Source organism: Homalodisca vitripennis, chromosome 1 (assembly GCF_021130785.1).
Source record: "Homalodisca vitripennis isolate AUS2020 chromosome 1, UT_GWSS_2.1, whole genome shotgun sequence".
NCBI lineage: Eukaryota > Metazoa > Arthropoda > Insecta > Hemiptera > Cicadellidae > Homalodisca > Homalodisca vitripennis.
In genome coordinates, this window is record NC_060207.1 from 112,485,758 (window position 1) to 112,596,903 (window position 111,146).

Consider the following 111,146-nt stretch of genomic DNA (forward strand, 5'->3'; position numbering starts at 1 on the left):
TATTATTGCTTGTTCATTATTATAGTTCCTTGCGCTACGTTGACGACCAGTATCTATTCGCTTCGGTTTAAAGCTACCAGTTTCTCTAAGTCGTCTCTCCACAGCTTCAAATGTTTTGCGATCAGGTGTTCTTCGATGTGGAAAGTATCACGATATTCCTGAACTGCAGCTAAACCATTCTTGTTAACTTTGCCGTAAATCAGTATCATGTCCGTATACTCTTCAAACGAATACATACCATTTACATTATCTGCAATTATTTACTAAGATAATTACATACACTTTTATAAAAATATGTAATAAAATATTTTAAAAATAAATATTTAATAAAATATTTTATACACTTGTATAAAATATTTCCAAATAATCACAGGATCTCACAAAATACAATCTTCACACGCCACAATACAAAAACCTCCATAAAGGTTATTCAAATATTACTTCATGAACTTAATTGTTGATCATCTGATATTGCCAACCTTTGCAAAGAAAATATGACGATAAAAAGTGTTGAATAAATGATCAGCTGTTACTCACAACCTAAACATTAGTTAATATTTTATGTAGATAAGAATATGCATTTTTGTGCGTATGTTTTATTTTTAAATAAAGCTAAATTTCAATACCTATTATTAATTTTTTTTCCTAAGTAATTCACATGAATCTTTTCAGAATTAAATTTTCTACAAATCTGTTTAAGAAAAAAATGACCTTTATTTAACATTTATGGAAGTAATCTTACGTTAAACACAAAAATGTGTTATTTCTTTGCACCAATTCTTGTGTTTTACGTAAGATATCTCTGAAAGTATTGCATTTACAGCTCTGGGACGAATTTTAATAAATTTGTGAGATATAAAAACATAAAAAACAATCGTATTTGTATCTTTGTAACTACCTTTACCGTTTTTTATACGGCCTGACTTCACCAAGGGTTCTGAAATCCGGGCGAAATCTTTCGCTAGGCGTAACTCGCTAACGAAGCGTTTCCGGGCATATGGTTATATGAACTTTTTTACTTGTTTTTAGCTATAGAATAAGCTCCCGAGAGATTGCCGTTTAGTTTTGAATCACCCTGTATAGCTTCGCAAATTGTCATTGTCAAGGTGAATTGCAAAATGTCAAGTCCATAGGTCATTTCATAATTGACAGACAATCAAAACGGAAAAGAACTTTTTACATCCCCAGGCAGAGAAGTTATGTCCGCGTACTGAGTAATGACTTCAACGACGTTCAGCCCAAATATTATTCAAAAGGTTATTCAAATATTACTTCATGAACTTAATTGTTGATCATCTGATATTGCCAACCTTTGCAAAGAAAATATGACGATAAAAAGTGTTGAATAAACGATCAGCTGTTACTCACAACCTAAACATTAGTTAATATTTTATGTAGATAAGAATATGCATTTTTGTGCGTATGTTTTATTTTTAAATAAAGCTAAATTTCAATACCTATTATTAATTTTTTTCCTAAGTAATTCACATGAATCTTTTCAGAATTAAATTTTCTACAAATCTGTTTAAGAAAAAAATGACCTTTATTTAACATTTATGGAAGTAATCTTACGTTAAACACAAAAATGTGTTATTTCTTTGCACCAATTCTTGTGTTTTACGTAAGATATCTCTGAAAGTATTGCATTTACAGCTCTGGGACGAATTTTAATAAATTTGTGAGATATAAAAAGATAAAAAACAATCGTATTTGTATCTTTGTAACTACCTTTACCATTTTTATACGGCCTGACTTCACCAAGGGTTCTGAAATCCGGGCGAAATCTTTCGCTAGGCGTAACTCGCTAACGAAGCGTTTCCGGGCATATGGTTATATGAACTTTTTACTTGTTTTTAGCTATAGAATAAGCTCTCGAGAGATTGCCGTTTAGTTTTGAATCACCCTGTATTAATAATGAGAAAGTGGGTATATTTAGATTGAACTGTGGTAAGACTGGCCTGTTTGTTGGAATAAGATGTAGCATGTGCTATATTGTAATGTAGGAGAGATTTTGATAAAGTAATATTTAAAATTTTAGAACTTTCTTGCAGATAGAGTATGATATTTCCGTGAATTTTCAATTCCCCTCTTCACAAGATTAAATGTCGAAGATTACTATTATACGAATTTAAAATCATTGATAATATTGTACATTTCCCTCAAACGGCTACTACCGAGAACAACCGTATCCCAGGCATGGTGGAATTTATTCTAGTAATAAGTAAGTTAATTATGTTAAAACTTCTCTAATTCATAATTAAATATTCTTCAGTAATGATGGGCTAATAATTTGTAAAACATTAGCATCTTAAAGTTTTGTCTGTTATATTTAGCATTATGATTACATCAATTTTGGTTTATTATAAACTGATATTATTTGCGAATTAAAGGGAACGCTTTTTTCGAATGGTCTCTAAAAGTGTCTCTAGAAATGTAATGTTAGAATGTAACTGTTTTAACATCTGTTTCATAGAAAACACTATTAATTTTCTTGTAATATTTTCTGAAGGTTTTATTTATGTTTATTGCTAAAAACTATTTGGTTGGTGCCTGTAATAGTTTGTTTGAAATTGTAACCATAAAGGTTAGCTAATATTGCATTAAAGTCATTTTATGACTAGTAGTATAAACATTAAAACCTCAAACAGACAAAATAGATTAAACGTTTTGCCGATGTATATTCGTGTACGTTCATTCTTTGCTACGACAGTTATTCATCGATTACTAAGTCGTATTAGTGTCGTACTTTACTAACAAAAACTCGATATTAGATAACCAAAGAAACAAAATGTCTTGCTTTACACATAATATTTAACTTTAAGCTTGTATTTTCAATTTGTATGATTGTTCATTACCGTCCGTCTGCCCCGTATGTACGCGTAAGTTAACTGCTTGGCGATAAAAATACATGGTTATTAAATTCATAAGTTATAATTTGTAAAGTTTTATATACAGTAAATATATCCTATATAAAAATATATGTCAGTTACTATCTACATATTTTTATCACGGATGGCATAGTTTGATATAAAAACATTAACTTACATTACGTATTATTTAGGTAACACAGATACATGCATTTTAAGTACATTTTGTGATATATAAATTAAAGGTAAAAATTTTATGGTGTGACTTATAGTTTTTAATGTGTAGCCTTTTCCAGAGCCTCTGTAAATCTCTATAAAATATCGTATTTTTTGTTGTGTCATCGGGCGATTTCCAAAAGATTTTTCACTTAAATTAAAGCCGTTTCATTTTTTTGTAAGGTGAACAGCATTCAAATTTTTCATTATAAACTATTGAGGATTGCAATTAATTGTCCATGGTACATTCGAATATCCAACTTCTACGAAGAATTTGAACTTTGGTTGATATGTTTATTGTGAGAACGTCTAGGGAATGTTTGCTTTCTTTAAAACTTATTGCTGGAGCGGTTACATTCCATACTGGAGAGCCAAATTTAAAACAACGTCTGAAACTAAGACATGCTAGACTTAATGGATCTCTAATACATACTATTGGATGTACATAATACATATATATACGCGCGCGCGTATGTGTGTGTAAAACCACAAGACTCTCAGGGTAGCAAATTTGATTCAAGTCTGAAAGATATGGCATATTTTTCTGTGGATTTTGTTTTCTTCGGAATTTTAATAGGATTTTTATTCCGCATATCCTTGTGTATCGTCTTCGGTCTTGGAGGAATGTAGAGAATTTCTTTGATAAGATAGTGTTTTAAGACTGCCCTCTTTATTTATTTTTAACTGAATTGATTTTGTTTTTAGTAACCATAATTTAAAAAAACATTTCAAGTCATAGCTGCATAATGTTACCAAAAACCAAAATCACTTAACATTAAAGACATTTAGGTAAAAAAAAATTATAAAAACTCAATTCAAAATTTTCGTTCTAAAATTATTTGACTAATTGCTTCTTAAAATAAAAATAGCTGCAAGTATAACATTATTTACGACTAAATTTAGACAATATTTGGTTAGAAAATATGTTTACAGTTTAAAGAAGTTCTTGAGATTATTTGAACATGAGTTTAAAATTTACTTACTAAAAATGGGGTTTTATGATTATTATTTATTGGCTGAGCTTTAGCAAAGGCTCTCACTCATGGGGCTGGAGAAATTTCATTTATGTCTGTTTGTGTATCCACGCGATATCTAGAAAACAAATTGAGCTATAGACTTGAAATTGTATGGTTTTATTTATATACGAGGAACACTGAGTTCGAAGATGGTACATGTCACTTCGCTGGATTTAGCTTAGTGTCAGCGAATATTTTTAAATTGGCATCATGGGTAAAGAGAAATAGCAGAATTAATAATGATCAAACAAACTCAGTACACTAAAAAGACACTGTAACACGACTTATTAACACATTTAGCCTATAACTAAACTAATACACGCAACATTATTTTATTGTTACTTAGTGTACGTTTACCGTGCCATTTAAATACTGATACTGAACCCGATTTTATGAAATAAAATTTAATATATCATGTGACAATACATCTTGTGAAATATTTTATCTATAGACTTGAAATTTTCACGGAAGATATCAAGGATATCAACATGATGATTGTCTACCTATGAATTATATTTTAGTTACACGGATTTGTATATTTTAGTTTGTTTTTTATTATTTTTTATAGTTAATTCCAATTAATCTTTTTATTTTTACATCCATGACTTGTTTGAGAGATTTTGTATGAATTTCTTATTAATATATTATTTATGTAGTACTGTAGTTCAATCCTTTAAGTTTTCTTTTACTATGTTAGTTTAATCTGACGTTTTAATCACATTTTGTTTCACAATTATTATGGTTTGTTTTTGTCATAAGTTCTTTTTTATTTTTAAGTTTACATTTAGTTTGTTTGAATATTGTATTATTATTTAATATATTAAAGTTTGTAATTATTTCATGATCGATGGTTTTATATTGTTTGGTGTTTTTGTTTTGTAATAATCTCTTGTAAATTTTGTTAATACTGTGAAATAAAATCTTTTTGAAATTAAATGAAAAAATGAATTTGGGCTGAACGTCGTTGAAGTCATTACTCAGTACGCGGACATAACTTCTCTGCCTGGGGATGTAAAAAGTTCTTTTCCGTTTTGATTGTCTGTCAATTATGAAATGACCTATGGACTTGACATTTTGCAATTCACCTTGACAATGACAATTTGCGAAGCTATACAGGGTGATTCAAAACTAAACGGCAATCTCTCGGGAGCTTATTCTATAGCTAAAAAAACAAGTAAAAAAAGTTCATATAACCATATGCCCGGAAACGCTTCGTTAGCGAGTTACCGCCTAGCGAAAGATTTCGCCCGGATTTCAGAAGCCCTTGGTGAAGTCAGGCCGTATAAAAATGGTAAAGGTAGTTACAAAGATACAAATACGATTGTTTTTTTATGTTTTTATATCTCACAAATTTATTAAAATTCGTCCCAGAGCTGTAAATGCAATACTTTCAGAGATATCTTACGTTAAAACACAAGAATTGGTGCAAAGAAATAACACCATTTTTGTGTTTAACGTAAGATTACTTCCATAAATGTTAAAATAAAGGTCATTTTTTTCTTAAACAGATTTGTAGAAACATTTAATTCTGAAAAAGATTCATGTGAATTACTTAGGAAAAAAATTAATAATAGGTATTGAAATTTAGCTTTATTTAAAAATAAAACATACGCACAAAAATGCATATTCTTATCTGCATAAAATATTAACTAATGTTTAGGTTGTGAGTAACAGCTGATCATTTATTCAACACTTTTTATCGTCATATTTTCTTTGCAAAGGTTGGCAATATCAGCTGATCAACAATTAAGTTCATGAAGTAATATTTGAATAACCTTTATGGAGGTTTTTGTATTGTGGCGTGTGAAGATTGTATTTTGTGAGATCCTGTAATTATTTGGAAATATTTTATACAAGTGTATAAAATATTTTATTAAATATTTATTTTTAAAATATTTTATTAAATATTTTTTTTATAAAAGTGTATGTAATTATCTTAGTAAATAATGGCAGATAAATGTAAATGGTATGTATTCGTGCTCCGTATGTAAGAAAAATGTGGAGGTGCTCCGTCGTGCATAAACCATGCATTTATTCTGTTTTTGAACAGGAATATCTTCCAAGAGGGTAGGCAGGTTTGTTCTTAAAAAATTTAAGTACGCTACTCCATTAAGTCGATTAGGGAGGAAAAATGGACCAATCAAATTATCACCCAGAACACCAAGCCATACATTGACTGAAAATGTATGTTGAAAATGCCTCGTCGCAGTTTCATGTGGGTTGTCGTACGCCCAAGTATGGGTATTACGAAAATTTACAATTCCATTTCTAGTAAAACAGGATTCATCAGTAACGAGAATACGCCGCGAGAAAAATACTGATGTCGTAAACAATTTCTTCTTAACCAGCGGCAGAACATCTTCCGTTTATTAAGATCTTGCGGTAATAAGTCTTGAACACGTGTTATATGGAATGGGTTACACTGTGCTTCATGAAGTGTCCGCCATACGCTTGACTGGCAAATATTTAAAAATGACGTGATAATCGTCTGGTGCTTGTGGTTGGTGATAATTCTACAGCATTTATTATTGCTTGTTCATTATTATTAGTTCCTTGCGCTACGTTGACGACCAGTATCTATTCGCTTCGGTTTAAAGCTACCAGTTTCTCTAAGTCGTCTCTCCACAGCTTCAAATGTTTTGCGATCAGGTGTTCTTCGATGTGGAAAAGTATCACGATATTCCTGAACTGCAGCTAAACCATTCTTGTTAACTTTGCCGTAAATCAGTATCATGTCCGTATACATCTTCAAACGAATTACATACCATTTACATTATCTGCCATTATTTACTAAGATATTACATACACTTTTATAAAAATATTTAATAAAATATTTTAAAAAATAAATATTTAATAAAATATTTTATACACTTGTATAAATATTTCCAAATAATCACAGGATCTCACAAAAATACAATCTTCACACGCCACAATACAAAAAACCTCCATAAAGGTTATTCAAATATTACTTCATGAACTTAATTGTTGATCAGCTGATATTGCCAACCTTTGCAAAGAAAATATGACGATTAAAAAGTGTTGAATAAATGATCAGCTGTTACTCACAACCTAAACATTAGTTAATATTTTATGCAGATAAGAATATGCATTTTTGTGCGTGGTATGTTTTATTTTTTAAATAAAGCTAAATTTCAATACCTATTATTAATTTTTTTTCCTAAGTAATTCACATGAATCTTTTCAGAATTAAATGTTCTACAAATCTGTTTAAGAAAAAAATGAACCTTTATTTAACATTTATGGAAGTAATCTTACGTTAAACACAAAAAACGTGTTATTTCTTTGCACTAATTCTTGTGTTTTTACGTAAGATATCTCTGAAAGTATTGCATTTACAGCTCTGGGACGAATTTTAATAAATTTGTCAGATATAAAAACATAAAAAACAATCGTATTTGTATCTTTGTAAACTACCTTTACCATTTTTATACGGCCTCTGACTTCACCAAGGGTTCTGAAAATCCGGGCGAAATCTTTCGCTAGGCGTAACTCGCTAACGAAGCGTTTCCTTGGCATATGGTTATATGAACTTTTTTTACTTGTTTTTAGCTATAGAATAAGCTCTCGAGAGATTGCCGTTTAGTTTTGAATCACCCTGTATATTGAATGTTAGTTAGTAAAGAGGCCGAATTCACAATCCTGAACTAGTAGTAAATACATTAACACAAGTAGCGTATACAATATTAATCAAGAAGGCAGTGCATCGACATTCAACTCCTGTTCGGTCACGTATGGTCACTGGACGGACTTGCAGACACATTTCAACTTATCAGACAGTCTTGATGCTATTAAAATGTCTGTCCTTATTATAGATTTTGTTGTATTATTACAATCACATTGTTACAATATGACAAGGTTCGTTGGCTAGCTTGGTACGCGATTTCTTTCCATTATGGTGACCGTTTAAAATGTTTTCAATGTACAATGCCGTCATTTTATGAATCTAGAAAAAACTTGTTTGCAGTGCGTATAAAATTGCCTAAACTTTGTGCTATAAAAGATTTAGTAATATTGAGTACATGTAATTCCGATAAGAATAAATTAATAAAATTTGAGTTATCACAAAATCTATGTACTTCCGACTGAGCCGGAAAAACTATGGCAATAACAATGGTTTCGAGGTTTGAAAACGTTCTGTGTATTTGATATTTACAATTACGTTTTTACGATAAAAAATTAATATCTAACTTTCTCTTTTGAAATTTCTGAAATTAGTTTAAACGTTTTCACCAACATAAATAATACAGACTAATACGTATTATTTTGCTAACTTAGCACGTTAATATATTTTATTATGTGTGTATTGATTTATATTTTCCGGTTTTTCATTGCACTTTAGGACGATTCAAGATGAAAATCTGCTCATTTATAAATGGTGTCTCACAAAGCAGTAACTTAGACACTGGTTTACGTTTCTTTCTTTATCAGAAAATTTCAAGAAGTAAATACGGGAAAATGTCAGATTGTGGGGCGTTCCATCAAACGAGTTTTGGAAAATACTACATATTTCTGAAAGTGGGCTAGTCCTAGTATAAAATTCAATTTATTTTTATTTTACCTATAGTAGTTACAGTGCAAATTATATTTGTAGATTCTGCATCAAACCCCGTTTGATTCCAAATCGAGTGGGTTCTCCTCCTATCAACGCCAAAATATTTCGCTCCAGCAAGCTTAATTTTTTCTTACTATAACGACTGTACCGAACGAACTAAGTCTGTGTTAAACGAGAAGAAATCCCTATAGGTGATCCTTTCTTACCCTAATGCTCTCCCTTAAAATACTACAGTTGGAAAGGAGTCATTCCATCATATGGACTTTTCTTTTATAAAGGTTAATAGTATATACCACTTAAAGAGACAATACTAATTAACTACCTATAGCAATGATTTATTTTAGTTGAAATAAAAAGAAATAATGAAGTTTTTATTTCCTGTTGTGTGACTTTTACGTATCAAAGTATTTCAAAATATTAAAATAAGAACATTGAAATACTATTTATACAATCTGTAAAATTTCAAATATTGAAATTTTATTGTTACAAAACAAGTTTTCTACAAATAAAGATGATATTTAATGTATACCTTTTATATTTATTACAAATTATTCAATGTACATATACATAACCTGTAGTACAACATATGTCGAAAAATAGAACCTTTTGTAAAAAATATATTTGAAAACATATACTCATTTAGAAATAGTAATGATAACACAAAAGTATATAAATTTAAATCCTAGTAAATACAAACAATCATTTAATACCGGTAATATTGGTGTTACAAAAGTTTTATGAAAACTATTTTATACAGAGTGATTTGCGAAAATATGCAGAAACTGTGGGACCTCATTTTATATGTAAAACTAATGAAAAAAGTGTATATAAAAATGAGCCTAGAAATGCTTCGTTAGCGATTTACAGCTAGCGGGATATTTCAATCGGATTTCAGCTCACCATGTAAAACAAGCTCTTTCTGAAATTCTGGTAAGGTAAATCTTAAAGGTCGAGTTCAATCGTTTCTTCTGGTTTTTGACCTGATACATTGAATAAAATAAGTCCCAGAACTGTAAGTTAAGTAGTTTTTGAGAAAACCAGTGTAAAACTAAAAAAATGGAGTGAAAAACCCCATTTTTCATCTTTGGGCAACAGTAACTTTGTTATTTCACCAAGAAACATATGAAAATTGTTACAAAAGCTTGTAGAAAATTTTATTTACAACAAAACGGCGTAAATAAAGTACATAGAAAGCGAATAGATGTATTTTAAGTGAATTATATTCATAATAGAGCAATACGCCTTTCACATTTTTATGACAATAACTTTGTTAATTACCCATTATAAAAAATTAAACTCCTACTAAGAAATTGTAAATTTCAATTCTAAAATTAATTCGTAACTCGCAAGCACACAATTTCCGGACCCAATTTTATACAAACCTTTTTTCATTATTTTTACATGTAGAATGAGTTTCCACAATTTCTGCATATCTTTGTGAATCACCTTATATATTATATACATGTTGTTTATAAAAGTAAATGAAGGCGTTAAACCTTTCCCTACAGTAAAATTCAAAATCAATGCACTTTAAATGTTACTAAACTGCTTATAAAATATCAGTGACTACAGATATATTATAATTGTAAATTATGGTACCAATATTTACCAAATAGGATTATTAAAAAAAGTACATTGCTTGGTTTTACCTTTAAATATTGCTACTTCATTGTATACTAATTTAATTCAAATATTTTCTGCTTAGTTGTGATACAAAAGTGTAAGAACTCTGAGGACTGAGTTGTGATTATTTGGTTTGGTAACGGGTCTGAATAAGCAATCCTAAATTAGTAGTAAATACATCAACACAAATAGCGTGTATTAATCAAGAAGGCAGTGCATCAACATTAAACTCCTGCTAGGTCACGCGGTCAGTGGACAAACTTACAGACAGACACATTTATACTTATCAGACAGTCTTGTTGCTTTTAAGAGTTTGTCCTTATTATAGATTTTTCTTATTGAGTATTACAACCACGTAGTTACAATAATAGTTTTTTCGCTTAAAGAGTGAATATTAATTTTGCAGGACGAACATAATAATACAGAAGTGCTCTGCATTCATAACTCTTGAGGTGATGCAAACATTGAAGTAGTAGCAGTGAATACGTGTCTCTACACTGGAGATCGTAATCAAGAAGGCGGTGCAATATATTTATGTTGCTTGTATTTAATAAATGCTTAAAACTCAAAGTAGTAAAATACAAGTACATTTCTAGTTATTAGTACCTAGAGCTTGAATTTTTGTAGTCAGTAATTATTTGTGGAATAATATTCATTATTATCATTGCTGATCGTTATCAATGTTATTAACTATTTATGATTGAATTGACTAAGTTGACTATATGCGTTATAATACTAAAAGTTATTTTACGTCCATTGTGGCATTGCCCATGAATGTAAATATTAATTAACATACACAATAATTGATTACTTTGTTAAAAGTTTAGTGATTATGCTGAAACCAATTCATAGGAAAGCTTGATAAAATTTTAGCTGAAATTTGAAATAGAAGCACTATTGAGATTTGGATTTTGTAGCTTTATGAAGATCCCAATTAATTTACAGAATATAATTAATTATAATTCCATCTCGTAACACGCGCGCGCGCGGATTTAATATATATATATATATATATATATATATATATATATATATATATATATATATATATATATATATATATATATATATATATATATATATATATATATATATATATTTTAATGTAACGAAATAATTTAAAGTCATTGCTTCCCTAACTATAAACACATTATGCCTACATTAAATGTAAATAATAATAATAAAGTACCTATATTCGATTTAAAGACAAATAATGTATATTTACACAAAACTAGAGAAACAAATTTGTCAACTAAATTAATAAATTTAAATGATAACGTTCTGTGAATAATATCGTAAATTTTATATATCGGACAGCTACATGAGTTCAAGCATTCATAAGTTCAGTAACACATATTAAAACCATATATTAGACAGATTTATGGTTTTTAATTTAATTTAACAAAACATCATACACCATTTTATTGTGTAAAGAGGACGGTCTAAAAATGTATTTTTGTGTTTTACAGATCAAATGGCGACAATTTTCTAATAATTTATTAAATAAACAATAATTATGTAATGAAAACATAATTGTTGTAAATTAAGAAATAAATATATACGTGAATTGAACAATGCATACTCAGAAAGTAAAACCATGCAAATAGGAATAATGCCTAAATAATAATTGCAGAAATAGTTCCGACGATATTAGAAATGTCTTTTGTATCTTAAAGATTTTTAACGCAACACAAACGTTACCTTCTTCTTTATTTATTAGTATAAATGACAATTGATTTTTATTAGATGCCATAGTTTTACCGAAACTATTGATAGATAAATCTTTATTAAATATAACGGTGCAATACTGTGAGAACTCAATAATAATTTTGCTTGTGGTGTACGTGCCAAACTACTCCGTCGATGTTATTATAGTGGCAGTGAACGGCAAGAAATTGCATATCCAAACATCACTGTCGGGTTAGCTGACTAAGCTGAGTGAAAATTCTACCATTGTGTTGTTCGTGTGGCGTAGTGTGTGTATTTTATTTAACAAAGAAATGATGTTTTATTGCTGCGTTTTAACAGTTTCGTATGGATATTTTGAGAGTCTTAGTGAGCAAACATAGTGCAATCTAGCTGTGGCGCTTGCCAGACTTGGTCTATTTACCGTGCAGAGCTGCAGTGCCGGAGCTAGCTAAGCTAGCTGGGAGTACAATAGGTAAGTCTTGCAAGATACATTATAAATATTAGTTTACGTAAGAAATTAAAACAATCAAACAAAGTGTATATATTATTGACTAGTTATAGGCCTAATCATTATTTATTTCTACAAGCAGTACTTTTACTTTGTTTAGGTATTTGGTTTCATCTTGTAAATAAACAAGGAAAATGTCTCTAGATCACCCTGAGAGTCAATTGGTAATTTTAATTAAAATAATGACTGTTAAGCAAATTCATCGTTAGCTTTTTCATAATTTTTGTTATTAATGAAGTATAATTAAGAAAATATTAGGTAATGCTAGATGCTAGATCCATAATTTTGTGTTATTACATGCTTAATTACTATGTAAGCTATCAAAGCACCATAATCCTATGACATATGCTGCATATAACTTAAAGCAGAAGGTTGTATTATATACTAGCAATGCTGCATATGGATATAGAGTAGTCACTATGGAAATCGATTCTTTCCTGTATTTTGGATGTGTTGGTTTCAGCTGCTGTATAATAAGCGGTCACCACAATAATCGAATCAACTATCGATTATAAATATCTAAACTTTGGAATATATAACAATATAAGACCTATAGATATTCATAATTAATAATATTGCTGGCTGTTTTTATTTCACAGTAAAACAATATTGTTTTAATAAAATCTTAAAAGCCTATAACGTAATTCTGTTTTTTTATTATTAAATAAATGAATTTATTAATTCATTATTATTTTGTCCAATTCATTGAAAAGATCTGGCAGTACTAATTAATTGTAAATAACTAGCCTACATTGGGAATATGTTTTATTCAATAGTTTGTCATTTATATATATAATTGATAATTTGGTACTCTGATTTGACTGTGGTGGTGGCTGCTTAATACATTACAGCCAATTTTGGTGCAAAACAAGTGATTTGGAAGAGTGTAAAGAACGTGATGATTTTATAAAGGCTAGGCTATGTTAGCCTATTTGTTTATTTGATTTATTTACAGTTTATATAGGGCAAAAATGATATATTTTCGGTTAATTTAGGAATTATTCAAAGTATAGTAGCTGTCCCCTAACCTAACTGCCTGACTGTCAGACTTACTCGAGGGCTGACAGGCCTACCTATAAGCCAACCATCATAACTTCTATGCATTGTTGCCTTAACTTCCTTATTATTTTTTGTACATTAGTACACAATATAGGAGTTCTGAACAATGTTTAGTGCAAAAGTGTGGGTGTCCCTAAGTATACCTGAATATTTCAACATATATTTTTGTATTGTACGGTATGTTGTTATTTTAGTAATTTAAGTGTGTTGTACTCTTTGATTCCAATGTTTAATTTACATATAACTTATTGATATTGGATTAAAGTGTTAGAAATTATAGTAAAAACATCTACAGAATTTTGAAAACATACTGTAAGAGTGTCATTAAATAGATAGGTATTTAAGTTGTTTTTATTTTTAACTGTCCAACTAGCCATATCATAATTTCTATATACAGGCTAGCCTATTTGGCTGATGTGCAAGAGTTTCTAAACTGTTTAAAATGTTAATGGTTAATTAAAAGGTGCGCTTATTATATATGTATATTTGCTGGAGTAACTTATGTAGAATTTTAATATTGAACTCATAAAAATTTACTACCTTGCCAAATATAGTGGTTGCTGAGCAATTTTAATACAAAATCACAAATATCGAGTTCCTTGGTTGTGTACAAAAATTTTAAGGGAAAAAACCAAAATAATGCAGATTTTGCATTGATACAAAATAAATCACTTGCCATTAAAGTGAACCTAAAGGAACATACAATGAGTTGGTAGCGAGTATGAGAGTCAAATAGTAATGATAAATAAGTATTTATGTAAATATCAATAATTTGTAAATGTTTAGGCTTGATATCTATCTTCTACCAAATTTAGTAGTTTTGGTTAGTATATGTGCTGTTTTTTTTCCTATATGGCAGTGAAACCTAACATTTGACTTAATTGATGAGAAATAAAAAATAATTTGTTGGGACCGTTTGTTGCCACGTGTTGTTTTCAGAAATGATGATTAAAAAATTTATAATTTTTTATATTTAGTAATTAGTTAATTTTTGAAAATAATATATAGTCATGCATATTATTACTTTTTGCATAATTGGTTTAATACAATACTTTTCTTTACATTGTTGACCTATTTTATAAAATAGCCTATATTAAATCCATTTTTTGTGTGTCTGATAACATTTTATACATGGGGAAGAATATTGAGCTATTGAAAGCTATAGATTTTTGTTTTTGTGAGGGAGTGTGATATAAGAAATAGTTTATTTTGAACAGGTATTGAGAAGCAATTTCTAGATTCCCTATTCAGTATATTGCCGTAAATGGCATAAGCTACAATAGCTGTTTAAGTGCCATCTTTGTTTAAGTGAAAGTTTATCAGTGATAGTAATAGTTTTATCATTTTTTTTATCGAAATTTACATTGTGGTATCTGGTACATTTTTTATAACTATACTGTTTTTTGGTGTTGTTATTTTAGGCTACCTTTAAAAATTTTAACAGACAAATATTCACAAAACATCTTACTCCAGTTGTGTGGCTTTTGTTTGTAAAATTCACTAATTATTACCAAAAATAAGTTTTATCATTTTCAAGGATGAATTGTGACATTAATTTCATGGCTAGTGTTATTTCATTCTTTTGGAAAAAGAAAAATACTCTATCAATATTATTATATCAAAATCTAATGGTGTCTGCCTGTGTATGTGTATGTTACTCACTCACATAAAAACTAATAGACTGATTTTACTGAAATTTTACATTGACATTCTTAGGTTCGCTGGTTAACATTGGTTAACGCTAGGCCTATTCCTATTTTGAAAATCCTTCTAGGCTATGCCACACTGGTCTTGAAAACTCCCTTAACACTCCATTATCCGTTGTATTTATGGACTTGGCTTAGTCAGCAGATAGTAAATGTGTTTTTAATCACCCGTCCAAGTCCAGAATTAGTATATACATATTTAGTCCTAACTGTACTGTAAAACCCTGAAACTGGCACTAATTTTTCCCCCAGTTTGCAGGCAATTTTTAATTCTTTGTACCCATACTTTAACATTTCACAAACAATTATATGGTATAAACCTACATTTGTAATCCATACGGAGGGAACGTGGAGATAATCATACAACATTCCAGAATGGATGTTTTTTTAGAAAAATTCTTTTTAACAATTTTATCTATTACAACACGTACAATAAGAATGTAATGCACAATCTTTTTTTTCAAATTATTCTATATTTTTGTAAACAGGTAACTACTACACATGATTTTTGTAAGTATGATGGTATCAACAGATGTATTTGTTCTCAATTTTTGGAATAAACTTTACAAAGTAGTTTAAAGTTATTTTTTTCAAGACTATAGAAGTTTTCATTGTGGCAGATCCAGGGTTAATACATCAAAAAAGATATAAAAGAGTCAGGTGTCAGCAATACTCTCAGTATATAGCTTCAATATAAGCTCCACTAAAAAACGTGACTGAAAAATTTGCACTAAAAAGCAGTAAAGAAGTTAACATCTTATCTTACTGCTTTCGGTAGAATAACTGCTATGAGTAGCGATTGTGATACATTAAGAGTACTGTCAAAGCAATAAGTGAATAAGGACTATTGCAGCGAAGTCATAAGTGAGCTTTCTACACACACACACGCACACGCACACGCACACGCACACGCACACACACAAGCCATAAATTCAGGATGGCTGTGTGGTCTAAGGTGCTACTCTCAGATGCGGGGCTTGGCTTGTTATTATGGCTGTTTTAAAGTTTTTGAATATTGCAAACTTGTGTTTAGTTTTATGTATGGTGTTAATAAAAAAAGCAAAGTCAAAAAGTGAATTTATTATAATTTTAATTTAAAAAAATGGTACTTTGGGATTATACCGACCACACCAGTATGAAGAACACAAAAATAGAAATTTATAGAAACAAACATGATAGAACGAAAAAACAACTCTTCAATTACAAAATTACAAACTTACAAGCATTTCCAGGTATTGTGATCGGTATTGTTGTCGCTGTTATCTTATCTTTCTCGAGAATCCTGATTACGGCAGGCCGCGCGGCATCACGTGATTTGCACGGTACATCATTGCCTTTCCATTACAATTCAATTTATATTTCTGATTAGCCCCTCTAGAATTTGATATTTTACTGATAGGTACTATCTCGAGGGATGTTTTTCTTTCGTCGACATCAGCGCGGGGCAGCACCGAAGGTGCTGTCGAAGCCCGCGCTGATGGCCGGAGGCACTCGCATTTTGGGTGGCGGAATGTGATCAAGAATAAAAACAAGTTTTGAGTGTTTTTTTAATAAAAAGTTTAGTTTGGTAAATGTTTGTTTTTGTTGAATTTTTGTGTTTGGAGAAATGTAGAGGTAAAACACGGAAGTACAACAAAGCGATGCACCAGCTGAACGGGCGGCGAGACTCTGCAATCACGTTATCTACTAGACGCTCGACTTTGACCTCTGTCTGAGGATGGGGAGGTGTTTGCGATAAGACAATTCCTGTTTTATATTGACGAAATATTGTTCTACGCTAATCTAGTAATCAGTAGAAACGAAATGTGAAATAACGATTCATGTCTGGGTGTGGTCGGTATAATCCCAAAGTACCAAAAAAAATGGTCCTCTAAAAAAATACGGTTACATTCTTCGCTCTTATATTAAACAATTACTGTTTATAATGAATAATTTTATCAAAAATTTTTAGCTTTTTGTAACACTGTAATATAATTATTGACTCTTTCAAAAATTTCATGTTGTGAATAACAAGATTTTACAGTCCACTCACACTTATATAATACGCTGTTTAAATTTTTTAAAACTTACACTTTTAACAGATACATTTATTTAATGTGTATCTGCTTGGAATTGACAAGAATTATCTTATGACAACAATTCAAATAATTTGGTCTAAGTACTGAATAGGTATCTATAGGTATATGTGGTTAAAAAAACGTGATGGTTTCCAAAATAAAATTAAGTCATACAACATAATATTTACAACCCTTTTAACCTTCCAACTAGTCATATAGTAACTTCTTAATTGGCAAGAGCATTTTTCCCGATTTGCAAGGGGTTTTCTAAACTGCTATAACATATATATGTTTGTCGCTTATTATGTAATATTTTGCAAAAGCATGTAGAGTTATAATATTAAACTGGATAAAATATTTCTGAGCAATTTTAGCGGAAAACCACTTATATAGGGTTCCCTGGTCGCAAACTCAAAATCTTTTTGGAGAATTTCAAAATAACCCAAAGGCAAAGAATTTATTATTGATAAAAAATATCAATAGTATGAATCACTGTAAAAATATACATAAATTATACTAACACAAGTATATACAAGTAAGTAGCTAATAATTCAACGGTCTTTTGATTGTTTAAATATAAAATATTACTTTACATACAGACTTATCAAATGTTATATCATAGTAATCCCAAATATATATTTTCTATTAGGTAAATACAAATTTATATCAATAGTGTAATAATGGATCCATGTTTTATCACCAGTAATGATCCTGTCTAAGAAGTTGTCCTGTTTGTTACCGTAGCGATCCAAATGTTTTTGGCAGATGATCAATTTAATAGGTCAACATAGACATGGAAATTGTTCCCAAATAACCAAAGCGTAGCAGTCACAGACTTACTGTACCTAAAAAAATTTCAACAAAATTGGTATCACTTTCTCATTAAAGTTTCTTCAAATATTTCTAAAATAGTAATATGCTTAAGTGCTTTGAGTTGTTTTAAGTGAAAATTTTGAAATGGCCACCATCTTGAAATGCATAGATGTAAAATTTCCTTTATTAATTTAAAAAATAGACATTATTAATGATAACATCCATGCACAATTTTATTCATGTGTGTATAAGAGTTTTAAAGAAAAATATGTTTCAATAAAATACACATACGTAAATACAGACAGAATGCCAAAAACTTAAAATTCAAACCATGAGTTTACTATAGGCCTAACCCTTGGAACCTAAAATAACCACCAAGAGTTCAACATTTCTAGATACAGTTAACCAAAAGTATCTGCTGCGTAACATCCATATTCGATTCCTCCGAGTTAAGTTTTTGTCTAGTGTCAGATTTTAGTCGCTGCACTGAACAGAAGGTGAAATGGAATTAAACTGAACATTTTCATTGTTCAATAAAACAAAAATAGCAAAACACTACAAATATAACAAAACAAGCGTAATTCCTTACACAATTTTTTTTATGAAATAGGATAAGTTAGAGATTTGAATTCTGAAATGGTATACAAGGTGGTACCCAAAAAAGTGAAAATTTTTTAAAGCTGTATATTTTCAAACTTAAAAAAATTACCTCATTTCCTTCAAAATAATCTTTATTATAAGTAATATGATTGTCACACCGGTGCTTCCATTGTTCGAGACACTTTTTGTAGTGATCTTTAGAAATGGTTGACAGCTCCTGTCTTGTTTTTTACTTAACATCTTCAGTGTTGTCAAATTATTATGATTTTTCATTCTCCTATTACCAGGAGGTCAAAATTTTAAGAAATTGCCTGAGACCAGTTTAATCTAGTAAGGTGTGTGGGACCATGATGTCACTTCTAGCCAATAACTGTCTAACAGAAATGGCTATTTGTGCAGGGCCGTTGTTATGGTGAAAGAATCACTCTGCTTTCCACAAATCGGATTTCTTTGAGCGAAAACTGTTGCTCCATCTTCTTAAAAAACTTCTAAATAAAATGTTTGATTGATGGTCTGACCTGGGGAAACAAACTCTGAATGAGTAAAGCAGATCAGCATAGTTACGATGATTAATTTGACAACTTTTTTTGGATGGGGTGACTATGACATGATGTCTTTCATTGGCTTGACTGTTGCCTTGTATCTAGGTCATAACTATAGCACCGTGGTCATCACCATTAATGGATTTTTCACAGAAAACCTCCACTGGTTTCTATCTGTTGTTTTAAAACACAACATGTTTTAACTCAATGTTCCTTTTGCTTGTCAGTTATAGAACCCAAAGAACAAACTTGCAGCTTCCCTCTTCATTCTTAAATCTTTCATGCAAATTTGCTTAACTGAGCTCTAAGATAACATACTAATCTCTGATAGTAGACCAGTTGTCTGTTGACGGTCTGTAAGCACAAGCACAAGCTCTCCAACTTTTTCAATATTTTCATCTAATGTGTACAGTTGATGGATGTTTAGAGCAAGGTTTGTTATAAATCAACATAGCCTATCATTTTTAAATCGAGCAAGCTACTTTAGCACTTAGGTTTTCATATAGCTTCATTTTGGTAAACAAAAAGCAAAAAAATCATAATTTTAAAACAAACAAAATTTCATAGTTGCCTGTTGGTCACTTAAATCTGCATTATAAAAAATAAAAATAATTTGTAATGTATAATAATAAATGTATAGTAATAAAAATTATTATAATCTATCTATCTATCTATATATATATATATATATATATATATATAAATGAATGTTTGTCCTTTATGGAATCGTGAACTATGTGGCCGATCATTATGAAAATTGGTATGTATATGTATTTTTCCGCTGAGAAGGTTTTATATGCTACGCCCATTGATGTAACTCGCCACCAGACGGTGCTGCAAAAGATAAAAGTTTTCAAATCGCCTGCACATTATAAACTGCAATTGCAAGGCAGTTACGTATATTTAACTGCCAAATACTATTTGAAGGCGCTAAGTTATGATGTATATTTGTCTTTAAAATAAGTTTCTGGTTGAACTTAAAGGTTGAGTGTTAGACCACTTTATAATAAAGGACATGTACGTGTACAATACGCTTTTGATAGAGTTTCATGATCGTGACATCAAGGCAAACTCTACATTGGAGATGGAAATATAATTTACTTGAACCAGAAATGCTCTTACACGGGCAAAGCTTACGAAAAGCGTGCGAAGCCACGGGAAACAGCTAGTGTATACATAAAACAAAATCAAAACAATTATAGTATAAACAATAACTGCAAATGAACAGAACAAGCCAGACAGACAACACAGATGACGTTGAACTGACAATGAGTTGCACTATACATGTCTAGTGGCAATACTATACAATTTCTGCTAATAGCAATGTTGTTCTGGACTTTTGAGTACCTATAGTAATGAATCATTTTATACTTTTATTTTTCAGGAGCAAATGGAGCCCCTCAAGCCAACATTGGGGCTCCCCCGCATCCAAGTATTTCGGCCTACATACGAGGAGTTCAAGGACTTTGCCAAGTACATCTTATACATGGAGGCACAAGGGGCACACAAGGCAGGGATAGCTAAGGTAAGACCCTTTTCCAAACCTGCAGGTGTTCTATAAAGTACCCTCCCTTCAGAATGATAGTTTTATATCTTTTGTTTACTTTCTTTTGTATTGTATCTTTTGTTATATTAAATATTATTTTTTAGTAAAAATGTAATACAGATAAATACCTTCCCATTTTTATAATATGGATAAAGGGAGCATGTCTTACTTATGACAGGATATATTAAGACCAGTATCCTATTTCCAAATTTGTCAGTACAATATTTTGGATATACCAATAACATATTTTGAGTGATTTGGAGACAAACAAAAATAGTAAAAATGTTTAATGAAATGGAGAAATTATATTATTGAGAAATACTCATTTTAATTTTTACTGTTGGTTCCCACAGGTAATTCCACCTCCAGAATGGAAACCTCGTAAGGAAGGTTATAATCTTGAAAACCTGGACGTAACGATTCCTGCTCCCATATGCCAGGTGTGTATGGAACAATTTTATTGTGATATTTTATGTATATTTGTTGCCAGCTTTCCATTTTTCTGTACCATCTTGATAAGGTTTTTTTTTAACCAGACTTGCATTGTTTGTGTGTTTCAACATCAAAATGCATCCTTTATACAGGGTGCGGCAAAATAACCTCCCTATTTTTAAATGCTAATAAAAACCACAGTTTTTTCCAAAAAACAAATTTATTCATTTTAACTTATTCTATGACATGGGAAGTTTTTTCTTCTTTCTTTTAAACAGAATATCAGATAAGTGGTGGTCGTGGTTATCAATACATTGTTGCAAGCGAATTCTGAAACTGTCGTGGACTCTCTCGAGCATGGCTTGAGGTATGCGCAGAACTTCCTCCCGTATAGCTTGCTTCAAGATTCAAGATTCAAGATTCAAGGTTTTTATTGTCGTTAGGCAATCCATAGAAATGCAATTGACAAAGTCATAGCTAATTATCTACAATGATCATAGCATATAAATCTTAAAAAATACATATTAGGCACATATTTTTCCTGTAAGTCAATTGAATAAATATGACAGTCAATAAATAATCTAAACTAAGTACATAAATTATTTACTAAAGTTAATGTAAGGTTTAAAAGTTGAATCTACACACAGTTAAAAAATATCATAAATAAATGAATAAATAATTTAAAATCTTAGGCTACTAATATCACAGTTCAAAAAATCATTCACTGAATAAAAAACATTTTGTTTAAACCACCTTTCTGTTATTTTTTTAAAACTTTGCAGGGGTACAGTCCATGCCTTTTCAGGTAATTTGTTAAAAAAATTTAAGTTTCATTTTAATGTGACTTCTATTGGTTTTCTCTAATTTTATTTGAGGCAATTCTAAAAAATAATTTGATCTAGTTGGATATCTATGTACTTCCTGCCGTACTTTAAACAACTCAAGACTCTCTTTAACACTAATTAAACAGCAATATATATATAAATTATAAAGGGTCATTACTTCTAGTTCTTTAAAAATTTCTACACACGACGCCCTAGGTTGAACAGTTTTTATCTTGCAGGTTTCTGGGGCGATGTTTGAACACCTCGGCCTTTAAGTAACCCCACAGAAAAAAATCACATGGGGTTAAATCGGGTGATCGCGCTGGCCACACAATGTCCCCTCCCCGAGAAATCAACTGGCCAGGAAACATTTGCCTCAAAATGTTCATTGCTATTCGGGCAGTATGTGCTGTGGCACCGTCCTGCTGGAACCACACATTCTCGAAAGCCCTCTGTTGTAGGGCAGGTTCAAAATTCTGCTAGCATGTTGGCATACCTGTTTGAGTTCACAGTAACAACATTGCCATCCTCTTCAAAAAAATGAGGGCCAATGATTCCACATCGTGATAACGCGCACCAAACAGTCACACGTTCAATATGAAGAGGCCTCTCATGGATTTCCTTCAGGTTGTTTTCACTCCAATAGCGAAAATTCTGTTTATTCACACTTCCAGACAGATGGAAATGCGCTTCGTCACTGAAAAAAACAACAGCGTCTGGTGGGAGACTATCCAAGATTATTTGACACACTTCCATACGACTCTGCCAATCACGTTGAGACAGCTCTTGGACAACAACCATCTTGTAAGGATGGAAATGAAGATCCATGTGTAGAATTCGACGAACGCTACGGTCGGACATTCGAAGGGCGGCTGCATGTTTGCGAGCTGATCATTGAGGAGACTGCAAAACTGATTGCCTAACCGCATTAATGTTTTCTGGTGTACGAGCACTACGAGGTCTTCCACCTCGTTTTTTCACAACAGAACCAGTTTCTCTGAAGTTTTTCACCCACAGCACAATAGACTTGCGGTCCGTTACTGAATCACGAGGAGGAATTTGAAACCGCGTTCGGAATTCGCGTTGAGCCATGATAACTGATTCATTGTTACGAATAAACGCTTCGACCGCAAACGCTCTCTGTGCACTCGTCCACACCATGATGGCGACTGACGACTGGTGCCTACGGGCGGAGCGTCACTTAAATTTCCCCCTCTCCTGCGTCGATTGCGGCTATCCCCACCATTCTGAGTGCCTCCCTCTACTCACAATAAAGCAATGAAAATAGGGAGGTTATTTTGCCGCACCCTGTACATACCTTTACAAAATAATTGATTTAGCTTATTTAATTCTCATAAAGTATTTTCCTAAACTTGTACTGTCCTGCTCTTGCCCAACCTTTGCATATTCAATATTGTGTTAAATATTTGATAAAACAACGATTTCTATTGACTCGACTGTGTACTGCTAGAAATACATGTAAACTTTAACTTAGTGATTTAGGTTGATTATAAAGTATAGCACATAACGTAGGTATGGTTGGAATAGCCAACAAAATCGAATAGACAACAATTCGTTTTTACATGTTCATTGAGAATAGTATTAGTGTCACGGAAGGGTTGATTGATTATTAATGTTGAGTTCAGCTTCAGTTCACTTTCTTCTTAATGCAGTGGCTGGAATCTGACACTGTCACTCTTCCAATCTTGTTCCAAGTCATGTTCTTCTGATGAGAACCAAAAGCAGTAAAATATTGCTTGGTACATTTTAGGAGCTCAACATAGTGTCTCATGATTGTGAGTGAATAGAGTTCCTGAGTTCAGGGTTTGGTTAAGTTTCATGATCACTAATCATTGAAACTGACTATATCCTTGAATACAGTATTTATGTTAAGAAAATTGTATATCAGTTTACGGGGAATCTAACTTAATTGTAGAGTATCACACATGTTTAATTATAAGGGAGGGATTTATTGGTACGAGTGCCTTTTTCACCAGAGTTGTTATGTTGTTGCACAGGTGGTGACAGGCAAGCAGGGCCTGTACCAGCAGATCAACATCACAAAGAAGTCCATGTCCGTACAGGAATACAAGCAGCTTGCTGAAAGTCCCAGGTACAACACTCCGCCCAGCTTCGACTACGAAGACCTGGAACGGAAGTATTGGAAGAACATCACTTACATTGCTCCTATCTACGGTGCCGATGTGTCTGGTTCTCTCACTGACAGCGACGAACATGTGAGACTAGTATTAAACTGTGCCAGCTATAAATAAACTTTCTGCTCTTAAATTCTAGGTTTTTAGAAGTTTAGCTATCTTAAAATGTTTAGATCCCTTTGATTAAAATTGATATTTATACAGAATAAAAATTATCATAAAGGCAATTCTTAGCAAATATGGTTGAAAACATTTTCAACCATATTATGAACCAACAGTTGTGTACACCTAACAAAATCTAGTACTTTCAAAAACTGTCCCTTAATAGACCAAAAATATGATTTTTTTAAAGTAAAATGCATTTTTAGACATTAAATATAGTCTCTACCATAGATTAAATTGCATTTGAGTTCAAACTAAAATTAACCCCTTATAATTTCTAGTGAACATTTTTAGGCAAAGGTGGTTATTGCCATTTTGGCTATAAATAATTAGTATTTAATAAAAATTATAGCACTACATTTTTAGTTAATAAATACTAAAAAGTAAATATTATTACCTTTTAAAAATGAAAAAAAAAAATATTCAGGTATCAATAACTCTGACCAACACCAAGTTTGGTCGGAATCAGTCTGTTCATTTTGATCATGGCTGATGCTTACATACTCACAAGCTTGTACTTGATCCTCCATATAATTGTCCAAATACCACTCTTTTACTAATAATGAGTATCAAAATAGATATTTCAGCTGTAAACTAAAATTAATTTTTTTTGCCATTACAAAATATTCTCACGCCTTATGAATGGGGAGAAGTTAAAAAGAAGAAATGAAGTAACCATAATATTCACACATGTGATGAGATTATTGCGATGGAATATAGTGCAGTCATTGAAGCATTATTGCTCCGAATTTTTTTACTGTGAACCGAATTGCATACAATTTTGGAATTAGGTTCATCTTACCCTTAACTTCAACAGTGAAAATGATTTGTACTCCGCAACCACTCTGGGGGTGGTTGCCACCCCTTCTCGGGGGTGATTTTTTGTTTTTCAAAATAACCTTGGATATCGATAGAAGGCCTAATTTTAAGCAAAAAATCATCTATACAGTTTTTCAAAAAATCCAATACTTTTCAAATTATTGGCAATTGAAAATTAGCAATTTTTTCACGTTTTTCATCGGTTTTTTGCAAATATCTCCAAAAATATACGTTTTATCGAAAATTGTAGCAGGTAAAAAAATAAACAATTTGGTTTTTTATAAAGTATTCTAAGTGCAATATTAAACTAGATATTAAAGATCAAAGCTGTTTTTAATTTTGTCTGAAATTTAATCGATGTGGTCAATGCCATCTAGCGGCGAGCAGATGCATTTTAGGCATTCTAATAAAAAAGGGTTTTGTAGTGCTTGAAATAAGCTTTAAAATGAGCACTATTAAAAGTCTTTTGCACGTAAAATAAGTGAGCTGTATTGTAAATAAGAGGAGCATCTAAAGTTTTTTTCTTTTAAATCAATGGGTGTTTCATAAGTGCCATTTCCACCTAAATTAAAATTAATCGTATTCCGCCTAGAATTAACTTTATTATGAAGAGTTTGATAGATTTTATCAGTTTGGCTGCTTCAGGACACAATATGTTTAAAAAAAGTCACGATTAAAAACAAATTCAAATTTAAAAAAAAACCACCTTTTTTCATAATATCTCAAGAATGAGGACAGATACGTATAAAAGTGTAGGAATGAAAAATTTAGGTATTTTTCTGACAAACAATTTGGTTTTTTTGTTTTTTCTGTCAAACAAAAATTGACAGCGATATGATTGTTTAAAGAGCGCGTGGCAGCGCAATCACAGCCTCTCTTAAGCCCTTTAACCCTTCACCGTTTGAGAAAAAGGTTTTTTACTGTATATTGCAATAAAGGATGTTGTAGCTCTCTTAAGTACCTTTACAATGGTTTTTTATAAATTGTGATAGCATGAAAATTGACGGAGTTATGGTCCAAAAACTTATCATATTTTTTTCTACTTAGTAACTGAAAATTTCGGAGTGTGAATATTTGGAGCAATGTGAAAGTACGCAGTATAATAGAGACCCAAAACTATTGTAATGTGTATATATATATAGATAATATGGCTAATATATTTTGGAAACATAGGCATGAATACACACCAACGTTCTTATATGTATATGTAACACATGTGAGTAAATTTTTTATAATTTGTAAATATTTTATTCAATAAATGGCAATTTTTTACTCTAAATTAAATTATATTTAAATTTATGTAATCATATATATTTACGGTTTTAATTTAGGGGTAGTTTTAAGGGTAGAAAACTTAAGAATATGATAATCATTTTCGAGAGTGTGGAATAATATTTAAATCCTTTTCATTTTATAAAAAAAAATGTTTAACAATTTTTTATCAAGGGGTAGTTTTCAAGGGTTGAAAAGGGGGTTAATAATTTGATAATTATCATAGAGAATATAAAAAATATTTCTTACTCTATACTTACATCTTTTTATGTCGTACCAAAGTAGTTTTTGTGATCTTTTCAATTTAGGGGTTGTTTGCAAGGGTTGTAAGATTTTCAAGGGATTGAAAATGATTTTAATATGAGGTAATTGTGTTATAAAACACTTTACAATTTCACCACTTACTATTAGACATGTTTTCTAGTGATAAAATGGCTCAATGTCAATTTTTCCATTAAGGGGTTGTTTACACCCCTTAAAAATAATAGGCGGAGTTCAGATCATTTTTACTTTTGAAGTTAAGGGTAAGATGAGCCTAATTCCAAAATTTCATGCAAATCGGTTCACAGTAAAAAAATTTGGAGGTAAGACCGTATTTTTCGCTTCAATGACTGCACTAATAGTGATAATCCATTTTGTGTTTTAGGTCTGGAACATAAATAGGCTGGGTACTATCCTGGACTATGTCAATGAAGACTATGGTATCAGTATTGATGGAGTCAACACAGCTTACCTCTACTTTGGGATGTGGAAGACCACTTTCGCTTGGCACACTGAGGACATGGATCTCTATAGTATTAATTACCTACACTTTGGGGCCCCCAAGACATGGTATGTTGTGTTTATCTGTAGACTAATAACATAATACTGACATTTAACATTCAGAGTACATCATTAAACCTTTAAGAGACTAGACAATACATTATTGGTGGTTAATTAAAAAAGACTGGTAGGCGGCATATTATTAATGATAAAATATGAAAAGTCTAGCCTACTTCATATTGTTGATAGTTCAGTACATAAAGCGATACGATAGATACTTTGAAATCATTTTTATTATGTTGTAATTTTATTTCACACTAAGATAATTACATAAACAAGAATTTTATTAAACAATACTAACAATGGTCAGTACAAAACATCTGATTAAAATGAAATGTTTGTCTATAAAACCCTTCCTATATTCCCTTCCACTGTTTTTAGAGTTGTACTTTACATTGGAAATTTGTTTTTTGAGGTGGTCTTATAGTCCATCCAAAGGAAGAAACATCTTTTCTTTTTTTTTGTGCAGAATCTTGAGAATTAACTGGAGGTAATAATCTCAACATGGCTTTACTACTAACACACTTGTCATTTGTATTTATTGTGTAGGATCTTGGAACCACTTTTAAAAATGTATTTTAATTTTGTTCTTAAACTAATTTTTTTATTTCTATGTGAATTTGTTTCTGTTTTATATTATTTTTAAATAGTTTATGGTTTAAATAGAAGAGAGATCTACAACCTTACATAATGTACTAATATTTTTCAAGTATACTTTGTCTATAATTAATTTAAACATCTAACTTCATAATCAATAAATATGTTATAAAAATTAACTTGTTTGTTTTTTTAAGAACTAAATGCAAATCCCCATTTCAAGTATATGCTGAGTATTTTGATCTAGATGTAAAAGTCATCGAATGGTCATAAATGATCTTGTATCATACACTCTGTCTTCGCTTATTTGGAAGCCAGCAATAAAGATACAAATATTAGACCTTTCATTTTGGATTAGCTGTACAAGGCAATGTTGGTTTGAAATATTTAGTTTAATAGTTCAAGAATAAATTTATTTTAGTAGTTTTCTTTAAATATAATTATTTTTTCTGTATCTTATACGAACTGTAGCTCTCAGTCAGTTTTTTACACCTTAAACATCTTATTTTTTTGTGTCTTTTAAGAACACTTAAATTCATGATAAATGCTTGTTTCAGGTATGGGATACCTCCTGAACACGGCAGACGTCTGGAACGCTTAGCGAATGGATTCTTCCCTAGCAATTGCAAATCTTGTCCGGCTTTTCTCAGACACAAAATGACCATCATATCCCCCCATGTCCTCAAGAAATACTCTATACCTTTCAACAAGGTGAGTTTGTTCTTGTCATTTAATTTAATAATCTACCTGTAAATAGCTGCTCTTTACAGTTGATGAGTCCTATACTTAAACCTTTGATTTACAGATAACGCAGGAAGCGGGGGAAATAATGATCACTTTCCCATATGGTTACCACGCAGGCTTCAATCATGGTTTTAACTGTGCAGAGTCCACAAATTTTGCTTCGCCTCGTTGGGTTGAATATGGAAAACGAGCAATGCAATGTCTTTGCAGGTCAGTGTGTTTTTCCCTTTAATTTTTTAGGATTTGATCTTGTTTAACTTTCAGAAAAAATATAACTTTGTAGTGTTGAATATTACATATTAACACTTGAGTTTTGTACCCTGAAATATATGGCTCTATTTGAACATTCATGGTTTTTAGATATTTTCCAAAATAATAAAGGGTGCGGCAGAATAACTTCCTTTTTTTAAATGCGCACCATTCAGTTAGTTGATGTCATAGTGGAGCGCTAGTGGTCTCATTCAAGAGGGGGTACTCTAAAGTTTTGTCCCGACACGGTTCAGTCACCATCATGCGTTGGAATAGTGAGGAGCGTGCCTTTGCCGTTGAGGCCTACTTTTCAAGCGGATGTTCGGTTATTGGAACACAGCGTGCATTTCGGAATCGCTTTAATTTAGCCCTGTTGGCTCCGGTCCCAGACCGCAAATCAATTTTTACATGGGTCACTACATTCAGACAAACTGCAAGTGCGACAAAACGAAGAACTGGAATCCCTCGGCCCGTTAGATCACCTGAGAACATTGAAGCAGTGAGAGCGTCAACATTGCGATCACCACGGGGTCATGCGCGCAAACACGCATCTGCCCTTGGACTATCCGATCGTTCTGTGAGAAGAATTCTTCGTGATGATCTTCATTTTCATCCATATAAGATGGCGATAGTGCAGAAAATTTCAGAACGTGACTTCAATTCTCGGATGAACGCGTGTGAGCTTCTTCTTGTTGTCGTTCCCGAGGGTGCTATTGTTTTTTTTAGCGAAGAAGCCCATTTTTATTTGAGTGGGTCGGTTAACAAACAAAACATGCGCTACTGGGCTGACACCAACCCTCGAGAATTGCATCAAAGGTCTTTGCATTCACCGGAAGTCACAGTGTGGTGTACAATTTCCTCAGCTGGAATTATTGGTCCCTGGTTTTTTGAGGAAAATGAGGTTACAATGACAGTGACTTCTGACCGGTATGTAAACATGCTACAGAATTTTTTTTCCCTCGGCTAGAAGATTTCCCTCGGATTTGGGGGACACTTGGTTCCAACACCCCTGTGGGTGGTGTTGTTGCGTATATTTCCAAAACCCCATAGAAAAAAATCACAAGGTGACAGATCGGGAGAACGTGCCGGCCATTGCAAATCGCCTCTAATTGAGATAAGGCGCTCTGGAAAGTTTTCCCCAAAACAGCCATCGATGCTCTCGCAGTGTGTGCTGTTGCACCGTCTTGTTGAATGTAGTGACCCATGTAACAATTGATTGCGGTCTGGGACGGGGGCCAACGGGGCTAAATTAAAGCGATTCTGAAATGCACGCTGTGTTGCAATAACCGAACATCCGCTTGAAAAGTAGGCCTCAACGGCAAAGGCACGCTCCTCACTATTCCAACGCATGATGGTGACTGAACCGTGTCGGGACAAAACTTTAGAGTACCCCCTCTTGAATGAGACCACTAGCGCTCCGCTATGACATCAACTAACTGAATGGTGCGCATTTAAAAAAAGGAAGTTATGCTGCCGCACCCTGTATAATCCATAATATTTAATTAATGACATTACAGTACTTCAATGGCAAGAATTCCAATTTTATTCTTTCATGTAATGCAAAAAGTATGAAAATGTATTATTAAAAGTTAAGAAATGAAAATATTTTCCAAAAATATATACTTGATAAAGAACAAAATAATGCTAACTTTTTATAATAATTCATGTTTACATAAAAACTAAATAACTTTTAACAAACAAATTTACAGGATTAAAACAATGGTGATGCTGAGTACAAACAATATAAAGCAGAGGTTTCTATACCATACTGTAGACAAGTGTAAGTAGTACAGCGTGCCCATTAGTGCCATTATTTATTTATGCAAAAGACCGACTTTTCAAAAATTGCATCCCAATAATTAATATTCTACACCATTAATAATAATGCGTTTTGGCTTAAGTAACTTATTATTTGGAACATTATTTGCTGAGTGTTATCAAAGCCTATCACTCAAGGGGTTGAACAATTTTTTATTTTTATCTGTTTGCACAATATTTTAAGAACAAACTTAACTGTAGACTGTAAATTTTGCTTGAAACTTAATTTCTATAAAAGCATTGTGTTCGATAGTGATGCATGTCACTTCATGGGATTTCGCTGAGTGTTAGCAAAGCCTATAAATCAGGGTAGTATCTCGAGAATTAATTGAGCTATAAACTTGAAAGTTTAGTTATCACAAAGGATTTCTGACCATATACCTCCTCTGTCTCTCTGTGTCTGTCCATTTCTCTGTTTTCCACTGGATATCTCAAGAATGAAATTAGCTATGGACTTGAAATTTTGCATGTAACTTCATTTATAAATAGGCAACATTGTATAAGATGATGGGTGTGTCTTTCTTTGGTTTAGCGTTTACATAGCCTAACTGTACACAGGATTTCTAAAGAATTATTTCATCTGTAGACTTTAAATTTTACATGGAACTTCATTTTATACATAGAGAAGAATGAGTTAGATAATGGTGTTTGTGTATCGATGGGGTTTTGCTGAGCATCATTGAAGCTTATCGATCAGTAGGCTAGATGTCTTGATATTATCTGAATCAGGTAGAATTGCAAAAGAATCTTCTTTATACTTTATACAGATACTCCCTATCCTTGGGGATTTACCTAATATGGGGGTTAATATAATATGAGTGTACTAAATAATGGACAGAATAATTCCATTTTTAGCCACAAAACACATTACAAGTGTAAACTTAAACAGATATAGTTGTGTTTTATAACTTAAATCTGGTAATACTAGCAGGGTTGACAATTTTAAAGGATGAGTAATTCACATGGAATGTCTGTTATATTTGTTGAATTTAAGTTTATTCTTTGCCCATTCTTGGCCAATGTTTTTGTAACTGTTTGTGAAAGCACTGTGATAAAATCCAGCTTAGCTAATTTCCTATCAGCTGAGGATGAACTGTACCCATAATATCCTGTTCAGAAGAGTTACATTTGAACCTTGGCTGAGTAACATCTAAGTGAAAGAAACGGTTGTATTTGCAGACCTGACAACGTGAAGATCAGCATGGACACGTTTGTGAAGAGGTTCCAGCCAGAGAAGTATGAGCTGTGGCTGCAAGGCAAGGACATCGGACCTCATCCTGAGGATCCTGGCAAGCTGACGGCTGCTCCTGCCCCCAGTGAGCTGGACATACTGTGTAATAAGAAGTGAGTAGCAAACAAAATGTATAGTTTCTGTAAATTTACCTTCATATAAAAGAAAGTGTATCAGAGAATATGGCTTGGGTCCGGCCAATAGTGAGACAATGCATTGTGGGTTGCTCTAGTGCCTTCCAAAAATGATCTCATTATGGTGGCTTCAATTTTGTTACAAAATTTATCTGAGGGTTTCTGGCGTCTTTTAAATTTTTTTAAGCGTAAGTAAGTATTACTGAAACCTATTATAATTTCTGTAGTACAGGATCCAGTACAATGTCATTATTTTGGTTCATATTATACACTTTTATTGGATGTAACTTGTCACTCACTGCCAACAGAAATTAAATATAAGTATGCAATATAAGCTTGCATACACGTCCAGTTCCTCTCTATCCAAAATATAAAAAGTCAATTTAACTACTCAATTGTTCATACAGGATCACTGATCCTTCCTCAAGCATATAGTAAGTCTGTTAACGATTCTTTGAATGGTGTTATGTTTATCTCGTCATAAAAGTCTTGGTTTATAATTTTAGATTGAAAAATCCACTTAAATTCTTTCACAAATACTTCAAATGATGAATGATTAGATGCCTTCCTTTTCCATTTCAATGAAATATACTTGTTGATTGTTATTTTATACAAATGGAGGCAAAAGGCAATAAAAATAACTGAACCCTGCTTCATATGTTTATAATTTAATCTAACATGAACATTATATTTTTCAATATTTATTTATAATATACATTACCTGAAAGGATTTACACACATTTGGTACTGAGCATTAACACAAGCAAACATAACGCATAAACTCCCAATATCCTAAAGCTTACAAACTGTACTAAATCCTAAGAAATGTCAGCTTATGTAATTATATATTAGATTAGTTCTTTACCTGAAGAGAGATCAGATTGCAGATCTCGAAACATAGTATTACTGATTTCTTGTTTCACTGAACGATGGCAAATGTCCGGAAAAATCCTGTTTCCTTCACAATCCTTCCATTGTCAAAAATAACCTTCAAACAAAGAAATGTCAGCTAATATCAAATTTGTACTTTTGTTAATATTTATAAAAAAAAGTAAAACAAAGTCGTAAACAATATTATGAATGAATAATTATTTAGTTTTTTTTTAGATATCAATTAAAACATATTATCTTATATACTAATATTTAAAGGCTTTAAGACATAAATTGGTGTACAATTATTGCATCTCCGCATCATGTTTGTATTGGAATAATATAAAATTATGAATTTATAACATATGTGAACAATTTATTTAAATTTTGGAACAACACTAGTCTGGCATTACAAAAATCTAATATTTTATGGCAAGAAAATAAGTAGGTACATTTTAAATTTAATCAGTGTTCAATTAATTAATTACCATAGTTTTGGACCTAGAAAAATTATGTTTTACCAAACATAGGCTTTTTTAAGTTTCTTATTTATATAGTGTTTGATTAAAAGCAGCTCTCATCTTCGAAAGTTAAAAATTAACAACGTCCCTGAGTCAAGCTCTGTGTCTATTTATAGGATATAGGCAGTTTGTCTAAGTGGTGGGTTGTTCGCTAAATACCGTCAACAGTCTTCTTTTCTATCAGGTTTAGATATGTAATTAAATTGAATTTTGATTGATTCATGTGTGTTATTTTCAGCATGTTCACAAAATACTACACAGAAATTTTTAAGAAAGCTTTTAAGTGAAGTACACATAACATTGAAACTGTTAGAAAACAAAGGACTGTTTTTTTAACAAAGGAATAAAGGCATAGTACATGAATTAAGATGTAATGGGTTGATTGTAATTTCACCTTAAAGTTTTTTTATTGATGAATGATTTGAAAAAATATTGGGATCAGACATTTACCTCCATTGTTATTTTCTACAGCAGAAAACAGTATTTTGTATTGCAAAACAATAGTCATGGACTATCTTCTAAGTTTACCTGTTCACAACACATCAAAACATTCGTTATTTAATTAGTTTTATTACTGAGATATTTAAAACAATTTAATTAGTTGTTCTATGATATTAATTAAAAAGTAAATGAATTGCATAAGGAGAAGTGGCATAGATTTTCTTCTCAACAAAGTAGGACAGAACTAATAAATCATTAATTAATTTGAATAATTTGATACTTATCTCACTAGATGTCTCCCACACAATTCACCATTTAGGGCAGATGTACTGTTTTAATTTAATTTTGTGAAGTATGTGAATAAACTCTGTTATTGTTAGTGGGTCTGGACAGGCTCCTAGGTATGTGTTACATCAAATAAATAAATGAAAATATGGCATAGGGAATATTCAGATTAAGATACACAAAACTACTTCAAAATAAATTACTGGACTAAAATTAATGATCACTTAATGTGTTTAGTATTGTCAATTCTAACTGCCATGAGAAATCAAAAGTTTGAAAGTTCATTAAGATTTTGTTTGATCTTTTGAGCAGCTAAATTAATTTCTCCTATCAGAGTTGACGTAAAGAGAGTAAAATTTATTCAACATTTCCAGCAACCCCGAGATCCCGGCAGTGTTCTTAGAGGCAGGCAAGAAACGACAACCATCAGTGCGCAAACCCAAGGTAGAGATACCTCCGGATGTGAAGAAAGTAATGGACGAACTGGAGCTGGAAGAGGAGATTCCAGATGAGCAACAGCTGGAAGTGCTGGAGGACATTTGGTTAAAAGCTGGAGAAATGGGTGAGTCATTCTTCGCTTCAATTGTTCTTGCAGAAACATTTATTTATAGATTATGTCTAAATACTGTATAAACAAACAATTCTTTATGGATTAATAAGCTTCTTGTCAATATGTATCCACATAAGAAGCTTACTAAAAGTTATCATGAAATTTTGACAAAAATATGCAAAGGCAAAAAGATACTCCGGTGCAAGTAAATCCTGGATTGATATCATATTAATTGTAGTGACAGCTTATGTAGTGTATCAGTTGCTGACTCAATTAAGTATTGTAAGTCTGTGAATGGTTTCTTTTAATTCTCAAATTATAAAATAATGAAACTAAACAAAAACAATATGACTGAACTAAAAATAATGAATAAAAGGATTTTTTTCTGGATTTTTGAACCTCTTATTTTAATTATACTAAGAAGCTTCTTTATCTTCTAGTACTGTTTCAATATGAAGAGTAGGTGAGAAAAGAAACAATAATTATTTGTCTTTCTTTACCATTAACCCATTCGAGACAAAAGACAGGCTTAGCCTGTCATTCAATATCATTTACATTTTTTGTGTCATGTGTTTTACAGTGAATCTGTATTTCTCTCAGTCAAAGAGATATCAAATTTGGTTGATGAGGGGTTTCTGTATTTGTAAAGTTCTTTTTGTAGCTAAATATTTTATATTATGTTATGAGATGACTGACTGCATTGTGTAAAGAATTATACTAATTTAGCTGGCCTTTGTAGAATTATCACTAATAACACATTTCTAGAGAATGTGTTATAAGAGTGTACTCGATAGTTTTATCTCACAAAAATGAATTAATGTTTTTTAAACTAGTTTCTTTGTTTTACTTTTAGTAGTTAAGCATTTTTATTTTAGCTTTTGGTGTATTTTTGATGTTAGTGAATTTACTGTTGTATCAATTTTCCCCCTACTTAATTTATAGTTTTATAGCAAGTATTCACTGCATATTATGCTATAAACCTACCATTTGTAAAGCTTATATTTTTACGCTTGAACTTTGCACATGCTTGTGTTACTAAAATATTGTTGTGTGGAATTGTGTTCAGCTGTTAAGCTGTTAAGCATACACTAGCTGCTACAATGAAACTTGGATAATTCAAACCTCAAGAGTCTTATTCACACAAGTATATACAAGTGTCCTAAAAGAGGTTAAAAATGATTTAAAATCAATAATATATTGAAATAGCAAAAACATCAATACTATAAACATATTTAAATAACTTTAACCCTTTCCGCTCGTATGTCGGACGTCGTCCGACATTGCTATTTTGCCGTTCCGCTTGTATGTCGGATGCCATCCGACATTGCAGTGACGTCAGCTTTACTTTATTTTTAGCCGGCCCACGATGTTTCCGATTGGTGCTGCGATCGCACGGCATTCTCAGGAATTAATAAATTACAGCTGAACTACGATTAGTCGGCTGCTGATTTATTTTGCTTTGTCATTGTAGTCACGTTTCCTAACCAATTTTCAGACGCGTTCGCATTAGTGACTCGATATGTCGTTACCAAGTACCTCTTTTCTTTCTGATTCACAAGTTATTGCTGAATTACTTAATTAAGGCAAGGATAATCAAATAAACATACAAAAGCCAACAGTTATCTGTCAGTATAACAAATATATGGGTGGCTTGGACCAAGCAGACCACTATATTGCTTCCTACAAATTTCCCCGTAAATCTCTGAAGTAGTGGAGAAAGCTATTTTTCTGGATGTTGGAAAACACGAATAAACAAAACCATGGAGAAAAAACAATTCAACACAGGAATTTCAGAGAAATCCTTATCACTGAACTTGTAGGCCATGTCCGTAACCCTATGAGTTTGAAGCGGGGTCGTCCTTCATCAGTAGAAAAAGAAGAAAGGCTAAACAAACAACCTCACTTTCTTGCAGCTCATCCAACAAAAAAAACTAAAGACTGTGCTGTTTGTAGCAATAGAAAGGTGCCAGGAGGAAGAAAGGAAACACTTTACTATTGTAAAACCTGTTCAAAAAATCCTGGTCTTCATCCTGCAGAGTGTTTTGAACGATACCATACCATGCTAAAATATAAAACTTATTAGTGTAATTATCAAATTTTATATCTCTAAAATATAAATTAGAAATAAAATAAAATTATTATACAATATAATAATGTATATACTTTATTGACTTCCAGTTTGCTAAAAATGGGTTTTTACTGAAAATATGCTAAAATAAATACGAGCTGAGGGGGCAGACTAGTGAAAAAAATCCGAGTGGAAAGGGTTAATACCGCATAATTAAAGCACTGCAAGACAATATAAGGAGGAAGGGTCGTGCATTGGAGTGCTAGGGGACAATTAATTAACTTGACAGTTGTGAAGCAAGATACAGGGACATTCAGATTGTGCAGATTCTCTGTGCTAGATTCTTGGAAATCAAACTGTCAAGCTAAAGATATGGTATGGAGGAGATTCTTATTAAACATCGTGTGTCTCACCCTACTCAGTCAGTGTGGTAAAGGCCTTTGCAGCTTTAAATATAACCACAGTCAGTTAACTACAATATTAGATAGAGAATTGTTATGTTGCTTCGATTACTCAGAAATGATGTATGACAGACATAAATTTCAACCACCGCCCGTATTTTGACATTATACATAATTCAAATGTCAAGGTACCAGAAGAAAAGTTTGGATTATCCAGTTCCACTGTACTTATTTATTTAATTGCATTTTAGTTTGTAAATTTCCTTCTTCTTTCTTTCACTCACTTTAACTCTTGCATTCTTGGTGATCTCAGATATTGTATTCAGGACTCTACTTTGGCATGCAATTCTGAACAGCGTGTTTTCCTCGCTTTACTTAGAAATAATAGTAACAAATTATATGTTGTAGTATTATGGAGTGCAGTCAGTGAACTCCATGGATCCATCAGACATCCATAATTTAACTGTAATCATAACTGATTAATAATTTGATAGCAAAAGTTGATTGATTTGCAAGGTTTTACATCTGAGAGGCTGGTTGGAGATTGAAATCTCCATGAATGTGTATTTTGATTTGTACTGTCTGTTGTTGGAAACTTATCTTGTTTTCATTAAATCTTTTTCAATTAAGTATTCTATAATACCCAGCCACCATTCAAGGAGGAGGTGTGAAGTTAAAATTTCCATCATGGCATTGGGTGAGGGTCTTAATGAGTACCAGTTTTCAGTGGTTAAGTAGTGTCTTTTGTATGCTATTGTTGTATATTTCAGGATCAACTGAATTGGTCATGGACTTTTGATGCTAACATAGGTATTCCTTTGCAAAAAAAACTGTTGATACATTCTACAAACCTTTTAATGGTTATACTAAGAAAATAAAATTCAGAATACATTTTTAGTGAATAATTGTATGTTATGGTTGGTTATCCACTGAACTGTAATAGTCATTACATCTAATGCAGCTAGTTTTACTACGAACCATTAATATCTAGTATTCATGCAATCAATATACATTTCACCTGATATATTCAGTCTGCCAATCCGATTCATGCTGCAACGTGAAACATACTCGATCTACAATCTAGTGATGAAATATAAACTCTAACCATTTGATGTGTTAATTTCAGTAACTATGTCCTATGTGCTTTACTTTTTATCTAGTGAAGTTGTTTGACAAGTTATAAGCGATTTTTAAGTTTTGTGTTATTTATTATATTGGTATGTTATGATTAATGAATAGTATGTAAAATGGACGAGGAAATTGATGAAAACAGTGCTATAAATGAATAATTTAATTGCCAATTTTGGTATTGAACGCTAAAAATTTGAGTAAAAATTACAGTGTGGACAAAGAATTAATTTTTGTGATTTCTCTTGATAGTGCCAAAGATATTTCCAAAGCATGAATAATTTGACCTATCATCAAAAAACAAAAGTTTCTTTTTACTTTCATAATTACAACACGAAACATTTACCAAATATTAGGTTTTATAAAAGGATTACTTTTAGGACTAAGGAGGTACTTGTTATCAGATCAGATAGATCAGAGTTATGCTAAAGTAATTATTACCCTGACAAAAATAGTACAAAAATTGTATAATTTTAATATAGTACTTATAATGAGTATAGGTTTGGTAAATCAGCTCATGTTAAAGCAGTGACATCAAAACGAGCTCATGTAGGCATCATCAATGTGTTTGATTAAAAAATGGTATTTCCATAAAGAAATTTTCTGTAAATCGGTGTATAGTATGCCTAGACTCTTGGCTAATGTCAAATTCTTCAACATTAATGTATTGTCTTTTAATGTACATCACTCCAAATCGTATCTGTAAGTTTGGTTTCTGTATTATTCTCTCCTCTATCTTTGACTTAAGTGTTATTCTTATTCGATTCCTTTATAGTTTCTTTCTATGTCCTCCTCCATGCTTCTGTTTGTTGATTTGCACTTATGTTTTCTTTGTAAAGTTATATTTTCGTTCTGGTAATTGGACGTTCCATATTCTGTCTAGATCCGAGACGTAGTGCTGCCCGCATGAAGCTGAACCCATCCGGTATGTTTCCAAATTTTATCTTGGTGCTACTAACTTAAAATGAATATCTAAACATAACTCTTAGCCGAGCTATTTTTGTGGGTTAAAACTAGAGAATAAAAATAATTCTATAAAATAGGACGCATAACATTACAAAATTAAATCATAGTTCATTTAGTTTTTAACTATCTGGTGGTAAATAACAAGTATTGTATTCTTTAGATATGTTTATAAGTAATTAAACATCTTATGAGCAATATTTTATTAACTCTCTAGTATATTTAGATAACCAAGGTCTGTCCAATTATGTGTAAAAGGCAGATAAATTTTATTTAAGTACAAATTAGTAGAGTTTGTGTTATACCCAGAGCTGGTGTTAATTCTACGTAGTGTCCCAGCTTTTAGGCCTACCATGTATGATTTTCTTGAGAACTTCCTCTAGGATTGCTTCAAAATGTAACATTTTACATTAAATTGTTATTAGAAAATAAAGAAACACTGTCTTCAACATGTTTTATTTTTTATTTCAAGCTTTACAACATTATCGTAATAATTAAAATAGCACTTTTTGCAATTCAGTAATTTTAAATGTGTAGAGAAACTACTCCAGTAAATGTAGTTTGTACAAAATATCACTCTACCACTGTCTTTGATATTATAGTATGTGTGTGTGTGAGAGAGAGTGTGTGCGTGTGCATGCATGCATACATGCGTTCATATATATCTACATATATAGGCTACATATATATCCACACACATTTTTATTTTTATTAACCTATAACGCCTTTAAATTTATCTTCTGGGGATATATATACATATAGGGTGGCGCATATTTCAGTTTCCCCAGAAGATAAATTTAAAGGCGTTATAGGTTAATTAAAATAAAACACTTTTAGGCAAGAAAACAAATTTATTATATGAAATTACTGACATATTACCATACAATGTTATAGTAGTTGTTAGGAATGTCCACCTTGATTTTGTATAGACTTCATGTAACGACTGAGAACAGAATTGCGAATGTTTAGCAATAAAGGTTTATCCAAATGCATTTCTAATTAGGTTTCTAAGTTTGTCAAGATTTTGCTTATTTTAAGCATACACAGTTTCCTTTATAATACCCCACAGTGAAAAATCACATGGGGTCAGGTCTGATGAGCACACAGGCCAATCAATTATACCGTGCAGCGACCAATCCATTCGAGTTATTTAAAAAAATCTCTGACTTGGATACCTAAATCTGCTGGGGCACCAACTTGTTGCCAGGTGAGCAAATGAATATTGAAAACAGGATTGTTTCTGAGCTCGGGAACTACTACTTCTTGCAGCAACTGTAACTTTCTGAGTTAACATTTCCTTGAAGAAATTCTTTTTTAAGGACCAATCATTGCAGTACTCGAAATACCTCCCAAAACCATAACACCAGGTACATTGAGTTCTGCTTGGATTACGTTATGAGGATTTACATCTGACCAGTAGACACAGTTATGCCGATTAACACTTCTATTTAGTTTGAAACATGCCTCATCACACCAAAAACTGATCGCAAGAAATTTGGTCAGACCTCTGAGCAGATAATTCACAGAATTCCAATCGTCCATCGGAATCATCCTTGTGAAGCGCTTAGAGTAAAGATAGACGGTATGGCTTAAATTTTAATTGCTTTAACATTCTTTACACGCTTCTTCTTGATATTTCTAGTTCAGCAGGTGCCTTATGAGTCGATTTACCGGGACTGGCTACAAAAGCTTGAGCAACTGTCTGCAGGTTTTCATCGTTGCAAATTGATCGTGGACAACCACACTTTGTGGCATTTAAAACGCTTCCTGTGTTTTCAAATTTCTTATTTAACTTGCGCATATACTGTTGTGTGGGTATCGCGACACCTGAATATTTACCACTAAATTCTTTAATTATTATAGCAGTATTTTTTATTATGCTTCCACTACAACTGAAGGATGTAAACTTGTTGCTGGGTTGTAAACAATTTAAAAACACACACAAACAAATAACAGATATAAAGAGCATCACTTTACACTTCTAGCCAGACAGACAACAATGAACTTACTCTGTGTTGCTGCCAACTTAACATTGTTACCCACCTATCGAAACAAAATATCCCAATTTGTGGGGAAACTGACATAATAGTTTTACTTAATTCATTAAACAGATGTACAGAATAATACAACAATTGTGCCAGTTTGTTTACAGCAAATAAAAAAATTAAGTAAAAGAAAATTTTAAAAATTCAGTCTTTTTATTGAATTAAAGATATTTTTTTTCATCACCTAGGGGCTGCTACTTTCACAGATGCCTCTGAGTAAATGCCAGTTCTATGGTTAGAGGTTTGACTTTGTCTATATTAGGATTTGCTAGACTTATTGTTTTGTTCACCTTTTTTACTTGTGCCATGATATATCTTCAAAGTGGCATTCAAATGTGTGGTTTATTGGTTTTACTTTTACCTTACAGTAGAATCATACTGATTTTAATTAATTGAATTTTCTAGTAACTTATAGTCCATTTATAGTGTTAAGAGTGAAGTGCCACCAAACACTGCCGTGATGTGGTGACAGGATTGTTCTCATGCGGTCTACAGCAGTGCAACTCAACTGTCTGTGAATTTGTAACCACTTATATAGCAACATTATTGAATTGTTGTTTTCTTTTTCCGTTGTATATTTCTTTTTTGTTTGTTTACTAGGCAAAGAAGAGAATTTCGTCCTCAGGAATTAAGTATTACAGTGGAACCTCGATAAGTCGGATTAATCGGGACCGGGACTTAGATAAAAATTAATAAAATACGTATACTTATAGATAAACTCCTTTATAATTGTAAAAACATCAAACATATGCACATTTAATTATTATTAATCCTTACAGTACATTTATAACTGTTCATTTCCTGGTAAAAAACTCAGTCAGCTTTGGTTGTGCCAATGTCGTCTGCCGTTTGCGTGCTGTGCGATCCCACAGTCTCTTCAACATGAGCAATTCAGCCGGCGATGTTTCTCTGCCCCTAACCACAGAGTAATGTAATTTTCATCGACTTCAGAGAAGCCATCAATATTTTGGAACATATCCAAAAGTTCTTGGGGCTGGACATCGTCTGGAGAGTCATTTTCCATATTACGGTTCCCCACTGGTTGAATTATATTTTTAGGCAAGTCGCATACACCCTTCTACAGTTTTTTTCCAAGATTTAATTAAGCTGATTCTAGTCACTTGTTCCCAAGATTCTGCAATCATGTAAATTACAGTTTTCATATTAAATTTTTTGAGAATCTCAACTACACCGTGTTTTCCTTCATTGTCAATGATTGTGCTTAGCATCTGTCTTCTGTAAACCTTCTTGATTTTCTCGAGAACCCATGGGCTGTAATAGCGCTGTTATATTATGCGGCAAAAACTTGACGGTAATGTCCCCACTGACCAGCACATCTGCAGACGGATGTGAAGGAGCATTTTCAATTATTAGGACAGCTTTAATTGGCAACCCACGATCTTTTAAATATTTCGTCACACCTGGCACAAAACAATAAAAAAACCAGTTTTTAAAAGTGTTACTGTCCATCCATGTACTTCTTTGAGACTTGTAGACAACTGGTAGAGAATCCCGATTTATGTTTTTCAGTGCTCACGGATTTTTCGCTTTTCCTATTAAGAGTAGAGGAAATTTATGCTTCCCTGAAGCATTGCTGCAGGCCATTATTTTCAATCGGTCTTTGCTTTTTTTTGTATCCCTTTGCGTCTTTTTCAGTTTTTGAGGCCAAAGTTTTGCTCGGCAACATTCTGTAAAACAGACCCGTCTCACCGGCGTTATATATTTGATCTACCGGTGTTAAATTTTCTTCTTTAACAAAATCCAAAAACTTGTTTTTATAGTCATCAGCAGTGCTGTTGTCCCCAGATAGACTTTCTCCTGTGATAGATAGTTGGCGAATACCATGCCGTTTTTTCCACCTATCCAACCATCCTTGACTCGCAGTAAAATTTGGTTCACAATCAGGCAACTGTTTATTCAGCTTGATTGCCTTTTTTTTAATGATAGGCCCAGACACTGGTAAACCACGTTCCCTTTCCGCACAAAACCAAACATACAAAGCATCGTCAAGAGTCTCGTTTTTAGCTTTCTTAGCTTTGCACCAATTGCCCAAACTGTCTTTTGTTATAATCTTGAAACAAAATTCTTTGATTTTTGTCCTATTTTTTTTCCAATCCGATACTGTAGATGTACCGACACCATAAGATGCTGCAATTGTTTTTAAAGATTTGCCTTTATCAATCCTACCTAATGCCTCTAGTCTCTTTTCCATTGTCACTACAACATTTTTACGTTTTGTTGCCATCGCGTAGATAAAAACAAACGCACAACACAAATGAAGCACACTATCTGAAGCACGATTGCAGAACAGAAGCAAACAATACAGTACACTACACATACAACACGGGCACAAGCGAGCGGAACGAGGTAGGAACGGTACTGAGGGGCCAGGCGTGGGAGAGGATTTGGGGAAATACGCGTCTGTTATTGTTTCCGAGAATCCGGGACAATGACCGCCACTCGGCCGCCGTGTGCCATGAGTCACACACTCACTGTCGTACAGTCCCATAAAATACTGATGCAACATCGATTTTATGGGAAAAATAAATTTAACTATAATGAATTAATAAAGGAATTTAAGTGGATTAATATACATGAAATGATAATTTAGTATACAAATATATACATTTAATTTATATTGTAATGGTAAGTAAAAAAAAAATTAATCAGAAGTTAAGGAGTTAAACAAATTTAATTTGAAAACAATAAGAAAAATTACTATGATATAACATAATAAGAATTATTAAAATCCTTAATATTTCTGTGTTGAATAGATTATTTTATATGTTTTCGCCAATTAAGTATTCTTCCAAGAATGTGTATGTGTTTTTAATGTTGTTTTTGTTGTTCACTTAAACAAAAAGCTGAGAAATCACTTTTTATACTTATTTCTAAAAGGACCTGTGCACTTGATTCCGGAGTAAGAGGATATTCAGGATGTGTAAGGTTGCTGGTAGGAGCTACATCCTGTCGAGATCCCATGTTACATCTACCATGGACAGATAATAGGCACAATCTCAGTTGTCATTATGGAAGACAGGAGGTTTTGTTTAAGTCTCTTCCAGTAAAAGGGGGCAAGGGAGATAATACTATCTCATGTTTAAGGTTGCAAAATCCTTGTCAAACCCATGGCTTGTCTCCGGTTTTGCGTCTCGTGATCCTCCTGATCATTCTTGTAATGTCTTCCCAGGTGTCTTCATTTTATAGCATTTTCTTAACTGTTTCCTACTGTCATGTGCTGCCTACCATTGCCTCTCTCTGGTTGCCACTGGCTACTTGCATAAAGAGTACGCTCTACTCTCCAGAATGAGTGTGGCCACATTTTCTGTAGAGATCAGTCTCTCCTGCTATTTTCTCATGAGCTCTGCCCTGGCCTCCTCTCTTCTCATGGCCCCATGAATGAACCTTCAAACTTTCTCTGACCATCAGCTGCATGTGATTGACACTTGTTATTACGAATCCTGTCTCAGTGGATACTGCTATATCTGCTGCACACTCTTAGGTTCTATACCTTTATTGAGATAATAACAGATGTGAGTAACCGTCTTGAGTCCTGCTTTGGATTTCTAATACTAGCCATAAGTTACCCAAGAGCCATCGCTCATACCTTTGCTCTGTGGAACACTTATGTGTTCCTGAACATTCTTACGCTGGTCCATCCACACTCAAATACACCAGATCTCCTTGACATTATACTGTGAAGCCATTTCTAAAACAAGTGATAATGGTGTCTGGAGCACTCCACTGATCACTATGTCTGTCTTCTGAAGAGCAAACTTCAGCATGTGTTCCCTCATCCAGATGCTTATTCTATTCTTTGTCTTATTAGCAAATGCACTTTGTTCGTGTTCAGTATTGCCAGTTTCAACAACTGCTAGGTCATCAGCATAGTCCCCCACTGGAGACTGTTAGTGATATTAATTGTTATCACATAAATATTGTCTAATAAAATGTTAATTACATTTTATACTAACTTTTACATATTTAAACAATAAATACATTTTTTAAGGCTGATCTTCAGTTTACCGTATTTTGTCTACCCTCATGTGCTACTGGCTTGTGTGAGGATCATATCAAACAGAATAAAGAGAAGAGGTGTTACAGTACAAGGTAGACAGTACTGATAAAAAGTGCAACAGTCTATGAAGTTTGTAGTTTCTATGACTATGTTTGTTCATTGCAGTGAATTTGCTAGTCTACTCAGACCCAAAGTCTGATGCCTTAGACCATGCGTCCTCCATCTCCACCAACTGGCTGCGAGTCTCTATTAAATCAAGTAGTGTTTCTATCAGCTCATGATAAAAGCCCATGAAATTGAATATTTTCATTTCAATTTGTTATTTAGATTTTCAATATGTCTTCTCACAATTAGGAATGGGAAAATTATAAATACTATTTTTAAGTGGATTGAGGCTATTATTAATTTGAATCAAAATACACACCATGGTGACCTCTTGTTTGGTTGGAATAGGCAAAAATACATCATTCTGATATTGAAGAAGGAGAGTTATCTTCAATTTCTTGGCTGTTGGCTGGCTCGTACTAAGCATATTTTACTCCAAATGTCTCATAGAATGTTTTTATGTATAATAGTAGAATGCTTGTAATTTGCTTCTTACCTGCTTGCATTTTGGTTATTGTACTTCTGTTGTATTTATTTGTAGTTTTGTTTGTTATAGAATAAGAACACATCAATGACATTATGAACCTAAAATGTTAAAAATGTGCACTTCTATTTAAAACTAATCAATCTTCTACATTGACACGTTACTTGCTATCAATACTGGTGATAATATATTAATTACCATTGAATTCTGGTTACTAGTAATATCTTTTTTATTTTAGAAATTGATGACGCTTTCATGTTGGATGATGGTTCAAAACATGCTTCAAAGAAGAAAGGAAAGAAGAAGAAAAGAAAAGGATCGGATGATGACGATGATGATGATGAAGAGAAGAAACCGAAACAGCGAAGAGTGAAGAAGGAAGTGAAAGATCCATCAGAAAAGAGGAAGTGTGGAAGACCTCGGAAAATAAAAGTGGAACCCAACGAGCCAAATCAAGATGGTATAAAGAAGTCAGTGTCCGATAGTGAAAATGAGAGTAAGTTTATGTCTGGTAGCGAAAATGAGATCAAAACTATTGGAGGCAGTGAAAATGGAAGCAAGTTGTTAAATGAAAGTGAGTCTGAAATATTTGGTAGTGAAGGTAAATCAAGTTTTCCAAATCAACTGCAAGAAGTTAAACATGAAAAATTCCTTGAGCAGTATGTCAAATTTGTGAAAAAGCGTGGAAGACCTCCTGGGTCTAAAAATAAAGTGAAGAAAGAAAAGGATCCCAACAACCCTGACACTAAAGTAAAAGTTAGAAGGAAAAGGAAACCAAAAGAGCCTAAGGACCCTAATTTGGAACAAAACAAGAATGCAGTGGTTGGTAATAATCATATTGCCTGTACTAACCAATTGATGCCTCCTGGATTTACCACCTATGGGCAACAGAACACATCTCTGACTGTCTCTCCTCCAGAGAAGAAATACTCTCCACAGGCTCAAGAGCACTCATATTCTTCATACGGTCAGAATCAGACATTCATGAACCAGCCTCAAACTTTCCACACACAACAACAGTATGGACAGTATTCCCAGCATTACAACCACATGGGTCAGACTGTAGGCCTACACCAGCAAAGCAACATGCAGATGTCACAAACTCAGATGCAGCCCCCACAGTCACCAGTACACAACCATCACATGCAGCAGCAAACCATGAACAGATCACCCATCCAAAGCCAATGTCAGATGCAACAAAACCTCAACCTTTCACCGATCCACAACCAGTCCTTTGTCCAAGGCCAAAATTTGAACCGATATTCAATGGAAAGTCCCACTCATACACCGATGAGATCTCCAGTACAAAACATGAACCAAAACCAGTACCAGATGAACAGGTCACCTATCCAGAATCAGTCTCAAATGCAGGGTTCTTCTGTTAATCGATCACCAATTCAAAGTATGGCCCAGATGACTAACTTGATGGTCCAATCTCCGGTGCAAAATCAGATGCAGAGTCCATCTCCCACCCACATGTTATCACCCAACCATAATAGTCAGGTGATAAATCGGTCCCCTCCTCAGAATCAGATGACCCAAATGCAAGGTCAATCTGTGAATCTGAATCGATCACCAATGCAGAACCCACAGATGCCGGATCTGTCCCTGAATCGATCATTGGTTCAGAATCACAATGTCAACCAAATTCACAATCAGATGCCTCAACTGAGCAACTACCAACAACAAGTAAACCAGTACCAGATCTCCCCACAGGCTCAGAGCCCCCAGAATAATGTACCACAGACCATTACAATAGTCAACGTCAATCAAAGTCAAATAATGTGCAAGAAACCCCTGTTGGTATCTGTATCCGGGAGGATGACTCCAAACCAGTCTCCCCTGCACTCCCCAGTGATCCTTAGGGCACTGGGTACGCCCAACGGCTCCCCTCAGTCTGGAGGTAGTTCTCCTCTCCACTCTCGAGGAAAGTTGCAGACCACTGCGGTGATGAAGACCATCAGCAACAGTGTCAGTACCTTACTCACAGCAGGCAAACCCATCCAGATCCGCAACGTTCCTCAACAACGTGTAATATGTGTGAAAGTTCCCAGCAAATCGCTTAACGGTAATCGAGAGAGTGATGACAGTGAAATGTTGTCCCCAAACAGGACGTTTGCTCCAGATAACAATAGTTATGGTAGTGACCGACAGAACGATAGTGACCGGCAGATCTTCAACATGGACCACGGGACCGTGATCTCTGAGACCACTGCGTGCCGTGTGGAGACGCTACCATCAGCCGTTGATCTGTATGAGAGTCAGGAAGAGCAATTCCATAGCCAACGACTACCCAGGCTGGAAAACTACCAGTCTCGGAGCGAGACGAGCTTTGACAGCATGAACAACTCATGGAACAGCATACAGAGCTCACCCACCTGTGAGTACCAGCATTTGTAACTACCAGAAGTGAAAAAGTAACCTTTAAATTTCACTTTTGATAGTTTTCAAGTATATTTTATGATTTATTTCTTTATTAGTAATACACTGTAATTGATAAGGCTATAATATGGGTTTTACTTTGAGTTGTATATAAAGTTTACCTCTTTTAGTGCTAGGGAGTCTGACCTGTTGTCAGAAACAAAATTCAAACTATTTCTTATCTGAAGTCATATTTTGTTACTTTTTTAAAAGGAATAATTACAGAAAAATATAATTACATTTTTATTTTTATTTCTATAAAAATGGTTTTACATCATAACAAAAGTTTCATCTTTTTTGTATGTGTACATAAAATTCCAGTATATTATTTTTTATGATTTTCTCATACAATCATCATAAAGAGCAGAAAAAACAGAACACATTTCATATACCTTTTTAATTATTACTTTGAAATACGAGGGCTGTTTTTTAAGTAAGGGCCGTTTTTTTTTTTTAAATAAACAACAATTATTTTTTTCAAAATACATTTATTTTCAGAATCTACATACTTTTTTTATTTTTCTACATAGTTGCCTTGTTTGTTAAGGCACTTATCATATCTTAAAACTAAGTTTTGAAATCCCTCTTCAAAGAAATTTGCCGCCTGCTCTGACAACCAGGAGTTCACGGCCGTCTTGACTTCTTCATCGTCATTGTAGCGCTTCCCGCCAAGATGATTTTTCAATTACCGAAAAAGGTGGAAATCGCTCGGAGCAAGGTCGGGGCTGTACGGCGGATGATTCAAAACTTCCCAGCCAAAAGAGTCGATCATTTCCTGTGTCCGAGCAGCGGTGTGAGGCCTTGCATTGTCGTGGAGGAGCAGAATTCCCTTTGTCAGCATGCCGCGTCTTTTGTTCTGAATGGCGCGTCAGAGACTGGCCAGGGTTGCGCAGTAGGTTTCTGAGTTAATCGTCATTCCTCGCGGCATAAAGTCCACTAGCAAAACACCGCGCCTGTCCCAGAACACAGTTGCCATAACTTTGCGCCGCGGCAGCGTTTGCTTGGCTTTGACTTTGACTGGAGATGTTGTGTGCCGCCATTCCATGGACTGTTGCTTTGATTCAGGAGTGATATGGGATACCCATGTTTCATCTCCTGTGACAATTCGACTCAACATGTCGTCTCCTTCCTAGTCGTAGCGGGTCAAGAAAGTCAAAGAACTGCTTAATCTCTTTTTTTTGTAATCCTCAGTGAGGAGTTTGGGTACCCATCTTGAGCACAATTTTTTAAAGTTTAGGTTTTCTGACACAATTTTGTACAGTACTGACCTGGACACTTGAGGAAATTCCATAGAGAGAGTGGTTATTGTGAACCGTCGGTCCTCATAAATTTTTGCGTCAACTGCAGTAACCAAATCTCCCGTGATCACAGATGGCCGGCCTGAGCGATCTTCATCGTGGACATTTTCGCGGCCATCTTTAAATTCTCGGACCCATTTCCGCACTTTACCTTCACTCATTGCCTTGGCACCGTACACCTCACAAAGCTGACGGTGAATGTCAGCAGCCGACATGTTTCTTGCAGTCAAAAATCGTATCACTGACCGAATCTCACACGTGGCGGGTGATTCGATAATCTAAAACATTTTATAAAGATCCACAGTAATGCATACAGGTTAGCTACAGAGCCGCAACTGACATGAAGTTGTTCGCTAGGAATGCCGGGAGGCGGGGCGCACGCTCGTTACGGCAGGAACGCGAACTACTACCGTGTACGGGAGAACGGCCCTTACTTAAAAAACACCCCCCGTATATAAATTATCATCCTTGCAAATATTATTCAGTATGTGACGTTTTAATCCTTTGATTTGCAGTCAGTAATATTAATAATTTTGTCTGATATATATATAATTCACAACTACCACATAGGCTTCATAGCACTAATAAAAGGGTTAAAATAGTTTAACATTTAATATTGAGGATAATGCTTAGACATCAGTATGTGAATTTTTTTAAGTACAATATTATTAAATTATAGAACGGAATTGTATTTCCTTAACTAATGTACTGAGTAAAGCTGATACCTTTGAAGAAGTATTAGCAGGAATGCAGGAAAGTGTTGGATGTAGGTCTGTTAATGTAATTATATTTTGGTTATAAGTACAGGCAAATCCATGGTAGAGATTAAAACTGACTGACTATTTTTGATGAAGAGAATTGTCGAGCTTGATGTAATTCTCACTAGACTGATTAGACAGTTGGGGGATAAGAAATGGTCTCACAATGGGTGTCTGAAAAGTCAGATTAACTGATTTGAATGGTTTTCAGTATAGTGAAAAACAAAGATTAACTTTGCCGATTGATGAAGTGGTTCATACTTATGTACATTCCATCATCACTGACCAATTGAATTTCTGTTAAGTCTATGCAGTACAGGTTCCTTATCTATTGACAAAGGACTGTTTTCAAGTTATCAAGAATTAAATGGAAATTATTATAAGACCTTGAGAATGTCTTATCTGTAGATGGGTATTTTGGGAGAATTTCACAAAGATTGACACTATTACTTTTTATCTACCAATGCACGGATAGCTAGGCATATCACTTGGTACACAACATGCTTGTTAATACTTCAATAACTATCATACAATTTAAATATTTCATAGAGACTAAATTACACCTTTAAGATTTTATAAAAGTGAACAACTGATTTCTAAGACGAGAATATTAAACCACTTAGGACAGTACCTACATTGTAAATGTTTCAAATTTAAATCAGTGTAATTTTGTAAAAAGTGAACCTTTTCATGTTGGATATGCGGCATTATACTCTACTAATAGAAACTTTTAATTTGATGTACTATTCATATGCTCTAATTTTAGATTTCCTTCTGACTCCTTGTAGGCCATCCCCCTGACATGATAAATAAATGGTAGTTACTTCAAAAAGTAGATTTATAGGAGCAGTACTGATAAACAAAGTTTTATTACGTTACCTGTAATCGTTCGGGAATTATCAAGCCCGTGTAGGACTTTTAAACCCTGTATATTACATAAATATGCAATAACAAAAAAGTAAATTTAATTTATTAATCAAATTTTCCATATTTTTTATTGAATGTGATGTGTAAAAGTTATTTTACATTTAATTTCTTTATGAGCCAAGAGCAGAGATAACTTACAGGGCCTGTCCAGTAAATATCCAAATAAAATTCAGCAATTTGTCACATAGTGTGTAATAACAATGATCAGTTTTGATTTAGTTTAATGGTGAATTACCTGTCAGTATTTGCTAGACTGTGTAAACTGATTTTTATGGTTATCAGAAATAGATACAAATTACTGAGCTTTTACTCAACAGCTAGTGTTTGGTAAAATTCATTATTTTAGGAAAACTAGCACTTAGCTCATATGTTAAGTGCTGAAACTTGTGGATTCACCAAGAAAGCTGCTATTTTTGAGTGGATTACATTGAAAAACCTTCAACCTTTTGTATTTATGAAAACGGAATGCTTTACGCTAAATAATTTTATGTAAAAAATATCATTTTTAACAAAGTGCTTTGCACAAGTTGTAAACAAAATCTTATTGTAATTTGAGTTGATCTTAAACGGATAAAAAAATTACCTAAAAATAAAAAATAAAAATGGACTATAGGCTACATGTATTCACAGCCAGTAGAGTTCTGTTATGTACAGATTGAAATTCTGTACATAATTTCAATTGTGCCAATGGCACAGTGTAGTGGGTACAGCGGTTATCGCAAGATAACCAGATCAAGCAACGTCGAGCGTGGCTGCTGCTTGGATAGGTGACCGCTGAGCGATCCTGTCCTTGCAAGTGGCCCGCCTGCCCGGCCATTGGTGGTGGTTCGGAAGTCACCTATAAGCCGTTGGTCCCCAGGTTAAGTGTTAGAGAGGGCTTCTTAGCCCTAACTTCGCCTGGTAAAATAAGACATTCTTTACTTTACTTTAAATTCTCGTTTCTTTGTCTGTCAACGTGGAGGTTGTATTGAATAGTTAACCCTTCTACCACCTTTATACAACATGTGAAAGAAAGAGGAGACAGCTTATTTAAGACAACAAATGTTGTATACAAGATTTCTAAATCACACTGTCAGTTGATCCTCTATTGTTGCTGTCATTATTTGATGATATAAATTTGATGTTAAAAGAACATGCTTTTCTGGAATAAGTCAAAACTTCATAAAATAACTAAAATTTAAAAAAATAAAACATTTTTACATGGTTGTTAATGCCTTATTTCTTATCGTAAAATTGCGCTTCTGATCTAGTTCTAACAGTTTTCTCCAAAAAAAGTTACATATGGGACATATAGGACCTAACTTCATGAGGATTTGTTGACAGGTTATTCATGTCACATTTTATTAAATTTTTAAAACTAGTATTCAAACTTATGATTTAATAAATTATTACTCCACATCTTTTGTGCAATTAAACAATGGTAAACACGAAATACATTATTTTCAGATAAATCAGACCTAAGACTTTTATAAAAATTTATTTTGTCAGTTTAATATTTCATAAGACACCATAATTGTTTTGGAATTTTTATATCATTAGTTGTTTAACAAGAAAAGATTAATGATTTGAGATTTTGCAATCTGTTGATGTGGATAAGTTTTTGATCTTTCTTAACTTATTTGTTGTTATAGTTAGTGTTAGGTTATTGTCATACCGAAAGGTGAATCCTTTTGCTGTAACCCTTCACACTGGGAAGTGTCTGCAACATTTATATTGTCTTTTAAAATTAACAATGAATTATGGTTGGGTTTGTGTTTTAATCCTTACCCAGTTATAATATGTGTAATTTTACCTTATTTACTTTTGAGCTACTCACAATTGAATACTATTAAATTTTTTTTTAATTGGTAAAATGAGCTAAATTATATTTTGTTTATGAACATGAAAACGAAATATAATTTGTGTTTACAATATATTGACACTAACAATACTGTGCTGCTCCAGGCTCGGACCGTTCACCCCCACTACTGATGAGAGCGGACCAGGACTGGACTGCCACTCAAGCTGGCAATGACGCGAATGAACGTGAGTAGATTCATATAGCCTTGAGTGTGCTAATCCTTTTTATAATCAAAATTTATTATATTCACTTGTATCTATTCTCTTCCTCAAATGAGAGAAAACATTATAGACTAAAGTATTGTGACACTAAAACAATCAAATTCGGCTGTCATTTTATTTTGGGACATGTTAGTACATTAAAACCTCTGTTCTCCGAAATAAAGGAGGGCAGCCATTGTGGATAATCAATATCTTGATTAACCCAATTACATCTAAAACTAACCTATTAGAGTGGTTGCATAAGGGAAATGAATTAAGTACAAATGATTTCTGTAAGTGAATTGTGAATACAAACTTTAGTAATTGTGGAAGGAGATTAATAGCAGTGGCTTGAGTCGGTCGGCACGGCAGTGGGCACTGGCAAAGTGCAGTGAAGCAGCAGTTGGTGTTGGTGATTTATATTAAGGACATGTTATTTACCCAGCTAGTCATGACAGCAATGTGTCACGCACACACCCACTCTTCTGCCCGAATCTTTTTGGCTGACCTGGACTTTGATTGGCCCATATTCATTTCACCAGCTTTTTATTATAAAAAAGTTGGTTCTTCAAAAACATCTTTCTGTACACATTTAAGTTTTGGCTATGTCCAAAGAAACAGGCTATTTTTTACCAAATTTGTTGCATCAGATTTTATAAAATGAAAAAAAAACTTAATCAGTATATTATTTACTGAATTCATTTTTATGCAAACAGAGAGGATAAAATCTTTTAATGGTTATACAATATAACCCCGCTAATCTGTTACCTACAGTGCAGACAGTAAGCAGCATTTATTTTTAAACGATGATAGTAATCCAGTGTGATGTATATTCAATGGTTTAATCCACTCCTGATTTTCAATAGTTACATTATCTATTTAGTCTACAATGGTTATTTAATCTTAACATGTTCGAGCTAACTGTCCTCGTTTACATTAAATTGTTTAAAATATGTATTGTGTAAATAAATAGCTGCTAGCTATAGCATCTGTTTGCACTTGTTCAGAGCTCCACCTAAGGCTGATGATGTCCAACAACACAGACCTGGAGCTGGAGAGGACCATCAACCGGTACAACAGCCACGCCAGCCCTCACTGTTCCCTGTGTGTGCTCTTCACTGCCGATAAGGTGAGGAAATATCAAAGTTTAGTTTTATTTATGAGTCTATTTATAATATTAATATAGTAGGAAATTTGTGCAAAATTATGCTGGAGATACCAGGGTTGTCGGTGTATGGGAGCATGGATACCGGCAACAATGTAAGTTGAAGCAATAACGGTAAGGGATTGCAATAATGAGTCTATTGGCTGCATCTGGATAGTAAGCCACATGATTTATTATTAAAAAAACCACGAATATAAATCAATATTGAATTTTTCTGTATATTAAAATATTGTATTGGAATTTCTGTTTGATTAGAGTTTTTCTATATGAGAGATACTTGTGGTCCATTTAACCCAGTCAGAGAAAAGTAGAGTCGGTTTTTTGGTGTTAGTAAAAGTACTGTAACATGTTTTGGCATTCCTCATCATTACAGTATTTATGTATTACAAGTTTTAATAGTTAATTTTTTGTAAATAAATTATATGTACTTTTTCCATTTCAATGTAATATTTTAACACTTAAATACATTTTTAATGTGTAATAATATGTACATTTCGGTCTCAAAGAGATCAAGTACTGTTATACTATATGTACTGGTATCTAATTATTTTCTCTTTGAGACCTAAATCAACATAGTACACATTAAGACTGTATTTAAAACTATTAATTATTCCTCTTTTATTTTTACTAAAACTTTAGGACTAAATTACTAAATTGATTCATGTTTTCATGCTTTTTCATGCATGGGCACAAGTTACAGCTGATCTGCAATGCCTGAAATCTATAGTGATTAAAATTGATATCCCCTATTATTTCTCGAAATAGCAAACTTTTGTGAAAATTTAAAATATTTTAGAACCCAAGTATCTTTAAGTTTTATGTTTTTAAAATATGTATTCGATACATTTTTGTAATCTATAACCACATTTTCTTCTTATATCTTTTCTATTAAAAACTCAAAATGAATAAAATTACAATTTTGAAATGAAGATGTGGTTTCAAGCTCTTTTGGTAAATATAAACCAATTAATCTTGCGTTACAGATTGTTAAGTTTTAAAATCATGTAATTAACCTTACTGTTAATAACAAAATTAAATTATAAGTACAAAAACAATATCAATCAATAGACGGAATGAAAAATTGAACTAGTATTAATGGGAAATAATTGTTAAATGAAATAAAGGCAATTTTTTATAAATAGAAAAGATTTTAAAATATAAAAAATCGTGACTGCTGTAAGTGGAAATTGTACGGAAACATGTATTCTTAGATGTAACTTGATTCTTAACACTGTGGTTGAGGATTTATGAGCGATTGAGTGTTATTTCGTACTATCATAACGGATATGATCTTCATAAAAGAGCTTTCCATCTTATTTATTTCAATCTAATTCACCTTTATATGAACATTGTAATAAGTTTTAAAAGGAAATAAAAAAAATATTTTAGCTCTTGTGTCACTGTGTGTATGACACCAGACAACATCCTTGATTCTATAAATAAGGATGGAGATAATTAATATCAAAAGCTGAATGGATGCTGTGTGTGACAGTGGGGAGGCAGAAATACGGTGCCAGACTGGACGACACGAGAGTGGAGCCGAGAGTTACCGTCGGAGAGTCAGGTGACGATGCCCAGCTATACACAGTGCAGCCGCCAGACCCCGCAGATTGCCCCCCTGGTGGTGTGTGCGTCATGCAGTGTGTGTGTGCACACTACCTGCTACCCCTCGCCACCACCCCTTGCTGACTGGTTGTGTGACAAGTGTCAGGCTAACCAGTGCTACGCTGTGAGTAAAGATAACTTTACTATTCATTTTAACTCAAAACTTTATAGAACCAACAGATTTTTATTGATTAGTTTTACAGCTTATTAATTTTTGAACTACTTAGAATATACTGATTTAGTTGAAGTTGTCAAAACAACTTAATTATAACGTACTAATTTTAAAAGATTATCTTTGAACAGACTAAAAAAGTAAATTGAGGGCTAATGCATTCACTTAAGACAAGATTTTGTCAGGGCATAGTGAATAGTCATTACAATGATTTCCAATCTTGAAAAGAGTGAGGAAGTGGAATTCAAATAAACATTTCTTAAATACTACTTGCAATAATTAATTACATCCCTGAACCATTTAGGCATTGTACTGAATAACTTATCAAATTAATGGACTAATACATTTCTTTTCAACTTTACTAGTGGCAAAAAACAATTATCTGATTTTATCAATTTATCTCAAATTTATTTGCTATACTATGTAAAAGTAGTGTTTACAGTAGTTATGATTTAGACGCAAACAGAAAATTTAGTTTCAGCCATTTAGCCATAGAGGATTTAAGGTAGCACTTCCCCCTGTCTTTCGGTTTCTACCTAATGGCAAAGCATTGGTTTAACCTCTTCAGGGATCCAATGCATGTGATTGACCAGTTAAATAATGAATTATAGTTTCTTTCATAAAGTGTCTACTACAGTTGTTGAAAGAGGTGATTGTAATGTTAACCTCTCTCAGCAAATGTATTTGAAGGCAACTTGACTTTTGTTATGCTGGTCTCTATATGCTTAATGTTGTTGAATGGTTAGCTGATACAACTCAAACTGAGGATATTTGCTAATTTCTTAATTTTCCACTTTCTGACAAAATAAACATTTGTAACAGGCTGTGCACATTTTATTTTCAATTGTTATAATTTTAATTTAGTTATTTTTCTGTGTTCTAAATTTATAAATCACAAATTATTTTAAGATTTTGCACCAAACAATTTGAATGTATGTGTAGAGGTGCTGTCTGTGTCCTATCCGTGGTGGTGCGCTGCGGCGTACTACTGACTCACGTTGGGTCCACATTGTCTGCGCACTATTCATGCCGGATGCAAAGTTCCTCAACCATGGCAAAACATCCACCAGCGAGATGATTGAACTTCCTCAATTTGCCACCTACAACCTCGTAAGTTTCATTATTCATTTAAATACAGCTTTTTATGGTATTTGTTTTGCAGGGTGAAATATCAACAAATGGCTAAACGCTTCTTAAGTTCTAGTAGTTGCCCCTCTCTTCATAGCTTTAGAAACCACCTTGAACCAGCACAACCAACTTGCCAAACTAATTCTGTAATATTTTAAAATGTTAATTCAAAAACATTATAAATATCCCACTTATTTTCATAAACGTATTTGAATTAATTATTATTTTCAAGTCTAATTATTGCAATTTTAAAAATTGTGTGTTTTTTTCTTAGTTAATGAAGTTGAATTATCTTGTTCCAAAAGTGAATTTTTTAGGAGTAATACAACACAGAATATTTTGTTTGTAACAAGAAATGTATATCTAACAGTGTTTAATTTAGACAGATATGTAAAATAATTTAAATAGCTTTTGGAAAAGACTAAAATACAACATTATTTTTAAATTATAAGCTAATGCAATGTAATCAGTATCACAAGCGTGGTCCGAATTCAAAGTTGGAACCGAAATTGTGCTCATTTACTCCAACTAGGCCAAAAAACTTATTTTTGTTGAGAATATTTTCTCAACAAATAAAGAATCTGATTCAGTGAGCAAAATTACTGCTCACAGGGTAAACAAACAATTAATTAGCTGCTAGGTCTCACAGGACCTAAGTAATCCGCAATCACATACTGCTTCTGCAATTTGTTTTGAACAGGGTATACGAACAGGGCAACTAATTATCTTGAGCTCTCAACTAGTAAAGTATAGTATTATAATGGTGCCTATATTATTTGTGACAATTAGTACAACATGTCATACATTAGCAAATGCCAGTGTCCAAATTATTAATAAAATGTTTAAGGATGACAAATAACATTGAATCATTGTTTAGATTGAGAATTGTATTCAGAACACATACATATCTAGAATACAAATAAATATACTTGCATTTTAGTTATTATATAATACTGAAACCATAACTTTACAAAATTTAATATTGGAGAATGCTATGAATATGTAGACTATCATACTTTAAAATTAAACTTTCTTATAATATAACAATAAATCTATTAAAATATGAGTAATAAAACATTTAAACTTTATATAGCTCCTTTTACCCCATATTTATTAAAATTTACATAACATAATATACCCATTACTATCTTAACCCTGGAACTGGCGGTCATATTTCTCTCAGTGGCGGAGTGTTTTTAGTACTTCATACATTGCCTTATATTTATTTTATTATTACATGTTTACTTTAAAGTACCTATGTCATATTATATATTTATTTATTCAGCATTGTTCAAGGAACATTTTTCATATAATATAATTAAAACAAACAAAAAACATCCTTACTTACCTCTATACCTCTTCATGAAAAAAAATTTTATAAAAAAGAAAAGTTAGTTCAAAGTTTTTGATTTGTAAAATTGTTGTTGTTATTGATATGAAAAATCCAAAATATAAAAAAGAAAGAGCATTTAATTCTGAGTAAAAATAATACAACACGTAATTTATAAGGTATTTATTTCTACATGTGGTAAACGATACAAAAATCATACACTGACATTCGAAAGTGCTACTTACCAACAAAAGTAAGAACTTCAAAGCTCACTTGGGTTTGTACAATCTTGTAACTATTAGTTCATATTAGTTTTCTATTTTTTTTATTTTGTATTATATATTTTTTTAATTATGTTCTGATTGAATGTCTAAATCGGAATCCTCATCGCTGCTTATTTCATGTTCAACTAGTCATGTCGAATGCCACTTGAACGATCGTGGAAATTACGATCCATTATGTAAACACGCACAAAAAACTTACTATTATTGTGTCATATACACAGCCATCATTACAACGAGCTCAAACAAACAATAAACCAGACAGAACACCATGCAGCTGACGAAATAACAATAACCGAATGAACCAGTTGACTCATCGCTGCGCGCGCAACTTGCGCGGTACGCGGAAGAATGTAAACAAAAAGTTCAGAGATTATAAAACGTATGGACGTGTAACGAAATGATAAAATTATTTATTAGTGTATTATTTACATAAATTGAACCTTCCTCTTTCGATTGGTATCAATACCGATAATCTTTGATCGTTTTTTTAAGTACGTAATATTGAGAAATAAAAGACATGTTAAAACGCCCGTGCTGCCATCTACGATGCGACTAAAACGCCCGATATCGGGCGTTTGCCAGTTCCAGGGTTAAACAGCAATGTAAATTTAAAGTGAACATTTATTTTTAAATAATTATACACATATAAAAGTGTTTCTATATATATATATACACTCTCATTCTTGGTTATGGTAAACGGACCATCAAGTTTCTGTTGATTCATGAATATTTTTCGGGATCTTTTTCCACTTCTTAATATTTTAATATGTATTTCACACCAGGTATAAATCATAAAATTGAATAGTCATCAACAGCAGATTCATCGTTGATCCTAAGACTCATTCTTGTGTGGTTGATTTTCTTGTATGTCCTCAAATGTCAGAACTATCAGCAGTCAACACATTGTAAATCACAGCGTCATCACATAAATGTGGTCGCATCACCATATTGTAATGGTGTTAGGCACACGGTATACACTGTACCTCACTGCATTCAGCCTAGTTACTAGATACTAACCCGTATGACTCGACTTCTATGAGACAAAGACCTACAATAAAACCAAATTAATTGGGCTAGATATATTAGAATTAGAATTAGAATAGAATTAGAATATATCTTTATTGAGCATATTCTTAGAGAATAGAACAAAGGTCAGTGTTTGTCACAATCAGTGTATGAGTCAGTGTATGTAAATTACAAAGCGCTTGTCCTCCACTGAAGGAACTCCTGGACACTGTAGTATGGATGCTCCAGCAGCCAGCTTCTTAAGGAGGTCTTGAAGTTCTTCTCTGGAAGCTTTCTTAGGTAGTCAGGTAGATTGTTAAAGAACATGGCTCCTTTATACGATGGTTTTTTCTCGAACAGAGTCAGATGATGAGGGTCAAGGACGAAGTTGTTTCTATGTCTGGTGTTGTAGGGGTGGATGTCGCCAGTTCTTGCGTGCCCTGTTTTTGTGGCAAATAAGATCGTCTCTAGGTATAGAGTCCTATGATCGTCAGTATTCCTATATGTCTGAAAGCTGCTCGGCATGAGTCCATTGGTCCTAATCCACTTAGAGTCCTGACAAGCCCTTTTTTGTATAACGAGCACCCTTTTAAGATTTCCAATTGTCGTACCTCCCCAGGCTATCCAGTCCATATCTGAGATGACATTCAAATAGGGAAAGGTATGCTGTCAAAGCTACTTGAGGGCTACTGATTTGTTTTATTCTTCTCACTGCATACAGGCTACTATTAAGTTTGTGGCAGAGTTGATGATGTGAGGTTCCCATGAGAGGTTTTGATCAACAGTTAGACCAAGGTACTTTCCTGATTTAATTGTAGTTATTTCTGGGAGCACGTCATATTGGTTTGGGTTAGGTGTAAAAGACTAGCTGTTGGGTCTTTGAGTCATTTACTAAATCATTGAGGTGGCAGTATTGCTTAGCCAGTACATGCTTAAGTATGCAACAAAAGAGTCTATATCTAGCTGAGCTTTGTTCTTATTTGCTAAAATCAAAGCTGTGTCGTCAGCATACATTACAATTTCACAGTGGTTTTGGAGATAATTTGGGAAGTCATTTGTTAGGAGAAAGTACAAGACAGAGGGTCCAAGCACGGAGCCTTGAGGTACTCCTCTGCTTACTGGTAGTGGCTTGGAACTTTCGTGTGTTTTTTCGTAGTGTTTTTTACTTTGTTCCCGTTGGCTCAGTAAGTAAGTTCTACTACTTGTTCCCTGTTGCTCAAGTAGTCTTTAAACCAGTCAATTCCTTGTCAATGACTCCAAGAGAGTGTTAACTTTTTCAGTATGAGTTCATGGTCAAGGCAGTCAAAACGCTTTACTAAAATCCAAAAAATATGCTTGTTGCAATTTGTCCTTTTTCCAGAATTGTCGATGATTTCTTCAATTAGTTGAGCTATTGCTGTTGAAGTTGATCTGTCTTTTTATAAAACCGTGTTGTCTAGGGGTGGAGAGATTGTGCTGCTTGAGGTGGCCCAGTAGTCTCTAATTTAGTATTTCTCGCTCCAGTATTTTAGAAAAAGTAGTAGAGATTAGGGAAATTGGCCTGTAGCTGGTGGCTTCATTTGTTGTTCCACATTTGAATTTCGGATAGATTTTTGCGAGTTTTAGTTCATTTGGAAAATTATTCCTTGTGAACAGTGATTTATTAATGATGTGAGTCAGTGGGGTGTGTGATTATTTCGTGTTTGCACTGTTTGATCAATTTTGATGAGATCTCATCCTCCCCTGCTGATGTTTTTGCTTTTAAAGAGTCAATGATTTTTTCCAATTTCTTGTTTGTTGGTTTCAGAGAAGGCTGTTGGTGTTTGTGTTTGTTTGTTAGTCTGTTTGGTGCTATTACAGTTGTCGATGTTATTTAGAGGTAGTTGTTCCTGGTCAGCGACTGTTCAGCGACTAGCAAAGAAGTAATTTAAATGATTGGCAATAGTTATTTGGAGAGTCAACGATTTCTTCCTCTATTTTTAGGATTCTAGTGGAGTGGATTTTTTGAAGATTTTTCTTTTCTTTCATTATTTATTACATTCCACACAAGCTTTTGATTTGTTGTCCGACTGTTCTATGAATGAAGAGTTGCACTGTTTACGAAGAGTTTTGAGTTTATATGTCATAACATTTTTTCCTTCGAGCTGTTTCTTTTTTGTCATCAGGGTGGCCAGTAATGATTTGTTTATTCAGTGCTTCTAAGTAGTTGATAATTTTAGGGCCCTGACTTTCATTGTCCCATATATTTTTGTAGGGGTTTCTTTTCTTCTTTACTATCTTGAGTGGACATGCTATGTTCAATGCGGTTTGAAAAATTCCACTCAATAAATGCTTTATAAGCAGTTTCCAACATTTCTCGGTGAGAGTGACTTTAGTCCAGTCTTGGGATTCCAGATTGTGCTTCAATTCTTGCACTGTTCTTGCATTAAACTGTCTTCTTTTTGTTTTTTGTTTGAGTCAGTGGCTGTTTCGTAGAATCTGTGAGAATCGTACATAGTTGGGCCCGTGTGGTCTGAGAGGCCTGTCTGTGTTTATTTTGGTAGCTATTTCCATTTCTTTTATGTTCTTGATATAAAATCTATAGAGGTCTGGCTATGATTTGTTATTCTGGTTGCGGGTAGATGAAGTCTGCTCAAGCCATGCTATGGCTATCCATTTTATCTTCTGTTTTCATTGCTTTCATAAGATTGTTACATTCAGTACCATGTCATGTAATGGCTACAATTTTGTCAAGCTCAGCTGATAAAATGTCTATTGCATTTTGTAAGTTGCTGCAGTAAGTTGCTGGTTGTGGCGTTAGCAGTTTGTAAAAATCCTTGTCTCAGCTCAATTTTCAGGAGCATCGTTTCACAAATGAGTTCCTATGTATTGCTTGATATTGATACTAACTGTAATCTTTTTTTTAGTCTTAAGCTTAAGCTAGCAAAAAACACCACTCCTTTCCCGGTTGCTGGTCTGGTAAAAACCACCTAGTAGACTGTAGCCAGGGATTCTTGTGTTTTGCCAACTTTTGACTACATTCAGTCTGAAAGCTGGATTAGAGCTGTAGGAAATTATGTCAGTCTCTCGATTTTGTCTAGCGATTTTGTTTGAAGGCCATCAATGTTGTGCGTGAGCAATGATAAATTTGTGTTGTTTACTTTTTCCTGTTACTGGTTTTAATATTTGTACTATGTTTTTCAATCTTTGACTTGTTTTTTTTTTTCTAAAAAAAGTGTGTGTTGGTTTGGAGCTTGACCTAGAAAAGCTGTTGAGCAGGGTTATTCTTGGAGTTTTAACTTTTGCAAAAGACTGTGTTCTGTAAGAATTATACCTGGATGATGGCTGTTAGAAGTGTGTAATTTCTTTTTGTTGATCAAGTTTTGCGTACTGGTGAAAGGGATGTTTACTTTTTGCTGTTACTGGTTTTTAAAGAATATGGTCGGAGATCTTTGGTCTGGCTCCTGCACTGGGGGTGAGCTCACTGACCTAGGCTTTGAGATGGACTTAAGTGCACTATATTTGTGAGTTGTGATTATTTGTATTTTCCTTTCAGAGGTTTCTTCTTTGCCATTTGTAAGTTCTTAATCTGATGAATTCTTGATGATGCTTTCTAGGGGGTGAATTTCTCTTGTAAAGTGAAGTGTGGAAGGTTTTTTTTTAGCCGGGAGAATGGTTGTGGAAGGGGGGAAGAGGAGTTGGTTGATCAGTAGAGAGCTCAGTTTGGGCTTTGGGATCTACTATATTTGGCTTTGTGTGTGTTTGTGATTTGCTTGGTATTTTCCTTTCAGCAGTTTCTTCTTTGCCATTTGTAATTCATTAATTTCTTGATGGATGCTTTCTAAGCTTGAGAATTTCACTTCAAGTGAAGTGTTTTTTTAAAAACTGCCAATTTCTTCAAAAAATATTGGAAGGAGGAGTTTCTGATCAGTAGAGAGCTCAGTTTGGGTTTTCTACATGCTATGTTGTGCTGTTGTGTGATTTCCATAAGATACTTGCGTTCAGCATTGCAATTGTTTCCTTTTGGTCTTTAATTTTTATTTGTACTTAAAATATATCAGAGAGTTTTTGTCATTTTCTTCAAAAATATTGTGCTTCCATGCATTGTCTATCGTTAGCTGTGCTTCAAGGCTATTTAATTGTAGTGACTAGCATATTGGATACAATGTTTTGATTCATTGTATTAAGCTCCTCTATTTTGGCTTTCAAGTGCAGATATATTTTAGCTGCACATTTTCTTTTTTAAGATTATTGTTTTTCATGTTCACTATTTTTGCTTCTCATTTTCTTCATATTTTGCTTCTCATTTTTCAAGACTTCTTTCAAGTTCTTTAAGTGAGTCACATGGGGGAGTCATTTTGATGTTTGAAGTCTTGTTTGAAGAAACAGGAGTGGAATTCTCGGTTTTCATGTAGGGAAGTGAAAATCCACACAACTGCTACATTCCAAGTTGTTGAATGTGTTTTGGTCAAGTTTTTAAACTCTTTGTTTGAAAGATTAACACAGTCTGCATGGAACCACTGTTTGCAGTTTCCAGTGCACAGTATTCCTTTGTGTTTCACTCCTATGGTGCAAGCTCCACATGGATATTTTGACATTCTGGGGTTTTCTGGCACCTGTTGTCAGTATGTCAATATATTGTCAATATAATGGTTCTGGAGAAATAGAAAGTTAGCAGTTTTTTAAAGCTTGGTTTGTCTGGCTCCTATTGTCAATATAATGGTTCTGGTGATGATAAAATGGTAAACAGTTTTTTTATTCTAGCTTTGGCTGATTGCTGTTGTCCTGATGAATAAAATGGTAAACAGTTTTTTATTCTAGCTTTGACTGATTGCTATTGTCATGAATAAAATGTTGTATTTAATACTTAATTAGTAAAAAAAAAGTGTTACAATTTTGTTTGATTTTGAGGAGTAATCTAGTTCCTTGTCAAGTAGAAAGATCCAGACAGCCTAAAACTAGATAGGTGATGGAAGTCAGATGTAGATAAATAACAGCCAGAGTGTTGGTTGCCGGTTGTCAGTTGCACAGTCAAGTCTCAAGGTCAAGGTCAGTGGTCCAGTGTCACACAGCGCAGCAGCAGTATGGTAGGTCAAGTGTGAGGAGTTTGCTGATGTTTGCACACAGTCAGCGATGTTGTTAGCACCTCACGGACTACTTGTCATACATTGATATATTACCACACAGTTTCAAAAGTAGGTCACCGTATGACGTGTGTACTGTTCCATATGGTATGTCTAATTTTTATAGGCTTGTGAATTCATGGTATAAATTAAATATTTTGCAAATATCATTAATAATGATAAACAATTGTTTTGTAGTGAACGTTTATGCTTAGATTGATTAATTTAAGTAGCTTAAAATTTTTTTTCCTTGAAAAAAAGTATTCTCGAGTTCTTCTAAGTGTAGTTTTTTGGTAAATAAATGGACTTACAGTTTTAAAGATTGTGTTTGTTGTGAAGAAAAGTAGGCATTTTGTTGAATTTCCCACTTAAATCACACTTTAAAACTGGACCACTTTCATGTAGAATGATGGGTGTCCGCCATGTTATCAGTCTATGCGCTTAATGAAGGATTAATAAGAAAATTATATTCTTGTAATGTACAAGTCAAATAATACATAATAGATAAGAACCTATTTAAAACTTACATCAATAAATTTATTTTTATATTTGATAGTATGTCATTTAACTGAATAAATCCAATTTAATAAGAAAGATAAACTGGCAATGGTAGTGGACTTTTATTTATTTTTTTACTTTATGTAACAACTTAATGTGTGAATAGTCAACAATAAGGAAGTGCCTTACTTCTCTAATGTAGAGACAATCTTCCTCCAATCTGGCCTATAGAACTGTGTAAGGTTATTCTTTTCCCAGTCTATTCAGTGATCCATATCACTTGTTACAAAGTCTAAGCACTTGTACATTCTGAGCCACCAACATTAGCATTCCTGAGATAAATGGTCTGTTAATAAGAATCGGACATGTTGACACAGTGTGTCTTTAAAGAAGAGGAGTGAAAAAACCAGATTTTTAGTCCAAATATGGTGTATACATTTTGTAATATTGAAAATGATGGCTTCACAGTTAACACATTTTGTGGTTTGTTGCAGTGTGCTCTGTGTCAACGGGAGCAGGTTTACCTGCGGTGCTGCGACACAGCCTGCGGAGCTTGGTATCATGTTCCGTGTGCCGTTTACCGTGGTGCCAAGATACGAATAAACAATAACGCTGGCTCCCGCTTCCTGCTCAACTGCCAGGGCCACAACAGCAACCATCGCCACGACAAGGTACTGTTACTTGAAATGTAATTATTCTTGATTTTCAAATTTATTGGTATTGTAAAAAACTTAAAATTATTACAAATACTGTGGTTGTGTGCAGATGTGTGGGGCGCAGGTGGGCCAGTGGGTTTGGGCTCGACACGAGAATCAACGCTACTACAAGGGTCGTGTCATAGACATCACTCGGTCCCCGTTCTACATGGTCTCCTTCCCAGATGGCTCCTTCACCGACAAGATGCACCCATCCCTTGTCAACGTGAGTTCACTTAATCTATTTGTGCCGATGTTCTTCAGTACGGACGTTGGCAGTTTTCCTAGAAATGCCGACATCTATATTGTACTGACACTCAGTTTTATCAAGATTACAGGCTGCATGGTTAACCAAAATGCCAAGTTGCAACAATGTTTTATGGTCTCGCTTACAAGTGATATATTGCTTTATAAGTTTTGTGTTTTTGTCCATGGCCTTGAATAGGAAAGCTCAGGTGATTAGGTCTAGCATCAGTGCAGACTGCTGTGTAATTTTTACCTGTTTCTATATAACAAAAAGATAGGTACTTTAAAAAGAAATATGAACAGGGGTCTATCCAACTTGATAAAGTGTTTTTTTGTTTTATCTTATAAATAATGCACATTCAGTTTAAAGTAAATATGTGTTATTGTCATGAACCAAATTTTTATTTTATGCTAAAGTAGTGTTTGAGTTGCTTTTGGAGCAAAAATGTGTATAAAACAAACTCTTCTAAAATGTGCAAATCTTGGACAGGTGTAAAAAGATGGAAAATTTGCTGTACCTTATCTAAGAAAGATTATCAATTTGTGTGTATAGGTTTTTCAAAATATATATAGAATATTATGCTAATCTCAGCTAAGACACTAGATTTTTATTGAAGATTTTAGATGAAGCAAAGGGCAATAATGTTTTTTAATAACTTTTTTACTGTTTTATTTACTTAGTTATTTATTTTTGTAAAGGAAATATAGTGTTGAGTTTACATATGAATGTTCAGTTAATTTGAAGTAAAAATACAACCGTAAAAGATTAACTTAATATCTTTAAAAATAAAAAAGTTTAGAGTTTTAAGTAAAAGCATGCATTATGCCAAAAACATATCCTGACATATTCCTCTCATGTACCTATGGTAGTCAAGGGGTAATCGTACTGTTAGTAACATATAGTGTTTAATTATGTTTATCCTAGTGTGATTCCACCATGTGTTAAAGTTTTCTGCTGTGAAGTGCAGCTTATATCTACTAACTTCTGTCTACCCTATTTTAAGTAATCATTTATACAATACAGATTTGTTCTGTATTATAAAAGTACACATATTTATACACCACTTATAAAAATTTATTACACAAAACAAGACATTATATCAATATTAAAAGTATTAATGTACTTTAAACTGTAGTGGAGCTGTTGACCATAAATAAAAATAATATTTAAGCAAACCTCTATAATACCATTCAGTTAATCATACTGAAAAGTTATGGATAACCACAAGCAAGAACCTGTGTCTATCACATCTAACCAGACATTGTCAGCACTACAAGTAACATCTCTAATTACTCACTCAGTCTTCTTATCTTGAGTTTCTTCGTTTAATCACATTTTATAAATGTTTTGTTGTTTCCAACATCTCCGTTTTTTCTGATACTATTCCTGAAAAATGATGTTAGAAGACAACCCTAACCTATTGTAGCTTTCAGACCAGACATTTATGTTTAGTTTGTTCAGAGTTGTTCCATAGCAATGTGTGATACTGATGATCTGTACAGACACATGAAGGAGAGGATGACACGCCAGTGGTGGGGATGCAGGTTAGAGTACGATGGAATGATCAGGAGTACTATGATGCAGTGTACCAGGGTTGTGAGACAAAGATCATGTACAGGGTTAGTATTCTATCCTAGTATTCTTTGGCCTGTGTGTAAAAAAAGTTAAGTTCATTGTCTAAACTTAACATGTTTTACGCAAAATTAGTTCTTATTACTTTTTATAGGCATTTCTGTTTTAAAGTAACAAAAATTACAAAATATTTACAATATATGCGTTATACACAAACATGTGTTTAAAAATAACTGTCAAATTTAAAATGGAACATACATTTTTAATTAATAAAATGTTTTTAATAAATGTATGAGATCTTGTTCTATTGTTTCCAAATAAGATGAATCAATTCCAAACGAATACTTAATATTATCATTACAAATTAGTAATATAATTTCATAATTTTCTGAAAAAAACTGACATAAAATTTAGGATTCTTCAGCAAGGAAATATTTTTTCTGATAATTGATCACTGAATCATTACCTAGTGATATGCACCACTGAATATAATATCAATAAATTTGAATTAAATCGGCCCAGAAATTTCTACAAAAAAATCAAACAAGTCATCTTAAAACGTTTGATTGCCACAAAGAAAATATGGTGTGTGAAATTCTATACCGTACATTATTTATTCACTTCTACATGCCAAAACTGTTAGGCTTAATAATGAGTTTTGTCTATTTGGCAAAGACTACATACAGAACTGTATTTAGAATAACCTGTTTCAAATTTGTATAAATATGTATGTTATGTATGTCTAGTATGGGACAACCCTATAATATTATAGGCCTGCTATCCTGTTTATTAATATATTGTGTAATTAAATATCTAATTTAAAAGTGAAAAAAACAAGTAATAGTGTAATACGAGGCATGTTTTTAAAGTAAATACCGTTTTTAAATTATGCCGCCACAGCGCTGCAGTTGCCGTTTAGCGCATGCGCGTAGTGTAGCTACATCAGTTGGGAAGCCACAGACACCATTACGACGCCGTTTGATCGAGTCTTCGTTTGTTTATGTGATTTTAAAATGCCGCAGACTATCGAGAATCCTGCCGACTGTGAAGTGTGTGCTGTGATTCGTTTTCTCTGTGCTAAAGGCAAAAGCAATTGATATTCATCATCAAATCAGTGAAGTTTATGGTGAAAACATTATGAGTGAAGGAATGGTGCGTAAATGGATTAGGGCCTTCAAAGATGGCTGCACAAACGTTCATGATGAGGAACGAAGTGGGCGACCTTCAGTCATTACCGATGATTTCATTCAAAAAGTGGACTGTAAAGTGAAAGAGAACAGACTGTTCACAATTTCGTCCTTAGCTGAAAAATTTCCTGCTTTATCAAGAAGTGTTTTCTACGAAATTGTGTCCGAATGTTTAAATTATCGGAAACTGTGTTCATGGCGGGTACCGAAAATGTTGAATGATGAGTACAAAACCAAACGATTGGGCAGTGCATTGAGCTTTCTCAAGCGTTACAGTAACGAGGGCAATGATTTTTTAAGCCATATTGTTACAGGCGATGAAACGTGGGTAGCCTACGTTACACCAGAATCGAAACAACAGTCAATGGAATTGTGGCATTCAACATCCCCCAGGAAAGTCAAATTCAAGCAAACAATTTCTGCCCAGAAAATCGTCGTGCACTGTCTTTTGGGACAGACAGGGTGTGTTGTTGGTCAATTTTCTGCCTCGTGGTGAAACAATTAACGCAGCCGCATACTGTGAAACTTTAAAAAAACCGCGCAGCGCAAAAAAACAAAAGGCATGGCATGCTGAGTGCAGGCATAGTTTTTTCCACGATAATGCTCGTTCACATTCAGCAAATCGAACGCAAGAGCTCATCACTTCATTTGGCTGGGAACAATTGGACCATCCTCCATACAGTCCTGATCTAGTGCCTAGCGACTACCATTTGTATCTGCACTTAAAGACGCATTTGGCGGGGAAGCGTCATTCCAATGATGAAGTAAAAACGTCTGTGCAACAGTGGTTGTCCAGTCTGGTGGCAAGCTTCTTCGACGACGGCATACAAAAGCTGGTCCCAAGATACGACAAGTGCCTTAATAATAATGGAAATTATGTAGAGAAGTAGAGGAAAGAATGCTCTTTCAGGTAAATAAAATTTTGTTTGAAAAATTTACTTGTTGATTTTTTTTATATCAAAACTGTACTTACTTTAAAAACATGCCTCGTAAAAATTTTTTTATGAATATATAGTAATTTAATTTAAAAAAAAGAAAATGATCAGTGTAAAATATCACATCAATATTGTTGTTTACATTAGTTGTATTATCGTGCAGGTGGAGTTCTCAGACAAGTCTGTGTTGTGTCTGGTGAGAGAGGAGATCTATGGTCTGGACGAGGAGTTGCCCAAGAGGTTGCGGATGAGACTGGTGAGTCAAGTTTCAAATATTATTGTGGCCTGAATTCTGAACAGGACTTCAAGTAAAAAACAGTTAAACTTGTATTTAACTTGAAGTCTGGCTGTTCTCATCTTGTTATCGAAACTAATGTAATTTTACAGAGATACATGTAGAACAAGTAAGACTTTTTACTATGTGTATTGTTTAAATGTTGGCATTAACATAATATTTAAATGTTCAGATATTTGTCAGTTGTTTGTTTTGTTTGAGGTGTATGAATGCTAAAAAAATAGCAGACTGCTCTTTATGGGTAATTAATGAAACTTTAGAAGCCCTAATAAAAATCTAAGTACATTAAAATTAAAGCATTCTTTTTAATTACAGTTTTAAAATTTCCCATGTTATAGGATGTGCATTAACAAGAATCATTTCTTAACATTGTAATGATTAGGTATTAAATCACAGATATCTATATCATTGTTTAAAATTAAATGAGCATTATTTAGCATGGTCTCTTAATGATCTGAGAAATCACTTAATGTTACGGTGTAGCTTGGCTAACCACAAAAACTTATATAGAATGTTTTGCAACACATCAACTGTTTTGATTTTTTTTTTTTTTTTTTTGAGGTTGTCAAATTTGTTTTTTATAATGCAGTGTAACTTTCTATGACCTCAGTGCTTGGAAACAGATTGTGAAACTCATTTTTCAATTTGCGTTAATGATTTTACAAATAACATCATTATAAGTTTGTTTTTTGAATGTAGAAAATAATCTTGTAATTCCAATTTTACAGAATTGAAATATTTAGGCACCAAATTTCTTTAATGCTGCACCCAGATTGAATTTAAAACAAATACTCATTTAAATAATATAATAACAATTAAATTGTGGCTACTTATTTCTAAAACAATACGTAATTTTAATGCAAAAGATCTATTAGGATAAAAAAGAACACCACGGAAACAAAAGAAAAATATTTTATATTTGAAAGATATCATTTAACATATTGTCATCGTTGTGTCACCCTCAAGCCTCCTCAACTTGTGTAATGATGAACAGAAAGTAGTAGAGAGAGATGGCAGGGTTTAAACTCCATAATGCGACAGTTCATGCATATTATTTAAATAAGTATATAATAAATGTCTGGTTTGATGTAGCCGTATAAATGACTCCAAATATTAAATATTATAAAACACTTAATAAACTGTGTACCAAGAACTACTTGTTTCATTTACACAAAAACTAGAGACCGTTCTGTTATATATCAATCTAATATTTTATTTGAAGCTGTGTCCATTTAGGCAAATTATGTTAAGTTTCTTTATTGTCTTAACCTTTCTAGGCTAGAGCTTGCTTCTAACATGTTTTCTTATTTAGAAATTACACTTTTTTGAAAAAACATAGACTACGTCTGACAAATGCTCATAACTAACAACATTTTAATGTTGCAAAGACAAGCGTAATTCTGAAGTTTATGACTGAAGTCTTGTATTCTTGCAGCTGTACAGATAATGAGGAGATGGGTGAGTGCATGATAGCATGCCTTTCCCTCACCCGCATGCCCCCTTCATGTTGTAAGCTAACATGTCGGCCCTTGTATGTTGTGCGTGATGGTCCCTTTGTACTTTTTCAACCAAATCAGAAGCCCTATGAGTATTTTACATTTTTTATTTAAATTAAATCTATAAATACTTCATTTTATTTGATTTTATAATATGTTTACTACAAAATCCTGTTTTTATAGTTAATACAATTTGAAAGGGAACTACCAAAACTTACCTAAGTGTATCATTAGTAATAGTTGCAGTAAACATATCAATCAGTAATATTTAAATAATACTAATATCTTGAAAGAATAATAGAATTTTGGAAATCTGTCACTATTATACGAGGCATGTTTTTTTAAGTAAGTACATTTTGATTTATAAACAATGAAGAAATTTGTATAACAAATTTTATTTTTATATGAAAACCCACACTTTTATCTACTTTTCTACATAATTGTCAATATTAATGCATTCGTAAAACAACCTTTTGATGAATACCGTAGAATATTACTAGCTAATTTAACAGTGACTGCAACCCGATCATTTTGACGCTATTGTCGTTGTTGCAGCTCTGACCCTCAATATTCTTCTTCTGATGGAAAAACAAATGATAAGCAATAGGAAATAAAATGGGGCTGTTCGGGGAATTAGCAAATTGTTCCTAGCAAAAGGCTGAGTGAGATCTAGAGTTTGTTTTTACCACATGTAGGTAGACATTGTTGTGCAGTAAAACATGTTTCTCAATAAAAATGTCTTAGAGAACATTTCTTGAAACTTGAGATAGCTGTTTTGATAGCAAGAAATTGTTAAAGTCCTTTTAGTTTTTACTTTATCATTCGCTTTCTGCCTGAAAACGGTGATGTGGGCCATCCACTTCGTTTCTTATCACAAACATTCTTTTGACCATCTTGTAAAGTTCCTACCCATTTGAATGCCATTCAATCACTCATAATGTTTTGCCCATACACTTCTCAGTTCTGACAATGAATTCATCTGCTTTCACACTTTCAGCGCCAAGAAACAGCACATACTCTTCAGTTGGCGGGATTTTCAATTGACAGCGGCATTTTAAATATGCAACAGCATAAGTAAAAACAATCTATTTTCGCTGTAATTGCATCTGTGGTTTGTTAGCTTAGACGTTATGAAAGCAAGGGTCCCCAACCACAGCACTACAGCGGCAGAATTAAAAAAAAATATGCCTCGTACGTTACAGAAATAGACTATTACATTTTGAAAATTGAAATCTATCCTCTTCCTCATCAGTTATCAAAAGAAGGATACGGTTAAGTCAGCACAAAAATTGAAACATCAAGTAATTATGTGACCATGGACTCGCCGAAAAAATTGTACGTCAATAAAAAATCTTCAGTGACACTTGAGGACCCAAAGAGGTCTGAGCAAGCACCAACCATGACACTGCACAGAATAAATGCACTGAATACGTTATCTGTAAAATAACACACCAGTAACCGACCAGAGTCCTTCACACCATCGTTCTGTACAGTGCCATGGAAAACAAAAAAAAATGGCTACCTGCCAATACTGATAGTGAAAGTGGTCCCAGGAAACAGTAAAATAGTGAAGGTTTTAGGTAAAATCAACAAATTGCCTCTTATCAACACCTTACCTGGAGTACTGTAAGTCATTTTACATATGATTTGACACATCCTGATTCAAGACTCAAGATAATTTTTCATTTTACTGACACTCACACAGCTGTTCTGGATAGTGATGCCACAAACACCTGGACAACGAGCTGGCTGATATATTACAGCCACATCACATCTAGATATCACAGCTTATGAAAAGATCTTTTTACAAAATAAAGTTATATTTACAACTAAGCTAAACTAACTTCAAGCATAACTGAAATATAGAGTATAAGCACATAACCTTATTTAGTCAACCATATGACATCACTCATATGATGTCAACACCTGACAGTCACGTATTACATTCCAATTGAATAATACGGCTGGCAGCCAGACAGACAGTGCAAGTGTGCCACACAGACAGGAGCATTGCCCGCCACCTGCTGACACTGGCAACCTCTGACCTCAGACGCAGCTGTACTGACAAACTACACTAAGTAATTTACTGGCTCACAGTATGTTACATTTCGACATGGTTGTTGACTACCTCAAATCAACCTAAATTATATTGTATATTTTTAGACCTGGACTTCGTTGACATAAAGAAACAGCCAACCTTTTAAAAAACTGATTTATCCTCACAATTGAACCTCAAGATTTTTGACATAAAGAAACAGCCAAACTTTTAAAAACTGATTTATTCACATCTGAAATTTTAAGATTTTAGACATAAAGAATCAGCCAAACTTTTTAAAAACTGATTTATCCACATCTGAATTTTAAGATTTTTGACATAAAGAAACAGCCAAACTTTAAAAGACTGATTTATCCATACATCTGAATTTTAAGTTCTCGACATAAAGAAGTAAGCCACACTTTAAAGAATTGATTTAGTTTTGACACCTTAACCTTTTCATTTTTCTTTTTTGACATTTCAGAATGCCCACAAAATATCCCTGTGGCACATGTTCAGTTGGTGTGAGATACTCTGGGTTAAAATGCAATGGTCCTTGTCAGCTATGGTACCATGCTGGCTGCCAAAGTATCAGCGAAAAAGCTCTGAAAAAAATAACTTGTACTGAAATAAATTACTGGAAATGCGTCACCTGTAAAAAAGACTCTTCAACAAACACCTCCAAAGTCGAATCTCTGCCATTGACTAGTCAAATTGAACTTCATAATGAGATAGAGGAAGTTCATGATAAGATTAAAAATCTTCAAGATCCTGACGACTTGGAAACATCCCTCACACTAGCTGCTGAAGCTGGAAATGCTTTGTTAGCTGAAAATAGAAATCTTAAAAGAGAATTGTATGATATGACACAGAAGAATTCTCAACTAACTCAGCAGCACATGAGGGTCACTTTTGAGCTTGAGAAAATAAAATATGAGGCCAACATTGAAGAACTTGAAAGTCAGATTCAAACCCTAGAAAACAGAAAATTCCAGGTTAGCTGAATCTTTACAGGAAGCTGAACTTCAATTTTGTAGAGAAAAAGAATCACACAACAATCTTATACAGGCTTTCGAAGAACAGGATAGGGAAAAAGAATTGGCAATTTTAAACTATGAGAAAGAAATAAAACAATTACATACAACCTTAAAAAATCTTTTAAACGGTCTCATCAAGAGAATCCTGACTCAGATAAGGAAAATCAAAATTTATAAAATCTCGGAAACTCAAACAGAAAACATACAATCACAGTTACTGGTACAAAATTCTGGAAAATCAAACAACCTTACTCTTAATTCAGGATATGATAAGCCTGAAAAGCCGCCAATAGCAAACGGAAAAACTCAGTGAAAGCACTACAGAACCAGTTTCAGAGTTATGCCAACAAAATTCAAGACTGGCCACAGGCACGCATACACTCTAGCAGAAATAAAAGAAAAACAAAGACCCATTTTAGTGTATCCCTACAAATGGCTAAAAATAGGTCAAGTAATCAAAATCAAGTTGTAGCTCCTGCAACACAGATATCTAACTCCAAGCTAACAGAGCAAATAGAAAATACGTCAGTGGTTTGCTCGGATACTGTCTTCAAACTGACTTAAAAGCCCGCCTCTTAACTCAAAGCCACGAGCCAAGGATGAGACATGTGAGGAGTTTTTTGCCAAAAACATTGTGTTTTTTCAAGGACCACATGATCAAGCATTACAACTGCTTGACAGAGAAAAATAACTCACTGCCTATCTTTCATCCTCGATCTCCTGTGCAGGCTGAAGTCCACCAACCACACAATTTTTTATGCCACAGCAACATGACAAACAGCAAAATTAAAATCATAACCAGTCCTTTGATTGAAATCCCTTCTCAAAAAGACCGTATACATCATTTAACAGTCCTTCATCAGAATGTAGATAGAATTAGTAATAAAATTGACCGTTTAAAACCATTTTCTCCAAATAGTGAAGCCACACTTAATTGTACTAACAGAACATGGACTGACTCAAGATCACATCAGTAACACTCGACTTGAAGATTTCTGTTTGATAGCAGAATATAGTCGACAAAATCATTTGAAGGGAGGTGTTGCAATTTTATTGTAAAGCATCTCTAAGCGATCAGGTGGAAATGGTACAAGTGCAGAAATTTCAGTATTGAACTTGTGTGCGAGATAGCCATGGTGCGAGTGAAAACTTTAAACCAATATGTCTATATAATGGGCATCTACCGTCCTCCTCAGAGCTCACTAACTGAGAGCATGGGTGTGATTTGCTTCAGTGTTAGACACGGGTGCCAACCTGGAAGAAGCCCAATTGTTTTAATAGGTGACATTAACATCAACTGCCTTAAACTCGAACATGACCAAGTGCTATTTGATGAGACACTTTTTAGCTACAACATGACAAGAATCCCTCTTCCTCCAACTAGAATAACACCACAGTCACAAACATCAATTGACTGTGTATGTACTAATCAAAAAGGGGATGACGTGTCAATTAAGATCTTAAATTCTGGGATTTCTTGACCACACAGCCCAAATTTGCACGCTCAATGTTTTTACAGAAGATACTGGTAATGTTAAAGGACAAAAGAGAAATTTTTTAATGATGACAATATCCACAATTTAAAACTGGGCATTGTCTAATGAAACCTGGGAAAGAGTCATCAACTGTAATGACACTGAAATCGCTTATAAAAATTTCTCTAACATCGTTACATCAGCACTGAACCAAAACATGTCCTTATAAAAAAATATAAGAAATGCAAAGGCAAAGAAAAAACTATGGGACCCTGAACTGCACACTTTGAGGCAAGAATTCTTAGGTGCCAATGATCGTTATCTTCTTATGGGCTCATTAGAACACAAGCAGGAAGTTGCTACTAAGAAAAAGAATTATGACTTGAAGATAAAAGAACTCAGACGTCAGTCAGTCAACGGTCGACCGAATAGCACATTTCAGAAAATAAAACTAAAGCCCTTTGGAATATTATAAATAATGAAAGAAGAACCAAGGAATTGTCTGTAGGACTGAAAGAACTTAAAATTGACAATAAAACTATCAACGATCCTCAGCAAATTGTGGAACATTTCAAACACTGTTTTTTACGACCATGGCTGACTCTGCTATTTTAAACAAACAACACTCTAAAGAACAGAACTCCTAGTCCTATTCAGCAGCTTGACACTTGCTCTTTTTATCTCTATGACACAACAATTGAAGAAGTCATCAAAACGATCAACTCACTGCCAGCTAAAGTCTCTGCAGGTATTGACGAAATCTCACCAAAGTTGTTGAAGGCTTGTAAACATGAAATAGCCTACCCTTTAACCACTCTAATAAACATGTCCTTCCAATCTGGTAGATTCCCAACATCAACTAAAACTATCTAAAGTAATCCCCATTTTTAAACAAGGTGATCAGTCTGAAGCATCAAACTATCGCCCAAGGTCTCGCAAATTTCAACATTCTCTAAAGTTATTGAAAAGATTGTGCTTAATCGTCTCCTAAACTACATGACAATACAATAATCTGCTTACTGATCAACAGCACGGTTTCACCAAAAAATAAATCTACATCGACAGCTTTAATTAGTTTTATTGAATACGTAATAGATCAAATAGAAGCTAAAAATACAACAACAGCAATATTCTTAGATTTAAGCAAAGCCTTTGACACCCTTGACTATGAACAACTGCTGACCAAACTAAATACCATGGGAGTACGGGGCACTGAAGCTGAGTGGTTCAGGAGTTACCTAACCAATAGAGAACAGGTAGTTGAAATCCCGGCATACTCAAAACAATAAAATTGCACACATCAGATCCAGTCCACTTCCAGTTCTAAGGGGCGTCCCCCAAGGATCAGTTCTGGGTCCTGTACTCTTTACTCTATTTACGAACGATTTACCTAAGTACTTAGATGAATTTGCTACAACTCTGATGTATGCAGATGATACCGTTCTACTTTTAGCCGATAGAACCCCAGAAAACCTGGAGATAGAGTCCATTCACTGCAATGAACATGGCGGTACAGTACTGCCATATTAATAACCTGGTAGTTAATGAAGCTAAAACCCAGCAACTCATATTGGGCCCAAAAAGGAACAAACTGTGCACCTGCCTAACGTCCAAGCAGCATCAGAGGCAAAGTACTTGGGAGTGACAATAGATGGAAGATCTCAAATGGACAACGCACATTGACAACCTGTGCAGGAAATTAGGTACTTGGACTGTATGTTGTTAAAAGAATAAAATCAATAAGTGATGTACCCTCTGCAAAAACAGCCTACTTTGCTTTATTTGAATCGAACCTTCGCTATGGTCTCCTGGTCTGGGGTAATTCATCTGCAGGAAATCTCCAACGTGTGCTGGTAACACAGAAAAAAAGCAGTGAGAAACACTTGCTGACTGACTTACAGCCAAGAGAGAGTTGTCGACCAGCTTATATATCAACCTCTCAATTCTGACGGTTGTATCCTTGTACGTGCTGGAGGCAGTAACCTGTGTGCCACGAGAGAGGTTTTCCCAGAGGATGTAACACACATCATTACAACACAAGACGAGCGACAGATTTTCATCTTCCTGGGCATCGACTTTCTCTATTTGAGGAGAAGCCCTCTTACATGGGTTTAAAACTGTGGAACCACCTGCCAGAAGACCTGAAGGGACATGGTGCGGCAAAATTCAAGAAGGAGGTGAAGCTGTGGCTGCTGCAAAATCCATTCTACTCGTTAGAAGAATACCTGAACAGAGAGCAAAACTAACAACCAAACTGGACATTTACCTGTAAATTCATTGTTTGTAAACTACGCAATTGTATTTATATGATCTGTAACAAATTTTGACGAGTTACAATTCTCAAAGAATTTGTAAATAAAGAATTTGTCTATTGTCTATTGTTGGTGCTTGCTCCAGTCATTCGGATCCTCAGGTGTTGTTACGAATGACTTCAATGAGTTCATCACCAAATATTTACTAGATGTTTTAATTTTTTGTATACTTAACCTTACATCTTATGGTTTTTTTTTTTTTTTTTTTTTTTTTTTTTTTTTTTTTTTTTTTTTTTTTTTTTTTTTTTTTTGACGTCTGATGAAGAGGTTAGATTCTAATCCCAAACAGTGTCCTATTTTTGTAACATATAACTATGGCAGCTGTCTGAAATTCATTTATACTTTAAAATCCATCGCCAGGAATAAACTTTAATCAAAGGCCTTAATATCTAGTGTGGAGCAGATAAGAAAAGAGGCATTTGACAAATTCATTAGTATTATCAAAATATAATTAAATATAGTTTTTATCTTTTTTTGTATTCTTTCCATTATTTGCCATTATCTTTCGTAATACATCAACCCTCTTGCTATCTGTTCAATAACGTAGGTAACTGTTCGATAACTATTTTTGTGCAACAATTATTGTAAAAGGATTGTTATCTGCAGTTTTGGGATGGTTTATATTGTGAATAATTAGAGATTTAGGGAAAATCAGAATGTTTGTCAGTTTTGAAGTTTGCAGTTTTTTTAGTCATTTTCCATGTTTTTTTTCTATGGGGTTTGTTTGGAAATCGATTTGATACCAGAGAGTTGTGTTATTTGTCTTATTTAAAATGAATAATTAAGATATAATACAGAAATTCTTATTAACTGCAATTTGTGCTTTATTCAGTAATTAATTTGTTTAAATTATGAATTAATATAGTAGTAAATGCAAAATTTTATTCAGGATCTGCTATAGTTATAAAAAGTTATTTATAGAAGAATATACGAGAAATAAAAGCTAGCATCCTCCCTCCCTCTTAAAGCAAACAATTCTCAGTATCTTGTTGGATAGAGTAAATATTATTAAATTAAATTTTTATGTTTAAATAACTATAAATTAACATGTAAGGGGAAATTTTTTTGTATATGATAAGTAAAAATGCTTTTTCTCAGTCCTCTTTGAATCCAATCCAAATAACAATGTAACAAACATTATGATTTTAGAGGGGCTATCTTTTATGAAATTTATCATTCAATTTCTACTATATTGGTTTTAAATAATTCTGATGCTTAAATTAAAATATGGCATTGAAATCAGAGAAATTATTTTATTCAATTTAAAATGTAAGGTTAAAATTTTAAGAGTATTAATAAAGTGGATTTTTAGTAACAGCAATATCATATTTTAGTAATAGTTATTTAATAAATTATATCAACTTACAGAATTATATTGACTACAAACATAAACAAAGTGGCAAGTAAGATTTTGCTAAAAATAACACAAGAGAATCATACAAAATATTAAATTGTTTTGTTTACTAAGTTCAAGATATAACTAGATTTCACTGTTTAAAAAATTCAGGAGACAAAATTTGTCTACAGAGTAAGAGCAGGGTTGTGAAGTATACTTTGGTAGAATTATGTTTAAATTCTTATTTTTCACTTTATTGTAGATTATGGCATTCGTTATAGTATAACTATTCATTGTTCATTACAGCCCCATTTAATGTTATGATATTCTATGTATACATCTAATATACCATATGAAAAAAATTTAGGTATTGTAAAATAAATAAAGTGCTTCTGTTTGTAGAGCCATAACCTGTCTAAACTGACGACGAAGGTAAAAGACGTGATTGTTGTGCGCAAGAAGGTGACTTTACCCCGACCTCCAAGACTTGTGCCACCTAGACCCATCAAGAGCGACTCAGCCACCTCTCCTTCCGTCGCTAATTAACCCATTCCCTCAACCAACGTTTATTTTGCCATTAGCTATTTTAACTGTATATATAATAAAGACTGCGGTTTAGTTAGCTCCTGGATCTTCCTTGTAATATTAGAACAGTCTAAGATTAGTTACTGATGATAAGTTTTAACAAAATACCTATCAGCTAGGTAAACAAATTCCATGCATGGATTTTTTTTATGTGGATTCATTTAGACTTTTACAACATATTTGTTTCCTGTAATATTGTTGCTTATTTTTTTAAACAAAACATTGTAATAACAACATAATATAGTATGTTTTTGTTTATAAAGAATGTGTTAATTTGTGTTTTGTGGAATTTTCAGTGTAATATTTTAAAATAAGCACAAGCTATAATTGTTTAGTACTCTAATTTAATTGATTCTTGAAAATTTTTAGAAAACAATGAAAGTACCATTAAAGTTGTGCAAAGGTTGACATTCAGTTGAGGAATGAATGTTTTATAAATTACATGTAAGTGCAGGCTGTTTTGTGTGATAGAAGTATGATTTCCATAAAAATCCAGTCACAAGCTAATATATATTCCTCTTCTATTTATAAATCAGTATATTGAATTATCAAACTTTATAAAGATGATTACTTAATCAATCGCAATACAGAACTGCTAGTAGTCAGATGTCCTGAAAATAATAATTTAGCATTCAGAAGATTACTTAATTAGTAATAATAGCAATTTTGTATTTGTCTCAGAAACAAAGTTATATTTTAAATATAGTTTAACGATTAAGAATCATCTGTATTAAAAAGACGTCAGTGAGGGAATTTAAAGCAAGATCAGGTTTACCTTACCAAATTGTTGGTTAGTCATCCTCTTATTGACACAGAAACATACAAGTGAAATATTTTGTGCCCATCGGGTGCTTTTTTGTTTAAATACAGAAGGAGAGATTACTGGTTTTTTAATTTTTAATTATTTAATGTTCCAAATTGCAGGGACAAAATAGTTTGTCCCTATTCACTAATAATGTGTTGTCTAATCACACATTATTTAACACATGATATTTATATCACACTATATTATATTTACATGCAGAACTATTTTTACTTGGTATATAAAATTCATGTTTCAATTACGGTCTTCAAGGGAGTGGGGGGAGGTAAAAATCCCTCTATCCCTTGCAGTCGATACTCATTGCAAAACTTGGAACATGGAAACCAATAACTTCTATTTTTGTTGTTGATTATGTGCCCATTGGGTACAAAATATTCCATTTGTTTCAGTTTATGTCAATATGAAGAAGAGGATGACTCTTATTACGATTAAATGGTTATAAACTTGGCTTTTTGTCGATTTTATTGAACAAAAGAAGCTGTGTAATTTTTACTTATAACACTCTCAATTTATCTATCTCACAAACACTACATAATATTTTTTCATGCATTCTTTAAAAGTGATTGAATAACTTTTGGAGTGGTTATTTTTACTTTTTGTTCCTTTCTAATAAACTACAAGGTGTGTTGAGAAAGTAAGTCCTGCTTGAAAAACATTTTTTTAGACCAATTTTATTTTTATGCAAAACATGTATCTAAATTCAGCTACTGTAATGTAATGTAATATTAAAATTAATTCTGTGTTGCTTTGTCAATATATAAGGATCTTTTTAGATTATATTTGTAACATGACATTCAAAAATAATTTATTCTCTGTCACAAAATGCCAGTAAGGAGTCTAGTGAAGATTTTCTTTCTATTCTTAAAAAGTTTGCAGTACAGCAAAAGTTGTACCTTTTGTTTCATAAACAAGTGGAAAACTTTTTAAAATATTGTTTTTGTCACTGTAGTTACAGTTAGATATTTTATTAATCGTTAAACTATTTCACAGTGTTTTAAAGTTTTCTTTGCATGTTGTTTGAGCATGATTTGAGTAAACCATTTGGGTGCTGAATCCTAGATGGAATAAACATTATGAAACTATTCCATAGCTGAATTTACATTTTACGAATATAGATCTACCATATTATAACTTTGAGACTATTGAAAGTTTTAATACGTTTATTGAACATAGACACAGATGTATATGAAAACAATTTTATTTTAGTGTAACCAAATATTGCTTTTGATAGTAGATTCTGTTTTGTTTTGTTGACTGAACCAAAGCAATATTAGATAGATTAGGTATCACGTACCTATAAATTGAATCTGTCCTCATAGTATATTTTAGATTATTTAATGTAAAAGATTACATTTCACTGCTCAAATTTGTAATTTATTACTTGTAAATGATTTGATATTTATGTAATTTATATAACATAAAACATATAACAGTAAGAGAGATTAGATTATTTTAGTTGACTGATTTATCCATAATATATATTGTGTACATAATACTTGAAATGTACAGGCTGGAATGTGAGATAATTTAATGAAAAAATCTAGTGAGTTAATTTTAACTTATGTGGACTTCTTTGTGTACCTGAATGGTTATTGTTTGTAAAGTTTTGCCAGTTTCTGATCTACCATTGTGCATGTATAACTGAATCAAAATCGTGAACAGTTAAGGTTTTTAGTTGTTTATTTAAAAAAATACCCAAATTACACTTTTGTTTTAATCCGTGACATTTTTTAATTGTAAATAAAACAAGTGTTAGATCAATTTTTGTGTAATTAATTTTTTTGCATTGTGCATGTTTTATTGTTTTATTACAGTTACGTAAATTGTAATTGCACTTTCTGGTTTTTGCAAGCCCATGTGAACCAGTGCTTTTTAGCCATTTTAAATGCTGTATTTAAAAATTATTTTATTTATGTGCAATTGTTACTTACTGTGTTTATTACCACCCATTGTAAATAGAACCATAAAAATATCTTGATTTATTATGTAGGTCAATTGTGTAGATTTGCATATTTTCGAATGATCTCTTTGAATCTAAATGTTAAGATTAAGCACAAGATACATATTAGATAATGTTGATTATGTCAAATTTTATGTAACTAATATAACTTAAAAGTATTATTTGTGTAATAGCAGTCTTGTATATGTGTAGGAAAAATAAAATTAGGCTGCTGAATTCTGTAGTTTTATTTTTAACCAAATACTTGAAAGTAGTTCAAATTAAAATTGATTTAGGATTAATCTGTTGCTTTATCATTTCGAGTATGATTAAAATGTAAATTGTTGACACAGTTGTTTAAATGTACACAGTGACCTCTTTAGCGGGACTTTTTCAACAAAGATAGTACAAAAACACAGGGGTTTAGTAAAGACTCAAAAGTTATGGTTAAATTTGATCAGATCATGTACACAGTGACCTCTTTAGCGGGACTTTTTCAACAAAGATAGTACAAAAACACAGGGGTTTAGTAAAGACTCAAAAGTTATGGTTAAATTTGACCAGATCATGTACACAGTGACCTCTTTAGCGGAACTTTTTCAACAAAGATAGTACAAAAACACAGGGGTTTAGTAAAGACTCAAAAGTTATGGTTAAATTTGACCAGATCATGTTTTGAAATTAAAATACGCACAATACAACTGATAATTAATTTATAATATCTTTACTTTATAATTATTTTTTGTATTTAACCCTTTTAGTGCTAAGGGGTCTGGTGCATTGCCATACCCAAGAGTGCTAAGCATTTTAGGCCATAAATGCAGAGTTTTAGTAAATTCCTAACTATTTCCTTAATTGAGGTCATATCTTATTACTTTTTTTTGTATTGAAGATAAATAACCAATAAACAGAAATAAATACAAAAAAATACATTTGTACATATTTGGATTGTTATAAAAAAAAGTTCTTTATAATGTAAATTTTTTTTATATTTTTTCACTTTGGCATACAGTTTTAGTATGTAAACAATTTTATATTATTTTTCTGAGGCTATCATCGGGAAGGGCAACTAAAACTAAACAAATTCCATATATTTGATTTTATTTTTACACAACAAATAAGAAGTGTGGATTAAAAATATAATATGTTGTCTGCGCCAAATTTTGCCCTACATATAGGCCTAATGTTTGAAACGCTCAAGAGAAAAAGTAATACACTTGCTATTATTAGCATAAATGCTTTACTAACTTTATTATTAATAAAGAAGAAATTCAAGCACAGTTAACACTTTTATTACCTAAATAATTGTTTTATTCAGTAATAAAACTATAAAAATAGGTGAAGTAACTCATCATAACCTACAATGTTCTTATTAGACATTGTAACTTAGTAAAATATAATACAAACGGAAAACAAAAATGAAAAATGAAGTAATGCAATGATTTGGAATACTAATGAAGTAGTATTTCACAATTATAATACAATTTAATCGATAAAATGAGATAAAACAGAGTAAACAAAGCACAGCGTCAGTTTGCTCGCAACGTAAACATCCGAACTGACCTTTTTATTTCACGTCAATGACGTATAAACAGCTGGTCGTCGGCAATTAAATATACAAATATCGTTATTCTATGGCTTTTGGATGAACTGTCATCGTTTGCAGCCAGTAACTTGCATAAACTGAACCAATATATATATAAAAATACGCTGCGTCTACGACGTAGACGCTATAGCACTAAAAGGGTTAAAATTATTTATTAGTCTGATAACAAAGAAACATTTGTCCATGCAACAGTTGATTTCACTGTCCCGAGTTTTTATAATTTAGCACAGCTTTGTGATAACGTATTACAATCTTTAAAATTTTTTGTTGTTGCATTGTACACTTTTAATACATCTTGGTAAACACGTCTCACCACTTGTTGCCATAACTGCAATAAGGTGATAGAAATCTATTGAATATTATGAATAATCAGGAAAATAAAATATCTATAACAAAATAACAATACAATTAATATATGTTTCTTGTTTTGCCTTGAGCATTTTGTAATAGATTTTTGTTCACTTAGAACAAGTGAGATGATGGGGAAACCCCTCGTTGCACTTAGTCCTAACAGGACTTATGTGCTGCTTCCAGAGCGACAAGATAATCATGAAGGTAAGACGGGAGTTTTCTAATGGTTACTTAGTCCAAACAATTTATAACTTGATAGAACCACATGACAGGCTGATGACACATGTTATTTGGATGTCAAACCACATAGTATAATTCAGTCATAACTTGGTGGATCCATGAGACATCAAGTCATGTTCAGGTTTTTTTTTCGTAAGATGTGCTATGAAGTGCAAAGATCATATTATTTCTATGTCTTGTAAGGTGGGATTATTGAGTGTAAAAAAGCTTTGGGGGAAACTGAGAGGGTTCTGTTTTACAAATGATAGTGTTTGATAGATATAGATGCATGGGAGTGGAAGTATGTTTTATTTTGAAAAAAGAGGTTTGCATGATGATATATTTGGGGCATTAGCAATTACACAAATTTTTTTATTTTAAAAATGGCATGACTACGGTGGGAAGATTCCCAAAACACAATACCATAGAAAAGATGAGAATATACATAGGCATGATAAACCATCAAAATTACGTCCAGGTATATGATTTTTGATAATGTGAAAATGGCATAGTGGGCTCTATTTAAGGTGTTTAAAAGTCTTCTCATGTAAGCCTAACAGGTGACACTGCCCTCGATCTGGAGGCCCAGAAACTTTCCTATCGGAGTGGTGATGAGCAGTGGTTGGAGGTAGGAATCATCCACCCTAGCACTCCTTTGATAGTTGGAATGAAAATTTATTGTGAAGTCTTTTCTTTATTTAGAAGCAAGCCATTACTGCTGAACCACTCTATCATTTTTGTAATTTCTGATGCAAGATAATGAAGTAGTTGCATCCTATTTGAATTCTTAATAAAGATGGTGGTAACATCAGCGTATGAAATAAGAGTACAGTTTGATAGACATTTTGGAAGGTCATTTACATAGATCAGAAATAAAAGTGTCCCTAATATAGACCCTTGTGGAACTCCGTGTTGAACATTGAGATATTATGAAGAAATGTGTTGATCTCCAATGACAACCTTTTGTTGGCGATTTTCTAGATAAGAGGAGATCCATTCTTTTACTTTGCTTTGCACACCATAGAAAGATAGCTTGTTTATCAGAAAAGAATGGTTTACACAATCAAAAGCCTTAGACAGGCCACAGAATACTCTTACGGCACTCTGTGTTCTGTGACTCATCCAGAGCAGTGACAACGTCACTGAGAAAGGTGTACAAGGCGGAATGCATGTTTTATTTTTCCGGAATCCAAATTGAAAGTCATGAAGGAAAGTATTATTTTTGAAAAATTAGTTAAAAAATTTAGACAAGCTTTTTCAAAAACTTTAAAGAATGGATCAGGTCTATAACTTTCCACAGACTTCAAATTGCCTTTTTGAAAATTGGAGTGATAGAAGAAAATGTTAGTTTGTCGGGAAACATTCCAATTTGAAGGGATATATTTACTGAGTGGGTTAGGGGTGGAGCAATAATTGAGGCACATTCTTTTAGAAGAAAAGGAGGAATACGGTTGCCCGAGAAAACTTTATTTCCAATATAATTTTCATTACATCGTCTACAACAATGGGTTCAAAATTTGATATGATATGTTGATTTGTCATCTCATTGAATACTTTCAAAGCTTTTTGGGCATTTGTGCATACATTTAATTTGTTGCAAACATTACTGAAATATGTGTTAAGACTATATGAAATAGCGTAAGGGTTAGTTATGGACAGTCCTGAGTCATCCAGAGTAATGGCGGTATGACTGATTCTTGTTTCAGCTCACTCTCGATTATAATCCAAGCCGTTTTCTGCTTCTTACATGATGTCTGCAATAAATCTTTGTTATGCAATCTTTTTGCTACATTAACACATCTCTTAAAAATCCTCCTGTACTCCTTTACAATACATAGGCAATGAAATTTGGAACGTTTTGACTGCTGGTGAAGCTCTCTCACTTTCAGACACGCGATATTTAATTCCACGAGTGTCCTAGCCCTACCCAACAGGCCCAAATTTACTCCTTTCAACCAAGGAAAAGCTCATTCAAATTAAAAATAAAAAATATTTAAAAATTTGTTAAAAGTCACATTTGCATTATTTTTGCTGGCTAAGTCAAATATTGAAGTCCAGGATTTATTTCTTAAATTACATATAAATATATTTATATTATTTCTACAAAAGTTTTGCTTTTTAGAAACTGAAAGAAGAACAGTGTTTAGCTCTTATATTCGTAATAGGAATTGTATCTATTTTGGAATTGTAGCCAAAAACTGCACTAGGTGATCAGAAAGGCCACATTCAAAGAGAACGGTTTTACAACATGAAGAATCTATATTCAATATTATATTATCAATGCAAGTATGAGATTGTTTACTTATGCGTGTCGGTTCAAAATGTGTGGGTGTAAATTGTATGATTTTAATAAATCTATGAACTGCGTTTTATCTCTTTTATTCCCAAATAGATTAATATTAAAACCTCCAGAGATTAAAATTGTGTGCTCTTATGTTATTTTAATGTTATATGTTTTGTTTTAATATTGCGTTCAGCTTTTCTAAGAAACAATCTAAATACCTTTTAATTTGATTGGGAGGCTTGTAAATACCTAAACTAAATACCTTTTAATTTTATTGGGGGGCTTGTAAATATCTAAAATTATTAAAATTTGGGGCAACTCTAGTTTTAAAGCACAACACTAAAAAATTGAAGGCCCACACTTTCAAGTGTTTTAAATTTTAAGAAGTTTCACTAAAACGCTAACTCCTCCCCATAAGCGGTTAGGTCTCAGATGGTACGAGGCCATATTATAATTTTTTATCTCATGTAATAGAAAATAGTTGTGTTCTTTTAACTAGTGTTCAGTTAAGATTAATATAGTTGGTGTAACCACAAACTCTTCCAATAAAAGATTTACTTCTTCGACATTGGTTGTAGAAGTAAGTCCTTGAATGCTGCAATGGAGAATGCTAATAACATTTCTCTAGGAGGGAATTTACGAGCTAGTTACATTGTTTACATCATAAACTGAGTTTATCTGGTCATACAAACTATTGCTGGTGTGGCTAAAAAATATTAATTTGATGTTGATGTTGGTGTAGTTTGGGTCGATGAAACATGAGAGCAAGAAGGCGAAGACTCAGGACTGGACGGGCAGGGGCTTGATGCGGGTGAAGCGTCTGTAGTTAGGCGACGCAGTGCCAGCGGCGAGAAGTCCCCCATACCGCCCATAGTCCGAGACAATTCAACGGGTTGAAGACTAGACGGGCCGGCCACAGACCATCCAATGTTGCCGGGCGTCTTGGAGTTGGAAGGCAGAGATCATGACTGCATTGTCCAGTTTTCAATATTATGAAATAAATCATTGGCAAAATTCCTTTTGCCTGCCTGATGGAAGTGAACACCATTGAAGAGAAAGCGCTGTTTTTATCCTAGATGTAGTATTATATTGTCTGTTTTTTTTTCTAAAACCTTCAAATTAGCATTCATATTTCTTATATTTATGTTTTCACGCGAGTAAGGACTGAGATCAAATCTTGTAGGCACTATTGCGATAACAAATCTCGAATCTGGAGAAGATTCTGCCATGCTGTTGTAGGATTGTATAAGAGGATGTCAAAAATACCTTTATTCATACTGTTAGTCCTAGCTATACATACTATATAGTAATTTTTCTTGAAGTTGTATGAATCGTTTTTAATAGTTTTGACCACCTCTTCGATGGGATCCCCTGGATTATTTTCCTTGGTTTTAACAATGTAGTTTTGGAATTACATTTTTTCTTTAAGAGATTATTCATTCCACGTTCATGGTTGTCACTGCATAGAGTTACTGAAATGTTGAACTTCCTTCGATTCTTCTTTACTTTACTTTGGAATGATTTCTATGACTCTGCTTTTGAAGACGAAGATGAACAACTTGTTATTATATCATTCGTACGTATATGCAATCATAAAAGATTGACTGTAACAGATTGAGCTTAAACACAGCTCCAAAATCACTAAAAACATCCAGGTTAGCTAAGATGGCATGAACATGTCACTGGATCCTGAGGATAGCACTCTTAAGAGAGTAATTTGTGGTAGCAGCTGTTCTGGCAAAGAGGTCACGAGATCTGGTACAACATGGGAACCTGAAATTGACCCTTTGAAGCATATCTAGACAATCAAGCTCCGATGTTACGAGACCTCGCATGAACAAAACATCCTGTCTCAAGAGATGGTAAGTTCAAGATGTGGAACCGCACATCCTCGTTCGCACACCCAAAGTAGACAATTAGGAAGCAAGCACCCATGGTGGCGAATGGGATGGCGGATCAGAACTAAACCTAGAAGGAAAAAAACACTTTGGATAGCTTGCTCAGATTCATTTACTAATTAGAAAGTTACCACCAAAAACAGAGTAGGAAAATATCAAAGACATTTTCAACCAAGATAAGAACCTTCCTGTCAATTTAACAACTATTGGCCTGACAAATTAATAAAAACTCATGACTACAGTTAACCCAAAATTTCTGTCATGTGTCTCAGGTGCATCTGGATAAATGGAAAAAAATTGGAACAACCATAATTTAAAACAAGAACTGCCAATTCCACCCGGTATCCTTCAGCTAAGGGCGGGCTCCTAATGAAAACCAAGAAATAAAACTAAATAGCATTTAAACTAAACTTAAAAACTAAATAACAAAATATAAACTATAATAACTGGCAACAATAACAAATTAAACAAATAGCAGAGTATCACATTTGTTTGACTAGTGGTATATTCATCTCATCATGGAGGCCAGTTTTCCAACAGAGCAGGAAAAACCTGGAATTGAATGTGTCTGCGACCACCCATGATGGAAAGACAGGAGGAGGCAAGAGTTCCTCTCCTGGACCTCATCAATGAAAAACTTAGAACTTACACCAGCATACGTTAGAGGGAAAATAAAACAGAATAAACAATGACAATGACTTGATTCAGAAGTTCCTTGCCACTCTTAAAAGGATGTGTAGAGCGCTCTGAAACAGTACAGTCAGTCCTTCTGCAGCCACAACGAACAACACTTCCATGTATTATACAAAGACACTCATACATGAGCCGGAGAGATAAGATAAGATAAGATAAGATAAGATTTTTATTGATCATTAGACAATACATGCAATAGATCACGTCAGAATACTTATACTAACAGTAAAATTAACAATTTAAATTAAACACTCATTATAGAAGACACAATAGATTTTACATTAATTTAATACAATAATGTTAGTGAGACAAAGGTGTACTATTTAGCAGACAATACACTAAAAAACTATATCACTGATGTCAGATGAATAAAACTCTGATAAGTCATAAAACGGCCTCTCTACCAGCCACTTATAAATAACAGTTTTAAATTTATTGAATGTAACACTCTGAGCATTCAGTGGTAGTTTATTGAATAGATCTATTCCAACGGCCTCATATGAAGTTTGAATTTTTGAAAGTCTTGTGAAAGGTTTGTTGATCAGGTTAGCGCCTCGGGTATTGTGAATATGCATGTGCTTATTCAGTGTCAGGTTTTGAAAATTATTTTTGACATGGATCAAGCAGTAAAAAATGTAAAGATTTATAACTGTCAAAATGGCTTCTTTTTTAAAAATCGGCTTACAATGATCTTTGAAATTAGCATCCGCTATAACTCTCATGGCTTTTTTCTGAGTCAATAAAATTTTATCAATACCAGATGCATTGCCCCACAAGAGCAGACCATAACTAATGATGCTCTGAAACAGTGCAAAGTAAACCATTCTTAGCGTATCTTTGGAAACATAAAGTTTTAGTTTTCGCAATAAATATACCACCCTGCTCACTTTTTTATGAACATAACCAACATGTATGTGCCAAGACAGCGTAGGATCTAGAAAAATTCCTAATAGTTTTACACTCTCAATTGTCGTTTCATTCAAAATTGCTCTATTAAGAGTAAATACCAAGTGTTGGGTCTTCTCTGTGTTCATAAATAACATATTGGCTTTATACCAGTTATCGGCTTGATTTAAAATAATTTTAAAATCATTAAAAAATTAAGTCTAATGAAGGTTGAGTTGTAAAAAAAGTAACGTCATCAGCAAACATAACCGATCTGAAATTGACATTAACATCTAAATCATTAACTAAGACTAAAAACAAAAGTGGGCCCAGAACAGATCCCTGTGGTACCCCATGACAAACCTCAGCATAATTAGAGTAGGTATTATTGCTGAATACTGTTTGAAAACGATTACTGAGATAGGAATTAAAAAGGGAATTTTCAATACCAGTTATTCCATAATACTCCAACTTCTTCAACAAAATTCCCCGGTCGACGCAGTCAAACGCCCTAGAAATATCACATAATGTGGCTCCTGTAGGCAAACCTAGTTCAAACTTGGAAAGTATGTGGGACACAAGTCCCTCGACCGCGTCGATCGTGGACATTCCACACCTAAATCCGAACTGACTCTTACTGATAACTGGGCTCAAGACTTTGAACCGGCTCGGATGTAAGACACATCCGAAAGTGGAACATCCAGATATTTGTAACACAGGAAGGAAACGACGCTGAACTCTTTCAATTATGCCTGAAGAGATGACCAGATGACAGCACAATACCCTAGATGGGGCCTAACCAGGGAGCAGAAGAGGATCTTTAGAGCATGCAGACTGGTGAAAAAAGTGGCAACGCAATGTATCAGGCAAAGGTTTCAAAGTGCTTTGTTACAGACTGCCTGAACTTTTTCATCCCAATTAAGAGTCTGGGTGAAAATTACTGCCAGGTCTTTAACTTCAGATAGTCGAATAAGAACTGTACCATTAACCTGATTAGTCCCATTGGAAGGGATCTTTGGTTCGGTGGAGAATAATAAAAGCACATTTCTTAGTGTTTAGTCCCATTAAGTCTCTAGCACACCACTCCACAGTCGCATTCAGACACCCCTGAAGAAATCTTCTGGTATATCTTTAAGCCATCCGCGTACAACAAGTACTTGCCCTGGAGATTGATGACGAGGTCATTGATAGAAATTGCAAATAGGGCAGGGCCAAGAAGAGAGCCATGGAGCACTTCAGACGTGGCAATAAACTCTTGGGTATATTCTCTATTGAGACGGACTTGCAAGCACTGTCCTTGTAAGTAGCTTGAGAACTAATGTAGAAAGATTCTAAAAAAAACAATAAAATGTTCAAGCGTTGCTAATAGAAGTTTGAAAGATACTTTGTCAAAGACCTTGGCCAAATCAAGCCCTATTATATCAACCTGCTTGTACTCATTAAAAGCTTCAAAAATATCAGTTTGGAAGCCCATCAAGTTAGTGGGAGAGGAACGTTCTCATACAAATCCATGTCGTTATATTGTGATTTCATTGGTAATGGTAAAATAAATATTTTCAAGTACAGTTTTCAAAGATTTTTGCATTAGCAGGGAGAATGGTGATGGGCCGGTAGTTTCTGACATCATGAGCAGGTCCTTCCTTATGTACAGTAACAATAAAGCTCTTTTTGAGTGTGTCAAGGAAAATTTCAGCTGCCAGAGATTGATTGAATAGTTTGGTAAGAAGGCGTTCTAGAAGCCAATGACTGATTATAGGACGGAATCAGGGCCACAACCCTTTGAACCATATAAGTTGAGTAGGATACGATGAACCTAATCAACGCCTATTTTCACTGGGGTGAGATTATTAGGTTACCCATCAGCAGTCTCAACAAGGCCAAGGTTAAGAAGATAAAAAAAAGTTATCTGTCCTTATGCTAAAGGGTGGGCATATCCTTGATCATAGTAAGGAAGATTATAGAAATGCTGACAGGGCATGGCCCCCTCAGAACACATCTTATGAAGTTGTGTCTTAGCCAGACTGATGAATGCAGACTCTGCGGAGAAGCAGAAGAATTAGCGGAACACATATGGCTAAATTATCCTGCCATATCTACAATTCAGAAAAGATTCCTAGGGTCATATCTCCTCAGCCTTAAGGATATCAGACAACAGGAGCCCTCAAAATATCTTCTGTAAAAGTCTCAGATTTTTAGGGCATAAATATAATTTAGGGAGGCGCAAAGGTCCTTTTAGGACTAGATGAGGGGACAAAAGTTTCTTTCCCTCAGGAAAAAAGGAGCTCTTGAGAAAACTTTTTGAAAATGTCTATAGCTACTCCAGCACTTGGAAAGACGACTTTTATAGGGTTCGATGATAAGATCTGGGGATTGAATCGAATTGCGGTGAAGACTTGAGAGATTAGCTTACGATCATGGAGATTTTGATCTTTAATAACAGTACTTTTGCTTTCAGTAAGATAACATTGGCTTTTCTTGCTGCGCGGTCAGCAACTTCAGGACAGACCAATTCTAGATTCTGGGGACTGGTGCCTTTTAGCCTAGAAGCATCCTTCTTAATTTTATCAATCTCCTTTTCAACTTTCAGTAAATGTAGTTCAATTTCTAAGACAGTTTAAGGTAACTTAGTCATGTCTTGTCTCAAAGCGGAAATGGCATTCAGATAACTGTACTGAGGTAGCTCGGTGGATAAAAGCCTTGATTTAAAACCTGAAGGACAAGATTTCAGATCCAGCTGTTGGCGTTGCCTTTTTGCTTCGTAGAAGTATTATGCTTATTATTACGCTAAAATATTTATTTGTTTAATTCAAAATGTCCCTCAGGGGCGGTCTTACTTTCGAGGCCGTACGGGTAGTGGCGACCCCGAGGTACCCTAGCTAATGCTCCAGATCCCTTCTCTTCTTGTTCTGGAGGCCTATGGCTGGCACACTTTTCTATGTGTCAGCCTATCTCTCTTCTTCACTCTCTTCTATCTGAGGTAAACTTCCTCAACCCTTCGATTTAGTTTTCATTTCATTTCTCCCACTAGGGGCCAAGCCACGGTGGAACAGCGTAGGCCAGGGCTGAATGGCTGGTGGCAAACCAGTCTTTACTATGCGGACTCTGGACACCGGCGACCCTCCAGTTTAAAAGCAGCTTACCCAGGCATGCGGGGCTCTGTCTGGGTCGACCTTCCATTCCCTAGCTACTCGTGGGAACAACATGAAGAAAAACAGAAACAAAAACCAAAACCAACCAACCCTTGAAACAGTTCCTGAAGCTGTTTCTAACCTACCTCTTCCTGCTGAGGTAGCTCCTGAAGCTACCTCGCACATACCATCACCTGGCAACACAACTCAAGAGGTTGTTATGCCAACATCCCTACCTTCTCCTCAACAAAGTGCCTTAGGAACACAGGAGGTTCCAATTGCACACTGAAGCTCCCATACATGGCAAGGCTTTATCTGAGGAAGGTAGTACAAGCGCTGAGGAAGCAAAATCCCTTCAAGATATAGAAGATCAGCTCCTCAACAGCCCAAGCACTCCCATGTCTACAGGTACGCTGGATGATGCCACAGAGCAACTCGGCAACCTCAGAATGAAGAGGCCTAATCTCACCACTGCTCAAAGAAGAGAAGCACTAAAGGCTAAAATTCTTGAAAAGGGTGAAGCTTTTGACCCTTCCAAGTGGAGGAGGGAGAAAAAGAAGAAAAAGAATCCAGAACGGCAGGAGGTCTCAACTCCGGGCCCAACTGCGGGTACCAAGGCGGGGGAGGGGTCGGCCAAACGCCCCAGAGGCACCTTGGTCACCCCACCCTCCGCTGAGGGGCCCGCAAAGAAGGCTAGGAGGGAAACCCAAAAGCCCGAAGCCCACGATCCCGAGGCCTCTGGTAGCACACCCAAGGCTACCTACAGAGAGGTCGCAGCGATCAAAATAGCCATAGCCTTCGAAGGCTACCCGAAGGCGAAGCTTAGTGCAGAGCAAGGAGAAGCCATCGAGGACGCAATTATGGAAGAAATCCAACCCCTGGAGGATGGTTCCGTTCCATCGTTTGCGGGCACCTACCAAGAGAAAGGTGTTTTAATTGCTTCCTGCATCAACGAGCACACCAAACGTTGGCTGGAAGAAGTTATTCAAAGAATAAAACCTCTGGGAGATGACATCTCTCTGAGAGTGGGTCTGCGTAAGGACATCTTGAGGTCCACTAGGGTGTTTTTCAGAGCTCATCCGAAGCTTCTGAAGAAGACACCTGAAAAGGTACTTGAAATGTTCAAAAAGCAGAATCCCAACCTAAATGTAAACGAGTGGAAAATCCTTCCATCCAAGCCAGATCCGAAAGGTTACGGATTCGTCTGTTTCCTGGACGAGGTCTGCTACAAGGCTGTGAAGGCTTCCAACTGTAGAGCCAACCTAGGACTGTGGCAGGTCTCAATTGTCTCCTCGACAGTCAAGGACAATGTCACGAGTTCTACAGATCAACCTCCAGCACAGTAGGGCTGCCTCGGCAGCCTTTTGCCAGTTCTTCCTCCAGGAGGGATTTGATCTGGCATTGATTCAAGAACCATGGCTTCACCAAGGGAGAGTGGCGGGCCTAAATCAAACCAAAGGTAAGTTAATTTACTGTACCTCTCTAAGGAATGTCAGGACCTGCATCCTGTTGAAGAGAGGCTTGGATTTTCTAACCCTCAACGAATTCTGCTCCAGAGATCTCACTGTGGGCACACTGACCTGGAAGAATGGAGGCATAGTGCAGAGCACAATTGTAGGCTCCGTATACTTGCCATATGATGCCAGGGAACTCCCTTCATCAAGAGACCTAGAGCTCCTGGTGGAAGAAGCACAAGCCAGACGTCAACAACTTCTTCTAGGTTGTGACGCCAACGCCCATCACTCTGCTGGATGGGGCAGCACCAGCACTAACCCCAGAGGTGAGGCACTTTTACAATTTCTTCTAAGTAGGGACCTATTTATATGTAATAAAGGTAACCGCCCTACGTTCGCAACACGAATTAGACAAGAAGTTATTGATATAACAATCTGCACACAAGGTATACTTGGAATGGTTGATAAGTGTCACGTAAGCGAAGAGGCCTCATTATCGGATCACAGGTATATCCGCTTCAACTTGCAAGATGAGGCTGCAGAGGTCCTCTATCGCAATCCCAGGAGGACTGACTGGTTGGGATATAAGTCTGACCTTCAGTCACAGTTGGGATCGGTAGGCGGAAGGGTGCGATGCTTCACAGACATAGATCAGATAGCTTCTGACCTGCAGAATGCTATAATCAATAGCTTCCACGACAATTGTCCATTGCGACGGGGGAAGAGTCGAACCAATACTAAGTGGTGGACTGCGGACCTCGCTCGCAAAAGGGCTAATGTCAGGAAGCTGTACAATCAATGCAAAAGGAGCCGTATCTGGGAGTCCTATCATAGAGCTCTAACAGAATACAGCCTAGCAATTAAAAAGGCAAAACAAAGTTCCTGGAGGCAGTTTACACAGAAGGTAAATGAGTTAAGCGCGGCAGCTAGACTGCAACGTTTACTAGCCTCAGGTCCAACCGGTCACTTGGGATCATTAAGGTCCCAGGGAGGTCAACACACTTCCGGGTCTAGTGATAGCCTCAAACTTCTCCTTGAGACTCACTTCCCTGATTGTATCTTTGAGAATGACGACACTGGAACGTCTGGTAACCATGAGGCAGGCTCACGGCCAAGAGCTTATCGTGGTGGCTGGGCCATTGCCAGAAGGATTGTCACTCTCTCTAAAACCAAATGGGCAATTTCTAAATTTGCCCCTTTCAAATCTGCAGGAGGGGATGGAGTCTTTCCGGCCCTGCTTCAACAAGGGCCGGAGAATCTCCTTACCCTTCTATGTGAACTATTCAGGGCGAGCCTAGCTTATGGGTACATACCACAAGTCTGGCGTCTCAACAGGGTGGTCTTCATCCCTAAAAAAGGGAGAGCGGACTATTCTGTCCCTAAATCTTTTCGTCCCATCAGTTTATCTTCGTTTCTACTGAAAACATTAGAAAGACTGGTGGAGAGGCACCTGAGAAAGGGAGTTCTCTCAAACACTCCCCTTCATCGCAACCAACATGCATACCAACAAGGCAAATCCTGTGAATCAGCACTGCACCAACTAGTCAGTAGGATTTAGGATAGCCTGTCCGCCAAGGAATTGGCATTGTGCACCTTCATAGACATTGAAGGAGCTTTTGACAATGCTAAATTCACTGCGATGGTAAGTGGAGCACAGCGACGTGGCCTCGAGCCAGCTCTGTGCCGGTGGCTTAGGGCCATGCTGTGCTCCAGATGGATCAGGGCCGATCTCAATGAAGAATCGCTTGTGATCGCACCTACAAGGGGATGTCCTCAAGGAGGCATCCTGTCACCTCTACTGTGGAATCTAGTAGTAGATGGTCTACTTGAGGACCTTACTAACAATGGAATCTATGTCCAAGGATATGCAGACGACATAGTCCTTATGATACAGGGAAAATATACAAATGTTGTTGTTGATATCATGAATACCAACCTTCAACATGTACACAACTGGTGTCAGGGAGAGGGACTGAAAGTAAATCCCTCTAAGACAGTAGTTGTACCATTCACTAGGAAAAAGAACCTAGAGTCTCTTTCTAGGCTGAAACTCGCATCCACACAGCTTGAGTGGTCAAAGACAGTCAAATATTTAGGACTGACTCTAGACCATAAGCTTACGTGGAATGATCATCTTAACAATATCCTGCACAAAGCAAAGTGGGCGCTCATGACGTCCAGGAGACTTGCAGGAATCTCATGGGGCATAAAACCCCATATAGCACTATGGCTTTACAAAGCAGTTGTAAGGCCTCAAATCACTTATGGTTCATTAGTCTGGTGGACAAATGTGAATCAGGTAACTGCCAAAGCCAAGCTTGAAAGCTTACAAAGGCTTGGCACAATCTTTGCAACCGGAGCATTCAGGAGCTGTCCCTCAGCGACCCTCGAGGTGGCTTTAGGACTTCTACCTCTTGATGTCCATATAAAAGCTGAAGCGCGTAAGTCAGCTTATCGGCTGATGGTTGCTGGCTTGTGGAGGAATGGCGCGTCTAAAGCGAGCCATGGCGCCATCACTGAAGCTGTAAACCCAAGCGCTATTCTCGAAATGGTCTCCGACATAATGAGAACGGAGTTCGTATTCAATAAGCCATTCTCTGTTGACTTCTACTCCAGAGATGAGTGGAAATCGCAAGATAACATCCCAACAATAAGAAAGAGCTTTGTCTGGTACACGGATGGCTCGCTTATTAAGGGAAGAACTGGATATGGAATGTTTAGTCAATCCCCTAGAACTGCCCTTTGCGGCAGTTTGGGTCGGAACTGCTCCATATTTCAAGCCGAAATCTATGGTACCTAGCCTGTGCCAACCTAGGCCTCACCAGAGGGTACCAGGGAATGAACATCTGTATAATGTCAGACAGTCAGGCAGCTCTTAAAGCTCTTGACTCCAACAGCATTTCATCCAGGCTTGTGTGGGAGTGCTTTAACACTCTCTGCAAGCTTGGATCACGCAACTTTGCTTTGGAGGCATAGGTGGCAACGAATACGCCGACAGGCTTGCCAAAAGCGGAGCAAGCATGCCATACACCGGTCCAGAACCGAGTTGTGGTATAAGCAAGTCAGCCGCTTACCAAAGTATAAACAAATGGTCCAGGATGGTATAAGCAAGTCAGCCGCTTACCAAAGTATAAACAAATGGTCCAGGAAGACACACCGCTTGCGGTGGCAGAGTCACCAAGGACAAGCACTCGGCAAAAGACTGCTTGCTGATTCTAGCTCCGGCTTCACCAGATGGCTGATGGGGCTGGGCAGGGATCGGGTTAAGCAAGTGATTGCCTTGATCACTGGACACGGCCACTTCAGGAAACACCTAAACACTCTAGGTTTACGAAATGAGGACTCGGAGTGTAGACTCTGCAATAAGTCTGAAGAGACTGCAAAACACATAATACTGGACTGTGAGAGACTGGGAGCAAGGAGAAGGGCTCTTTTCGGTGATAAACAACCAGGCGACGAACCAGATGCTAGTATCGGGGAAAAGATTCTTAGCCTAATTAAGGGCACAAAGATAGGCTTACCTCTCTAACATCAAAGGGGCACACAATAAGCTCAGGTTGACGTGTGAGGATCTGTGAATCCACCCCAATACCCTAAAGCAAAAAAAAAAAAAAAAAAAAAAAAACATGTTGCAAAATGTTTAAAATATATAATTGTATAGTGGAGATTGGCTAACCTTATGATCTCAACAAAAAAATGGATCAGCAAGCCTTCCTAGATGAATCAACGAAATTTGTAATGCACTAACAATAGTACTGTTTTATATAATAAATACAAATAGCATTTTTGTGTGTTCCACTAACGGTGAATTATCCGTACAAAATTAAATGAATGAACAATGTTTACTTTAGCCACATTACCTAAAACAATCTAAAACTACTATTAAAAATTTCTTTAAATTGGCTAGGCCTAGTATACTTTCATTTTCAGAAAGAATTTTTAGGTGGCCACAAACCATATATTGCATATAAAGTGTTTTTATTTATGGTTATATCTCAATTAATCCATCAGTCTTGGGGACCAAGAGGAATATGGGTTTCTGGGTTGGGGAAGATAACAAACTAAGGAGTAAGTTAGGTATAAGAAGAGGGGATAACAGGGTTGTCAAACCTTCAAGCGAGAATTTGAGCACAACATTTATGTGTACCACCTGCATTTGAATCCAATTTAAGAGTTTTTCGTACTGTTTTCTGTTTTTTGTCATTATGGTCACAAAATCTACCTTCATTTATAGTCCTGTTAGCTATTGTGCAACTTCTTTGGGCATCTCACTATTATTTTTCCTGATCGATTACATTTAGTTGTGTAGCCATTTAGATTTAGTCATTATTCTCTTTTGATTCTATTGAGAGGTGATCTACATAATCAATGTAAATGTTTTGTGAGTGCACTTTGACATATACTAATTATTGTATCATAATGGAGAGAAAAGATGTTGTAAGGTTTTATTTTACTTTGTAATACGAAGTTAAATGGTTGGTGTAGTTCTAGAATAGCGGCTATTGTCAGCCATTGCCTTGTTACTTGGAATAATATGGTTAGGTGAGTTTGTTAGCTTTTAGTTCTCAAGCATTAGTGATCAGCCTATTGGAATTTTATATTTTACTAGTCGAAAGTAACTTATCTTGAGAGATGTTTAATGTTAGCTGTCTTTCATGAGGTATTGCCGTAGCGGGTAAACTTTAATAAAGGGCCCACACTCGTTATTCGGTTGTTTTTATCAAATGGTTCGATGTTTTTATTCTAAGAAATAATTCAATATTACAATTGATTTAAATTAGCATATGATTTAAACTTATTATTTATAGTAATTTTAATGTTTACATTTCCTTTAGAAAAACAACAAAATGTGAAGTGGCTAAAGTAAACATTTACCAATAAAATGGTTGTAAGGCTAAAAAGAAGTCCCCCTCCCAGGATCTGGGAGTGGAAATCGTTGCGTTAGCTAAAATTAAGTTAGCCTAGGCCTATACATGACACCTGCTATATCAAAATTAAACTTTCTTGTTACAATGCTATAATAAATCATTATTATTTTTGCCTTACCTACTGATCCAAGCTATATTCTGGAATCAAACATTCCGATGTTATAATTGAATAACAAACTTTTCTTTGAGTTTGATGCAGTATTCTATTCATATTTTTCTAAAATAACTAACCAATAACTCTATTCTATTAAGAGGAAAACAGTAATAAAAAGTTTAGGCAACTGAGAAACTGACGAAATAAAAGAAGTAAACAATGGACAGATATTAGATTAAATACTCTTGTAGCAAGCTATGTACAAACATTACCGAGTTTGTTCTAAGGTAATCATTAAATGACAGAATTCAAGAATATGACAGTATGAGTAAGTATAAACACACTTATTTGTATTTACACACATTCAGAAACACTGTTACCCGCCGTTCGCACCGCCATTGGTCTTTGTCATTTGTGACTTATTCTGTGGCTTGGTATATGTACCATGAAACCACACGTACTTTATCTTCAAAGTTTCGTAAGAGACGTTATTACATGCGTCTACAAACGCTATGCGAACAATATCTTTTACTTCAATCGTACCTTATGTCCTTCTAATAAGGTTATGTAGGGCTGTGATTATAGATTTGTCTTTCTGACTGTCAAATTGATGGTGGTTTTAATTCGAGATCACTTCTAATTTATTGAACTAGCATTTTCTCCATGGCTTTCAAGATGGAGCTAAAACTGATTGGTCTTCAAGATTTGTGTAAATTCTAGAACGCTTTCCTGCATTGAGTGTAAAGACGATATTTACTTTTCTCCTCTCAATGAAAACATATCCCCAGGTTAAAAGATATAACTGTCCACGTTATCTTGTTTCCACAGAATGTCTACTAGAGGTAGAGGCCTTGTACATGCGCAGTCCAATCGGATAGTGGTGGACATAGAGTTGGGAAAGTGAAAACCTAGATGTATATTCAGAGTATCCGGGTGCTCTCAGTGAAGGTTCCATTTTGTTTTAACAGAGAACTTAAACACGTTTGAATGGTCTTTTGAAAGTATTTTTTGGAAATAAGCTGCAATAGGCTGATCTTTAACACTTCCACAGAAATTCTGCCAGGTTCTCCTTTTTGTACTCCTCAATTCGAGATTTTAGCTGGTAAGAGCATTTCGATATTCTTCCCATTTACCAGTTCGCTTGGTTTTATTGAAGAACCTTTTCGCGTGTTTCCTTATCTTCTCTAACTTTCTATTTCACCAAGGAATTTTTCTGACCACAGTTCGCTTAATCATAGAACCTGAGGCATCATAGGCTGAAGTCAGCATTCCACTTGGAGTTTTTTTTAACGTTAGGTGTGTTCTTATAGTTCCTCTACTGACACATTCATTAGGCCTTTAAATACTTAAATCAGTTAGTCTGTGAACTCCAATGTTTTATAATGCCCTTTGTAGGAGCTCAATTATATATATATATATATATATATATATATATATATATATTATATATATATATATATATATATATATATACAGTATATATAGTGTTGCCAGAAAGTTAAGAAAAGGTAAATAAAAAGCGAAGTATACATTTTAAAAGTATATAATGAAAAGAAAATTAATGACATAGCTCACAAATCATGAAAAATGGTTGCATAATGTTGTTAATAGTCAATTGGGCCACCTTTTGCTTTCCTACATTTATTTACCCGGTCCATGGTGTCACTGTGCTTGAGACATTCGGCCTTGCGCCAGATGTTCGCAACCATGAAGCGCAGTTCCTCTTTGTTTCTTGGTTTCTGCTTTGCTAATCGTATCCCCATAGTATTCCAGAGATTCTCAATAGGGTTGAGGTCCGGGCTTCTGACTGGCCAGGGAAGAACCTCGACATCATAGCTTTGAAACCAGTCCATTGTCTGCCTCGACTTGTGGCAGGGCGCGTTGTCTTGTTGGTAGATCAAATTCTCGCCCAACAACCTATAAGCTGAAGGAAGCATTACTGTTTCCATAATCCTGCAGTAGGAGGTACTATTTACGGTACCATTAACGAAACCCCCCCCCTTGTTCTTCGGAAGTTATACACCTCTATAACATAACCGCATCTCCACCCATCTGAATGTTCTGTTCAACGATCAACAAAATCGTTATAGAAAAAAGTAAAAGAGCTTGGCATAGGTAAAGTTAACTCTGATAAGCCTATCTCAATTTATTTAAATATAATCAACAACTACTTTGTTGATATCCCTATTGATCTATCCGGTGCCCGTGATTATACCAATGAGTTGAGTGTTGCTCCACTCAATCGTGCTCGGCATCAGTTCTCTTTTGCTGAAGTGACTGAGACTGACGTTATGAGTGCGATCTTGAGAATTTCTAGTAACGCAGTTGGAGCCGATAAAATACCTATGAAATTGTTGAGATATATTCTTCCCGTAGTCGTTCCTATAATTACAAATATTTTTAACAGATCTCTTTCTTCTTCAATATTTCCGTATGTTTGGAAACTCGCTATTGTTCGCCCACTTCAAAAATGTTCATGTCCTGGTGACCCCTCAGATTTCAAACCTATTAGCATTCTATCAGCTTTATCTAAATGCCTTGAGAGAGTGGTGCATCAGCAAGTATGTTTCTTTCTCGAATCCAATAAAATTTTGTCCAACATTTAATCAGGATATCGTACTAATCACAGTACAACCAGTGCTGTTTTAAAAATCACTGAAGATATACGTTCGGCAATGGACAAAAGGCTTGTTACCATTTTAACGCTTTTTGATTTTTCTAAGGCTTTTGACTGCGTTTACCATCCATTGCTTCTTTTGAAATTGTCTAAAATCGGATTCTCTGATGGCTGTGTGGAGTGGTTTGGGTCGTATCTGTCAGATGGTCAGCAGTGTGTTAGGTCCAACGACGAAGAATCCTACTGGAAACCTGCGAATCGAGGGGTGCCACAAGGCTCTGTCCTTGGCCCTCTTCTTTTTTCAATTTACATCGACGGTTTGACTGCTATGACAAAACACTCATTTTTTCACCTGTATGCCGACGATTTGCAAATTTACAGCCACTTTTCCGTTTCAAACTATCCAAACATTGTTGCTGACATGAACACTGACATTGACGCTATTGTAACGTGGGCCTTCAAACACGGACTGAAACTTAACGAAAGCAATTATTATTATATTAATGTTAGTCCCTTTATTCTGAAAAATTAAGATCCTTTTCTTGTATTAAGAACCATAATGTTTCAAGTGTCAAGATTAGTAGTTATGGTGTCCAATGATCAAAATTAAACCAACTGGGTGGCAGTATGTTTAATTCAAAATCTTATCTTGCAGTTGTTGTTTCTTTTGTGCTTGTTAATAATAGTGAGACTTACAGTTGTGTGGTGTCAAGGTGAGTTGTTTAGTAGAGTTTCTGTTGTTTTACCCACTAAAAAACTTCACATAATAGGGGAGCACTTCACTGTCGTTGTTAAGCGTCCGCCACCTTGTTTTGGATCAAGTTGTTGCCCAAATAATTTGTTGGATTTAGCTTATTCCAAGAGAACGTCGTCCACCATCACCAAGGATAAATACTCTTGCTTCAGTTTTTTTTAAGACATAAATTCACAACGTTTCATTTTGAACATTATTTAGTGTATTCTTGAAAATTTATCAATGTACGAATTCAGTTCAATTAATGACCTCACTTCAAGACCATGGTTTGTTTTTTATCTAATACAGAGAGCCATGTTGTCAGCATTTTAATTGCAAAGAAATTTAAATGTCAGATCACAGACGTAAATATACATACAGTGTTGCCAGAAAGTTTAGGGACACCCCACATAAAGTGATATACTACTTGTGTCCCTATTTTAACAGCATATTGGCTAACTCTATATGTTTCCCCATTAACGCAGTGAAAACGAAGTATTTTGGTGTGACTTCCATTACTTTATGTATACAATCTTTCAAAATATGAACTTTGTTTTATTTTGAAATTTTGGAGGAAATACCTGTTGTTTGAAACTTTAAAATTTATAACTTCTAAATTAAATGTCCAATCATCTTAATAATTGGAACGTTGTTTTCACATAAGATATGGAGTAAATAAATGCTATTGTAGCGACTATAAAAAAAATCACTCACAGTTTAGTGATCGCTCAAAGTTCCTTTATTTTTTTCGGAAATGAAAAACTTTGGTGCGTTGTAGCGCCCGAACTATGAGAGTGGTAGGCAATCCACGCACACCAGTTTGTTCCTCACAGAACAGGGGAAGGGATATTGATGCGCACACACTCCTTTTCATCAGTTGCTTTGTTGTTGTCAGCTACAAACATCGCCATTTTTGTGTTGTATTTCCGTAAACTTTTCTTGTGTTCAATGGGGTGTCACTCTGTGAGTATTGATGTGAAGTGGCAAGTTGTGTGTATGTTTAAGCTAGGTAAGTCTTACAGAGACATAGGACGTGCGTTAAACATATCTAAAACATGTGTAGAAAATACTCTTAACCGATTCCTTGAGTTTGGCACAGTTTTGGAGCGGCCGGCCACGCAAGACATCTCCCAGACAAGATCGTAAGCTTATAAACATTAGTAGGAAAGACAGAAATGCAAGTTCTAGTGATATTTTAACGAAAATGAAAATAGACGATACTTCTGTTGACATTAGTGTGTTTACTGTGTCGCAACGCCTACGTGACAGCACTCTTTCTTTGCTCTAAGAAAACCTTTGTTAAACACTCTCGCCCAAAAAAGACGTCAATTGTGGTGCAGAGAGCGCCAAGGGTTGCAAAAAGAAGCTTGGATGCGTGTCATTTTCTCAGATGAGCGCCGTTTCTAACTTTTTCCGCGACGAAAGGTCCGAGTTCGACGTACGAAAACTGAAAAGTTCCTGCCAACCTGTGTTGCCCCAGCTATCCAGATGAAAATGAAATGAAAAATGTCTTTATTGAATACAACGTAAAACATATTCAATTGGCGAGGTTAGGACTATTAAGTCCTCTCTTACACCTAACCACAAATAATTAAACATACTATTACTGTAAAACAAGAGCTACAATACAGTGTACATTACTATTTTACATTAAAAAATTATAATCTCTATTTATATAAAGTAATAAAATGAAATAAAGGTTCTCTATGAAGCTAAAAATAAATAAATAGAATACAACCTACAAGGAAATTAACGGACATTCATCCACCACCATTCATACAAAGCCATCGTCCCATACCCTATGCCACGATATCGTCAACCCGACGAGGCCCAAAACAGATGGTCCCTAAACACCCCCCGAAACCGTTCCCGACTACGAATACCTCTGATATGATCCGGGAGATTATTCCAGAGTCGACAAGCAGAGACTGTGAATGATTTACTGTAAATAGAGGATCTATGAACAGGAATAGATAACAGAGAGGCTCCACGTCGAGTATTCCAATTACTTGTTTCAGAAATGAAAGAAAAGCGTTCAGACAGATAGGAAGGGGAATAATCGTTATACAAAATAGAATGTAACATGCTAAGAATGTGGAACTGACGGAGTAGATTCAACTTTAACAGATGTAACTGATTGATGAAGGGTGTTATATGGTCATATCGTCTAAGGTTGAAGATAAAGCGAACACATTAATTTTGAGCACGTTGTAATCTGTCCGAGAGCTCAACCGTCATGTCATTTATAACTTCGCTACAGTAATTGAAATGGCAGAAAATCAGGGTCTTCACTAGCATTACTTTCAAATTCAAGGGTAAATAAATAGCAAATTGCTTAAGACTATGAATACCAGCAAATACCCTGCCACAAGTCTCAGTAACATTATCGGCCCAACTAAGAGTTTTTGTAATAGTCAGTCCAAGATTTTTGACCTTGTCACTGTATGAAAGAGGACGACCGTTCAATATGAGTGTAGGAGAGTTGTTCAAGTCGATACCGCTCAGAAGTCTGGAAGTTCCAATAAGAATAGTTTGAGTCTTGCTTTCGTTAAGTTTCAGTCCGTGTTTGAAGGCCCACGTTACAATAGCGTCAATGTCAGTGTTCATGTCAGCAACAATGTTTGGATAGTTTGAAACGGAAAAGTGGCTGTAAATTTGCAAATCGTCGGCATACAGGTGAAAAAATGAGTGTTTTGTCATAGCAGTCAAACCGTCGATGTAAATTGAAAAAAGAAGAGGGCCAAGGACAGAGCCTTGTGGCACCCCTCGATTCGCAGGTTTCCAGTAGGATTCTTCGTCGTTGGACCTAACACACTGCTGACCATCTGACAGATACGACCCAAACCACTCCACACAGCCATCAGAGAATCCGATTTTAGACAATTTCAAAAGAAGCAATGGATGGTAAACGCAGTCAAAAGCCTTAGAAAAATCAAAAAGCGTTAAAATGGTAACAACCCTTTGGTCCATTGCCGAACGTATATCTTCAGTGATTTTTAAAACAGCACTGGTTGTACTGTGATTAGTACGATATCCTGATTGAATGTTGGACAAAATTTTATTGGATTCGAGAAAGAAACATACTTGCTGATGCACCACTCTCTCAAGGCATTTAGATAAAGCTGATAGAATGCTAATAGGTTTGAAATCTGAGGGGTCACCAGGACATGAACATTTTTGAAGTGGGCGAACAATAGCGAGTTTCCAAACATACGGAAATATTGAAGAAGAAAGAGATCTGTTAAAAATATTTGTAATTATAGGAACGACTACGGGAAGAATATATCTCAACAATTTCATAGGTATTTTATCGGCTCCAACTGCGTTACTAGAAATTCTCAAGATCGCACTCATAACGTCAGTCTCAGTCACTTCAGCAAAAGAGAACTGATGCCGAGCACGATTGAGTGGAGCAACACTCAACTCATTGGTATAATCACGGGCACCGGATAGATCAATAGGGATATCAACAAAGTAGTTGTTGATTATATTTAAATAAATTGAGATAGGCTTATCAGAGTTAACTTTACCTATGCCAAGCTCTTTTACTTTTTTCTATAACGATTTTGTTGATCGTTGAACAGAACATTCAGATGGGTGGAGATGCGGTTATGTTATAGAGGTGTATAACTTCCGAAGAACAAGGGGGGGGGTTTCGTTAATGGTACCGTAAATAGTACCTCCTACTGCAGGATTATGGAAACAGTAATGCTTCCTTCAGCTTATAGGTTGTTGGGCGAGAATTTGATCTACCAACAAGACAACGCGCCCTGCCACAAGTCGAGGCAGACAATGGACTGGTTTCAAAGCTATGATGTCGAGGTTCTTCCCTGGCCAGTCAGAAGCCCGGACCTCAACCCTATTGAGAATCTCTGGAATACTATGGGGATACGATTAGCAAAGCAGAAACCAAGAAACAAAGAGGAACTGCGCTTCATGGTTGCGAACATCTGGCGCAAGGCCGAATGTCTCAAGCACAGTGACACCATGGACCGGGTAAATAAATGTAGGAAAGCAAAAGGTGGCCCAATTGACTATTAACAACATTATGCAACCATTTTTCATGATTTGTGAGCTATGTCATTAATTTTCTTTTCATTATATACTTTTAAAATGTATACTTCGCTTTTTATTTACCTTTTCTTAACTTTCTGGCAACACTATATATACTGTATATATATAAATATATATATATATATATATATATATATATATATATATATATATATATAATTGAGCTCCTACAAAGGGCATTATAAAACATTGGAGTTCACAGACTAACTGATTTAAGTATTTAAAGGCCTAATGAATGTGTCAGTAGAGGAACTATAAGAACACACCTAACGTTAAAAAAAACTCCAAGTGGAATGCTGACTTCAGCCTTTGATGCCTCAGGTTCTATGATTAAGCGAACTGTAGTCAGAAAAATTCCTTGGTGAAATAGAAAGTTAGAGAAGATAAGGAAACACGCGAAAAGGTTCTTCAATAAAACCAAGCGAACTGGTAAATGGGAAGAATATCGAAATGCTCTTACCAGCTAAAATCTCGAATTGAGGAGTACAAAAAGGAGAACCTGGCAGAATTTCTGTGGAAGTGTTAAAGATCAGCCTATTGCAGCTTATTTCCAAAAAATACTTTCAAAAGACCATTCAAACGTGTTTAAGTTCTCTGTTAAAACAAAATGGAACCTTCACTGAGAGCACCCGGATACTCTGAATATACATCTAGGTTTTCACTTTCCCAACTCTATGTCCACCACTATCCGATTGGACTGCGCATGTACAAGGCCTCTACCTCTAGTAGACATTCTGTGGAAACAAGATAACGTGGACAGTTATATCTTTTAACCTGGGGATATGTTTTCATTGAGAGGAGAAAAGTAAATATCGTCTTTACACTCAATGCAGGAAAGCGTTCTAGAATTTACACAAATCTTGAAGACCAATCAGTTTTAGCTCCATCTTGAAAGCCATGGAGAAAATGCTAGTTCAATACATTAGAAGTGATCTCGAATTAAAACCACCATCAATTTGACAGTCAGAAAGACAAATCTATAATCACAGCCCTACATAACCTTATTAGAAGGACATAAGGTACGATTGAAGTAAAAGATATTGTTCGCATAGCGTTTGTAGTAGTGATGGGAGAATCGAATACAGAATCGAATAGAATAGTATTCGAATACAGCCAGAGTATTCACATATTCGAATACATCAAAATGGATTCGAATACTTTTGAAATGAATACAATTTCTCTGGATGAATTGAATTCAAACCTGGAGTATTCGTTTATTCTGACAAATAGTATTCAAATAAAAATATCCATCCAAATGGATTCGAATACTTTTGAAATGAATACAATTTTCTCTGGATGAATTGAATTCAAACCTGGAGTATTCGTTTTATTCTGACAAATAGTATTCAAATAAAATATCCAAGAGCTGTATTCGTATTCACATGAGGTTTCAAATGAATACATATATGGAGACTTTGGAATGAATAATTTAGGGGAGATTCATATAATTTGAAAAAATAATTAAAAATGTTAATACTTTAAAAAAAAGTATAATTAATTGTATAATTATTAAATTTAAAAATACATATTATATTATATATAAATAATATGATATGATATTATTATTGCAAGGAAAACAGGATTTTTCCGGACATTTGCCATCGTTAAGTGAAACAAGAAAACAGTAACACTACGTTTCGAGATCTGCAATCTGATCTCTTCTTCAGGTAAAGAACTAAACCTAATACATAATTACAAACTAGGTTAAAATAAACAAATCTTACTAAAGCGTTGTGGCACGCCTGAGTCAGGAATCACAACCTACATGTTGTATGTCAACTTCACTAACACTAAAGACATGCACATTAATAAAAAAACTATACAAAACACCAATCATTAAACTAAAACTACGGAATACAGGTCACAATATGTCTTCACTCGTCTAACTAACCATTTACGACTGACCAGAGGGGGTAGCCAATGGTAATCGTGACGGCCGGCTAAACAAGATGGCGGAAATACAAGGGAAGGGGAACAGGAATGGGCCCTTTCGTTATTATTGGTTCATGCGAGATGAACTTCTTAAAACCATATTGTGATCCGCATTGGTTTATTGCAAATATCCGATCCGTTTGATACTTTTGGTATTCTCTTTAGTTCATTTTTTAGAATTGGCAACCAAAGCGGCCTAATCTCGACTGATGGTTGACTGATTGGTTGGTCTGCCAATTTAATGTATGTTGCCTCAATTAATTTCCTTTTGAAGAAATGTGGTTCCCGATGTATTATGTGGGCTTCATCCCAATTCATGTGATGGTCTTCGGACCAACAATGGTGTGTGCAATTTTTGACTTTTCTGTGAAACCCTTTCTCGTGTTTTCTTTGTGTTCTTTTATCCTTATGTTTAGTGGTCTTTTTGTCTCGCCTATGTATTCCCTATTGCAGCTACATTTTATACTGTAAACACAGTTTTTGGAATCCTGTGTGCCATTTTTTTGGTTTTGTTTTCACGAGACTTTGTCTAAGAGTGTTGTGTGTTTTAAACGCGGTTCTAATGTTGTACTTTCTACCTACTCTTCTAATTTTCTCGATAATCCCGGCACATAA

At 34.3% G+C, this 111,146-nt stretch overlaps 1 protein-coding gene across 3 annotated transcripts; it reads left to right on the forward strand.

Moving 5' to 3' along the window:
- Positions 1–12,186: 12,186 nt before the first annotated feature.
- Positions 12,187–83,872, forward strand: LOC124369444 (lysine-specific demethylase 4A-like). 3 transcript variants are annotated; one of them, XM_046827459.1, is made up of 21 exons: positions 12,187–12,456; positions 20,654–20,794; positions 21,169–21,255; positions 24,090–24,308; positions 27,127–27,311; positions 28,457–28,610; positions 28,705–28,853; positions 31,890–32,054; positions 34,567–34,754; positions 39,223–39,264; positions 46,193–48,334; positions 53,303–53,383; positions 54,406–54,527; positions 56,056–56,292; positions 57,283–57,450; positions 66,161–66,337; positions 66,432–66,587; positions 68,111–68,227; positions 70,466–70,558; positions 72,033–72,055; positions 80,691–80,829. In XM_046827459.1, exons 2-20 carry the CDS (start codon positions 20,660–20,662, stop codon positions 72,042–72,044), a joined length of 4,629 nt encoding a protein of 1,542 aa, XP_046683415.1. In that variant the 5' UTR covers positions 12,187–12,456; positions 20,654–20,659; the 3' UTR covers positions 72,045–72,055; positions 80,691–80,829. The 3 variants fall into 3 exon arrangements, with proteins under 3 accessions (XP_046683415.1, XP_046683408.1, XP_046683412.1); XM_046827452.1 differs by lacking the exon at positions 72,033–72,055 and having other exon boundaries at positions 80,691–83,872; XM_046827456.1 differs by lacking the exons at positions 39,223–39,264; positions 72,033–72,055 and having other exon boundaries at positions 80,691–83,872.
- Positions 83,873–111,146: the final 27,274 nt, after the last annotated feature.

Excerpts from the sequence above, each read along its gene's own strand:
- LOC124369444 (XM_046827452.1), top strand. The coding sequence starts at position 20,660 with ATGGAGCCCCTCAAGCCAACATTGGGGCTCCCCCGCATCCAAGTATTT. Across the intron at positions 34,755-39,222 it reads GTTAAAAGCTGGAGAAATGG|ATCCGAGACGTAGTGCTGCC; the intron begins GTGAGTCATTCT and ends TATTCTGTCTAG. Across the intron at positions 66,588-68,110 it reads TGCACCCATCCCTTGTCAAC|ACACATGAAGGAGAGGATGA; the intron begins GTGAGTTCACTT and ends TGATCTGTACAG.